At 45.1% G+C, this 144,179-nt stretch overlaps 1 protein-coding gene across 1 annotated transcript; it reads right to left on the bottom strand.

Annotated features, from left to right (window-relative positions):
- Nucleotides 1–57,628: 57,628 nt before the first annotated feature.
- On the bottom strand, nt 57,629–82,725 carry LOC142748261 (uncharacterized). Its single transcript, XM_075855362.1, has 8 exons — nt 82,701–82,725; nt 79,924–80,110; nt 76,235–76,384; nt 73,397–73,546; nt 72,602–72,726; nt 67,324–67,594; nt 66,132–66,307; nt 57,629–59,067 (listed from the first exon to the last, which is right to left on the bottom strand). The coding sequence occupies exons 2-7, from the start codon at nt 80,081–80,083 to the stop codon at nt 66,183–66,185; spliced, it is 981 nt and encodes a 326-aa protein (XP_075711477.1). The 5' UTR covers nt 80,084–80,110; nt 82,701–82,725; the 3' UTR covers nt 57,629–59,067; nt 66,132–66,182.
- Between the last annotated feature and the right edge of the window lie 61,454 nt (nt 82,726–144,179).

Below are 144,179 nucleotides of genomic sequence, written 5' to 3'. Positions count from 1 at the left end.
AGACATTATACTAGGGGGAAAAGAGGATATCTGAAGGGAGGGGTAGAGGAAGGAGATGATACCTGGGGGAGGGGGAAAGACCTCTGAAAACGTTTGTTTAAAAAAAAAAAAAAAAGTTTTATTTAGTGTGTGTTATAAAACTTTGTAAAGATTTTTATTTTTACTTTTTGAGATACAGCTGCTTTGTATCCTGTATACAGAGCAGCTGTATCGTGCGCTGAGACCTGAATCCGTCAGGGCAGCGGGATTGACGGATTTAATGTCAGCCGGTCAGGATCCACCTGTTATCGATGAAATCTAAGTTATGAACAGAGATACGCAGCACCCACTGACACTGAACCCGTCAGTCCCGTAGACCTGACAGATAAAAGTTTCAGTGCACAATACATCTGCTCTGTATACAGGATACAAAGCAGCTGTATCCCATAAAGTAAAAAGATTTTTTAATGAAAAGTATTTGGAAAGTAGTACCAAACAGACTGGCTTATTATTATTATTATTATTATTTTTTTTTTTAAAACAACAAAAAACACATTTAACCCCTTAATGACCAGCCTATTTTGGACCTTAATGACCAGGCTATTTTTTACGTTTTTCAATCGTCGCATTCCAAGAGCTATAACCTTCTTATTTTTGCATCTACATAGCTGTATAAGGTCTTGTTTTTTGCGGGACAAGTTGTATTTTTTAATAGCACCATTTTTAGGTACATATTATTTATTGATTAACTTTTATTAACTTTTTTTTGGGGGGGAATAGAAAAAAATCTGAAATTTCGCCACTCTTTTTTGCGTCCTAAATCTACGCCGTTTACCGTGTGGTATAAATAACACAATAACTTTATTCAGCGGGTTGTTACGATTGCAACGATACCAAATTTGTATAGTTTTTGTATGTTTTACTACTTTTACACAGTAAAACGCTTTTTTTTCAAAATTATTTGTTTTTGTGTCTCCATATTTGAAGAGCCGTAACGTTTTTATTTTTTCGCCGATGCGGTTGTATGAGGGCTTTTTTTTTGCGGGAAGACTTGAAGTTTTTATTGGTACCATTTTGGAGTAGATGCGACTTTTTGATCACTTTTTATTAAATTTTTTTAAAGTCAGTATTCACAGAAAACAGCAATTTTTCCATAGTTTTTTATTATTTTTTTTACGGCGTTCACCGTGCGGGTTAAATAATGTAATAGATTTATAGTCGGGGTCGTTACGGACGCGGCGATACCAAATATGTGTAACTTTTTAACTTTATTTTGTTTTTTTAATAGCAAAGCAGTTTGTAAGGGGAAAAGCTGGGTTTTTCATTTTTTTTCACATTTTTTTTAAAATTAACTTTATTAAACTTTTTTTTCACTTTTTTACTAGTCCCATTAGGGGACTATAATATGCGATTCTCCGATCGCTATTATAATACACTGCAATACTTTTGTATTGCAGTGTATTACTGCCTGGCCGTTTAACACGGACAGGCATCTGCTAGGTCATGCCTCCGGCATGATCTAGCAGGCAGTCGCTCCAGGCAGACCTGGGGGCCTTTATTAGACCCCCGGCTGCCATTAGAGACACAGACACTCGGCGATCGTATCGCCGGGTGTCGGTGGGAGAGAGAAGGAGCTCCCTCCCTCTCTCCAAAACCACTCAGATGCGGTGAACGCTATTGAGCACCGCATCTGAGGGGTTAAACGTGTGAGATCGATACTAATATCGATCTCACACGGCAGAGCAGGGACGCTCCCAGCCCTCAGCTGCCTCTAGCAGCTGAGAGCAGGGAGATCTGACAGTTCCCTGCTCTGTTTACTTATTCCGATGCCGCGACGTAAAAAGTCTATGGCATCGGAATAAGGCCCGTTAGTGACCGACGTAGAAACACGATGGGCCGGTCACTAACGGGTTAAAGGTTTACATAGCCTTTAAACCTGAGGTGGGTAGTGAGATAATACCTAAGGGGGTGGAGAAGATATGATCCATATAATTTTTGTAATGTAAGCTTATCTTTTATGACACGGCCTCCCTCCACACACACCCCAAGCAAGTTATTTTATCTTAACAAAGCCCCTGTCCCCCTGCCCCCCCTCACAAAGCCTGTGCCAAGGTCTCTCCTCACTGCCCTCTCACCTACAGAGCCCCGTAATCTGTGTGCCCCCTGCTCATGCCACGTAGTGTCTACACCCTGCCACTTGGCATCTCTCCCTTGCTAAACCTTCTCCCCCTGACAGGGGCCATGTTACGGGCCACAAGAACGGGGACTCCGAACCCCTCGTTTGAACCCAGCGACAGGTTGCTCATGCGTACTGCCGCTCTGTTCATTCTCTATGGGAGCGCCAGATATAGCTGAGTGCAGTGTTCGGCTTTTTCCAGCCCTGCTATAGAGAATGAATGGAGCGGCAGTGTGCATGAGACCTGCCGCTTGGTTCAAACGAGGTGTCTGGGACCCCCATTCTCGTAAACGGTGGGGGTCCGAGCTGTCAGACACCCACCGATCAGCAAGTTACCCCTTACCCTATGGATAGGGGGTAACTTGTTGTAACCAGATTACCCATTTAAGAGGTCTGATCTGTGGTCTGAATTTTTTTCTGGTTTGGGGAATGAAATTATTTAGAGGTCTGGTGCCTGAATTTATTTTGTCGTGTTTGTCTACACAGATGACGTGTGTGCTGCGTGAGAAGAGAAGGCGAAAAAAAATCATCAAGGTCTGCCACGGCAGTGGGAGATCTTCGGGACTGCAGCAGCCAGAACTACATCTTGGTGAGTGACTCTGCTGTGTACAGGCAGCAGCTTCAGTGCAATAATTTTTGTTTATGTTGCCCCCCCTGCAACCAGATTCTCTGCATACACTGTTTCCATTTTTGCCCCCCGCAGAGTCCTTGTCTTTTCCCTGTTCCTCCACAGAGTACATGACAGGTTGGGTCTCCCCCTGGCCACCCTCCCACCCTTGCCACTTTCTGTTCTCCCAGAAATCCCCTCCTCCTTCGCCCCCGAGCCCTGGCACTTAGTCTCTCCACCTTGCCCCCTGATATCCACCAACTGTCTCTACACTGCCCCTCCAAAGAGACACTACTAATTTGCTTTTCACCGCTTCCCTACCTCCCACGACTTTACTTTGCGCCAGCCCCAATAGGGAGGGGGGGGCCCAGACTCCTTGGCTGTATGGGGCCCAGAAATTTCTGATGGCAGCCCTGTGCCCGTAGTTAGACCACTATCCCAATAAGGAGGTGGCTGGTCAATTGCATTTCAGTTTTACGTTTGGTTTTTTTTCATCTCGTTTTGTTGCAGCAGGCCCCTGTGTTTGACTGATAACTTTAAGTCCGCCAGGACAATAATGGAGTTTTGCGGGACAAGATTAATAAGGAAGTGGCGTTGGGCCACATAGCGGGCCCCTTTGCAGAGCCTCCTTTTACTAATTTGCATGTTTCCTCATTGAGAGTTGTTCGCAAGAAGGAAGCGGGCAAATTTCGATTGATACACCACCTTTCGTGTCCCAAAGAACATCTGTGAACAACGGTATATCGAAGGATAATGTGTCAGTTTCTTACGTTTCCTTTGACCGGGCTATAGCGCTAGTCCGTGCAGCGGGTAGTGTGGTCCATATCACATAGAGTCTGCCTTTTGTCTCCTTCTTATTCACCCTGACTGCTATCACTTGATGGGCTGTAAGATGGATGGGTGCTTTTACTATGACACCTGCTTGCTTATGGGATGTTCAATTTCTTGCCACTCTTTTGAGTTGTTTAGCTCTTTCCTGGAATGGTTGGTGAGATATGAAACTGGTTCCCGTTTCGTCATTCACTACTTTAATGACTTCCTTTTTGTTGGCCCCCGCGATAGTAGTCAGTGTAAATTTTTACTGGATGCGTTTTGCTTCTTTATGGAACGTTTCGGGGTTCCCCAATCAGAGGAAAAGACAGAGGGCACTGTCCACATGCTATCATAACTGGGAATTGATATCGATTTCGTCCAGATGGTCTTTTGGTTGCCCAGGGACTAATTGGACAATCTGTTGGATCTGGTTAACGTTTTTTTGACCGTCCGTAAGGTTACCCTAAAGCAAATGCAATCTCTCCTTGGCCTCTTAGTATTTGCCTGTCGCACTATTCCGATGGGCCGGGCTTTTACCTGGCGGTTTTCCTTAGCTACACGAGGAGTAACAAGGCCGGAACACCGCATTCGTGTTACTAGCTAGCTAAAATCATATTTGGCAGTATGTGGTGAATTTTTGTGTCTCTACAATGGCCGCACTTGTTGGCAATCTCAGGAAGTATCCAATATGGAGGTGTCATTGTTTACTAATGCGTTAGACTTTATGGGCTTCGGCGCTATCCTTGGCGGTGATTGGTGCACGGAGGCCTGGCCGGACAATTGGTGAACTTCAGACCTTTGTCGTGGCAGTGGAAATCTGGGGTTCTCGTCTCAAATTGCGCCGAGTGTGTTTTTGGACAGATAAGTGTGTTGTGCATTGTATCAACAACCTTTCCTCTTCTTCCCTTCCAGTTTTGTCGTTACTTAAGCATTTTGTGTTGCGATGTTTGAGGTTCAACATCTGGTTCCATTCCCGTCATGTGCCATGTGTCGTAAATGTCGTTGCTGATTCCCATTTCTGTTTTCGTTGGCTCTGGAGGGGGCCCCATGCCCCCCGTTCCTGCGGAATGTGGTGCATACCGGCTGATGCCGTTGGTGCATTCTTCGGTGGCTCCTGCAACTTGGAGCAAACATGGTAAGACGTCGGCTGGTCAGCGGCTGGCTGGTGGACACAGAGGTTTCTGCGCGTTTTGAGGTAATGGTGGTTTACATGCTCCAGCTGCTGAAGCTCGGAGTTCCTGCAGCAGTGGCGGAGTATATGGGGCTTTGGCAAAATGGGTCTTGTTTCCTGTCTCGTTTCAATGGATCCCCATTGAATCGTTTTCAGTTTTATTAAGAAATGTTTGGTTCGGCTATTCTGCAGTCGGGGGATTTCGGAATACATTATTTTCGCATTGGCGCGGCCACAGAGGCCGCCAGGGTGGGTTTACCTGAAACTGAGGTTCAGATGATTGGGCATTGGAAGTCTGCTTGTTTTGCTAGTTATGTTCAGCTGGCACTTTTAACTTAATGTTTCTTTATTTTTCAGATTCCCGTACCCCTATTGTTTGTTTCTTGGATCACTCTTCTATATTCTGGGTGGCCCAATGGGCTGAATTCCGACCCGGTGGGAAGTACCCTGGATTCAGGAATGTGGATGTATCCTGGAGAGGTATTAGGCGATTACGATGGTGGCAAGTCCTGCTGGAGATCATTGACCTTAGCAAAAGTGTCCAGTCTCCGGTGACTTTAGTTGTACATGACGGAGGGAATAACCTCTGTTTCTTAAGGGTGGCAGAATTGATTACCCTAATGTGGGCGCATGTGGAGCATATGTTGAGCTTCTGTAAGGAGGTAGTTTTCGTATGGTCCGAAATGGTTTCCAGGGTGGTCTGGCAGGGTGCACGTGATGCAAGTACAGTTGAGAGGGCTCGACGTACAGTTAATGCCAGGTTTGCCTGTTTCGCTCTTTCTAAGTAGGGTGTGGTAGTCCACCACAGGGAGATCGAGGGCGATAATTGACGACAGCTGAGACTTGATGGTGTGCACTTGAATGAGATATGTCTCAATATATTTTTGTCTGGATTACAAGATTTGGTAGAGCTGGCATTGTTTTTCTTCATGGCGGTGGGTTATTGAGAAGTTGACGTGGTGGATTTGAAGGCGTACTTGCTGCTGGGAGGCTGGTGGCTGGCATACCGCTTCAGATAATGTGGTTTTGATTTGGAAAATAATAGGTTTAAAATATTATTAGGAAAATATTATAATAAAGCTGTGAGCGACCCCCGTCCAACAACAAAAGCTATAAGTGTGTCGTGTGTTTATTTGATGGAGGGAGAGCGGGATGATAATTTACTGTAGTAGTTATTATGATCTCTGCAGTCATTCGAAAATGTTTACGCCTTAATGGGATTTTAAAGTCAGAAAGTTTTTAGGAAAACAAAGCTCTGATCCCTATAAAGATTTATTAAGAAATTAATCGGTGCAGAATTTTGAACCTATTTTAAGAAAAACAAACAAAATGGTGTTCATTCACTTTAAATCTTTATTTTGTATGCTGCTCAGTATGAATTTTATAAGCCAGCAAATAATACCACGGTTAACAGAGCAATGACTGGATATTAACTCTGTTAAAGCAGATCTCCAGTCACTGCTATAAAACTTAATGTCTAGTTGCCCTGCAGTGTAAAAAAAAAAGGAGGTGCAGAGGAAAATGCAGCGATTTATGCATTCTTATGAATTGTCTATGACTCTGGGACAGGATTATAGCTTCATATGTGATCAAAATGGCTGCCATAACTTGGCTACATCCTGAATTCAGCTAGAAAAGTAAGAAAAAGCTGAGGAGTACAACTGTCTGACATAGTCAAAACACCACAGCAAACAGTAATAGCTTAAAGGGAATGTGTCGCTAGAAATTTTTTTTTTTTTTTTAGTTAAACAGTTAGTGTATAAATTATTAAACATTGTTCTAATTTTTTTAATTTTTTCACGAGTCAGGAAATATTATAAATTAGATTCTAATTTATAATATTTCCCAGTGCTGGTCACTAGATGGAGCAATTCCCAAAATTGCAGCATTGGCATGTGGTAAAGCAACCACATTGCTTTATGCTGCAAAATTTGAGAATACACACTCGCTCTAGTGAGCTCACAGAATCCCCCCTCCTTTATCCTGGCTAGTGCCAGGAGAAAGGAGGGGATTGAACGTTCAAACCTCCTACACTGTGTTTCGCAATTTTTTGAGCGAACACACACTGTAGTAGGTTTACATACAGTAGTAATCACACACTAAAACACGAACAAACACAGACATAACTTACCTGCTCCTGCCGCCGCCGCTCCCTCCGGTCCGTCCGCTCCGTCTGCTCCCTCCGCTCCAAGTGCTTGCTTCAGAACACAAGTCCGGAAGCCGCGACCGGAAGTAGTAATCTGTTTACTGTCCGGCCGCGGCTTCCGGTCCACAAGAAAATAGCACCGGACTTCGCTCGGCCGAAGACCTTCAATTTGGACTGTGTGGGAGTGGCGCATGCTCCGTTCCCACACAGACGGCGTACAGCATAGTGGATGGAACGGGCCCCGTTCGCATTCACTATGGGACTGTATGTGCCATATTCCATGTCTGTATGTGTCGTTAATCGACACATACAGAGATGGAAAAAAAAATGGCAGCCCCCATAGACAAGAAAAAGTTAAAAAATAAAAAACAGTAAAACACGAACACACAAATAAATAAAACATTTTTTAATGAAACACTAAAAGCAAATAGATATACATTTTTTTTTTTCCGCGACACTCGTCCTTTAAAGGAAGTCCGTTGCAACTTGTGTCACCCCCCCCCCCCCACTAGATAAGGGTAGGTGAGACAAGTGTAAGCATACCTATGGCGGTGTTCACATTGAAAGCAACAGAAGGGAAATAAAGTTTTAATCCTCACGTGCCGAATCTAAAGAGTTCGGCTTCCTGCTGTAACCCCTCCACAACCTCTACCCTCTTTTTTTTAAGTGACAGCTCTACTGGTCTTCTGCCTCATACATTGTGCGGTTCAAGAGCTGTCACTCAAGAGCAAAGGGGGAGGGGTTACATTGGGAAGCCGGACATTCAGTGCCTGAGGATTAAAACGTCATTTTCCTAGCGTGAACGCTGACATAGATATGCTTTAAGGGGTTGGCCATTATCACAGAAGTATAACTACGTGAACTTAAATTAGGAAAAAAATACATTTACTAATTGTAAACAGTTACTGATTCTTCATCCTTTCTGAGCCACTTGTTGTCCACAGGCACCAGCACAGCAGAATTGGACGTTTCCTAAATAAAACTTGATTAAAATTGAGGCAGAATGGGCATCATGTGACCGCATCATCCATAGAGATGCTCTCTAGCGGTAGCACCAGTGTGAAATTTGCATCCTGTAGAACAGCGCATGCTCAGAAGAACTGAAGATAAAAACACCCATAAGCTTTCTTATCATATTCTCCGGACGTCGGTTCTGCAGGATGCAGATTTCACACTGGCGCCGCTAGAGATCATCACGTGACTTCTCTCGTGAAAGTGTATCTCATGAACTATGCAGTCATGTGATGCCCCTTCTACCTTTTTATTCACATTTCATGGGCAAAATGTGTTATGTTTGTGCTTGTAGATCACAGTGGGCACAGGGACATGACTTTAAAAGGAGGCAGAATCGGTAACTGTATTAGGTAATAGTCATTTTTCTCTAATTACAATTCATGTAGCTACACTTCTGTAATAGGTCCAACCCCCTTTAAATTTGTATCTCCTACCCCTATCTAGTAGTGTTAGCGGTGTGGTGAAGGGATAAAAGTCATGACAGAGTGAAGAGTCCTCAGCACAGCTAAGGGCCTGTTCACATCATCGTTGGCTTTCCATTCCGGGGTTCTGTCTGAGGTTTCCGTCGGGTGAACCCCGCAACGGAAAGTCAAACTGAAACCGCAGCTTCCGTTTCCGTCACCATTGATATCAATGGTGACGGAAACCTTGCTAATGGTTTCCGTTCATCACCATTTCGTCAGTTTTCCGTTTTTCCGACGGAATCAATAGCGGGGTCGACTGCATTAGCAATGTTTCCGTCACCATTGATATCAATGGTGACGGAAATGGAAGCTGTGGTTTCATTTTGACTTTCCATTGCAGGGTTCACCCGACGGAAACCTCAGACGGAAACCTGGAACGGAAAGCCAACGCTGATGTGAACAGGCCCAAAGTTATGATTACAGATCCACTAACTCAGATATATCTGCACCATCCATAATCGTTACATCACCTCATTGTAATTAATACTGTCTTGTAAGCAAAACCTGTTGTATGGATATGACGTGCCACTGGTTCTTAAAACATATTTTGTGATGACTCTTTTAACTACAATACTTCTTTCTGCTTCCAGAACAAATTCAATCCAGACTCGTTCAGTTCCTGTTCTTCTTTTCACCTCCATGTCATCCACATCCATGGTACAGATATATGACTTGGGAAACATGACTGACTCAAATGTAGTAGAATTCTGTTTGTTTTCCCTGAGGAAGAAGAATTGTTTGGTAGAGTCATCTATTTGGACTACCATAGCTTGAAGTTCAGGTTTTCCCTAAAAGAAAAACAAGAAAAACTGTTTCTCCATTCCAATTGTCAGGATAATAGTCAAAGTTCAGAGTTATAATAAATTGTACAGCTGGAATGGTCAGATCCCACACATGAAAGAGGGAATTCCTATCTTATAATGTTATGACATATTCCTATGATTTGTGGAGGCCCAACCCCTGGGAGCCCTTTCGATCCCAAGAACAAAGGGATCAAGTTCCCTGCGGATTTTTCTCCTGCACTGCGGCCATCAAGACCACCTGCTGTGCAGGGTAAACACCTAGCGCTACTGCCCCTTCGATTTAAAGATCGTCGGAGCCTCAGTAGTTAGGCCCACACTGTTCAGGAAGTGATGGCATAACCTAGCGATATGGAATCACCTATTATAATGGGAAAACCCCTTTAACCCCTTAAGGACACGGCCAATTTTGGCCTTGAGGACAGAGCAATTTTTTTACATTTCCCTCTTTGCATCCTGACGCTCATAACTCTTTTATTTTTTGTACGACGTAGTTGTGTGAGACTTTGTTTTTTGCGGGACGAGTTGTACTTTATGTAGGTATCATTTTTTTGGTACAAATACATTGTCGTTTAATTTCTATAAATTTTTATTTTGGCGAAAATGCAGAAAAAAAGCAGTTGCGCAGCAGTTTTAATATTTATTTTTTTACACCATACACCGATCATCATAAATAATGTTATACATTTGTTGTACAGGTTGTTACGGTCGTGGCGATACCAAATATGTCTATATTATTTCATGTTTTGGGACTTATATTTTAAAAAGTTTATTTATTATAAAAAATGTGTGTTTCTGTGTATTTTTTTAAACTTTTTATTTATTTATTTATCATTAATTTTTTTTTACATTCATTTAACTTTTTTTTGTAATCCCATAAAGGGATTTATCATTTTGATTTTGTAACTGTAATGTACTGGCATAGATCTATATGCCAGTACATTAAGATCTATATGCCAGTACATTAGCCTGTGTACTGATTGTACACAGGCAGTTGTTAGGGCATACCTCAGTATGCCCTAACAACAGGAAATATGTTCAGACAGCCCTGGGGTCCTTCAATGGACTCTGGGCTGTCTGGCCATACGAGTTGTGGGCTTTGATCGCGTCACAGTTATCTTCTGTGATGCGATCAATGTGCAGTCCCCCCTCTTTGAACGCCGCGATCAGCTTTCATCGCGGCGTTCAAAGGGTTAACAGCGGAGAGAAGATGTTTCTCTCCTCTCCGCTCTCAGAGCGGGGCCGTGGCTGTGTATTACAGCCGTTGCCTCACTCTCGTTTGCATGCAGAGACGGCTGTCACATAGGACGAGTATGATCGTCCTAATGCGCGAAGTGCTCGCCGCTCAGGACGAGCATACTCGTCCTGTGTCGGCAACCAGTTAAAGAAAGATCTACACAATGGCTTGGAAGAGTCCAGAGGGTCAGAGTTTAATACACTGGAAACAATTGGTGGATAAATATATACCTATGTATAAAAAATTATATCTAAACAGACGATGTCCAGTTAAATTTGATAAAATCTAGACACGGTGGTTAGAGACTATGGAGACTGCGGTTTAGCTGCGATTTTTGTGAGTGGAGGAGGTTCTTGGGGGTGGGAGGTTTGGGGCACTAGGAGTTGGGGCATTGAGGTCTTGAAAGTTTGTAAGTCCTATATATGCACTGTATTTGCTCTGAATTGACTTTGTAATTCACTGTAGTGATGTTTATCTCAATGTCTCTTAGTTTGTCTAACTTGTCTAACTTGTTTATTTGTACATGTTTGTACAGCAAAAAGTTTTAAAAATAAAGCATTTTTAAATGAAAAAAAAAGAAAAAAATAAAGAAGAAAGATCTACATGAGATTATAAAGGACTAACCCTGTCTTTTGGTACAAAACACTAGCATACATGTACAACAGCCATGAGGTGGCATATGGTAACAACGTTTCTAGTAACCTGTGCCAAATGTGTTTCATGCGTATTTTTGATTTGCGCCAAATAAAATGATCTGACCCCTTTTTAAAATGAAGCCGGTGTGGCAATAAGCTGATCGCTGCGAGTCTGGTTTCTCTCACAACTCATGTAATGCATGGATTCACCAGGCAGGGGACCCCCCCCCCACACTGTGACGTCCATATGCCCTCATACGGAATATGGATAGGGGTTGTCTTCGTGAAACAACTCCTTAAATTTAATGTCTAGGTTAAGGCATACCATTTTAAATTCTGTCATCGTTGCCTCACTTCCTCTTTAGCACCAAACTAAAAATTGTAAGGCCCCATTCATTCAACCCGTTCTCCCGTACAAAGTATGGGAATACGGACTGTAAATAGCGGTACACGTTGCGGTACACTTCAACGGCCGGGGCACCTTCCCGTAAATGAACGGAGAGGTGTCCATGGACAATAGAAGTGAATGTGTCCGTAATTGCGGACAATAATTGCGGTTCGCAATTATGGATGATTTTTACGGTCGTGTGCATGGCGCCTTAGTCAGAATTTACTGTAATATAAAAAAAGATGCATTTTGTAGTCTGTTGCTAAGAAGGAACTGCAGAGCAACTGACAGAATTTTCGTTTCAGAAATGGTTTTATTGTTTTGATAGCGAGCAAAACGAGCAAGGATATACAAACAAAATTAAATGACCCTACGCAGAGGGTAATACGCCATTTTTGCACAAATAGAAAGAAATGCAAAATAGAAGACAAAATAAGGTAGAACAGGGGAAAATGAACAATGTACGATATACACTACCATTCAAAAGTTTAGGGTCACTTAGAAATGTCCTTATTTTTTAAAGAAAAGCACAGTTTTTTCAATGAAGATAACATTAAATTAATCAGAAATACACTCTAATGGGATTCCACAAACGCATTTTCTGCAATATATGCAGGTTAGAACGTTCTGTGCAAAGTTGGTGGGAAACTTAGAAAAGGAAATTGTTGATAATCCATTTGACACACTAGTGGGAGAAGATCCACATAGGAAGTCTCTATCGATATTATATCAGACAATGAAAGATATTTATGTGCAAGTAGGGGAAAAAAATCAATTTCCATACTGGAGACGTATTTTTAAAACACCAGAGATAAATGCGCAAATACTAGAGGGGTGGAAAACAGTGAGGAAGCATGTCATAAATGAAGTGTGGAGAGAGACGCAATTCAGGCTGATACATGCAGCCATTTATGCTTTTAACATACCGCCAAGCGCCAGAGAACCAGATCGGTTACATTCCTGTCCAAAGTGTGCCCAGCCACACACGGATCTATATCATGGTATTTGGTTGTGTTCTGCCACTCAGGGATATTGGTTAGAAGTACTAAGATACATTAGGAAGCTCTGGGAAGGTTCTATACCACTGAATCCTACACTTCTGTTATTTCATTCATCAGCGTCAGTAGACACTGAAGTGGAAGGGGCCTTGCAACACATACCTCCGCTAGTACACATAATAATACTTATAGCCAAAAGGTGTATTCTGAAAAATTGGCTGGAAACTAATGCGCCGACACTGGAACAACTAATTCAACAACTACAAAAATACTTATATTCAGATAGGAATGAGGCCTTGTTACACAAAGAGCGGAAAACGGCAAAATTCTTAAAAAAATGGAAACAGTTCTTGGTACAAATGTCTGTCACGGACATAGAAAAAATGATGGCGGGTTTCCAGCACACTAAATGGTACCTTTCCGAAGACATTAAGGGGACCTTGGGGAAACTGAAGGTTACAATGCCAAGGCATTAGACAGAAGCACATAGGATAGAGACATGAACAGGGATAGGAGAAGAGAAGTGAAACAAGATACTAATTAGAGTACCACAGTTGTTGGGTTAAAGGTTAACAAGTTTATTGTATAATCTGCATTTGAAGGCATACTGCATTTCCAATGTAATTGATTGTGAGTTTTAATACATGTAATGATATGTATAAATATGTAATTTCAACAGGGTATGGGCAATGTCATACCTTGTTTCTTGTAAATGCACAGAAATATTTAGAAGGAAAAAAGCTTAATAAAAAAGAAGTAAAAAAAATAAAATAAGAAATACACTCTATACATTGTTAATGTGGTAAATGACTATTCTAGCGGCAAACGTCTGTTTTTTAATGCAATATCTACATAGGTGTATAGAGGCCCATTTCCAGCAACCATCACTCCAGTGTTCTAATGGTACATTGTGTTTGCTAACTGTGTTAGAAGGCTAATGGATGATTAGAAAACACTTGAAAACCCTTGTGCAATTATGTTAGCTCCGCTGTAAACAGTTTTGCTGTTTAGAGGAGCTATAAAACTGACCTTCCTTTGAGCTAGTTGAGATTAAACTCTACAAATGGCTAGAAAAAGAGAGCTTTCATGTGAAACTCGACAGTCTGTTCTTGTTCTTAGAAATGAAGGCCATTCCATGCGAGAAATTGCCAAGAAACTGAAGATTTCCTACAATGGTGTGTACTACTCCCTTCAGAGGACAGCACAAACAGGCTCTAACCAGAGTAGAAAGAGAAGTGGGAGGCCCCGCTGCACAACTGAGCAACAAGACAAGTACATTAGAGTCTCTAGTTTGAGAAATAGACGCCTCACAGGTCCTCAACTGGCAGCTTCATTAAATAGTACCCGCAAAACGCCAGTGTCAACGTCTACAGTGAAGAGGCGACTCCGGGATGCTGGCCTTCAGGGCAGAGTGGCAAAGAAAAAGCTATATCTGAGACTGGCTAATAAAAGGAAAAGATTAATATGGGCAAAAGCACACAGACATTGGACAGAGGAAGATTGGAAAAAAGTGCTATGGACAGAGGAATCGAAGTTTGAGGTGTTTGGATCACACAGAAGAACATTTGTGAGACGTAGAACAACTGAAAAGATGCTGGAAGAGTGCCTGACGCCATCTGTCAAGCATGGTGGAGGTAATGTGATGATCTGGGGTTGCTTTGGTGCTGGTAAAGTGGGAGGTTTGAAGGTAAAAGGGATTTTGAATAAGGAAGGCTATCACTCCATTTTGCAACGCCATGCCATACCCTGTGGACAGCGCTTGATTGGAGCCAATTTCATCCTACAACAGGACAATGACCCAAAGCACACCTCCAAATTATGCAAGAACTATTTAGGGAAGAAGCAGGCAGCTGGTATTCTATCTGTAATGGAGTGGCCAGCGCAGTCACCAGATCTCAACCCCATAGAGCTGTTGTGGGAGCAGCTTGACCGTATGGTATGCAAGAAGTGCCCATCAAGCCAATCCAACTTGTGGGAGGGCCTTCTGGAAGCATGGGGTGAAATTTCTCCCGATTACATCAGCAAATTAACAGCTAGAATGCCAAAGGTCTGCAATGCTGTAATTGCTGCAAATGGAGCATTCTTTGACGAAAGAAAAGTTTGAAGGAGAAAATTATTATTTCAAATAAAAATCATTATTTCTAACCTTGTCTTGACTATATTTTCTAGTCATTTTGCAACTCATTTGATAAATATAAGTGTGAGTTTTCATGGAAAACACAAAATTGTCTGGGTGACCCCAAACTTTTGAACGGTAGTGTAAATATTTACATGGTCACATGTCTGAGTGCAAAAGTAGTGTAAGAGCTTGACAGGTCACACAAAGCATTAGAAGGGCACAATCCTGAGTACGGTCATACAGTAAAAGGAGTTGGGAGGATAAAAAAAACATGAATAAAGAGCTATAAAACACTTAAAGGGACATTTCCTTGAAATCCTTTAAAGAGTTAAATAATATGAGAGATGAGAAGAGTGGGAGGGGAGTATCTAAGGCTGCCACACCCCATCATATTGTTCCATCCTATCAGTACGGACAGCCTACATTTTTCATATATGGCTATTTTATCCACTCTATTCTAGACCTCAGAAATGGAAAGGTTAGCTGTCTTCCATTTAGAAGCAATGTGGATATGGGAAGCCAAAAGTATATATTGAGCCAACTGAAAGTCGGCATAGTGTAATCTTATGGGCTTGTCTTCTAATGAACAGACAGAGGGCACCTTATGAAAGTTGGAACCTAAAACATCAGAAATTATTTGACATACGGAGTCCCAGAATGAACTAACGAGGGTACATCCCCACCATGTATGGTACATGGAACCCACAAAGCTACAGTTCCTAAAACAGAAAGGGGGAGGTCTCAGGATAAATAGAGTAAAGCCGTTCAGGTGTTAAATAGGTTCTATGCAGAATATTCATAGATGTCTCTGATAAGTTAACTTGCCAACTGCCTTTATTTAGAAATCCACAACAGTTTCTCCACTTATCTAGAGAAAGGTAATTTTTGCCCCTTTTTGCCAAAGAGTATATATAAAAGATAAGGCCCACTCATTCAAGAGAATATAGAATAAAGCGTTCCAGAACAGAGCATGAAATTGATGGTACATTCACTATCGTAGAACGCCAAAATAAAAGGATCTGTACTAGTCTGAACTCCTTGCTCAAAGATGGTCTGAAGCATTCTCTTTTTCGTAAAGACAGGACAAATAGGAAAGGTGGTGGTGTATGTCTGTATGTGAGAAGTGATATGAAGGCGAGTGTGAAAGAGACAATAGTGGGTGAAGACTGTGAGGAGGTTGAAACCTTGTGGGTGGAACTAGAAAGGGAGGTAAACACTGAAAAAATTACTTTTGGTGTAATCTATAGACCCCCCAATATAACTGAGGAGATGGAAGGTCAGATATATAAACAGATGGAGCGGGCTGCACAGGCGGGTACTGTAGTGATAATGGGAGATTTTAATTTCCGGGATATTAATTGGTGTCATGGTTCGGCTTCAACTGCAAAGGGGAGACATTTCCTCAACCTGTTGCAGGAAAATTTTATGGGCCAGTTTGTGGAAGACCCGACTAGAAGTGAAGCTCTGTTGGATCTGGTCATTTCTAATAATGCAGATCTTGTTGGGAATGTCAATGTTCGTGAAAACCTCGGTAACAGTGATCATAATATAGTTACATTTTACCTATACTGTAAAAAACAAACGCAGGCTGGGAGGGCAAAAACATTTAATTTTAAGAAAGCCAATTTCCCCAGGATGAGGGCTGCAATTCAGGATATAGACTGGGAAGAACTAATGTCAAATAATGGAACAAATGATAAATGGGAGATTTTCAAATCTACTTTGAGTTATTATAGTGCAAATTTTATTCCTACAGGTAATAAGTATAAACGACTCAAATTAAACCCCACATGGCTTACACCTTCTGTGAAAGGGGCAATACATGACAAAAAAAGGGCATTTAAAAAATACAAATCTGAGGGTACAGCTGTAGCCTTTGTAAAATATAAAGAGCTTAATAAAATCTGTAAAAATGTAATAAAATTAGCAAAAATACAAAATGAAAGGCAGGTGGCCAAGGATAGTAAAACAAATCCTAAAAAATTCTTCAAGCATATAAATGCAAAAAAGCCAAGGTCTGAACATGTAGGACCCCTAGATAATGGTAATGGGGAGTTGATCACAGGGGATCAAGAGAAGGCAGAGTTACTAAATGGGTTCTTTAGCTCTGTATATACAACAGAAGAAGGAGCAGCTGATGTAGCCGGTGCCAGTGCTGTTAATATATCAGTTGATATACTGAATTGGATGAATGTAGAGATGGTCCAAGCTAAATTAAATAAAATAAATGTGCACAAGGCTCCGGGACCAGATGGGTTACACCCTAGAATTCTTAAAGAGCTTAGTTCAGTTATTTCTGTCCCCCTTTTCATAATATTCAGAGAATCTCTAGTGACTGGTATAGTGCCAAGGGACTGGCGCAGGGCAAATGTGGTGCCTATTTTCAAAAAGGGCTCTAGGTCTTCCCCGGGTAATTATAGACCAGTAAGCTTAACATCCATCGTGGGGAAAATGTTTGAGGGGCTATTGAGGGACTATATACAGGATTATGTGACAATAAATAGCATTATAAGTGACAGCCAGCACGGTTTTACTAAGGACAGAAGTTGTCAAACTAACCTAATCTGTTTTTATGAAGAGGTGAGCAGAAGTCTAGACAGAGGGGCCGCTGTGGATTTAGTGTTTTTGGACTTTGCAAAGGCATTTGACACTGTCCCCCATAGACGCCTAATGGGTAAATTAAGGACTATAGGTTTAGAAAATATAGTTTGTAATTGGATTGAGAATTGGCTCAAGGACCGTATCCAGAGGGTTGTGGTCAATGATTCCTTCTCTGAATGGTCCCCGGTTATAAGTGGTGTACCCCAGGGTTCAGTGCTGGGACCACTATTATTCAACTTATTTATTAATGATATAGAGGATGGGATTAATAGCACTATTTCTATTTTTGCAGATGACACCAAGCTATGTAATATAGTTCAGACTATGGAAGATGTTCATGAATTACAGGCAGATTTAAACAAACTAAGTGTTTGGGCATCCACTTGGCAAATGAAGTTTAATGTAGATAAATGTAAAGTTATGCATCTTGGTACCAACAACCTGCATGCATCATATGTCCTAGGGGGCGCTACACTGGCGGATTCACTTGTTGAGAAGGATCTGGGTGTACTTGTAAATCATAAACTCAATAACAGCATGCAGTGTCAATCAGCTGCTTCAAAGGCCAGCAGGATATTGTCGTGTATTAAAAGAGGCATGGACTCGCGGGACAGGGATGTAATAATGCCACTTTACAAAGCATTAGTGAGGCCTCATCTAGAATATGCAGTTCAGTTCTGGGCTCCAGTTCATAGAAAGGATGCCCTGGAGTTGGAAAAAATACAAAGAAGAGCAACGAAGCTAATAAGGGGCATGGAGAATTTAAGTTATGAGGAAAGATTGAAAGAATTAAACCTATTTAGCCTTGAAAAAAGACGACTAAGGGGGGACATGATTAACTTATATAAATATATTAATGGCACATACAAAAAATATGGTGAAATCCTGTTCCTTGTAAAACCCCCTCAAAAAACAAGGGGGCACTCCCTCCGTCTGGAGAAAAAAAGGTTCAAGCTGCAGAGGCGACAAGGCTTCTTTACAGTGAGAACTGTGAATTTATGGAATAGCCTACCGCAGGAGCTGGTCACAGCAGGGACAGTAGATGGCTTTAAAAAAGGGTTAGATAATTTCCTAGAACAAAAAAATATTAGCTCTTATGTGTAGAAATTTTTCCTTCCCTTTTCCCTTCCCTTGGTTGAACTTGATGGACATGTGTCTTTTTTCAGCCGTACTAACTATGTAACTATGTAACTATGTAACTATGTAAAGTAGTTAGGGGTGATTAGCATACTATTCGAAAATTTGCCAATTTAGTAAGGTTGTGGGAACGCCACCAACAAAATGGTGTATTCTGCGTTCCCAAAGGGAATGCAGGGTTTTGTAGTAGGTGGGTATGTGAGGATACTGTAGACTTCAAATGATGTTTAAAACATAAAGCCCTCCAGAAAGGTGGAGTGTAGTAGGATAGAATTGATTTAGTCTTAACAGCTTTGAGTAAAGTAGTGCTACTCCAAAAAAAAAAGGTATTCCAGGAAAGTGGAGCGAGGAGTTCAGATTCCAAACCCACCCATTGAGGTACGCCTCGAGAGGTATGTATCAACAAAAGTTGTGCAAACCTAGCAGCTCTATAATATTTAAAAATTTTGGTAAAGAGAAACCGCCCACTCGTTTATGAAAAATCATGATGGAGGTTCGGATTCTAGGTCTTTTACCTGCCCAAACATAGCGTGATATATATAGTTGAAAAAATCTTAGCATCTAGATTTAGAAGAGAAATTGGCCTGTAATTGGATGGAGATAAAGGCTTTTTATTTGGCTTCGGGATTACCGCAATCACAGCATCCAAAACTTCAGGGGGCATGGCTTTGCCCTGTAGAAGGTCGTTGCAAAAATTCCGAATGTGGGGCAACAATTTAGTAGCAAACTTTTTATAATAGGCCGCAGAAAGGCCATCGGGGCCCGCGCCTTTACTCTGCTTGAGATGTTTAATCGCCAAATCTATATCCTCATCTGTAATAACTGCATTAAGGTGAGTGACGGCTTCGGATGTTAGGCTTGGTAACTGTACTTGTGGACAAAAGATTGGCTATGTTGGTCTCACTAACACAGGGGTTTAGAATACAAGGCTTCGTAAAACTGTCTGAATGTGTCATAAATGAGGTTAGGGTTGAACGTAGTTTCTCCCTCTTTAGTTTGAACTTTGAAGACCGGGCCCTGACTTTGAAAATGGCCGCAGCGTTTCTCAGACTATTCGATGCACGCTGAGAATTGGCAGCACGTCAAGCTAAACGGAGGGTACCAGATAAAAAAAAACTCTGTATTCCCAGGAGGGTCGCTTTATTTTTTTCTACTCCTCTTTAGTGGCTGTAATGTTAGAAAAACATGTTAGACTGTCTTCAGAATTGTTCTATAGTACAGGACAGATTCACTTCTTCTATAGGTGTCTTCCACTCTGATCCTTAATTCATTTATTTCACTAGTACATCTATACAGGTTTCTTGCCTAATGGTTAGAATTGTTGTCATGGGGCAATGGGGTCCTAGAGGAGATATCCACAGCAAGGGTCTATCTATTTATCTCTAGGGGATGCAGAGGTCGCATCTGCAACGGGACCCTGGTACCGAAGGGGACCCAAAGGCCCTTCTGCCATTTAGGATACAGTATTATAAATACCACATGGTAGGTTGCGGGCCTTGTTACAGGTTTGCATTGGGGCCCAGGTGCTGCAAATTATACCTCTGATTCAGAGAATAGCTGGCTGAAGAATACAAAGGTAGAGCTTCAGTGCTGTATAAAGTGTTACCATAGTCTATTGGAAACGCAAAATGGGCAGAAAAAAACATTCACTTGTTAATGGATTATTTCCTACACAGTCTGACGTTGTCGGCACTGATTAGACTGTGTCCAACTGTGTAGACGAATGGTAACTTTCAGTTATCACTTTATTCATGCATTTCCAGGAGGAGTAACAGAGAAACTGCACAATGCAGAGTTCTAAGAAAAGAGGTCTCCAGAATGCAGATATTTACTAAAACGGGTGAGCTGACAAGTCCTCTTTAAACGGATGTTGACCCAGAAACCAATCAGATATACTAGAAATATAAGACGTGGAATCTGGTTGCAACACCTTCGCTCTTGGTCTACATTAGCATTGTTATAAATTAAGTCCATCATATTTTATATATATATTTTTATATATTTTTTATATATACTCATATCTAATTCTAAGAAACCAATCAAACAGTGACATGAGTGCCTTTGCTGGCATGACATCTCCCTATCAGCCTGATGGAGGTGCTCTCCTAGGTTCATCAAGTACTGCACCTCAACTAATCATAAAGAAGCAGTAGCAAGTACTCACCTGTAATATCATATTATCTTCCTCACTACAAGAGAGGTAGAGATTAGAGTTTTTGATTTTCAAGGTTGTTAGCATTTTGTTAGATATTTGAAATGGATGCATTGGAATATAGGAAGTTATTTCGAAGATGGCTGCAAAATGTAAACATAAGAGACAATACATGTTATAATGTATCATATGACAAAAAAAGGCAAAATAGGTTTAGTAACAGTTTTATTATGAAAGGCAATCTTACAAATAAGGACATACTTATCGGGCAAACGATCGCTCGTTCCGGATCATTGCCCTGTGTAAATAGGGCAACGATCAGCCGATGATCATGCAGGAATGTGTGCTGCCGACATTATAGAAATGTATGGGGATGAGCAATTATAGTAACGAGCGCTCCGTCCCTATAGATAGCTCCTTGTTAAAAAAGAGCAAATGATGAGCTGTCTCGTTGATCGGCACTTGTTTACATGGCCAACGTCGGGCCGTGTAAGAGGACACTCATTAATGGAATTGATCCCTTTAGGCTGGGACTTAAATGGGTTTTCCCTCAAAGGACATTTATCACCTATCCAAAGGATAGGTGATAAAAGTATGATGTCTGAAGGCCCCACTGCTAGGCCCCCTCCACCGATGGCTAGAACAGGGGTCCCGATCAATGTTCCCCTCAGCTGTGTGCTCTGGAAAGAAAAGAGTTAAAGTAACCTTCTAATGGGGTCAACCAGCCCAATAACCGCTCTACCTGTCTGCTGGGTGTGGAATGTTAAACTCTGCTTTCCAGAGCTTGCAGCTTAGAGGAAACACCGGTCCCAATTGAGGAGGTTAGTAGGGGTTTGAATGGAGCGCCAGTCGAGCAAGCGGTGTGCTTGGCTGTCTTCATCAGTCCCATAAACTTTAAATTGAGCGGCAGCCCTCAGCAATCAAGCTTTTCATACATGTTCTGATTTGGAAAGCCTCTTTTAAGGAGCTGTCCCACCGACAGCCCCTTTAACCCCCTTAGGACGCAGCCTGTTTTTGCCTGGTGGACACGGATGATTTTTTTTCACATCTAACATGTGTTCCTTTATGTGGTAATACCTTTCAAATGCTATTATTTATCCAAGCGATTCTCAGACTGTTTTCTCGTGACATATTGTACTTTATGTTAGTGGAAAAATTTGGTTGATAAATTCAGTATTTATTTGTGAAAAACACCACAATTTAGAGAAAATTTGCAAAATTAAAATGTACCTGCTTGTAAAACAGATAGTAATACCACACAAAATAGTTACTATTTCACATTTCAAATATGTCTACTTTATGTTTGCATCATTTTTTGAATGTTCTTTTATTTTTCTAGGACGTTAGGAGGCTTAGAACTTTAGCAGCAATTTCTTACATTTTCAAGAAAATTTCAATCGGCTATTGTTTCATGGACTAATTCAGATTTTAAGTGGTTTTGAGGGCCCTATATAATAGAAATCTCCCATAAATCACCCCATTTTAAAAACTGCACCCATCAAAGTATCCAAAACAGCATTTAGAAAGTTTCTTAACCCTTTAGGCATTTCACAGGAATTAAAGTAAAGTAGAGGTGAAACTTACAAATTTCATTTTTTTTCCCCCATAATTCATTTGTAATTCATTTTTTTTGTAACACAGAAGGTTTTACCAGAGAAATGCAACTCAATATTTATTACCCAGATTCTGCAGTTTTTAGAAATATCCCACATGTGGCCCTAGTGTTTTAATGGACTGAAGCACCGACCTCAGAAGCAAAGGAGCACCTAGTGGATTTTGGAGCCTTCTTTTTATTAGAATAGATTTTAGGCACCATGTCAGGTTTGAAGAAGTCTTGTGGGGCTCAAACAGTGGAAACCCCAAAAAGTGACCCCATTTTGGAAACTACAAACCTCAAAGAATTTTTCTAGGGGTATAGGGAGCATTTTGACCCCACAGGTTTTTTGCAGAATTTAGTGGAATTAGGCTGTAAAAATTAATATCAACATTTTTTTCCACAAAAATGTTGAATTTTTTCATTTAGAGACAGAGCCATTGTCTGGCCTCCGGTTGCCATGCCAACCATCGGCAGCACCCGAAATTGCATTGTGGGGGCTGCCAATCTGCTACAAACCCCTTAGATGTGGCGATCACATTCAATCTCCGCATCTAAGAGGTTAATTGCCGCAATCATCAGTGATAAACCACTGACTGGCAACATGGGAGTATCAGCTGTCAGGGACAGCAGGCTTCCCAGTTCCCGATTCCCCCTGTCACTGGGAACGACTCAGTAACTATACGTCCTCGTGATGACATATGGTGTAATGACGGGGTAGGGAGACAGACAGGTGAGCCCTAATCTACCCGCCACTCAGTCCCTGCCTACTTGCAACGACTAGGCGATGGGGTACAACTGGGCGATGGTCCCTACGCTCAGTAAGTGCACGACAGACAAACAGACAAGGGTACACAGAAACTAGGGAAACGGGGCAGCTGCCCACGGAGACACCGTGAGCAACGAGAGTAGTGAACGAGCAAGGTCAAACCAGGAGTGCACGAGGTACAAAACGCTGAGCAGGAGAGTGGTCAGTAAGCCAAGGTCAATAACAAGCAGAGGATCAGTAGTTCAAGCAGCAGCAGCAGAGCCAGGAAACAATCAGAGCAGAATCACAGGCAAAGGAGGAACAGGAAAGGCAGGTATAAATAGACAGTGGGCAGGAGCTAGCTCCGTCTGGCCAGGCTGTGATATGCTCTCCCACTCCTAAGCCTGCCATCCTGAGTGGTGGAAGATGGAGTCAGTCTCACAGACATAGGAGCAGGTGCAGACTGATTACCCACGGGCGTCGACACAGAAGCTGTGTCTGGCAGCTCCTTTACATATGGTTACAGTAATTACTGACTTGTGCGGGTAGGGTTTAAAGGGAATCTGTTACTTTGAAAATGCAGTCCAATCTGCAGCCAGCATGTTATAGAGCAGGGGGAGTTGAGCAGATTTATATATTTTTATAGCAAAAGATTCAGTAGAACTTGTAATTTATTTAGAAGTGTACTCTGCTTATTCTGCGCTTAGGCTGAGGCGTAGCTAGGTTCTCTAGCACCCAGGGCAAAGATTCAGTTTGGCACCCCCGAACCTCTTTCCCGACATCTCCTTCCCCCCTCGACAATGTTTGTTTTCTCTACCAGTCAATGAGGTGTCCTTTTTGTTTTTCAATATTTTTTTATGTAACGCGAGCATAAAGCCATTTGTACATTTTATAAGCAATATAGTTCTATATACAACACCAGAACCAAGCTCATTACATATATACAGCACCAGAACAAAGCTCATTACATATATACACACACCAGAACCAAGCTCATTACATATATACAGAACCAGAACAAGCTCATTTCATAAATGCAACACCAGAACCAAGCTCATTACATATATACAGCACCAGAACCAAGCCCATTTCATAAATACAACACCAGAACCAAGCTCATTACATATATACAGCACCAGAACAAATCTCAGTACATATATACAGAGCCAGAACAAAGCTCAGTACATATATGCAGTGCCAGAACCAAGCTCAGTACATATATACAGTGCTAGAATCAAGATCAGTACATATATACAGCACTAGAACAAAGCTCAGTACATAAATACAACACCAGCACAAATACAGCTCAATTTAGTGCAACCCCTGCCGTATAGGTTTGCACTAAATTGTATACAGCCCCCAGCATGGCCCAAACAATAGTAAGGATATGCTGGGAGATGCTATTTCACAAAAAATCGAACCCATCATCTCGCTGCAGGTCATATAGTGACTACAGTCCGGATTAGAGGCAGAATAAACATTTACATTAAGTGACTCACAGGTGACGTCAGATTCTAGTTGTTATTTTTCTCTTTTCTTCTTCATCCGGTCCAGACCTCTATGATGACTTCTCCCGGCCACAGCCCTTTTCTGATGTTTGCAACTCAGATGTCTTGCACCTATAAACAAAGATAAAGTTCTAACGGTGCCAGATACTGTGCCCCTTAAAAAAAAATAGCGCCATACACTGCACCTCTAATTATAATAGCACCATACACTGTGTCCAACACACACACACACACACACACACACACACACACACACACACACACACACACTGTGCACCCTGTAGATAGTGCCCCCCATAGAGCCGCCTGTAGATAGTGCCCTACATAGATCCCCCTGTAGACGGTAATCCCCTTAGAGCCCCTGTAGATAGTGCCCCACATACAGCCCCCTCTAGATAGTGTCCCACATACAGCCACCCCTGTAGATAGTGCCCACATACAGCCACCCCTGTATTTAGTGCCCCACATATAGCCCCCTCTGAAAATAGTGCCCCACATGTTGCCCCCTCTGTAGACAGTGCCCCACATATAGCCCCCTCCTGTAGATAGTGCTCCACATATAGCCCAACCCTGTATATAGTGTCCAACATATAGCCCACCCCTGTAGATAGTGCCCTACATATATCTCCCCCTATAAATAGTGCTCCCCATATAGCCCACCCCTGAATATAGTGCCTTACATATAGTTCCCCCTATAGTGCTCCATATATAGCCCATCCCTGTATATAGCCACCTGTAGATATAGCCCACCCCTGTATATAGTGTCCAACATATAGCCCTCGTGTAAAGGATCTGCCAGACACAGCTTCTGTGTCGACGCCCGTGGTTAATCAGTCTGCATCTGTGCCTAGGTCTGATAGAGTGACTCCATCTGCCACCACTCAGGCTGGGAGGCTGAGGAGTGGGAGAGCCTATCGCGGCCTGGCCAGACGGTTCTAGCTCCCGCCCTCGGTCTATTTATACCTTCAGTTGTTGCTTGTCCTTTGCCTGTGATTTTCCTGGCTCTGCTGCTCCTGCTATTATTATTGACCTTGCTTCATTTTGATCCTGGCTTTACTGACTACGCTCCTGCTCTGCATTTGGTACCTCGTACACTCCTGGTTTGACTCGGCTCGTTCACTACTCCTGTTGCTCACGGTTTTGCCGTGGGCAACTGCCCCATTTCCCTTAGCTTCTGTGTACCCTTGTCTGTTTGTCTGTCGTACACATATTGAGCGTAGGAACCGTCGCCCAGTTGTGCGCCGTCGCCTAGCACGGGCCGTGCAAGTAGGCAGGGACTGAGTGGCGGGTAGATTAGGGCTCACCTGTCTGTCTCCCTACCCCGTCATTACACCACCCCTGTAGATAGTGCCCTACATATATCTCCCCCTATAAATAGTGCTCCACATATAGCCCACCCCTGTATATAGTGCCTTATATATAGCTCTCCCTATAATGCTCTACATATAGTCCACCCCTGTGTATAGCCCCCCCTGTAGATTGAGCCGACCCCTGTAGATAGAGCCCTCCCTCTAAATGTCTCTCATTTTTATTAGGATAAATAAACCAAAACTTGACATACCTTAATTCCGTTCCCGCGCTGTCCGTTGGCAATGCAGAACTGCTCTCTTCTGAGCAGGTCTGCTGTGGTTGAACGACGCAAGCGGCGCGATGACGTCATCGCGCCGCTTGCATCGTTGAAAGGCGCTGTTTGACAAGGCAAGTCATTCTGCTCTGCCAATCAGCGTCTTTCATAGATGCACTGATTGGCAGGGCACTATGACTTGCCCTATCAATCAGCGCCTTTCAACGACACAAGCGGCGAAGTAATTGCGCCGCTTGAGTAATTGAAAGGCGCTGAATGTACGTTCCGTGCCCGGCCGTTCATCGCCTATAGTGCAGGAGGGGATGGCGGCGGCTTGTTTCAGTGGTGTGGCCACCCCATCAGAGAGGCAGCAGGCCGCAGTCATAGATGGTGCGGCCCTGGCGCCGCCGCCCCACCTTCCCTCTTAGTTGAGCCCGGGGCAACGCTCGTTCCAGATAATTGCCCAGTGTAAACAGGGCACCGATCAGCTCGTTCATCTGCTGATTGTATCGTTTTAAAAAAGTTAAATATTATCGTTGTCGGCAGCACATATCCCTGTGTAAACAGGGAGACATGCTGCCAACATGATGATAATGTATGGGGACGAGCGATTGGTATTATGACAGCTCGTCCCCATACATGTAATAGGGCATTTAGTGTGTATGGACAATGTAAATTTATTCATACATTTTTAGGAGGTATAACAGAAGAAGGGTACAACACAAGAGTTCAGAAAAAAAGATTCTCCAGAATTCTTATTTTATGGGAAATACAATTATTTACTAAAACAAACATATCAGCAGAACAGTCAGGTTAGGAAGTATGTATTAGAGAATTGTTATTTAAGCAATTCTAAAATATAAGTATTAGTGTAGGTTCACCAAATAACCAATAGCAGTATATGAGGGAAAAGTTAATAAAGCAATTCCTGCACTTCTGTTTGAGGGAAGAGGAGAGACTACCACTTTGGGCCCCACAACAGAGCTAGTTTTATTCAGTGGCAAACTGGGCAATTGCCCAGGGCCCTCGTTTATTATAGCGACCCTTAAGGACGTGTATCCTGGGAGCAAACTAAAACCATCCAGTATTGTCTAGCAGGGTATGGTGGTTTTACTTGAAAATTGAATTAAAGTATTATGTGGGTACTATATGGCAGTATTATGTAGGTTCTTTAACCCCTTGGAGGCGCAGCCAGTTTTGGCCTAGTGTCTCAGTCTATTTTTTCAAATCTGACAAGTCTCAATTTATTTGGTAATAACTTTCAAATGCTTTTACTTATCCAAGCGATTCTGAGATTGTTTTCTCGTGACATATTATACTTTATGTTAGTGAAAAAATTTGATAGATAAATTCAATATTTATTTGTGAAAAACACCAAAATTTAGGGAAAATCTGGAAAAATTTGCATTTTTCGCAATTTAAATATATCTGCTTGTAAGACCGATAGTAATGACACACTAAATAGTTACTAGTTTACATTTATCATATGTTTACTTTATGTTTGCATCATTTTTTGAACGTCCTTTTATTTTTCTAGGACGTTACAAGGCTTAGAACTTTAGCAGCAATTTCTCACATCTTCAAGAAAATTTCAAAAGGCTATTTTTTCAGGGACCAGTTCAGTTCTGAAGTGGCTTTGAGGGCCTTATATATTAAAAAGTTCCCATAAATCACCCCATTTTAAAAACTGCACCCCTCAAAGTATTCAAAACAGCATTAAGAAAGTGTCTTAACCCTTTAGGTGTTTCCCAGGAATTAAAGAAAAGTGGAGGTGAAATTTACACTTTAATTTTTTTTGCCGAAATTCATTTGTAACTATTTTTTTCCTGTAACACAGCAGGTTTTACCAGAGAAACGCAACTCAATATTTATTGCCCAGATTCTGCAGTTTTTAGAAATATTCCACATGTGGTCCCAGTGTGCTACTGGACTGAAGCACCGGCCTCAGAAGCAAAGGAGCACCTAGTGAATTTTCAGGACTCCTTTCTATTAGAAAATATTTTAGACACCATGTCAGGTTTGAAAAGGTTTTGTGGTGCCAAAACATAGGGAAAACCCTTAAAAAGACACCATTTTGGAAACTACACCCCAAGGAATTAATCTAGGGGTATAGTGAGCATTTTGATCCCACAGTTCTTTTTGCTACATTTCTTTGAATTAAGCCATAAAAATGAAAATCTAAATTTTTTCAAATAAAACATACAATGTTTTCATTTTTACAAAGAATAAAGGAGAAAGAGCACCCCACATTTGTAAAGCAATCTCTCCTGAGCACGTCAATACCCCATGTGTGGGGTTAAACTGCTTTTTGGACACACGGCAGGGCTCAGGAGGGAAGGAGCGACATTTGTTTTTGACGCTCCAGTTTGGCTGGAATAGTTTTTGGGTGTGCTGTCGCATTTGCAAAGCCCCTGAGGGACCAAAACGGTGGAAACCACCAAAAAGTGACCCCATTTTGGAAACTAAAGCCCTGAAGGAGTTTATCTAGGGGTACAGTGAGCCCTTTAAACTCCACAGGTTTTTTTGCTGAACTTGGAATTAGGCCGTGAAAATCAAAATGTTCACACTAAAACGTTGAATTTTTTTATTTCCACAAGGGATAAAGGAGAAAAAGCCGCCCAACATTTGTTTACGCAATTTCTCCCGAGTACGGGAATTCCCCATATGTGGTCATAAACTGCTGTTTGGACACACGGCAGGGCTCAGAAAGGCAGAAGCATGCAGATTTTGCTGATTTGATTTTTGGACGCCATGTCGCATTTGCAAATCCCTGAGGTACCAGAGACACCCTTAATTAGAATTTTGAGTCCCCCATTGCCTAAAGATATAATTTCAATACCCTAGATGACATCACTTAATACACTTGTTTATTTGCAGATGTATTTTCATTATAGATAACTTACCCTTGTTGTTAACATTCTGACCTGCTAATGACCTTGCAATGAGCTTTCCTAAGGTTTTATCATACACCAATACTTTGCGCTTGATGTCTCTAATGCTTGCATTCACACTTTGGCTTTTTCGATATGTTTCATTTCCTGTTTCCTTTAGTCCTTGTTGGAAGCGACCTTAAAATTACAGCAAAGATAAAACAGATTTTAGGCTGCGTTCACATCTGTGTCGGGACTCCGTTCATGGGTTCCGTCAGAGCTGTCCGTCAGGAGAACCCATGAACGGAATCCAAACTGAAATAAACGGTTTCCTTTTGCATTACCATTGATTTCAATGGTGACAAATCCGGTGCAAATCGTTTCCGTTTGTCACCGTTTTTTAAGGGTTCCATTGTTTTGACGAAATGATTAGCGCAGTCAACTACGATACTGATTCAGTCAAAACAATGGAACCCTTGCACAACGGTGACCGTTGGTTTGCATTTGTTTCAGTTTGGACTCCGTTCATGGGTTCCCCTGACGTAAAGGTCCGACGGAACCCATGATGTGAACGAAGCCTAAGAGAAACCATTGACAGCAAACAAAAGAATATAACCAGAAGCGTAAACAAGCCCTGTGAGCTTTCCACTAACCTATGTATGCAGCCATATTTTTTTAAAAATTGTTCCAATGCAATTATAATGAAAAAATGAAGCAACTTTAAAAAAAAAATTGTTAAAAAAAACTTCTGCAGTTGTGTGTCTACAGCTCCAATATAGACCTATGTGAATACAAACAAGCCATGTGTAGTCTCATCCGGCAGTCACACTTCCTTCCATCTGTCTCCTTCTTATTATTAACATACATTTGACAGGTTAGGAAGAAGTAGGGGACATGGATGGTAATATGATAGTATATGCAGAATCAGACAACAAAGGGTTTGTTTGTAATCTGTTACCATGGAGATATATAGGTTTGCATATGAGCTATAGATGCAAAACAGCAGGAGATTTTTCATTAAGACCATTTGTAAAGTTGTCCATTAGAACAATAACATAATTGGTTGTGAAGGTGAAGACCGCCTTTATAATGGTTTTCCGGGATTATACATTGATGACCTGTCCTTAGGTAATGATTTAGGTAAATATGCATTCAGCTGCAGTATTTCGTTTTTAAACGGTGTACATAAAACATTCAAACATTTAACTTTCCAATATAATAAAACTCTCAATATACTTACCTTTGCGATGCCTCACCATTCGGTTTGGGTCCCCCGCAGCATTTCTGTTTACATGTCTGGATGAAGTGTCGTCTATGGGGACCACGCAGCACATGAGCGTGGCAAGCATTTACAGCCATCTGTAGTGACGTCACTATAGGCAACATGTCACTGCAGCGGCCTTATGTAGGCCAGCCATCTCATGTGACGGTCATCACGCAGGGGTATAAACAGATTTGGCAGGGGAATCCAGCCTGTAGAGGCAAGAAAATGATGAGGAATTATAAAGTTAAGTATTTTGAGATGTTTTTTTGTCTAGCATTATGGCTAGAGCAGGAGAGGCTTCGCTATAGGGGTGCAGAGATTGCAGTTACAGCCAGGCCATAGTGTCTGTGGGCACAAAGGTCCCCTAACACAAACAAAGACACTAGTCTTATAAAAGGCACATCTAGCCTGGGTGCCCTATGACGGATTTTGCATTGGGACCCAGGAGCTTTAAGTTACATTTTCCGATACCTGAATAACAAGTCCCCCTAGTTATATGGTAAAACAGCACAGGAAGCTTTAGGACTACTTAATTGACATATTGGCTATTCAGGACTCTGGGAAAGTGTGAGACAACCCATGTGAGAATGATAATACTGGTCATATAGGTTGTCATTTGTCACCCAGCTTTCTTAAAAACAGACATAACCAAGAAAGAACTGAAGGGCATTTTGAACAACTTGACAGTAGAAATTTTTGTAACGTAAGGATCCAGAGCAATGCGATTTCGAAAGTGGTAATGCCATCTATTGAACCAGAGACTGACTTGAAGTAACAATTGTCTTGCTCTCCCTTGCTGTTAGTATTTTGGAGTCAATCCTGGGATGCTTCATATCTTATTGTATACTTGACTGTCGCATGAGAAGCCAATCATTACTTTACCTCCTGATCCAAATCCGGATCCCGCGCCTTTCAAGAGCCAACGTCTAACAATTGGGGTTTCTGGACGAAGTCCCATGATCTCCCGGAGTAACAAATAAGGGGGAGTGTGGTATGTTATGATTGAAAACTCATTCATAAAAAATCTGTCGCAGACATTGTTGTAAAGGTGAAAGCAGGTCATAGCTCCTTATTCAGAACCTGAGGAAGGGGGAACAAAAGCAGTGTCAGAGTTGACGGACAAGTCATCATGGGAAAGCCGCTTATACTTGATCCCATGAAAGCACACAAAACGTGGCTGTGGTTTAACTGAAGAAAGCATAGCTGGAACTGAGTGACATACTCCAGCAATGCCCAAATACCATTATCTAGAAATAAAAAATACTGCCATACAGAGGACAAATAACTGTTCCAAAATAATGCCGCCATACAGCACTGAAATAACAGTACTATACAATGCCAAAATAGTACCACCATACAGTGTCATTATAGGTGTCATTATAGGTGTGAACATATAGTCTTCAAATTAAAGTGCCTTATAGTACCAGAATAATACCACCATACAGTGCTCAAATAATACTAATATTATACATTATAACATAGCATATATAGGCACCACAAACGCATTATATATAGGGACAAACACACCATGTATACACATATGAACACCCATGTCAAATACATACCATCTATAGACATACCGCATATGCATAGTATCAAACTGGTCCCATATATATGTACCTAGAGGTTTAGTAACAAGTGGGTAAATGCTAATAATAGTTAGGTGTGTGGTGAGGGGTAAGAGAGCATAAACGTTTGCCTAGCCAAATGTTTGGATTAGAAACTAAGTTTAGACAGTAGACAAAAATCAAATGAATGTCCTAAATGATTGATGACAATGTTGTTCTTTGCTGTACATCTGCCCTGTATACTAAATGAGAAATCCAGTGAAAATTATCTTCGGATCTGCCTATAGATATATATGAGAATTTTAGTAGCCCTTCTCTTATAATGTTATGCCAGGATTCCATTAGTAGAAGACTAAGCTATTTATAGATTCAATTCAATAGTGGTGGTCTAAGACCACAGACGTCACCAATGTGATCTCACATGAACCTATAATATATGAGAAGATCTTTTTGACTGGATTTCCCCTCTAAAACAAAACTCATATATTTTTTACAGCAACTGTGGGAGTGATCCGATCATACAGTAGGCACAAGGATATATATAGAGAGAGAGAGAGAGAGAGAGAGAGAGAGAGGAGAAGAAGAGAAAAGAATAAAAATAAAAGTAAAGTACATCCATATAAACATGCTCATAAATAGAAAGATATAAAACACATACATGCATATACAGGCACTTATCTTTCACACTTTTTCGGAAGGGAACAGAGAAGCTGTCCGTACTTGAAGCTGCCTTCCCGTGGGGCCGGGCATGCACAGCAGGCAGATGATAATTACAAGTTTGGCATCAATGACTGCCAGTTCTGCTGTACTGATAAAATAAGATTCTTACCTGTGTTATTGAGCGTTGTATCTTTTTTGTTTGTTTAATGCCAAGTAGATGTGATCAGTCTCATTTGAACTGTATGGTGTGGGTGTATATGCATAGACATGTAAATGTAGCCATACGGGAAATGTAAAGTTAAATAGTGCAAAGAGTCTTTATAATTATAGCAGGTGAGCATTTCCTTGAAACTTTAAGTGACACATATTCATTATTGATGACAGATAAAGTTCATATATAATAATTATACTGAAGGCCGGGGCAGCTTCCTTATGAGCAGGAGTTCCGCTAGTTGAGCCCATTTAAGCGACAAGTGCCAGAATAAGGGCCACATGGAGTTAAAAATGATGAAGTGTTACAGCTGCGGACCGCCGCCGCTCACCTCCGTTGGAGGCCCGCGGCCGCAGACTCCTGGCCACTTGCCAGCATCTTTCTCCTAGGAGACGCCAGCTCATGCGGCCGTCCTGCCCTGGTTAGTCTGTTAGGGTGCGCGCTCGTCCCCAGCCTTAAAGCGCCAGCGCACGCTTACAATAAATTCCCTATTCAATCCCCAGATCATCCAGGACTATAAAAGGGATCCGCTCTTTCATTCCTTGTCTGAGCATTGTTGTTTTCTACCCGTGTTCATATTGCAAATGGTCCCTTAGTTGTATCCTGCTCCCAGTGTTTCCGTATTCTGTATCCTGTTGTTGTATTGTCTCCTGTACCTAAGCCTTTAGTTGGAGTCGTGCGTATCATCGGCCACCTACCATATGTGTTAGGTTGTGTTCACATCACCGTTGCCCTTCGGTTGAGGGATTCCGTAGGAGATTTCCATCGGGTAACCCCTCAACAGAAAGGCAAACTGAAACCTCAGCTTCCGTTTTCCTCACCATGGATCTCAATGGTAACTGAAACGTTGCTAAAGATTTCCGTTTGTCACCGTTGTGACAGGGTTATGTTCTTGACGGAACCAATAGCGCATCCATGGTGAGGGAAACGGAAGCTGAGGTTTCTGTGGAGCCTTTCTGTTGAGGGGTTACCCAATAGAAACCTCCTACGGAACCTCTCAAAGGAAGGGCAACGGTGATGTGAACAGGCGCTTACTAATGTGTTTTTTTTTATGCTTGTATTTTCTTACAGGTTCGGTCATTGGACTACATCAGATTCGAGGACTACTTTGATTACAGCTTTTTTATTATCAATAAAATGGTTAAAGAGGGTTGTGTGCTTTTTTTTATTTTAATAAACCTATTTTTTCTATGTCTTTGTATTTTTTTTAAACTTTATTGCTACCGCCTTAGTAGCGGCCGCTGACTGATTGACAGCGTCCATTACTAAGGCATGGCTAACCCCCAATATTACCCCGCTACCCACCGCCACCAAGGGTTCCGGGAAGAGCCGGTTACAATCCAGTACCCGACCATCTGTAGTGATGGTTGGGCACTGGGACAGCTGCAGGCTGGTATTATTATGCTGGGAAAGTCCAAACACAGTGGCCCTTCCCACCCTGGTAATGCTAGGCTGCTGCTGCTGTGTCGTAGCTGGCTGGTTATGAAAACTGGGGGAGACCGCACGTCATTTTTTAAAAAACAATAAATAAATAATTGGAAAGTACCAGGGTGGGAAGGGCCACTGTTTTTGGGTCTTCCAAGTCTATGAATACCAGCCTGCAGCCGTGCCAGTGCCCAGCAACTGAACCTGTAAAAAAAATACAAACGCACAAAAATAATTTGTAACATAAAAAAGCTAAATTATTCTTATACTTCCCTTTCCTGGGTCCAGTGCTGGAGCTGCAATGTCAGCCGAGCTGGGCCCTATATCTAAGCCTATCATGTGTGATACAGTCTGCTGAGCCGTTGTATCTAATCCTATCCATAGCTATAGGGTCGTAGTGCTATGGATATGCTGACTCATATACAATACCATTCAAAAGTTTAGGGTCACTTAGAAATTTCCTTATTTTTGAAAGAAAAGCACAGTTTTTTCCAATGAAGATAACATTAAATTAATCAGAAATACACTATATACATTGTTAATGTGCTAAATGACTATTGCTGCAAACGTCTTGTTTATAATGCAATATCTACATAGGTGTATAGAGGCCCATTTCCAGCAACCATCACTCCAGTGTTCTAATGGTACATTGTGTTTGCTAACTGTGTTAGAAGGCTAATGGATGATTAGAAAACACTTAAAACCCTTGTGCAGTTACATTAGCACCACTGTAAACAGTTTTGCTGTTTAGAGGAGCTATAAAACTGACCTTCCTTTGAGCTAGTTGAGAATCTGGAGCATTACATTTGTGGGTTCAATTAAACTCTCCAAATGGCTAGAAAAAGAGAGCTTTCATGTGAAACTCGACAGTCTATTCTTGTTCTTAGAAATGAAGGCTATTCCATTGGAGAAATTGCAAGAAACTGAAGATTTCCTACAACGCTGTGTACTACTCCATTCAGAGGACAGCACAAACAGGCTTTAACCAGAGTAGAAAGAGAAGTGGGAGGCCCCGCTGCACAACTGAGCAACAAGACAAGTACATTAGAGTCTCTAGTTTGAGAAATAGACGCGTCACAGGTCCTCAACTGGCAGCTTAATTAAATAGTACCTGCAAAACGCCAGTGTCAACGTCTACAGTGAAGAGGCGACTCCGGGATGCTGGCCTTCAGGGCAGAGTGGCAAAGAAAAAGCCATATCTGAGACTGACTAATAAAAGGAAAAGATTAATATGGGCAAAAGCACACAGACATTGGACAGAGGAAGATTGGAAAAAAGTGTTATGAACAGACGAATCGAAGTTTGAGGTGTTTGGATCACACAGAAGAACATTTGTGAGACGCAGAACAACTGAAAAGATGCTGGAAGAGGGCCTGACGCCATCTGTCAAGCATGGTGGAGGTAACGTGATGGTCTGGGGTTGCTTTGGTGCTGGTAAAGTGGGAGATTTGTACAAGGTAAAAGGGATTTTGAATAAGGAAGGCTATCACTCCATTTTGCAACGCCATGCCATACCCTGTGGACAGCGCTTGATTGGAGCCAATTTCATCCTACAACAGGACAATGACCCAAAGCACACCTCCAAATTATGCAAGAACTATTTAGGGAAGAAGGAGGCAGCTGTTATTCTATCTGTAATGGAGTGGCCAGCGCAGTCACCAGATCTCAACCCCATAGAGCTGTGGTGGGAGCAGCTTGACCGTATGGTACGCAAGAAGTGCCCATCAAGCCAATCCAACTTGTGGGAGGGGCTTCTGGAAGCATGGGGTGAAATTTCTCCGGATTACCTCAGCAAATTAACAGCTAGAATGCCAAAGGTCTGCAATGCTGTAATCGCTGCAAATGGAGCATTCTTTGACGAAAGCAAAGTTTGAAGGAGAAAATTATTATTTCAAATAAAAATCATTATTTCTAACCTTGTCAATGTCTTGACTATATTTTCTAGTCATTTTGCAACTCATTTGATAACTATAAGTGTGAGTTTTCATGGAAAACACAAAATTGTCTGGGTGACCCCAAACTTTTGAACGGTAGTGTATATACACACACATATACATATATGCACACACAGGTTTTTTTTAAGGATACACATGTATTGGAGCTATTTCCCCTGACGTTTTAAGACCTTAGTGACGCCTCTGGCTGCTAGTGCTGCATTCTTGGGTCACTTAGGAGACCTAGCGATGCAGCTGAAAGCTGCGGGTCGTCGGCTGTGACAAATTTGGGGGGGGGGGGCCCAAGAAGAACCTTTTGCATCGGGGCCCATGAGCCTTTAGCTACGCCCCTGATGCAAACCTTTTAAATTTTTCTCTCGATGAAGCTAGGTGAGTGCTTGTTTTTTGCAGGGTGAGCTGCAGTTTATATTGGTACTATTTTGGGGTATATATGACTTTTTGATTAGTTTTTTCCCCACTTTTTGGGTGAACAGCAGTTCTGGAATTGTCTTTTTTTTTCTTACAACATTTACCCTGCGTGTAAAAAAAGCGTGATATTTTAATAACTTCGACTTTTATGGTCATGGAAATGCCAATTATTTTTTGTAAAATGTGAAAAATACAAAAGTTTTTTTTGACCTTTTGCTTATTTATACTTTTTTATATACACTACCATTCAAAAGTTTGGGGTCACCCAGACAATTTTGTGTTTTCCATGAAAACTCACACTTATATTTAACAAATGAGTTGCAAAATGACTAGAAAATATAGTCAAGACATTGACAAGGTTAGAAATAATGATTTTTATTTGAAATAATAATTTTCTCCTTCAAACTTTGCTTTCATCAAAGAATGCTCCATTTGCAGCAATTACAGCATTGCAGACCTTTGGCATTCTAGCTGTTAATTTGCTGAGGTAATCGGGAGAAATTTCACCCCATGCTTCCAGAAGGCCCTCCCACAAGTTGGATTGGCTTGATGGGCACTTCTTGCGTACCATACGGTCAAGCTGCCCCCACAACAGCTCTATGGGGTTGAGATCTGGTGACTGCGCTGGCCACTCCATTACAGATAGAATACCAGCTGCCTGCTTCTTCCCTAAATAGTTCTTGCATAATTTGGAGGTGTGCTTTGGGTCATTGTCCTGTTGTAGGATGAAATTAGATCCAATCAAGCGCTGTCTACAGGGTATGGCATGGCGTTGCAAAATGGAGTGATAGCCTTCATTATTCAAAATCCCTTTTACCTTGTACAAATCTCCCACTTTACCAGCACCAAAGCAACCCCAGACCATCACATTACCTCCACCATGCTTGACAGATGGCGTCAGGCACTCTTCCAGCATCTTTTCAGTTGTTCTGCGTCTCACAAATGTTCTTCTGTGTGATCCAAACACCCCAAACTTCGATTTGTCTGTCCATAACACTTTTTTCCAATCTTCCTCTGTCCAATGTCTGTGTGCTTTTGCCCATATTAATCTTTTCCTTTTATTAGCCAGTCTCAGATATGGCTTTTTCTTTGCCACTCTGCCCTGAAGGCCAGCTTCCCGGAGTCGCCTCTTCACTGTAGACGTCGACACTGGCGTTTTGCGGGTACTATTTAATGAAGCTGCCAGATGAGGACCTGTGAGGTGTCTATTTCTCAAACTAGAGACTCTAATGTACTTGTCTTGTTGCTCAGTTGTGCAATGTTATATCAGCTCCAAAAAACGCCTCAGGAAGTGACATGCTACTTCTTTTTACGGAGCATCTTTTTACACTCCGTTTTTTAAAACAGAGGCGTAAAAAGATGCCCCGTATTAACTAAATGCTGTTTTCCCATTGATATCAATAGGCAGATGTTTGTAGGCGTTCAGCTTCCGTTTTTTTAGGCATAAACGCCACGAAATACGCCTGAAAACATTGCTCGTGAACATACCCCAACAAGAAGAAGGGGACAGATGTAAGGGAGTATGACTGCATGATCAGACTACACAAAGTTTGATGTCTGTTACTATGGTGACCCATAGGTCTGCATAGGAGTTGTAGAAACAAAGAGATAGGAAATGTTACTTTATTTTTCATTTTAGATACATTGGGGGAAATGAGAGAGGATGGAATGCATATCTTCAACCTTTTCAGATGAGAAAGAGGGTAATGAATGTGTGCCACACTGGGCACATTAAAGTTTTCAAGCTTCACAGTGACCCATCAAAGACTAAGCTATCTTGCTTCTATAAAAGGAAAAATCACAGTAAACCATTAGGTTGGGTTCACACGACCTATTTTCAGGCGTAAACGAGGCGTATTATGCCTCGTTTTACGTCTGAAAATACGGCTACAATACGTCGGCAAACATCTGCCCATTCATTTGAATGGGTTTGCCGACGTACTGTGCAGACGACCTGTCATTTACGCGTCATCGTTTGACAGCTGTCAAACGACGACGCGTAAATTGACTGCCTTGGCAAAGAAGTGCAGGACACTTCTTTGCAACGTAATTTGAGCCGTTCTTCATTGCAGTCAATGAAGAGCAGCTCAAGATTACAAACGTCAAAGATGCCTCGCATATTACGAGGAGGAGCTTTTACGTCTGAAACGACGCAGCTGTTTTCTCCTGAAAACAGTCTGTCTTTTCAGACGTAAAAGACACATATCGTGTGCACATACCCTTAGAGTGCCAGCCACAGTGTTCCCATAACCGAGGTAACCAGCTCCAGCGTACCCAATAAGTATGCAAAACGGCATTTATGTATGACTACTCCTAGTAATATTCATGTATAGACAGTGATGCATCAATGTCAATGTACAGATTTTACCACATTGCTTTAAGTGAAACTTCTTGTTCCAGTTTTTCCACCTTCCCCAATGCAAACAAAAGGGGAAGCACCTTAAGGTTCCTGGAATAAAGGTGTGGTGGAGATCTAACTGGTTATACTGTACCTGTTAAGGGACATCATTTATACAAAAAAAACAACACATCTGTATCCATGACCGGAACTTATTCTATTGAGCAATGTCATAAACCTACAATTATTGGTCAGTATCATCAGATCCATACTACCCATATGTAGTAATATGTCCTATTATAGAGTTAATCAGAAAGTGAGTGTCCAGTCTCGGACCCGGATTCTTTGTGCCTACCAGAAGAAATGATATGGGAGTCCACCCTCCCTCAATACAAAACCTGTAGCCATTTATTTTTACTTTTAATCTTTGTTGTATTAATAGATTGCACAGGACATATCAATAAGGTCTAATAAGACTCTATGCCCTCCTGATCTCTCCCTCCACCCTGTCCACACCATCATACTTGCTTAGCTGGGAATGGTACTTAGGTCTAACATTTACCCCGGAGCATAAGGATCGCATTTTCCACATGACACATAAATAATCTCTGGCTAGCAGATTTCAAGAGGCAGGGTATAAGATTTTGTCTCGTTGTTACAGGGTGCCTTCCAGATTGCATGTGATGTTACCGGCGGTCTTGCCGTTGTGTTGGAGATGTGGAGACTATGTGGGTACTCTGTTACATATTTTTTGGGACTGCCCCATGCTGACGGACTTTTGGTCTGAGGTATGGCGCATTACCTCGAAATTTACGGATTTCCCCCTCCCGAGGTCACCGGGCCTCTTCCTGCTCCACTTGTGTGAGATGCCTTTATCTGCTTACCGACGGTCAGTGGTGCGCCATCTAGTGAATGCAGCCAGGGCATGTGTTCCTGCGTTGTGGAGACAATCCTGTCCCCCGACTGTGGGCATGTGGTTTGGTAAAATTCAGGAGATCATGAGAATGGAGGACCTCATGGCATCAATGAAGGGATCCCATGCCGCCTTCCTCAAAACGTGGCGTGAATGGATTCGCTTTCAATCCTCAGAGGAATACAAGATTGCCATGGCTTCTTGAGCTTACCCAGTGGGCCCATGGGTCAGGTCAGTTCTTTCCCCCTTCTCTTTTTCTTCTGTCTCCTTCCCTCTTTCGTTGCACTGCAACACTTTACTGCTCTTCCTTACGTGTATACATTCATGGCTGCAGGTTCAGGGTGCATACCAGAGCTTCTCTAATTTCAATGTTCTCTGCCTTTTGTGATATTTTTCTCTGTAATTATGGTGCCTATGTATTCTCAGTTGTTGTCCTGCGAGCCGATGTTGGTGCAGCTTTGCTTTACACCATAACGCAATGTTCTTACGAAAACAGGAAAAATAAAAGAATTTGAAAAAAATAAGGTCTAATAGATTATTTCTGGATCATCCCATAAGATATAGACTCTAGTGGCGAGTGATTGGCTCTAAAGCGTTGTCTTCGGCTGGACCTTAGGGGCTCAATGTTGTGTTGGAGAATGGTTTCACCAGAAGATCCTGTGGTACCATGGTGGGCCAGTTCCCTCCTGCTGCATTTTATGGTAGCCTTAGGGATCCTGTTTTCTATGCTTCAAAAGGATGATACTGCTTTGGCAAGAAAGGATATGAAGAATGGTATGCTGGGTGGTTTCCAAAGCTTCACGTTATATAGTGGCAATCAAGCTTAGGTCCCCCTTACCGATGTGGAACAAGATTCTACTCCATGCAATAAGGTTGTACAGGTTTCTGTAGACTGCTGACATATACTTTGCTGGAGCTTCTGTTGACAAATTAGCCCGTTTTCCATTTCCTTTAATGTTTGACGTCCACCGCTACAATTCTTCTTTTCGTCTTAGCTGTTGTTTTAAGGAGGAACTGTACTGCCCACGACCTGGGCATCTGACTGGCAAAGTTTTATAGCTTTTTTCTGGGGTAAGGGATGATAGCATCTCCACAATTGAATTTAGCCAGCGCCAACCCACATTCTAGTATCTAATACATTGTTTGTAAATTACTTGTTGTGCACTTTGTGTGCCGCCTAATGGTGCCTCTGTATAACACCATATTCTTTCCTAGAATCAATACTTCTAGGAGAGAATACCTCCATTATATGGCATGCGATAGAGCATGTCACAATTTTTGTTTCTCAAGGATTCTGTATAAATCCTTGAAGACTCTTTACTGTAACGAGCGGGATCACGCTTCAGCGCGATTCCACTCGTTCAACCCTTTAGATGCCTTGGTCAAAAACTATCATGTCTTTTAAAACGTTAAAAGAGGGGGCGACCCCCTCTAACAGTCGATTGCCCCCCCCCCCCGCGTCGTGATCGCAGTGTGCTAATTGTTGTTATGGCAGCAAGCGATCCAATGATCGCTGGTTCAAGTCCCCTAGTTTGACTAATACAAAATCTATTAAATATAGTTGTTTTTTATGTACCAAAAAAAAAAAATTAAAAGTTACAAAAAAAAAACCTCTTTCTATTTCCTGTAAATAATTATAAAAAAGAAAATAAATAATCATGCGTCTGTAAAAGTCTGAACTATTACAATATATCATTATTTAACCCACACGACGAATGCCGTAACAAAAAAAGTAATATGCCAGAATCACTGTTTTTTTGGTCACCTCATTTCCCACAAAAAATTTAATCAAAAGTGATCAAAAACTTGTATATACCGCAAAATGATACCATTAAAAACTACAGCTCATCATAAATATGCCATCATACCGCTCAATCGACGGAAAAATAAAAAAGTTATGGCTATTAGAATTTGGCGACACAAAATAAATGTTATTTTTTACTGTTAGTTTTTTCCTTGTAAAAGTAGTAAAACATTAAAAAAATATATAAATTTGGTATCGCTGTAACCGTATTGACCCGCAAAATAAAGTTAACATGTCGTTTTAATTGCACTGTGAGTGCCGTAAAAACAAAGCAATGGAGGAATCGTTGTTTTTTTTTCATTTTCTACCCCACACAGAATTTTTTCTTAGTACATTATATGGTACAGTAAATGGCGCCATGAGAAAGTACAAATCGTCACACAAAAATCAAGCCCCCATAGGGCTATATCGATGGAAATATAAAAAAGTTATGGCTTTTGGAAAGTGGGGAGGAAACAATGAAAATCTGAAAAATGGCTGCAGCAGGAAGGGGTTAAGCAAAACAGTATATATATATATATATATATATATATATATATATATATATATATATATATATTATTAGCATACAACATAGTGAAACCAAAATTGACATCTGGACGCCCAAGGAGAAAAGGTCTTAGAGGAGTGTCCGATAAATAGTATCCAGTTTTTATATCCCCCATCGCACCTCACTGGCTCAGGGGTTGACAAATACAGTGAAGGAAATAAGTATTTGATCCCTTGCTGATTTTGTAAGTTTGCCCACTGTCAAAGACATGAACAGTCTAGAATTTTTAGGCTAGGTTAATTTTACCAGTGAGAGATAGATTATATATATAAAAAAAAACAAAAACAGAAAATCACATTGTCAAAATTATATATATTTATTTGCATTGTGCACAGAGAAATAATTATTTGATCCCTTTGGCAAACAAGACTTAATACTTGGTGGCAAAACCCTTGTTGGCAAGCACAGCAGACGTTTTTTGTAGTTGATGATGAGGTTTGCACACATGTTAGATGGAATTTTGGCCCACTCCTCTTTGCAGATCATCTGTAAATCATTAAGATTTCGAGGCTGTCGCTTGGCAACTCGAATCTTCAGCTCCCTCCATAAGTTTTCGATGGGATTAAGGTCTGGAGACTGGCTAGGCCACTCCATGACCTTAATGTGCTTCTTTTTGAGCCACTCCTTTGTTGCCTTGGCTGTATGTTTCGGGTCATTGTCGTGCTGGAAGACCCAGCCACGAGCCATTTTTTATGTCCTGGTGGAGGGAAGGAGGTTGTCACTCAGGATTTGACAGTACATGGCTCCATCCATTCTCCCATTGATGCGGTGAAGTAGTACTGTGCCCTTAGCAGAGAAACACCCCCAAAACATAATGTTTCCACCTCCATGCTTGACAGTGGGGATGGTGTTCTTTGGGTCATAGGCAGCATTTCTCTTCCTCCAAACACGGCGAGTTGAGTTAATGCCAAAGAGCTAAATTTTAGTCTCATCTGACCACAGCACCTTCTCCCAATCACTCTCAGAATCATCCAGATGTTCATTTGCAAACTTCAGACGGGCCTGTACATGTGCCTTCTTCCCGTCTCCAAGATTTCTCTCATGCTGCACCCGTCCTCTGGAATGCGCTACCCCAGACAATCCGATTAATTCCCAATATCCAGTTTTAAACGTGCCCTGAAAACACATCTATTTAGACAGGCCTATAACATTCCCTAATCTGACTCCTTTCCATGGCCCTCCTTTTAGATTAGTAATCAGAAACCTCACACTCCTTCTCTTCATGTCCGCCATACACGGATACTGGCAGGTGACCGGCTCATGCAGCTTTATGTTACCACCCCATGTGTATAAAAATGGCCGGACCATTGTACAGAACAAACACTGTTACACTTTGTGTCTCCTTTATTTCCTCATAGATTGTAAGCTCTTGCGAGCAGGGTCCTCACTCTCCATGTTTGAACTGTAAATGATCTTTGTCACTATGTAATGTCTGATATTGTTTGTTTCATGTCCCCTCTAAATTGTAAAGTGCTGCGTAATATGTTGGCGCTATATAAATAAAGATTATTATTATTATTATTAAGTTCCCCCCCGTGTAGTTTTCGGCTGAGGTCTCACCTTCCTCAGGATCAAGGATACCCCACGAGGTGAGATTTTGCATGGAGCCCCAGATCGATATCGATTGACAGTAATTTTGTATGTCTTCCATTTTCTTACAATTGCACCAACAGTTGTCTCCTTCTCACCCAGCGTCTTACTTATGGTTTTGTAGCCCATTCCAGCCTTGTGCAGGTCTATGATCTTGTCCCTGACATCCTTAGAAAGCTCTTTAGTCTTGCCCATGTTAGAGTCAGACTGATTAATTGAGTCTGTGGACAGGAGTCTTTTATACAGGTGACCATTTAAGACAGCTGTCTTTAATGCAGGCACCAAGTTGATTTGGAGCGTGTAGGGCCTCATGCACACGACCGTAGTGTTTTCTGGTCAGCAAATTCCAGGACCGTGTTCCGTGAAATGTCCTCCGCAGTTCATCCGTATGTAATCCGCAAAATGCGGATAAAAAAAAAAAAGCCTAGGTAAAACAGGATGACGACAGAACTCATTTCCGGTCGTCGCCTAGCAACACTTCCGCAAATCCGCAAACTGCGGTTGACACACGGAGGTGAACCCTCATTTTCCACGGGCCCATTGAACTTCTATGGGCATGTCCGCATCGAATTTGCGGGCCGTAATAAGACATGTCCTGAGTTTGTGCGGCACGGATTTGCGGACATGGGGGACCCGTGAAAACACGGATAGTGTGTATGGGCCCATAGAAATGAATGGGTCCGCAATTTTCCCGTGGATTTTAGGGGGAATTGCGGACGCAAAAACACGTTCGTGTGCATGGGGCCTTACTGGTCTGGAGGAGGCTGAACTCTTAATGGTTGGTAGGGGATCAAATACTTATTTCTCTGTGCACAATGCAAATAAATATATATAATTTTGACTATGTGATTTTCAGGTTTTTTTTAAATATAATCTATCTCTCACTGGTAAAATTAACCTAGCCTAAAAATTCTAGACTGTTCATGTCTTTGACAGTGGGCAAACTTACAAAATCAGCAAGGGATCAAATACTTATTTCCTTCACTGTATGTCAGGGATAATATAAAAACACTGTATATTCCCCGGGTCCACCTGCTAAGCAGCACCATCCATCCCACTTATTACTATTAACAATCTTCCACCTTACCTGGGGAGCACCATGATGGTCTCCTATGGGCCTTCATTATAACTGTCCTCAAAGACCTTGACTGTGCCAGGTTTTCTGACAGTAATAACACACACCCAAACCATCAGTACAAGAATAGGGTGGGTAAATACTGGTCCTGTCAGCAGCGCCAAAGAGGATGAAGCAGGGTCCTCACACCCCTACATAAGGTACCTTCCCTAAGTGCTAGCCTAGCTCACTCCCTTCTCACCCCGCTACTCCCCCCACCCCATTAATCCCTTACATGGCTACCTCTTTAAACTCTGTCATGGCGGGCCTCCATTACAGGCTTCGTCTGACACTACAGTCCATGCCCTCTGTAGCCTGATGTGCAAACTATTTATACCAAAAGTCGATTTACTTTTCTAAGGACAGAAAAGGAACATAAAATGAAGGAAGCTCTTATCCAGCGGCGTAACTACTGCTGTAGCAGCCATAGCGACTGCTATGCTGCCTGCGGCATGAGGGGGCCCGTGCTGCCCGCTGTCACGGGCCCCCCATGCCCGGTGGTGCTGTTAGCAGCCGCTATGGCTGCTACAGCGGTAGCGACGCCACATTCTTAGGACACAGATACTATTGAACACTACGGCAGAGCAGGGAGGTATCTCCCCGCTCTTCCATTAAAGGAGTTGTCCCACAAAACACATGTATCTCCCAGCGATCACACATGTATCCCCTATCCTGTGGATAGGAGAAAAATGTGTTTTGTCACAACCCCTTTATCTAGGCTACAGGCCGTTTTTTTGGTGGTGGGGCGTTGGGGCTGTATGGTGCTATCAACAGGAGGGGGGCTCTGTGGCGCTATCTACAGGAGGGTGGCTGTATGACGCTATCTACAGGAGGGTGGGCAGCATGGCGCTATCCGCAGGGGGTGGTTGTATGGTGCTATCTACAGGACGGGGCTGTGTGCCACTATCTAGAGGGGGCTGTATGACACTATCTACAGGGGGGCTGTATGATGCTATCTACAGGAGGGGGGCTGCATGGCGATATCTACAGGGGAGCCAAATGGCGCTATCTACAAGTGGGGGCTGTATGGCACTATCTACAAGGGCGAGGTGGGTTCGCTATCTTCAAATGGGTGTGACACTACAGGGGGGCTGTATGGCACTATCTACAGGGGGGCACTATTTACAAGGGGGCGCTGTGTGGCAGAATCTATAGTGGTAGAATATTTTCAAGGGGGGCTGTGTGTGGCACCCAGGGGAGGGGGGCCCAGTCAATAGTTTGCTATGGGGTCTTTCCTCAGTCTTTCCTAGTTATGCCCCTGCTCTTATCTTCACTCATTAATATGGGTTTTAACCGATGACAAGCTAATTTTGATGTAAACTCAGCAGCATTGTGCAACCACAGAATTACACCACTAACATTGCCAAATTTTCTGTCTTTGGGGTTTTTATAGAATAATTATAATCACATAATTACTGCATTTGGGCAATTCTACTGATCAAGAGGTCAAAACTGTATTGTAGCATACCCCCCAACCATCCTGGATTTAGCGGGACAGTCCTGGATTCCAGATTGACGCAGACACAGTTGAACTAAATTCTGAAGCAGAATTCGTTCAGAGCAGAGGGAGCTCCTCTGCTCACCAAGGACTCCCCAGGCACAGTGCTACTTTAAGTGCTGTGCTCGGGGAAGCCCTTGACTTCACTGACAATATATGGACAGTGACGTGAGTGGCTATTCCTTGAGCGGTGTCCCTATTGCCAATGATCTGGCCGGGGATTCCTCTCCTAGCGGAAACCCCTGAGGTGACTGTCCATATATGGACAAAGATGTTAGGGGCTCTTCCTGGAGCAGAATCCCCGGCCAGAGTCTGCAACGGGGATTCCGCTCAAGGAGTAGACACTAACGTCACGGTTAACGTCAAAATTATTTAAAATGTATTTTAAAAACATTTAAAGATCAAATAGGAAATTAAAAAAATTAAATAAGTAAAAAATTATACTTATCTGCTTTTCTTCTCCCCTCAGGTTGCCTCATCACTCCAGCACAGCTTATAAAACATAATGACGCTGGGCTGCGTCAGGTAGTTGTATGCGATGCTGTATTACATAAAAGGTCTTGACGCTGCTCGACTTCAGGACCTTGTACAAGCGGCACCGGAGTGATAAAGGTGCCGGGGAGGAGAAGAAGAGCGCTGAGGTATGGAGAATTGATGGTGCAAGACCCTGCCAAAACATGCAACACATTTATTAAGTGGCTTTCCTCTCTTAATAAACGTGACGTAGTTTACTCTAACTTTAGGACTGGCATATAAAACGCCAGTCTTAAGTTGCGACCACAGTCTGTGGATAGATATAGCTTTTTTTCATTTAAAGATTTTCTGTCACTAGTTTAGTATTGTCCTATCTCCTAGCTAATCTGATAGGAGATGTCACACTGATAATGCTAGTGAAAATTGTCCCAAAACGTTTATTATTTTAAAAGTTATGATCTTTAGTCGATGTCCAATTCAAAGAGTCCAAATAGTCAGGATAATTCAGGGTGTAACCAGGAGCTTGATCAGACACATGCATACACAGGAAAATCACAAGCTACAATGAGAAAACTGAACAGATTCAAATACTCCACTCTTGGCCCTGATAGGTAGCAGACAGAGAAATTAGACTAGACTGGCTCTGCATCTCAAACCACGGCCACCCAGAAGCTTGGCTAGCAGTCATGACATCCTTAAAGTGACGGACCTTTCCTATCATTATCATTATTCTAAGCTATAGACAGATATTACTTATAATCTTTACGATTCATTATGATTTTCCAATTTATCCATTAAAATTGTTGGCTGTCCATGATTTTTGGATAAACTGTCCTGAAAGATGAAAAAAAAACAGGTCGGCAAGCCTGCTTTGGATGTAAACAAGAGTGTTCTCATTCACTGACCGTAAACAAAAATCTCGACGCACAAGGTCAAAGTCTATTAGAAAGTTTCCGAACTTTTAATTTATAGAGTAGTTTAAGCTTTATTTACCTAAAACCAGAAAGCCCCTGTAAAGGGGTTTTCCCACAATTAACATTTATCACACATCCACAGGATAGGTGATAAATGTATGATTGCTGGGAACCTCACCACTGCGACTCCCACTGATCTCTCAACCCCTGTTCCTCCTTACTGCACGATTGCAGTGAGAAGGATTTTGAATGGAGCAGCGGTGGCGCATGTGCGCTGTCGCTCCATTCAATGCCTATGCGGCCAAAGGAAACAGCTCTATACTCGGCTTTTATTGTTGGCCCCATAGACATTGAATGAAGCATACTAGAGATCGGTTGGGGTCCCAGTGGTGGGCCCCAGCGATCATACATTTGTCCCCTATCCTTTGGATGGGTGATAAATGTTAAGTGTGGGAAAAACCTTTAGGCTGGATTCACAGGAGCATGTTCGGTCCGTAAAGGACGGAGCGTTTGTCGGCCGCAAGTCCCGGACCAAACACACTGCAGGGAGCCGGGCTCCTAGCATCATAGTTATGTACGACGCTAGGAGTCCCTGCCTCTCCGTGGAACTACTGTCCCGCACTGAAAACATGCTTACAGTACGGGACAGTTGTCCCGCAGCGAGGCAGGGACTCCTAGCATCGTACATAACTATGATGCTAGGAGCCCGGCTCCCTGCAGTGTGTTCGGCCCGGGACTTGCGGCTGAAATACGTTCCGTCCTTTACGGACCGAACATGATCGTGTGAATCCAGCCTTAAAGGTATTTTCTATAAGGTTACTTTAGGTTGCTGTGCTTACTCATCTGCATGGAAACCAATTTCTACTGGTCCGGCTGACAGCAAGCGTCAGGCCGGAAACTGTGGTATTGGAGTATTGCACAAGCCATATATCACTGTCTGACTTTTGTCATATTATATATGTATATTCTGAGAAGAGCAGATGTCAGCAGCGCAAGGCTCAGTGAAGGTATAAGAAAGATACAGACTTCTAGGAATCTGACAGCTTTAAATGGAATGTAACAACAGGAAATTACATATTATTTAAATCAGATTTTTATAAGTAACATTTTTTCTTCAAAATTTAAAAAAAATAAAAAATAAAAGCTGAAATATTAGAGTGAGTGGCGGGAATTTATTAGTACTGACGTTTCTCTGTATGATAAAATCACTTCTAGATGGACGCAAATAGCCAAAGTGCATAGAGATTGGTTATATTCCACATTGGTAATGGACTAAGAATATCTGAGGGTAAAACAACACGTTTGAAAAACCTTCTGAAATTGAGATGACCCGCTCTCAGACAGAAGCAAAGCAATAATTAACAAATATGGCGGCTAATATAACAAAAAAGAGCAAGAATCAGGAAAAGGGGATTGCGGGGAAAGGCAGGATAGGCTAAAAAAAAAAAAACGGCAAAAATTAAAAGATCCAAAAAGTTTGCTTCAGCAAAAGGGGCAGCCGGTGCCACTAATCCAGTATTAACAGACTGGCCAAGTGATTTATTGATGGAAGAGGATGAGCAGAATTACACTTTGGATCACTCATCTTTACCAATACAGGATCCAGACATTGATGTGTCAGAAATTTCGGAAGCCTTTTGCAAGCTGCCAATCCCAAAGGAACTAACAAAGTCTAAAATATTAAAAGCTATATACGCTTGTCGTCAAGAAATACAAGACTGTGATTAACAGGTCAAAAACCTTTCAGAACAATCTGGTGCAACCAAGACGCATATCTTGCTACGAAGGGCGGATCTTCAAAAAATATAGGGAACGACTATCAGAGGCAGAACCCAGAGTCTCAAAAATAGAGGATTATATCCCCAAATCAACACTGATTTAAAAACAGTGATAGATGAACACAAAAAATTGCAATTCAGACTTAAGAAGATACAACTTAAGATTCCTCGGTTTTCCAGAGGGGGCAGAATGCTGTAACTGTGCCTCTTTTTTTACAGGACTGTATAAACTCTTGTACAAGATAATCTCTCTAAATTCTTTAAGAGGAACTAAACGTTTAAAAAAAATGGCACGGAATAGCTACTTAATTATTATTTTATATACTGAGTATACCAAGGCAGTCTATGAAGCCGCGCCTTAGCCAGGGCAGGTGTGGGGACTTTGTTAGGCCCCAAGCTGCCATGGCAACCCAACGGAGGCCAGCAATCGCAGGGCCCCCTCCCTCTCTTAGACCACTTAAATTCTGGGGTCGCTGTTGACCGTTCCCGCTGTGATATGGTGGGCACAGCCCCTTTGCCAGCTGAATCACCATCACATTCATATAAGTTGGGTTGTGGGAAGGGCACCCTTCCCGTGACCCTTCCCGCGTACGTTATAATGCAGGAAGGGGTAATTTATATTCCAGTTATTTATTTCAATAGGAGCTGTATAAATAGATATGCAGTGAGGTTCCCCAAGAAATGGTAGAAGGCAGACAGAATTTGTTCATTTAAAATGGGTTCTATTTGAATATAAATATATATGAATCAGAACTAGATTAGTACTTTGTATGAGAGGGCACCCTAGTGGTACTTTACCACCACTATTGATATGGGGCAATTAAGCTGAAAAGCTGTAAACTATAAGGACATTTTATGGTGATTGTACATAGCATATTACTTCTATATCAGATGTTCTTCTGGAGCTATGGCCTATTTATTGTGGGGGTGGCATTGGGGCAGACATGCATATAGAGAAATAAATCAGACAAATCATGTCGCTTAGCTTTGCACTCTGCTCTGGTATGGACCGACTGCTGTTTTCACCTCCCGCTGCTATAGCCAAGACTTCTCTCATGCTACTCCCATTTGGAATGCTCTCTTTTATTCCATAAGACTATCCATGAGTGTACACAGCTAGAACGAAGCAGCTGAAGCGTTCGTGTGAGCGCTCAGCTACTTCGTTTCTGTTCGGCTTTTTCCGGAAAGCCGATGTATTGGAGTACGGGCTCATAGGCTTTCTATTGAGTCCGTACACCGATACATATATTTCCGGAAAAAGCCGAACAGACACGAAGCAGCTGAGCGCTCACACGAACACTTCAGCTGATTCGTTCTAGCGATTGGTGGAGGTCTCCATGCTCGGACCCCCACCAATACAAACTTCTGACATGTCACTATGACATGTCAGAAGTTTGTCGAAGACAGTATATCCACGCTGACCTCGTCTGTTTCTCAGCTATGTGTCTCTCCGTTTCTTATCTGAGTCTGTTAAAAAGAACCATGTTGACCTTGGGGGTTGCAATTCTAAGGGCCTGTTCACATCAGCGTCGCTGTCCGTTGAGGGGTTCCGTCAGAGGTTTCCATCGGGGTAACCCCTCAACAGAAAGGCAAATGGAAACCATAGCTTCCGTTTGCATCACCATTGATGTCAATGGCGACAGAAACTTTGCTAATGGTTTCCGTTTGTCTCCATTGTGACAGGGTTCCGTTGTTTTTGACAATGAGATAATTTTTTTTTTTCATTTTTCCTTAACCCCTTAATGACCAGCCTATTTTAAACCTTAATGACCAAGCAATTTTTTTACGTTTTTCCATCGTCGCATTCCAAGAGCTATAACTTTTTTATTTTTGCGTCGACATAGGTGTATACGGTCTTGTTTTTTGCGGGACAAGTTGTATTTTTTAATAGCACCATTTTTAGGTACATATAATTTATTGATTAAATTTTATTAACTTTTTTTGGGGGGGAATAGAAAAAGAACTGAAATTTCACCACTCTTTTTTTGCGTCCTAAATCTACGCCGTTTACCGTGTGGTATAAATAACACAATAACTTTATGTAGCAGGTAGTTATGATTGCAACGATACCAAATTTGTATAGATTTTGTATGTTTTACTACTTTTACACAGTAAAAACACATTTTTTTCAAAATAATTTGTTCGTTTTTGTGTCTCCATATTTGAAGATCAATAACTTTTTTATTTTTCCGACGATGCAGTTGTATGAGGGCTTTTTTCTTTGCAGGACGACTTGTAGTTTTTATTGGTACCATTTTGGAGTAGATGCTACTTTTTGATCACGTTTTATCATATTTTTTTAAGGCAGGATTTACAGAAAATAGCTTTTTTTCCAATGTTTTTTATATTATTTTTTACGGTGTTCACCGTGCGGGTTAAATAATGTAATAGCTTTATAGGTGGGGTCGTTACGGACGCGGCAATATGAAATATGTGTAATTTATTTTACTTTATTTCTTTTTTTTTTTTAAAGTAAAGCATTTTACAAGGGTCAAAAACTCGGTTTATAATTTTTTTCAATTTTTTTTCAATTAACTTTATTACTTTTTTTTAAACTTTTTACTAGTCCTACTAGGGGACTTTAATATGCGATCCTCTGATCGCTTTTATAATACACTGCAATACTTTCGCTTAAAAAGGACAGGCATCTGCTAGGCCATGCCTCTGTGTTCCCGTTCCTGTTACCTGTATCCTGTGGTGCCTTGTTCCTGTGCCATAAAGTGTTGGAGTCATGTTGTGCCGTATACTACACCTTCCGTGTTACAGCGCACCTGGTGTCTGCCTGTTGCCAAGGTCCCATCCGAGCCTACCGTCGCTACTGTCTGACAGGTACCCTTATTCGAATTATAAACTTTGACTTGGTATCCTGTTGGCCAGCTGCTATTCTGCTACTGTGGTTTGGCCCAGTTGGTCTACGCACCCATCGTGACAGTACGCTCAGGCCATGGACCCTGCTGGTCAACCCAAGACCATGTCGACACCTCAAGCCATGCAAGCAGACCTGCGAGACCTTCGTTCATGACAGGACCAACTCCTCCTGGTAGTGAATTCCATTTCACAGCGGCTGGATGCGCAAGCTGCAGCCTCCTCAGCTCCTGTTCTGGCTGACCCTCCTGCTACACCTCCTGTCAGCAGCAGTGCTGATCCACGATTCTCGCTACCACTACCGCCTCGTTACAATGGAGACGCGAGTACCTGCAGGGGATTCCTCAATCAGTGCCAGATCCACTTCTCTCTACATGACAGAGTATTCCTGTCTGATGGCGCCAGGATCGCCTTCATTATTTCTCTGCTCACTAGCAAAGCCCTAGCATGGGCAAACCCTATCTGGGAACGACAAGGACCAGAGATTAGTGACTTCCAGGGATTCCTAGGGACATTTTGCACTGTTTTTGAACAGCCTGGACGAGTCTCATTGGCATCTGCCTCCCTGCTGAACCTTTCACCAGGGAGACACCTCCGTGGGCGAGTACGCTATTCAGTTTCGTACCCTGGCAGGTGTATCGTCCGTGGACGCTGACCACGAACTCCTTTCATCCAGTCAACGCCCTACTCTCCAGAGATGTCTGCACTGTTCCACAGTAACCACTAGGGTGCGCTTGCGTGCTCTGTCCAGCTTTAAGGAGCCAGAGCTCACACATGTGTGAGTTAAGTGCCAAATTAGCCCATGAACACCCTGGACTATAAGAAGGGCCCTGCCCCTTCCTGCCTTGCCTGAGCTTTGTTGTCGTTACCTTAGTTTGTCTCTGCAAATGGTCTCCTAGTGTCTTTCAGTTCCCAGTGTTTCCCGTTCCTGCTACCTGTATCCTGTATCCCGTGCTATCCTGGTCAAGTGCCATATCGAGTTGGCGTTGTGCTGTGCCATATACCACGCCTGTCCTGTTACACCACGCCTGGTGTCCGCCTGCTGCCAAAGTCCCTTCCGATCCTGCCTTGCTACTGTCCAAAGCTACCTCAGGTACACCTATATGAACTATAGACTTTGACCTGTATCCTGTTGGCCAGCTGCCATAACGTTAAGGCGGTACGGTCCAGTGGGTTCACGTACCCAACGTGACAGCAGGTGAGCTGTCCTGGAACAACGAGGCCCTGGTGGCCACATTCTGGTAGGGACTGTCATCCGAGATCAAGGACGAACTGGCCACTCATGATCTGCCATCTATCTTGGACGAACTCATTTTGGTTGCCACCCGAGTTGATATGAGGCTCCGGGAACGAACCCAGGAGATTCGTTGGGAGAGGGGACTCCCTAAGCTGGCCCCCACTTTCCAGCAGTCCCTGTTATTCTCACTAGGTGGCCCACCTGAGGAGCTTATGCAGGTGAACTGGCTTAAGTTATCCGTTTAAGAGAAACAACGCAGGCGCACTTCGAGACTTTGTCTGTATTGCGGCCTCGGATGCCATGTCGTGCGTCTGTGTCCTCAGAAGCCAAAAAACTCCAACGCCTAGGATTGGTTGGGGAGACAACCCTAGGTGATACTGCGCTGGATAGAGAACTCTCTTCTAAACTGTCTATCCCCGTGACTATAGTGTCCGGCGAGAAGAACCACCGGGTCTCTGCCTATCTGGACTCTGGGTCCGCAGCCAGTTTTATCCACAAAGACCTAGTGGATCTCATCCATTTGCCCATGACCTCCCGTGAATGGACTACCTCTGCCAGACCCGATTGTAGCTGTGACCAAACCGCTGAGGCTCCAAGTGGGAGCCCTTCATTCCGAGCTCATCTCGTTTCTTGTTCTACCCAAGCCCGTCAACCCTGTGCTGCTGGGCTTGCCCTGGCTCCGACTACATGCCCCAGTTCTGGACTGGAATTCCTGAGAGGTTCTCCAGTGGGGTCCCAAGTGCCACAACCGCTGCCTGGGGCAGATCCATCCGGCCCAGTCTCCTCCGTCCCAGTCATTGGCAGGATTGCCTTCTCATTATTCTCTGTTCTCAGATGTCTTCAGCAAGAAGGAGGCGGAGACGCTGCCTCCACACCGGGCGTATGATTGCCCTATCGAGCTGGTTCCTGATGCATCCCTTCCCCGTGGTAGGGTATACCCTCTCTCCTTGACAGAGACTGTCTATGTCGGCCTATATTAAGGAGAATTTGGAGAGGGGTTTCATATGGAAGTCCTCCTCCCCAGCTGGGACCTGGTTGTTCTTCCTCAAAAATAAGGACGGATCTCTTCGACCCTGCGTCGACTACTGGGATCTCAACCAGATCACGGTCAAAAACAGATATCCGTTGCCATTGATTTCAGAACTTTTTGACCGCATACGAGGAGCCAAGATTTTTTTTCTAAACTAGACCTGCGTGGGACTTACAACCTAATCCGGATTTGCCGGGATGACGAATGGAAGACGGCATTTAACACCCCAGACGGGCACTATGAATATCTGGTGATGCCCTTCGGCCTGTGTAACGCTCCCACGGTCTTCCAAGAATTTGTCAATGACATCTTCCGGGATGTCCTTTATGTTTGTGTTGTGGTCTATCTTGATGACATTTTAATTTTTTCCCCAGACCCGTTGACTCATCAGAAACATGTCTGTCAAGTTCTGCTTTGATTGAGGGAGAATCGCCTGTATGCCAAGCTGGAGAAGTGCATGTTTGAGAGGAATTCTCTACCGTTCCTGGGCTACATAATCTCGGACCAAGGTCTCAAGATGGATCCAGAGAAGGTAAAGCCTGTTCTGGAATGGCCACGTCCTCAAGGCTTAAGGTCCATACAGCGTTTCTTGGGATACGCCAATTTCTACTGGCAGTTCATGCCAAGTTTCTCCTCACTGACAGCTCCCATCTCTACCCTCACCAAGAAAGGCATGAACACCAAGGTGTGGACTCCAGAGGCTGAATCCGCATTTAATAGCCTAAAGAGTGCCTTCATGTCAGCCTCTACCCTCCATCATCCTGATGTATCTCGACAGTTTTAGTTGAAGGTGGACGCCTCCTCGGTTGATGCTTGCGCACTTCTGTTCCAGAGAGGTCCCAAAGACAAGTCAGTGGTATGTGGCTATTACTCTAAACTTTTCTCTTCCGCAGAGCGCAACTACTCGATTGGGGATCGGGAGTTACTGGTCATCAAGACATCTACTAGAGGGCGCAGCTCATCCCATCCTGATATTTACTGACCACAAGAACCTCATCTATCTCCAGACGGCCCAACAAGTCAACCTCCGTCAAGCCAGGTGGTCACTGTTCTTTGCCCGGTTCCAGTTTGAGCTCGACTACCGCCCGGCCGACAAGAATGTGAGGGCCGATTGTCCAGGTCGTTCGAGACAGAGGACACCATGGAGTCTCCACAAAATATTATTGATCCATCCTGCATTATCTCTGTCAACCCTCTGCAAGTTAGAGACATCCCTCCGGGGGGAGGACTTTTGTGCACCTGGCAGACAGAGGGAGAATCCTCCGCTGGGGACACAGCTCCAGACTGGCAGGTCACGCGGGTACCCATAAGACCCGAGACCTGATTCACTGTCATTTCTGGTGCCCCACACTGCCCAAAGACATCATGGACTTTGTTCGTCCTGCATGGTGTGTGCGGCCAACAAGGTTGCTCACTCCAAACCTGCTGGCCTGTTCCAGCCGCTGCCTGTGCCCGATGCTCCCTGGCAGCATATAGCAATGGACTTGCTATATGGATGCAGTACAGTCTGGGTGGTGGGGGACCGATTTTCGAAGATGGCTCATTTCGTTCCGCTGACCGGTCTACCTTCTGCTTCTTGACTGGCCAACCTCTTCATCCAACACATATCGTGTCTAATTGGGGGGTTCACTTGACCTCAAGGTTCTGGAGAGCCCTCTGTAAACTCCTCGATGTAAAGTTGGACTTTTCCTCAGCCTACCATCCCCAGTCCAATGGTCAAGTCGAAAGGATCAATCAGATCATGGAGAACTACCTACGGCACTTCATCTCCAGGCAGCATAATGACTGGGTGCAGCTTCTTCCTTGGGCCGAGTTCTCATATAATAACCATACAAGCGAGTCCACAAGAACCACACCGTTCTTCATCATCTACGGCCAACACCCACAAATTCCTCTCCCGGTGCCCGCAGCTGATTCTGCTTTTAGGGACTTCATGCAGATCTGGCAGCAAACCCGATCCTCCATTCTGCTGGCGGTCGACCGCATGAAACGAAAGGCAGACACAAGTAGAAGAGAACCTCCCCAGTTTCTTCTAGTTACCAAGGTCTGGCTGTCCTCTAGAAATTTCCGGCTGAGGGTGCCATCATACAAGTTTGCTCCCAGGTTCCTTGGACCCTTCGAGATCTTGCAACAGATTAACCCTGTCTTCTACAAGCTTCGGCTGCCTGCTATCCTCAAGATCCCCAACTCCTTCCATGTCTTCCTGCTGAAGCCTGTGGTCCTGAACTGCTACACCAAGATTCCTAGTCCTGCAGTTCCCCCAGTGGTTCATCGGATACATTCGAGGTTAAGGAGATCCTGGACACCAAAAGAGTAGGAGGAAGAACTTTTTATTTGGTGGATTGCAGGGAGTTTGGTCCAGAAGAGAGGTCCTAGGAGCTAGAGGAGAACCTCAATGCTCCTTCCCTCCTGAAGAAGTTTCTCTCCCGCTCTGGCCCCAAAAGGAGGGGGCGTAAGAGAGGGGATACTGTGACACCCATGGTCGCGAACCGCCGGGATTACTCACCCCCTGACGGCCGCAGCCATGGATCAGTGAGTGCTGGCCGGCATCTCCTCCCCGGGAGACGCCAGCGCTCACTTCCGCTTCACTCTGCTGTGTCCCGTAGGGTGCACGCTCACGCTCGTGCCCGGCCTTAAAGGGCCGGCGCACGCACTTGAATTGTATACTAAATTAGCCCATGATCACCCTGGACTATAAGAAGGGCCCTGCCTCTTCTTTCATTGCCTGAGCGTTGTTGTGATTACCCGTGTTAGTCTTTGCAAATGGTCCCTTAGTGTTTTCCAGTACCCAGTGTTCCCGTTCCTCCTACCTGTATTCCGTGCTACCTTGTTCCTGTGCCGTAAAGAGTTGGAGTCGTGTTGTGCCGTATACTAAGCCTTCCGTGTTACACCGCACCTGGTGTCTGCCTGCTGCCAAGGTCCTATCCGAGCCTACCGTCGCTACTGTCTGAAGTTACCACAGGTACACTTATTCGAACTATAGACTTTGACTTGGTATCCTGTTGGCCAGCTGCCATCCCGCTATGGCGGCATGGCCCAGTAGGTCCACGCACCCATGGTAACAGTCCATATATGCACAGTGATGTCAGGGGCAACCCCAAAGTCGGAGTCACGGGCAGAGCGCTATTAGCGCTCTGCCTGGGACTCCAGCTCTGTTCCTGACATTACTGTCCATACACGGTCGTATGTATTAGGCATTACTGTCAGTTATTATAATCATTTTTATTTTTTCAGCTGTTTATAAGACCACATAACATACAACATAGCAAAAAAACAACAAAATAAACCAAAGTATATCAAAAACTGCAGTTTATTAAATACATTACAAAATACCAGAACGGTTATTACACATCTATATAATGGTCATGAAATATAATACAGAACATGTAAATGACCTGTCAGCAAAGCAGAGAGCCCCCTAACTGTACCTTATACCATATAACAGCATACCTGCATTCTGGATACCAGCATCGTTCTGCTGTCAGTCCCAAGAATATCGGTCAGTTCCCACCCAGAACCACCATCGCGAAAACCAGGAAACTGAAAGCATTTAGTTAATGACTATATATTGTAAAAAGTTTTGTTTTTTTATGCGCCTCGTTTTGGCCAAGTTGGAACCCAAAGAATATTGGGATGTGTAGTTCAGTGGTGATATCAGCTTTAGTGATAGCCTTGAGACACATGAGATTTGCTCAAATCTCGGTAAATACCCTTACGCTTTGATTTTCTTGAATGTCCTGATTCATTGGCCATTTTTGTGAGGACTATTGATGGTACATTTAGGAGTATTAGGGTATGTTCACACGCACTAATTACGGACGTAATTCGGGCGTTTTTGCCCCGAATTACGTCCGAAAATAGCGCCTCAATAGCGCTGACAAACATCTGCCCATTGAAAGCAATGGGCAGACGTTTGTCTGTTCACACGAGGCGTAATTTACGCCCCGCTGTCAAATGACGGCGCGTAAATAGACGCCCGCATCAAAGAAGTGACCTGTCACTTCTTTGGCCGTAATTGGAGCCGTTATTCATTGACTCCAATGAATAGCAGCGCCAATTACGTCCGTAATGGACGCGGCGTTCAAGCGCCTGCACATGCCGTTACGGCTGAAATTACGGGGATGTATTCAGGCTGAAACATCCCCGTAATTTCATCCGTTACGGACGCCCTTGTGTGAACATACCCTTAGGGTATGTGCACACGCTTAACAAAAAACGACTGTAAAATACGGAGCTGTTTTCAAGGGAAAACAGTCTTTGTTTTTCAGCCGTTTTTTATGCATCAAGCATTCTTTTATGCGTTTTTTTACAGCCATTTTTGGAGCTGTTTTTCTATTGAGAAAATAAAAACCGGTGCCAAAAACGGCTCAAGAAGTGACATGCACTTCTTTTTACGTGGCGTTTGTTTACGTGCCGTTTTTACAAATGGCCGCGTAAAAAAACGCCTCCGTGGGAACGAAATGCCGTTTTACCCATTGAAATCAATGGTCAGATCTTTGGAGGCATTCAGCCTCCATATTTTTAGCCATTTTTCGCAGCGTTTATGCCACGAAAAATGGCTGAAAATAAGGCGTGTGAACATACCCTTAGTGGTGGGTAGTAGTGGCCACGATTCGTTGGCATCTTGGTTGGTTTTTGGTGAAAGAAATGGACACGTGTTCCATGTGGGACCAAGAAGATTAATTATTCTTATGTATTTGCTGGCTGAAGACTTGTGTCCATTCTTGGGATTGTTTGGACTCCACATTCACTGTTTTCAAGAGAAAAGTGAAGACATTATTAGAGTTTATATGCGTTTTGGATAATATCAGATTAGTACATTACATTTCAGGGGCATTAATGAAAGAATATCTTTCACTCGGACAGACCCCTTTAATTGAGGGTATCTGTAAGATTTCCTGATAAATTGCATAGATATCCCCCTTGATCAGCACATTTGGGGGCACCTAATAGCTCTTGCAGATACCCTACTTTAATGGGGTCTGTGCTAGTAATTGATTCTCTTTAAACCCCTTAAGGACACAGGCAATTTTGGCCTTGAGGATAGAACAAGTTTTCAATTTTTTCTTCTTTGCATCCCGTTTTTTTTTTTTTTTTTTGCTTGACGTAGCTGTACAAGATTTTTTTGGTACAATTACATTATTCCTTTTTTTTTTTTTTTTACAGCATACATCGATCATTATAAGGGCAAAGCCCCACGTGGCGGAATTGGTCTGGAATTCCGCTGCGGACACTCCGCAGCATTAATCCGCAGCGGACCCGTTTCTCCATTGCCTTCCACTTCTTTTTAGTAGGCTTCGTTTAGACGAGGCGGAAAGTTCCGCTGCGGAGCATAGGCTGCGGTGCGGAATTTGGTGTCCGCAGCATACAATGGATGTTGCGGACGTGTGGCGGACTGGTTGCGGACTCATTGCGGAAGTTCTCCATTGACTTCAATGGAGATTCTAAATTCCGCAATGAAGTCCGCAGCTGTCATGTACATGTTATGTGTGCTGCGGATGCGTATTGGTTTTTTAACATGACATTTCTTCATTCTGGCTGGACCTATGTATTTCTAGGTCTATAGCCAGACTGAGGAAGTCAATGGGGCTCCCGTAATTACGGGTGACTATGTGTGTGCACCCATAATTACGGGTGACTACGTGTGTGCACCCATAATTATGGGTGACTACGTGTGTGCACCCGTAATTATGGGAGCGTTGCTAGGCGATGTCAGTAAATAGTCACTGTCCAGGGTGCTGAAAGAGTTAAGCGATCAGCAGTAACTGTTTCAGCACCCTGGACAGTGACTACCGATCACAATATACATCAACCTGTAAAAAAAAAAGAAGTTCATACTTACCGAGAACTCCCTGCTTCTTTCTCCAGTCCGGCTTCCCAGGATGACGTTTCAGTCTAAGTGACGGCTGCAGCCAATCACAGGCTGCAGCGGTCACATGGACTGCCGCGTCATCCAGGGAGGTCGGGCTGGATGCCGAAAGAGGGACGCATCACCAAGACAACGGCCGGTAAGTATGAAATTATTTTACTTTCACTAGGGAAAGTGCTGTTCCTTCTCTCTATCCTGCACTGATAGAGAGAAGGGAAGTACTTTTACCTCAATACGCAACGGCCAGTCCGCATCAATTTACTGCACATTTTGGGCAGATCCGCCACAGAATCTGCAATGCAGATTCTGTGCGGCATTGATGCGGACAGTTGCGGAAGAAAACCGCCACGTGTGGCCATGCCCTTAATGATGCTATAAATGTGTTGTGCAGGTTATTACCGTTGTGATGATATCAAATATGTGTATATTATTTCATGCTTTGGGACTTTTAATTAATAGTTTATTTGTTGTAAATAATTAGCATTTGTGTGCATTTTTTTTTTTACTGTTTTTTTAACTTAACATTACTTTTTTATAGGGGGATTTTTAACGTTGATTTACATTTTTTAAGCTTATTGTACAGGCATATATCTCTATGCCAGTACATTAGCCTGTGTACTCAGGGCAGCCATCAGGATTTTCTGGGCCCCATCCTCTATTACCGGGGGTGGGCAACGGAAAGTGTTGCACTCACATTTGTACGTTATACGCATTAACTGATTTTAATGCTGATGTCAGTTACAGTGAAGGAATCCATGGAGCAGGCAGTGACCGGTTAATGCTCTGGATTTTGATCTATTTAGCCAGACCGTATCCGACTGTATGGCATATAGTGGGATACGTCGCCCGGGGAATGGCCATGGGGAAACTCCTGAAGTCACTGCCCATGAACAGAGCTGGAGCCTTCTACTAGCGCTCTGCCCAGGGACTATGGCACTGTTCCTGATGTCCATATACGTAAAGTGACGTCCGAAGCTTTGCAAAGCCTGAGTACACGGCCGGAGCATCAGCAACACTTTGGCCAGGGATTCCAGCCCTGGAGAATCCCCTGATGTCACTTTACGTATATGGACAGTGACGTCAGGAGCTTTCCCAGGGACAGTCCATGGGTAGAGCACTAGTGATTCTCTGTCTGGGGACTCCGGAATAGCAGAGTCTACTACGCTATTCCATCCTTCAAAAATAAGGTATACCGACGTCTACCAGCCCGACGTAGGCTAAAAGGACATAATGGAGCCCTGTGAATTATCGTCTACGTTGTTTATAGTGTACGTTAGGAGATTTCCTGACTACACAATAAACTTAGGGCAACAACATGATGTGAAGGGGGAAGCGCTTGTGAGAAATTGTGTGCTTCCTACCATAACATAACTGATAACATAACAATCCATCAATTTACCATACATTATATGGCCAAAGGTATGTGAGTTTGGGGGTCACTCACACATACCAGTTTGCACCGTTGGACTTTTAGTGTAATTGTCTATTTTAATGCATAACAATAAAAGTTAAATATTATTAGATCACATAACTCTTTCCCTCTTTCCCCTTCCTCATACATATAGCTTTATGGGTGGTGTACACCAATGTGATCTGTTGCTCACAGCATTGTGTGATAGGTGGTCCTCCACATATTACTGAGGATGTAAGCAGAACTAATGCTCCGTTCTTACGTTGCCATTAAAGTTCAATGTGTTTTTCCACAGCAAAAATCTGAGGCTTTCCCTTTGATTTCTGACGCAGATGCCACAATCGTGTAGCAGATCCGCACAAGAGTAAAGCCCTGTTCACACAGAGCTTTTTGCCACATTTTTTGCAGCGGAGACCGCGTTGGAAACTGTGGCAAAAACAGCCGAAATCGCCTCCTATTGATTTCAACGGGAGGCAAAGGCGTTTTTTTCCAGCGAGCGGAAAAAAACGCTCGCGAGAAAAAGAAGCGACGTGCCCTTTCTTCAGGCATTTCCGTCCCTGACCAACCATTGATATGGGAGGCAGAGGAAGCCTGAAGGAATTTCGAGGCAGATTTTTCTGCCTGCAAAATACTGTGTGAAAAAGGCCTAAGTCCCATTGTCATTCAAAGATGCCCATCCTCGGTTTTTCCATGTAATATAAGCCGCATGCTACTTTGCTGTAGTGGATTTCTTTTCATCTTGCGGACAAAAATACACGTGGAAAATTTTTCGCAGCATGTGAACTGGGTTGTGGAAACCTCATATGCATGGGATGCAGAATCATCGGCATGTCATCGGAATCCGTATCAAATCCAACATGTGTGAACGGGGCCTTAGTGTGAGTTAAAAAAAATTCTGTTAGGCCAAATGTACACGATACTTATTACATGCAAATTTGTCACAGGTATTTTCGTGCAGCAAATCCGCAGTGTAATACAGGACCAGCAAAGTAAATGAGATCAAGAAATCTTAGCTACGTCGCATTTTCTGCACAAAAATTTACCTTGAAAATATGCTACATGTCACTTTATCTTGCGTTTCCACTTGCGAATTGTTTCTGACTAGTTTAAAAAAAAATAAAAAAAATCTGCAGCATAAAACCTGCACCTATTTCCGCATCAAAACGTAAAAACCACACCTAAAAACGTATAAAAAAACCCACACTATTAGGCTGGGTTAACACGACCTATTTTCAGACGTAATGGAGGCGTTTTACGCCTCAAATTACGTCTGAAAAAACGGCTCCAATACGTTGGCAAACATCTGCCCATTACTTTCAATGGGCTTTAGGGTATGTGCACACGAGAAGTGCCTTTTACGTCTGAAAAGACAGACTGTTTTCAGGAGAAAACAGCTGCCTCGTTTCAGACGTAAAAGCTCCTCCTCGCATTATGGGAGGCGTCTGTGACGCTCGTAAATCTTGACTTCAATGAAGAACGGCTCAAATTACGTTGCAAAGAAGTGCCCTGCACTTCTTTGCCGAGGCAGTCAATTTACGCGTCGTCGTTTGACAGCTGTCAAATGACGACGCGTAAATTACAGGTCGTCTGCACAGTATGTCGGCAAACCCATTCAAATGAATGGGCAGATGTTTGCCGACGTATTGTAGCCCTATTTTCAGGCGTAAATCGAGGCATAATACGCCTCGTTTACGCCTGAAAATAGGTCGTGTGAACCGAGCCTTAGGTGCAGATTTTATATACGGAATTACCTGCGGCTTTGATGCGGATTTTGTGCACCAAATTCCTCAATGTGTGCGTTACAGAATTTGCTGGGGATTTACAGCAAATTAACCCTTTACATTGTAAAGGATGAAATACGTTACAATTCTGCAACATTAGGGTATGTTCACACGACTTATTTTCGGCCGTTTTTCGGGCTGGGAAATACGGCCGATACACGCTTCGTATATCACGGACTAAACACGGCTGTCTGAATAAGGCCTTAGTCTAGTTACACAGTACGGTCAAATCCCATTTTTTTGCCACACTTTTTGCAAAATCGCGGCAAAAACGTGATTTGACCGCACTGTGAGAATATAGCCTAACAGCACTATTTTTTCATGGTTTGTATGCTTTTTTTAATGCAATTTTCATAACCGCGGCACAAATCACGCATTTTTGCCACAATAAAACTGCGCCATTTTTGCTGCGATTGCGAAAATCGCGGCAAAAAAACGCTAGGAAAACGAAAAAAAAAACAAAACATTTTTTTTTAACATACTTTATACATTCTACAAATGGGGTCAGGAGGAATGGGAAGCAGGATGCAGAGGGGGAAACATTCACCAGCCTGCAGGTCCCGTCGGCTGTGTAGAGGAGCTGGCGGGCGGGATCTCCACACGGAGCTTCTGCTTACATGCTGCATCTTCCCCGTCCAGTTCGTGAAGCTACAACAGGTATGCAGGGGGGGGGGGGCGTGACCATTTCTAGGGGTGGGGGTGCCGCGACCGTTGATAGGGGGGCCGCGAGCATTGCTAGGGGGGGATGCAAGCGTTGCGAGGGGGGCCGCGAGCGTTGCGAGGGGGGCCGACAGTCCGAGGGGGGGCAACGACAGCCCGGAGGGCCCTTTTTCTTCATCCATGTGGCCGGGCCCCTGACGGGAGTACTACTAGTACTGCCCTGATGGCGGCCCTGTGTGTACTGATAATACACAGGCAGTTGCGGGCATACCTAATTATGCCCTAGCAACAGGAAATCTGGTCAGACAACCAACCTGGGGGTCCTTCAGTAGACTTAGGGCTGTCTGTCCATATAAAATACCGTATTTTTTGGACTATAAGACGCACCTGACTATAAGACGCAAAAATTATTTCATATTTTACTAGTTTTACAAAGAAAAAACTATTTGTTAATAAAAAAATTGTTCGGTTCACCACATTCTGAGAGGCATAACTTTTTTACTTTGTCATCAATTGAGCGGTGTGAGGGCTTATTTTTTGCGGGACGAGCTGTAGATTTTGTTGGCACCATGGTCCATATGATTTTTTTATCACTTTTTATTTAACTTTTTTTAGCACTATGGTGACCAAAAAACAATGATTCTGGTGTTTTGATTTTTTTTTTCACTGTGCAATTTAAATAATGGTATATGGTAATAGTTCGGAGTTTCACCGACGCAGTGATACCACTTTTTTTTTTTTACATTGTGCTTGGGGGAAAATGGGAATTTTTTTATTTTTTTTTAACTTTTAATATTTGTTTATACTCCTGAAATTGTATCTACGTTTTTTTTTATACAATTTATTAGTTCCCCTAGGGGACTTGAACCAGCAATCATTTACAGTATATTGTCATTTTTACAGGCATCTGCTAAGCCCTGCCGCAGGCTATTGACTGCGGCATTTAAAGGGGTTTTCCCCATGAGGGAAATTTATGACATATCCACAGGATATGTCATAAATCTCAGATAGATGCGGTCCCACCTCTGGGACCCGCACCTATCGCTAGAACGGAGCCCCCTAAATGCCATTCTAGCTTCTTGTGCTCACGCACCGTCCCGGCCACCTAATGATTACATGGTCGGGAGTTACGGAAACAGCTTAACTCGCTGAGCTACGCTTTCCGTAACTCCCGTAGTAGTGAATGGCAGTTACGGAATCAGCGTAGCATGTGTCATAAATGTCCCTCATGGGAAAACCAAACAGCTAGGAACAGTGTGATCGCTGTTCCTGGCCATTAGAGCAGTTTGTCAAGCTGTAAAATACAGCTAACTCATGCAGTTTATCAAGCGGGCTCCTCGCGTGAGCCTGCACCCTCCACTCCCGCTCCATGACGTGCTGGCACGTCATGGGTCGGGAAGGGGTTAAAGAAGCAGTTATGGGGGTCTGGCGGAGCTGGGCCCCTTGACTACCGACTATAAGGCACAGGAACTTTTTGGCAAGATTTATTCTTGCTAAAAAGTGTGTCTTATAGTCAGAAAAATACAATATGTACCACGATCGCGTCACTGTGGCCCCCCCCCCTTCTCATTTTCCCTTTGAATGCCGCAATCAACTTTGATCATAGATTTCTCTCATCTCCGCCGTTAGAGCGGAGCTGTGACACTGTATAACAGTCATTGCCCTGCTTCTGATAAGTGTGCCCGCGCGATTATCCTGATGTGTATGCTCGTCATGATGCGGCAGAGTCCAGCCGCTCATGATGAGCATAGATGTTAAGCGTCGTTAACCAGTTAAACAAGTAGTCAAGTAACAAGTAGTCAAGTAGTAGCAAGTAGTCAGTAATATTCAGGCAGGATTATCACCCAAAATGTGGTATTGTCATGTATTGGCGCATACATGTGGCTGAGTCTGCACGCTTCCACTCCATACAACTCCTACGTTATGACATAGACGGAAACAAGCAAGTATGTGCGTTTTAGTATCATGCTATACAACAACATATCAAAAAATTCAGGTAGGTGAGCCATGAAATAAATCCACTATTAAAATATTGTTATCACATATTTATATTCCAATATAAAAATCTAATTTTCCTCCATCTAAAAACTGACCATGAATTGCCGTCCCGTGTAAAGGCTTTTATAGTGATCGTCTTGTCTTCATCATTTGTATAGACGGTCTAGCGCCAGGGAAGTTACATTCATAATATAATCCTCTCCATCTAACATGGCTTCGTATCTGTCCTGGAAGAGCTTGTCATTGAAATAGTAAAGCAAGGTATCATCTCCTAAAACAGAAAGAAATGACAATCGTGACAACTCATATGGCAGGTAACGTGCACCGCTATTGCAGCATACTAGATTCCTATATGGACACGGCTTTTCAGCCAGCTTTTCCAGGAAAAGAGAAAAGAAATCGTAAAATTTTTTTTTATAGTTTAACAAAGGACAAGGCAAAAAAATTCAAATCTTCTTCTCTGATGGTCATCATCATAGAGAAGACAACAAATTTGGGGTCTCAAAATCAAGATCCCATTCTCTATTATCTAAAACAGAGAGTCATGCCAGGTGCAGATCTTCGTTTTGGGGGACTACCAAAATCCATTGATAGACATAAATGCCATTAGTGTCTGATGAATCAGGGTCCTACCACTGGGACCCTCACCTGTTGGAAGAATAGGGGTTCCTTGACCCCCGCTACGCTCGCTGTTTCCCTAACTTCCATAGACTTGAATGGAGGTAACCACTCCAATCTCTGTCTGGGTGCAGCCACTGCCTCACCTGACGGAATGGAGTGGTCTTTACCAGGTGAGTCTGCCACCAGGCGGAGATTGAATGGAAATGTGGCCACGTATGTCCACGGTCTCTCCATTAAAATTAATGGGGGTTAAGGATGCAGGAGTAAAGGACCCCATTCTCCCCAATGTGGGGATATTTTATATATATATATATATATATATATATATATATATATATATATATATATATATATATATATATATATATATACATATATATATATATATATATATATATCTCTCTATCTATCTATCTATCTATCTATCTATCTATCTATCTATCTATCTATCTATCTATCATCTATCTATCTATCTATCTATCTATCTATCTATCTATCTATCTATCTATCTATCTATCTATCTATCTATCTATCTATCTATCTATCTATCTATATAAAACTTCCCTGGGTAACAAGACCCAAAACACTCCCAGGAAAGAAAGGGTTAAATCTAGTTTACAAATAACAGAGTCATTGGACACCAAGATTCAGACATTAATAACTTACCGAATAGTATCTCTATATTAGGCCTTAATAATCCAGACCCACTCACAATGCCTATATAAAAAGCTGCATCAAATGCAAAGACGGCATTGTGGGTCTTGTCAGATGCGGGCTCCACAGTTACCCGACTTTTGCTATCAGGAGAAGTGCAAATAATCCCATCTCGTTCCATCACCGACTCAAATGAATATTTTCTGTTGGAGACTGGTACAAGGTAGAAAAAAAATGGTCTGGTCTCAGGTTTTGTGAAGTCAAGACTCCTCTGTCCCAATGGCTGAATGGAAACAAGAAGCTGTTAGCTCAATGAAGATAACACTGAAATCCGAAAACACAAAGAATGAAAAAAAATCTACATCGCGGTGCAAAAATACTCATGTCCAGTGTCATCTCCACCCCACCTGTAATATTTCTAGCCTTAGAGAAACAACCAATTCATTGACCATAAAGTCTGTAAATGCCAAGAAGACTTAGAATTAGCATGGAGTAAGATGTATGATCTAATATTTATTTGAGAGTCCCCCTGAAAGGCCAGACCCCCAATTTTTCTGTTGCTTCTTTCCAATACAATATTTTGCTCATACTTTTCCTCTGAGCTCATGAAAGATTGATTTCAGTTATAAAATCCATCAATCTCCTGAACAAACAGGGCACATTGAGGGTATGTTCACACGCAGTGAGCAAAAACATCTGAAAATAGGGAGCTATTTTCAGGCGAAAACAGCTCCTGATTTGCAGAAGTTTTTTTTAACAACTAGCGTTTTTCACTGCGTTTTTTACGGCCGTTTTTGGAGCTGTTTTTCAATGGACTCAATAAAAAACGCCTCCAAAAACGTCCCAAGAAGTGTCCTGCACTTCTTTTGACGAGCCGTCATTTTACACACCGTATTTTGACAGCGATGCGTAACATTAAGGGCAGATACAGACGGACGTTGCGTTTTTGCGCGCGCAAACAACGCAGCGTTTTGCGCGCGCAAAAAACATTTGACAGCTGCGTGTGTCATCCGTGTATGATGCGCGGCTGCGTGATTTTCGCGCAGCCGCCATCATAGAGATGAGGCTAGTCGACGCCCGTCACTGTCCAAGGTGCTGAAAGAGCTAACTGATCGGCAGTAACTCTTTCAGCACCCTCGACAGTGAATGGCGAACACAATATACAGCAACCTGTTAAAAAAAAGAAAAAGTTCGTACTTACCGAGAACCTCCCGGCCGTTGCCTTGGTGACGCGTCCTTGGTGACGCGCCTCTCTTGACATCGGGCCCCACCTCCCTGGATGACGCGGCAGTCCATGTGACCGCTGCAGCCTGTGCTTGGCCTGTGATTGGCTGGAGCTGTCACTTGGACTGAATTGTCATCCCGGGAGGTCAGACTGGAGGAAGAAGCCGGGAGTTATCGGTAAGTCAGAACTTCGTTTTTTTTTACAGGTTCATGTTTATTGGGATCGGTAGTCACTGTCCATGGTGCTGAAACAGTTTAACTCTTTCAGCACCCTGGACAGTGACTATCTCCGGACGTCGCGTACCGGAAATTTTTTTGCCGGGTTCGGCCAAAACGAGTTCGGCCGAACCCGGTGAAGTTCGGTTCGATTGTCCGGGTTCGCTCATCTCAAAGACACTTCATTTGGATGTTTGGAAACAGAAAAGCACGTAGTGCTTTTCTGGTTACATTCATCCTTTTGACAGCTGGTGCGCTGTTTCAGTCGGTTCGCACGGAAGTGCTTCCGTGCGACATGCGTGGTTTTCACGCACCCATTGACTTCAATGGGTGCGTGATGCGCGAAATACGCGGAGATATTGAACCTGTCGCGCTTTTTGCGCAGCTGACAAATGCTGCGCAAAAAGCACGGACTGTCTGTACTGCCCCATAGACTTGTATTGGTCTGTGCGTGGTGCGTGAAAACCACGCGGCCCGCACGGACCGAATACACGCTCGTGTGAATCCCCCCTAAGGCTCGTGGGAACAGAACATCGTAAAACCCATTGCAAGCAATGGGCAGATGTTTGTAGGCGTATTAGGGGCGTTTTTTCAGGCGTAATTCGAGGCGTAAAACGCCCAAATTACTTTTGAAAATAGGCCGTGTGAACATACCCTGACTTCTGCCCTTGATCAATTATATAAATTTTTTCAACCATTTTTTTTACTGCTCCTATGAATCTAAAAAAAAATTTAAAAAAATTAAACAACTTTGCAAATACTCCAGATTGCAAATGTATTAGGCCCTGTTCACACGGAGGAATTTGCAGGTAGAAAAAAATCTGTGCCAGATTTTGACCTGCCTGCACTTTCTTGACGTGGTAATCGCAGCATTTTTTACTGTGTTTTTCACCCACGGCCATTGAGCGCTGCGGGTAAACAAGCCGCACAAAACGCTTTCTCTGCCTCCCATTGATTTCAGTGGGAGGTCAGAGGCGGAACCGCGACAAGAAAGAGCATGCCGCTTTTTTTCCCCCGAGAGTGGCTAAAAGCCACCGTGGAAAAAAAACGCCTCCGTCTCCCATTTAAATCAATAACATGCGGTTTCACTCGATTTCTGGTGCTGATTCCGATGCGGTTACTGCTTTAAAATCAGCATAAAAAAACTCAGTGCAAACGGGGCTTTACAGTTTTGTGTATACAGCAGTTGTATGTGTCTTGAATTGGAGTTACGGAATTTACTGTCGTAGTGACAGCACTTTCCATGAATCCCATTCATTTCACATTCTGAGAACCAAGACCACAGACTATTTATATACTGTATAAAATATAGCATACCTCCCAACCGTCCCGATTCCGGCGGGACAGTCCCGGTTTCTCACCGCTGTCCCGCCGTCCCGCCCGGTCTTCAAAATGTCCCGCTGGGCGCTGCATCAAAACAGCTGATCGCTGCTGACTGCAGCAACAATCAGAAGAAGGCAGGAGTCTTGCGGCGATGTTCTCTCTGGGATCGATGCCGGCCCGGGAGTGGACCAGTCCAGTCACCTGACCTGTCACCTGACCTGTCATCTGACCTCACCGGTCAGGTGACTGGACTGGTCCACTCCCGGGCTGGCATCGACAACAGTGAGAACGCCGCTGCAAGACTCCTGCCTTCTTCTGACGGTGAGTGAAAGCAGAGTGCATTTGAGGAGGTGGAGGAGGGTCTTTTTTTGCTCCCTGAAGGAGTCGGAATGCCCAATCCCCGGCCGGGGATTGGGGATTCCGCTACAGGAGAAGTGAGTGACTACACTGTCCATATATGGACACAACGACATCACTCACTTCTGAAGCTGAATCCCCGACCCTATGGCTGGGGATTCCGCTACAGGAGAAGTGAGTGACTACACACTGTCCATATATGGATACAGTGACGTCACTCACTTCTAAAGCGGAATCCCCGACCCTGTGGCCAGGAATTCCTCTCCAGGAGAAGTCAGTGACTACACTGTCCATATATGGACATTGAAGTTAGTGACTTCTCCTGGAAGGGGGGGGGGATGGGTGCAACCTACAGGGGGCTGGGTGGCATTACATACAGGGGGCTGGGTGGCATTACATACAGGGGGCTGGGTGGCATTACATACAGGGGGCTGGGTGGCATTACATGCAGGGGGCTGGGTGGCATTACATACAGGGGGCTGGGTGGCATTACATGCAGGGGGCTGGGTGGCATTACATACAGGGGGCTGGGTGGCATTACCTGCCGGGGGCCTGGGTGGCATTACCTACAGGGGACTTGGTGGCATTACATACAGGGAGCTGGGTGGCATTACCTACAGGCGGCTGGGTGGCATTACATGCAGGGGGCTGGGTGGCATTACATACAGGGGGCTGGGTGGCATTACATACAGGGGGCTGGGTGGCATTACATACAGGGGGCTGGGTGGCATTACCTGCAGGGGGCTGGGTGGCATTACCTACAGAGGACTTGGTGGCATTACATACAGGGGGCTGGGTGGCATTACCTGCAGAGGGCTGGGTGGCATTACATACAGGGGGCTGGGTGGCATTACATACAGGGGGCTGGGTGGCATTACCTGCAGGGGGCTGGGTGGCATTACCTGCAGGGGGCTTGGTGGCATTACCTACAGGGGGCTGGGTGGCATTATCTACAGAGGGAAGTGTGTGGCAACAAATTTAAATGAAATTCATCTGATTTTAATACGGACAGGGATGCAAAACGGGTCAAAATCGGCCGTTAAAAACGGCAACACGGCCCGGAACAGAATCGGAACAGATGCAAAACGGCCGTTTTTATTGGCCGACACTCGGACCCTGTCATGTGAATAAGGCCTAAGGGGCTGTGTGTTGCGCTACCTACAGGAGGGCTGTGTCTGGAGCTATCTACAGAGGGGCTGTGTCTGGAGCTATCTACAGGGGGGCTGTGTCTGGAGCTATCTGCAGGGGGCTGTGTCTGGAGCTATCTACAGGGGGGGCTGTGTGTGTAGCTATCTACAGGGGGCTGTTTCTGGTGCTATCTACAGGGGGGCTGTGTCTGGAGCTACCTACAGGGGGGGCTGTATCTGGAGATATCTACAGGGGGGCTGTATCTGTTGCTATGTACAGGGGGGCTGTATCTGGAGCTATCTACAGGGGGTCTGTATCTGGAGCTATGTACAGGGGGGCTGTATCTGGAGCTATCTACAGGGGGGATGTGTGTGGAGCTATGTACAGGGGGGCTGTGTGTGGAGCTATGTACAGAGGGGCTGTGTGTGGAGCTATCTACAGGGGGGCTGTGTGTGGAGCTATCTACAGGGGGGGCTGTATCTGGCGCTATGTGCAGGGGGCTGTGTGTGGAGCAATCTACAGGGGGGCTGTGTGTGTGTGTAGCTATGTACAGGGGGGCTGTGTGTGGAGAGATCTACAGGGGGGCTTTGGTGGATGATTTTTCCGATGACCAGTAGCAGAGTTACACAACTGGAAAAAAAAAATCCCCATCATGTAACTCTGCTACCTGTCAATTGAAAAGTCATCCACCACATGGTCTCCCTCTTGACTTTCATTGTTCTCAGCCTTTTGGTTTGTCCTGCAGCAGCTGTCGCCGTGATGAGCAAATGTTATACCCAAGATAGGAAAGTAACACAAAGACGATATAACCGGATCCATAATATCTGTGATATCCAGACAGTCTAGAGATCCGCAGTGACGATATAACCGGATCCATAATATCTGTGATATCCAGACAGTCCAGAGATCCGCAGTGAGAATGTGCGCGCGTTATTTGCTGGATATTGGGCGTGGTATGGGGGCGTGGCTTAAAATGACCCTCTTTTCCGTATTCAGAAGTTGGGAGGTATGAATATAGTGCAACTCAAATATAAAAACTTACCAACACTTTTAACTGTTTGTCTGCATTGGGTTGATATGAGAGATACAGGTCCTGGTCTTTTACTTGTAGAGTAATTGGAGGCCTTATTATGTTCAATCTGCTGTGTACAGTGATCTTGAATTTTGCTATGGAATTAAATATAGAAAAAGTTGCATAGTGTAAACTGTCTGAATATAATACTAATCATAATAATAGTATTATACACAAATAACTTCCTATACATTACACGTAGTATGAGGGTGGACCCATAGAAGCCTAGAATATGCCACTTGTGGTATATAGAACATAAAGGAGACAATAAAGGTATAATCCACTCCCTTCCTTATAGGATGCTTTTCTGCATATCCAACTGACCACTATTTTATATTGAATCTTGGTTAGACGGGCCCACAAGAGTACCAGAGGATCCCCCGATGGGCTCAGCCTCTGACACAATAATGGGCCCCAAAAGTCCAGGAGAAGGCAACTCCATTTTGAGCCAATCATTTGCCGTTCGGGTCTATTTCCTATAGGTTGATTTACAAATACCCCATTAGATCTTATTGATGTCCTGTGTCTACAATGTACGATGCAATTAACAGTGGACATGCACAGGTTCTGTGAAGATGTAGGGTGGGCCCTCAGCATACTTTCCTCCGCTGGGCCCAATAGTTATTGCTTTAAACGTTTTCCCAATTGTGCTTAACTTCTATATAAAAAAAAAATATATACATATAATAAGGCCTGAACATAGCAAATGGTCACCTAGAAAAATATTTGTCATTGTAAAGGCTTAAAAAATATATTGGTCCATACCTTTTAGCAGTACGTTGTCACCTTGCAGCGGCTGTGCCCACACATTGTCCCCATTTATGACAAAATATTTATTTGCGGGATCTCGAATGGAGGTGTTGTCCAGCTGTGATATACGCTCAATAAATCTGCTATTATTGATGAATGAGATATCTGAAAATAACACAGCAATCATTTCTACAAAGCATGTAAGAAAAGATCCACAGCGCTCAACACTCCTTAACCCTTTCAATGAAAAGTACATATATAATATGTTGAATAAAACGGAAAGTGCTCCACAGTGAAATATAAAAAACAAGTGTAACAAATAGGCACAACTCTGGGATGCACGCGTAGATGTAATACCGGCCCTCCGCTCAGCGTGGCTGCTGCTCCACCTGCAGAACTCGAGTTCGAGACCAATGCAATAGACCATCAAAAAAGAGAAAAAAAAATGCAGGATCCAATGGGAGCCACCAAATGTAGACAAGGGAGTGTCTAGGAATCATACACTCGAGCACATGTGGACCAGGCAGAGGCGGCAACACATAAGACGCACGCAAAGCCCCACTGAAGGTAAACATCCGCCCCAAAACACATACACACCGGCACAGCACAACAAAACACCAGGAAAGTAGCCACAAAGAAATCACACCCCAAAAAAATGTAAGGGAAACGTAACACAAAATACATGCATTTCAACATATGAATTTCAGCAACAGATGAACGTATTTTGAGTTACGATTCACATATAGCTTTTTGGCGTGTGATTTCTTTGTGGTTATTTGCTGGTGTTTTGTTGAGCTGTTCTCTGCCCGTGTGTATGTGTTTTGGGGCGGCTACTTACTTTCAGCGGGTCTTCGCATGCGTCTGATGTGTTGCCGTCTCTCCCTGGTCCACATGCGCTCGCCTACACCACTTCAAAGCACCACTGAACACTATTGTTTTTACTGTGATAGGTTTTAGGCTTTATTCAGATGAACGGGAAAAACGTCCGTGCAACGCGCGTGATTTGCACGCGCGTTGCACGGACCTATATTAGTCTATGGGGCCGTGCGGACATGTGCGTGATTTTTACTCAGCGTGAGTCCGCTGAAAAAAAGTCACGACATGTCCGTTATTTCGGGGTTTTTCGCGCATCACGCACCCATTGAAGTCAATGGGTGCGTGAAAACCACACATGCCGCACGGAAGCACTTCCGTGCGAACTGCGTGATTCGCGCAAGAGCTGTCAAAAGGAAGAATGTAAACAGAAAAGCACCACGTGCTTTTCTGGTTACAAACATCCAAACGGAGTGTCTTTGAGGTGAGCGAACTCGGACAACCGAACCGAACTTCACCGGGTTCGGCCGAACTCGTTTTGACCGAACCCGGCAAAAAAATTTCCGATACGCGACGTCAGGAGATAGTCACTGTCCAGGGTGCTGAAAGAGTTAAACTGTTTCAGCACCCTGGACAGTGACTTCCGATCACAATATACATGAACGTGTAAAAAAAAAAGAAGTTCTGACTTACCGATAACTCCCGGCTTCTTCCTCCAGTCTGACCTCCCGGGATGACAATTCAGTCCAAGTGACAGCTCCAGCCAATCACAGGCGAAGCCCAGGCTGCAGCGGTCACATGGACTGCCGCGTCATCCAGGGAGGTGGGGCCAGATGTCAAGAGAGGCGTGTCACCAAGGACGCGTCACCAAGGCAACGGCCAGGAGGGAAGTTCTCGGTAAGTACGAACGTCTTTTTTTTTTTTTAACAGGATGCTCGATATTGTGATCGGAATTCACTGTCGAGGGTACTGAAAGAGTTACTGCCGATCAGTTAACTCTTTCAGCACCCTGGACAGTGACTGACGTCGACTAGCCTCATCTCTATGATGGCGGCTGCGCGAAAATCACGCAGCCGCGCATCATACACGGATGACACACGGAGCTGTCAAGTGGTTTTTGCGCCACGTTCATGTGAATCCAGCCTTAGGCTGGGAAACCCTCTAATTTCAGATACAATTAGGCTATGTCCACACAGAGTTTTTTGCAGGCGGAATTTCTGCCTCAAAATTCTGTTTGGAAGTTTGAGGCAGATTTTCCTCTCCCTGCGCGCCAATTTTCGCAGCATTTTTCGCAGCGTGGGCATAAAACGCACCGAAATACACTTTCTCTGCCTCCCATTGATGTCAATGGGAGGTCAGAAGCGTAAACGCCCGAAGATAGGGCATGTCCCTTCTTTCTCCCACGAGATGGTTTTACCGCTAGCGGGAAAAAGACGCCTCCGCCTCCCATTGAAATCAATGGGAGGCATTTTCGGCCCGTTTTTGACAAGTTTTGCGGCGCGGTTTCCATGTAAAAAAACTTGTCAAAAAACTCTGTGTGAACATAGCCTTATTTGCCCTGTATTTTGAATGTCTTGATAATCCATATCTGGGAATTATATGAGCGGTTCCGAAGCAAATATTTTGGATATTGGTATATTTTAAGAAAAACTTGATGGCTCATTGTAGTTTTTTAATTTTATAGATGTTTTTATTCTGGGAAATTTGTATCTTCATTTTTATATTGTCAGGTCACTTCCATTTATGGAATACTAATGATGGGTGAGTCTGCTAACACCTGTATGTACCTGACTAAGAGGTCAGAACAACCACTCTCTTTTGTCTACAGTTGGTGGCGCCCAATGGATCCTTCATTTTCTCTCTTTTTGATGGTATGGGAATGGGAAGAGCTGCAGTACCAGCCACAGCCGCATGTATGGATGACCCATTTTGCCAAATTTTGCTTATTTTGTATAGAAAAAAAACATAATAAGGCCTGAACATAGTAATGGTAACCAAGAAATTTTTTCTCACAGGCATAAAAAATATATCAGTCCACACCTTTTAGCGCTAGCTTTCTACTTTGCGGCCGCTGTGCCCACACAGTGTCACCATTTATGGAAAAACATTTATTTGAGGGATCTCGAATGGAGGTGTTGTACACTTGTGATGAACGCTCAGTATAACTGCTATCATCGATGTATGAGATATCTGAAAATAACACAAAGTAATAATTTATACAAATCATGTGATAGAAGAAAAGATCCACAGCACTCACATATAGTCCCGATTGCTTATTTCAAGAGGATGATAGAACTATTGTCCTATGGCCGTTTCACGTTCATATAATTCTTTGTCAATATACTCTAAAACAATAAACATACTGTATTGTCCCATTCCTCAACCCTTTCACTGAAAAGGATGTATGTAATATTTTGTGATATGGGTGACTGGGAATGATACGAGTGAATGAGAAGAGATGTAGTACCAGCCACAACCACTTGAATGGATGAGCCGCTGTAAATTCATGCTTCTGAATCAAATGATAACATTTTTGGTTTTGTTTGTAACTCTTTTATGCAATTCCATTTTTGTTATTGCAGTATTCCTCAGCTGAAATGATCTATCGCAACTTTAATACCATGTTGTTTTTAAAAGTTCATTATTCTGTGTGGATTAATGTTTTAAAGGGGTTTGCTCATCAGGGACATTTATGGCATATCCACAGGATATGCCATAAATGTCAAATAGATGCTGGTCTCACCTCTGGAACCCGCACCTATCTCTAGAACGGGGCACCCTAAACTCTGTTGTACCTCTACGGTTGCCGCTACCTCCTGGGCCATTTACGACCATGTAATCAGGAAATTTCCGACCATGTAATTTCCAACTATGTAATAAGGAAAACAGCGTAGCTCGCTGAGCTAAGCAGTTTTTGTAATTCCCATAAAAGTGAAAGGCAATTACGGAAACAGCATATCTCGCATGCTACACTCTCTTCCATAACTGCCAGAAGAGGTCAAAAGAAGCACTATTTAGGGCGAAACATATGTTTACTTGTTGCTGTCTGCTATATCCTTCCTAAGAAGTGGCCAATTTTAAGAGGCCATAATAAAGAATTTAAGTTTTACCGTTATGGTGAGTTCCGTGACTTCCTTCTCTGCTTTTACATTATAAATACTATTGTATATGCTGAGCACCACCAAATTGATAGTGGAACCCCTGATAAAAATATATAAAAAAATATGGGTGAAATTATTGGTAATGCCAACTTCTTCTCTTATAAGAAAATAAAAATTCTAGCTGTCTGCAGCTGCCACTAGGGGGAGCTTAGTGCATACTGTTTATACTTTCAACTCAATTATATGCAGTAAGCTTCTCAACTACATTCTAGAGATGACTTCAGGCAGCCAGTATTTTAATTTGTACTTCTATAGCTGTGCTGCGGATTTGGAGCTCTGTATCTGAAAAATGGAGCTCCATCACTCTAAAGATATAGTAAAGTGTAACTATACTTTCATAAAACTTTTGACATCTCATAGTAACATGTCAGAAGTTTTGATCAGTGGGGGTCTGAGCAATGAGACCCCCACCGATGGCTAAAACAAAGCAATGGTAAGGCTCATGTTAGTGCTGCGCCGATTCGTTTATAATTGACTAAGCTCGGCTTTCTTTAGAAAAACTTTCTATTGGGCCCGTACATCGTTTGCTCGGCTTTACAAGGAGAGCCATGCAAAGCCATTCAGAAACTAAGTGGCACAGCGCCCAACTGCGTGCTTCTGCCGATTCATTTTAGCAATCAGTGGAGTCTTAGCACTGTTCAGAATTTCTGACGTCACTATAACATTTCAAAAGTTTTATAAAAGTTTAGTTACACTTTAAGGCCTCATGCAGACGACCTATGCATGGTTGCCAACCATCCGTAGATTTACAGACAGTCTGCAAAAAACTGGTGTTTTTTTCTGCCGTCCATAGTGTCCGGCAGAAAAAAACACGGTCCGGGATTTAGATAGGTGATAAATGTTGATCTTGGGATAACCGATTAAACTACTGGATAAGCTATTCTCTAATATACAAGGGCTGGTTCATTAAAGGTAAATCTACCCTTCAGGGGCGTAACTAGGAAAGACTGGGCCCCATAGCAAACTTTTGACTGGGCCCCCCCCCCTCCCCTGGGTGTCACACAACCCCCCCCCCCCCCCCCGATAGTGCCTTTTTTACAGCCCCCCCTGTAGATAACGCCATACAACCCCCCTGTAGATAACGCCATACAACCCCCCCCTGTAGATAACACCATACAGCCCCCCCTGTAGAGAACGCCATACAGCCCCCCCTGTAGAGAACGCCATACAACCCCCCCTGTAGAGAACGCCATACAGTCCCCTCTGTAGATAACGCCATACATCCCCCCTGTAGATAACGCCATACAGCCCCCCATGTAGAGAACGCCATACAACCCCCCCTGTAGAGAACGCCATACAGTCCCCTCTGTAGATAACGCCATACATCCCCCCTGTAGATAACGCCATACAGCCCCCTGTAGATAACGTCATACAGCCCCCTTTGTAGATATCTACAGAGGTGGCTGTATGGCATTATCTACAGGGGGCTGTATGGCGTTCTCTACAGGGGGGCTGTATGGCATTATCTACAGGGGGCTGTATGGCATTATCTACAGGGGGCTGTATGGCGTTATCTACAGAGGGGGCAGTATGGCGTTATCTACAGGGGGGACTGTATGGCGTTATCTACAGGGGGGTCTGTATGGCGTTCCCTACAGGGGGGGGGTTGTATGGCGTTCCCTACAGGGGGAGCTGTATGGCGTTCCCTACAGGGGGGCTGTATGGCATACAGCCCCCCCTGTAGGTAACGCCATACAGCCCCCCTGTAGAGAACACCATACAGAGCCTCCCCATGTAGGGAACGCCATACAGCACCCCCCTGTAGGGAACGCCATACAGCGCCCCCCCCTGTAGGGAACGCCATACAGCGCCCCTGTAGAGAATGCCATACAGAGCCCCCCTGTAGGGAACGCCATACAGCGCCCCCCCTGTAGGGAGCGCCATAAAGCGCCCCCCCTGTAGGGAACGCCATACAGCGCCCCCCCCCTGTAGGGAACGCCATACAGAGCCCCCCCCTGTAGGGAACGCCATACAGCGCCCCTCCCCTGTAGGGAATGCCATACAGCCCCCCCCCCTGTAGGGAACGCCATACAGCGTTCCCCCTCCCAAAAAAATGCAACCTACAGCGTGTCTGACAAAATACATGTATCCCCTCTCCACAGGAGAGGGGATACATGTGTGATAGCTGGCAGCGATAGGGAGAACGGGGGACTGAAAGTCCTCCGCTGTTCTCCATGACTAACCTCTGACTTCCGGCGTCTGCGCAGCTCACTAAAAATGAAAGGAGCGCTGGTCACGCATGCGCACAAGCGCGACCGGCGCTCCATTCATTTCTACGGAGCTGCCGACACAGACCCCGGAAGTCCTAGGTTTGTGATGGAGAACTTCAGGGGACTTTCAGTCCCCCGTTCTCCGTATCGCTGCAGGCATAAGCCATAGTGGCTGCTAGCGGAGCCTCCGGACATGGTGGGGGCCCGTGCCGGCGGGCGACACGGGCCCCCTCATGCCACGGGCCCCGTAGCAGTCGCTACTGCTGCTACGGCGGTAGTTACGCCAATGCTACCCTTTGATTGACATACACTCATTTCATAGGACGCCAAAGTGTCCAGTTATCATAAAATTTCTTACCATTTGGATAAAATTTTTTGATCATATCCATCAATTTGCGTCTCCTCACAGGCAGCCGGAAATCTTCAATCCCAGCTCTCCGAATGGTCATGTACGGAGGAGTTGGATAAGTAAGTTGCTTTACAGGAAACAGACATTGAAAGGAGTAATTGTTATTCATTGGTGAGATGTTTAGGTTTACCCTGATCTGAAAAAGATAAAAATGGAAATTTGATATAATGTTGAAAGCCGTGAGGTTCTCTTGTCTTTGTGTGCAGAATTAACATACAGTAAGTTCAGATCCTGTCTATCTGCAAGAAGTGGCTGGCACTGCAATATAATAAATTATGCAACAAATGCCTCACACCTGAAGCCAATAGATAGAAAGAAAAAAGCGGTGTATGTAAAAAAAGAATTATATGCATATAAACAATGTAAATGGTATAAAAGCCCTATGTTTTATTCAATCAATATGCAACAAAATAGGGGTTAAATACATGTAGAAGGCACCCAATCGGAGAATCCTTGTAACATGGGGGTATAAACCCCAGTAACTTATACCTTCCCAGACCAAATCTGCTATATAGACCCAAGACACAACAGGTAATAAGTCAAATACAAGGGCACATGCAGCAAACAAGTGTAAAAATATACAGCACAATTGGAAATATCCGCGTGAAACTCCAATAAAGTAAAAGAGACATGGGCCTAACAACAAAAAAATAACATCAGAAATACATGTAATCAAATACTGGGAGTCAGCAACGTGTCATGTTGGAGGAGGGATCCCATATGTAAGGATCCTATACAGGGGAATGCGGAGTGTCTATGGATCTGTAATAGACACTCCACATGCCGTCATATGGTACCTCCGTGCTGTACCATATTCTGCCCTAAAAGCTGTTCCCCCCATAATATGGCATATGTTGATTATATATAGTTTCATGTGGATACTCATACAACCTGTGTGCCAATATTATAAGTCGCACAGAGATACAGTATGGGCCCATAGAATTCTATATATAAATGACAGCAAATCCTGACAAACCCCCTAAACTTTAATGCGGTCTGTAACACAAGTGTGAACAGAGTTTTACTGTTAATTACAAAAGCAATGATAACAAAGGAAATCTATAACTAAAATGATTTGTACAGCTTGAAGGTGTATGGGCGTCATACCAGTCTACAAACTAAGCCCAACTGGTATGATTTTACTTCACCTTTTCTACACAAATCCCCTGTGACCTTAGATTTTTACTTGGAATACCTGTACATCCTCCTATGCTCATATCTAATCAATATCTAGGAAGACCCCTTTAAGGCTACAATACCTATAGTCTCCATGAGTTGGAGCATATTGTAGAAACAGTTTACTATATACTGCAGGCCACCAGTGTCTAACCGCAGCCTTAAACCGCCCCTCATCTTAGGATCCCAATTTTAAAAAATTGAGATGTGCCGAAAAGCATACTCAGGTGATACACCAATCAGCCATAACATTAAAACCACTGACAGGTGAAATAAATAACGTCTGGTGACAATTGCGCCTGTCAAGGGGTGAGATATATTAGGCAGCAAGTGAACAGACTTGAAGTAGATGTGTTGGAAGCAGGAAAAAATGGGCAAGTGAAAGGATCTGAGCGACTGTGACAAGGGCTGATTTGTGATGTCTAGACGCTGATCCCCGTCTACTGCCAAAAGCACCTACAATGGGCACATCAGAGCTGGACCATGAAGCAATGGAAGATGGCCTGGGTCTAATGAATGACTGCCGGGTGCGTGTGCGTGACTTATTTGGCAAAGAGATGGCACACAGGATGCACTTTGGGAAGAACACAAGCCGACGGAGGCAGTTTAATGCTCTGGGCAATGTTCTGCTGAGAAACCCTGGGTCATGGTATTCATGTAGATGTTACTTTGACGCATATCACCTTTCTAAACATTGTTGCAGACCGAGCACAACCCATGATGGCAACGGTATCTTTCAGAAGCAAAATGCACCCTGCCCCACAAAGAAAAAATGTGTTTAGGAATGGTTTGAGGAACATGACAAAGAGTTCAAGGTGTTGACTTGGCCTCCAAATTCCTCAGATCTCAATCCGATCGAGTATCTGTGGGATGTGCCGAAGAAAAACAAGTCCGAACACTCAAGGCCCCACATCACAATTTACAGGACTTAAAGGTTCTGCTGCTAACGTCTTGGTGCCAGATACCACAGGACACCTTCAGAGGTCTTGTGAAGTCCATGCCTCGACAGATCACAACTGTTTTGACTGTATATGGGGGATCTACAAAATATTAGGCAGGTAGTTTTGGCTGTAGTCCTCATAGTAGTTGTCACTCACTCTCTCCCCCTTACTCGCCTTCCTTTCTGTTCCTCGCAAATCTCCTTGCTTAGGCAGAAAAAGTGATGTGGCTGGGAGAAATCTGCATTCGGAGCTTTGCCAATGGATTTTGGGTCCATGTAAACAGAAGTAGGATCTAGTTAAACTTGCCAGTTTTGTGACTCGTTATAAAGATGTGAGTAGATCTCCGGAGTGACTTCTGCCAGTTTCCAAAACTATAGAGCACCCAGTAAAAAGTTAGGAGACCGAATGGAGCTATTACTATAGATTTTTAGTAGCCCTTTGCTACCCCCAGACTGGGAGGGACCAGCATATTTGCAGGTAACCTTAACAAATAATATCTTGTACAAACCGTAGATTGCGATTTTGAGCCAGGATGGAATTCCTTATTAAAGCTCAGATTTCTTAGTTGACTGAAAGCAGAATTCACAACAGACTCGCCCAGCAACTTACCTGATCCTCCCTGATCCGCACTCCCTGGATTCCTCAGTCATTGTGTTTCTCAGGCTATTTATTTGTACTGTAGCATGTGGGCGGCACAGGATTTGCATGCATAGCATCATTCTCCAGAAATTCATGTCAGACTCCAGCACACCTACTTGTGTTTCTTGCATGAATAGAAGGATTATTATTAACGGGGTTGCGCAATCTGACGTACAGTGAGAAAAGCTTTGATAGCATAATGAGAAGTTATACAAATTTCTAATATACTTTGCTTTCCAATTTCTCACCATTTTCCAAATCTTTGTTTGCTGTCAGTAAAAAGAAGCATTCTTGTTTACATACAGAGGGTTGCCTACACTAGAAACATTGTATCAAACGCTCAGCTGTCAGAACTGTTAGGGCCTGTTCACATCTGCATTGCAGGGCGACACTAGGGGTCTCCGTCAAAGATCTGTCCGAAAAAAAAACCAAAGAAACCAGACGGAACCCATTAAAGACAATGGGTTCTGTCAGGTGCTGATGGTGTCCGTCGTACAACGGAAACAGCGCTGCTGGTGTTTTCGTTGTTCTGCTATACATCAGCAATGTATATGCATATTTAAAGACATAATAATAAAGTCAATATGCGACCATATCAGGACGTATTTGTATAAAGCTAAACCAGTATTAACAGTATTTAAAAAGAACAACAATTTTTTGGGAAAATGCAGCAATGTCTGCAACAGCTCATAGGGGGTTCAGAGTCTACAAAATGCATAAAAAAGCACAATGAAAGCAAGTCAAAAGCGCTTTACAAAAACGCAAGCGTTTTTGACATATCGTTTTTTTTGGAGCAGTGTAAACAAGGCCAAATGTTCACTTACCAGAGTCCGCAATTAGGTGAATGTCCGAGCTGAACATCAACAGTAAAGATGTTGTAAGGTGCCTGTACATGATGTGGCTGAGCTGCGGTAATTGCACTTGGTTTGCCATCGTTTTCCTGTACTTGACTTGTGCTTGCCGCAAAACTGCACGGAAATTACTGTGGCACAGCCTGTACGTGCACCCTCACTGGTAACTAGCTATATGTGTCTCACATTAAGGCCTTATTCAGGTGAATGTAGAAACAAAGGGTTCGTTGAAAAATATAACATGTCCTATTTTCTACAGTTTTCACAGATCCCTCCATAGACTCAAGTCTATGGGGATCCATGAAAACGGGACCTGCACGGGGCAGCTCGGACGTAAAAATTTCAGTTTAAGGCCTAATAGTAAGAAACCCCTAATAATAAGGCCTAATAGTAAGAAACCCCATGTGTCTCACATTAATGACCACAAAGGGCCTCACATTAGTGTTATGAGGCCGTGGGCTTATTTTCTATGCACGCACTCTTATTTCCAAGTGGCTGACCTCCTCATTATTTCATTGGTGGCTTTATCTGCCATTTCAATGGAGGAGGGTTGGTCCTGCCTGGTCTAGAGCTGATTGGTCCAGTACAGGTACACTGGTACGTCATTGGAGACTTCCATAACAGAGAGAAACTTTCCAGTGCGCCGTCATTAGCCCCGATAACCCCTGAGGACGCTACATCTGTAGCGAAACATGTCGGGGGGGGGGGGGGGGGGGGCTCTTCTAAGTTTTAATACATGCTTGGATATTGGGTACACTGATAGTCTTTTCATGAGGCTGCTGATATGAATAGCCTGTCTGCTAAATATAGCATAATAAAGATTTCGAATTTTAATGGTGGCTGGGAAATAGGGCTATTTTGCCTCTTGGCATCTGTTTGTTAACTAATATGAGATGCATGCGGTTAAAACAAGGCACATGGGGGTTAAAATGAGGAGCATTAGGTTCAAAATGGGAGTACAAGGGGTTACCTACTATTATTGTGAGGCACATGGGGTTACTTAAGACTCTGTCACCAGAGTATAAATGTCCTATCTTCTACATAATCTGATCGGCGCTGTAATGTAGCTAACAACTGTGGTTGTATTTAGAAAAACTATCATTTGTGAGCAAGTTATGAAAAAAAAAAAATACAAAGAAGAGCAACGAAGCTAATTAGGGGCATGGAGAATTTAAGTTATGAGGAAAGATTGAAAGAATTAAACCTATTTAGCCTTGAAAAAAGACGACTAAGGGGGGACATGATTAACTTATATAAATATATTAATGGCACATACAAAAAATATGGTGAAATCCTGTTCCTTGTAAAACCCCCTCAAAAAACAAGGGGGCACTCCCTCCGTCTGGAGAAAAAAAGGTTCAAGCTGCAGAGGCGACAAGGCTTCTTTACAGTGAGAACTGTGAATCTATGGAATAGTCACCGCAGGAGCTGGTCACAGCAGGGACAGTAGATGGCTTTAAAAAAGGGTTAGATAATTTCCTAGAACAAAAAAATATTAGCTCCTATGTGTAGAAATTTTTCCTTCCCTTTTCCCTTCCCTTGGTTGAACTTGATGGACATGTGTCTTTTTTCAGCCGTACTAACTATGTAACTATGTAACTATGTAACTATGTAACTATGCTAATTCGTTTCTTAATGCCCAACTAGGCGTTTTTTTAACTTTTGACCAAGTGGGCGTTGTAAAGAGAAGTGTATGATGCTGACCAATCAGCGTCATACACTTCTCTCCATTCATGTCCTTTTGTACTTACAGCACATCGTAATCTCGCGAGATCATGCTGTGCTGTCACATACACCCACATTAACTTTACTAAAGTGTCTTGAGAGTGAATAGACATTGCCTCCAGCCAGGATGCGATGTCTATTCGCACTCCCGACACTTCGGTAAAGTTTCTGTGGGACTTAATCACAGCACCGTGTGATCTCATGCTGTGTGAGTAAGTCCCACAGAAACTTTACCGAGCCGGGAGTGTGAATAGACATCGCATCCTGGCTGGAGATGATGTCTATTCACTCTCAAGACACTTCAGTAAAGTTAATGTGGGTGTATGTGACAGCACAGCGTGATCTCGTGAGATGATTGTCTAACAATTCATGACTTCCATAAGTTTTAGTTTGTTGAAGTAATTTAACAGTCTATAAACTTAATCCAAATGTAATAAACAGATCTATGGATTACAAAATTCAGGAAACTCTGAAGAACATCTACACAACCTGGAGGACGAAGGCTGCATTGGGCACCAGGATATTTTTTTAGATGCTGCCTAATTGCCAACATGCAGTTAAGTGTTAATATAATATAATTTTTTTATTTTATTTTTGGAGTCTTACGAGGACACTGATAGATGGAATGGTGACAGAGTAATAGCTGAGTACTAGCTAACAAGGTTGTATAACACCGCTCTAGAAAAGAACATGAACTGAGCGGTCAGTTTACTCATTTATTTCCCATTCCTTATAGAGCGCCAACAGATTTTAAGATAGTCACCATTCACATCAGTGCCTGTCACTAATGGGGCTCCCAATCTAAATTCCCTTTCTCAGACACACTAGGACCAATTTCATAAGGCGCTAATAAACCTTTAGTATGTTTTTCGAGTGTGGGAGGAAACTGGAGAACCCAGAGGAAAGCCAAGCAAATACAAGGAGAATAAACAAACTCCATGCAGATGTTGGTCTTGGGTCGGAATCGGACCTAGGACCCCGGTGTTGCAAGGTAACAGTCATAACTACTGCGAAGGAAAATATGAAAAAGTGGGTATGTTGCTTAACATTTTGAAGAAGACCTGAATGAAGTGGACACCTCATACTTAGAAAATGAATAGATTACAGTCAAATTCCTTTAATCTGGCATCAACAGGATTTCAGGTGCCGAATGATCAAATATTCTGGATTATCAGATAGTGATAGAAAAAGTGTAAAAAACCTTGTTTATAAGGGTAAAGAACTTTCAGGAAGAAAGAACAAAATAGATTGGAACTGTAACTTGTGAATCATCATGTTTAATGATGACATCATAATTGATGAGTAGTGATAAGATTACAATATAAGGATATATTTTTCATGGTATTTTACATATATTCATATCATTTGTTTAATATAGTGATTGCTCACTAAGTCAAATAGTGGAAAGAATGAATAACAAAAATATATCTTTCCACAATATAACATTTTTACAACACTTTTTAGGTGCGTCTCATTTCCAGCCTTGATATTGTATTTTAGGTGCCAGTGATTCACTAAACTTCCTTCTTTACATTGAGTGTTGCAATCAGAGCTAAATGAGGGAGAGTGAACACAATGATGTAAACATTTCGAGGAAATGAAAGGTAAAATTCAAGTTGGCATACACCATTTAAGCATAACAAAGGATTAAAATAGTTTAGAAACAAGGAACAAGTCTGAATTAAGTCTACATGTAGTCTGTGGCTAAAAGGCTTTAAAGGAATCTGTCCCTAGATGGACTCCATTAAAGATCCACTTGCCGGGGTCTGTCGCCAGGTGAAGGTCCGAGCTGAACACCAGTAGTAAAGATTTGTAGATAGTGCCACACACAGAGCCCCCTGTAGATTGTGACACACACCCCCATAAGATAGTGCCACACATAACCCTTGTAGATAGTGCCACACCACCTTGTAGATAGTGCCACACATCCCATAGATAGTGCCACACTCCCTTGTAGATAGTACCACACAGTCCCCCTTGTAGATAGTGCCACACATCCCATAGATAGTGCCACACACCCCTTGTAGATAGTGCCACACATCCCATATATATTGCCACACAGCCCCCCCCCTTGTAGATAGTACCATACAGCCCTTCTGCTTGTAGATGGTGCCCCTCCAAACAATTAAAAAACTTAAACTCACCTGGCTCCATTCTCACGACGAACAGAGCTTCTCTGCAGGCCCCAAAGCTATGTTAGGCCTACAGCCTATGAGACGCCGAGACGGGATCCTTGCATAGGCTGGCGCCATCCACTGACATAATCGCGCCAGCCTTTGCATGGACCTGTTCCAGCGTCTTATAAGCTGCAGGCCTAACGTGACCTGTAGCCTAATGAATGGCAAAACAGGGAGCTAACTCCCTGCTCTGCCATAGTATTAAATTAGATCGGCATCGTATGTTTTGCCCCGGATGCCCAGTGAAAACGGCGCCAATGGTCCGGACAACTGGCGTCCGCTCTCCGGGTTTGGACTGCGGTCCACCAGTTGAGGACCCCTGCTTTAGGGTATGTACACATGTAGCGTAAACAATGCAAATTTTCCGCAATGGATTTCATTGCGGAAAATCCGCAGTGTAATACAGTAGCAGCAGAGTGGATGAGATTTGAACAATTCTCATCCACACGCTGCTCAAAAATTCTGCCGAAAAACCTTTTACAAATTGACCTGCGGTGCGTTTTTTTTAATCCACAGCATGTTAATTTATGCTTCGGAATCGCTGCTTTTCTGTTGCAGGTTTTCCCCATTGAATTCAATGGGGAGGTAAAACCGGCAAGAAATAGCAAATGTTTTGATTTTTGCGGCGGAAAAACTGCGATTCCACCGCAAAACCCGCAACTAAAAAAAAAAAATGCTTTTTTTGGTTTAAAATGAATAAAAAGGTTTATACTTACCCCCTGGGCATTGTCATTGCAACGCTTTCTTCTGTTCTCCATCCAGGCCGGCCTCCTAGGATGACGTTTCATCCCATGTGACTGCTGTAGCGGTCACATAGGCTGCAAGGTCTTCCCAGGAGACCGGACTGTATAGACACGGGAGCTCGTGGTAATGTCGCTGCAGAATTTACTGTGTCCCTTAATAAAGGATTTAACCTGCAATTGTCTATGAGTTCCAAAGTGATTAAAACACAGTCCTTTGGGGTGAGAAAAATTATTGCTGGAGACAAACCAGACGCACAGTATGGGTGTTTGTGAAAGTGATTAAAATTATGTTTAAATGAATCCATTTTGCACAGCAGCCGTCTTGCCTGGAGTCTCCATCTTGGGTTTTTTGTAGTGAATAAGAAAGACATTGCTCCTTTAAGACAAGTTTGTATTTTTCTAAGTTAAGTTATCTTTGGCCTTGGTTCTCATTCAAAGCTTGGAAACAAGGAAAGGGGGGGGGGGGGGGAGTGAGATAGGAGAGGGAGACACATTCACATATGTATGTGAGTAGGACTCCCCCCATCTTAAAAGAACGATCTATTATACCCTTGCCAAGAGAGATAAGCCACCTGCAAACCTGATGTATGAAGAATTATAATAATGCATTAGAAATGTATCGTATGTCTGTAATTGGCTGAATTTAAAATATTGTCACATTGCCTCTGATTTGTTATCCTTAAGCCTACACGCCTTTTGAATGATATTATTGTAATTGAGTTTGGCAATAAACCTCAGAGGAGTATTTTGAGCATACAGGCAGCACAGGCAGTGTGTCTAATTCCTCTCTCGATATATGGATAAAACATGATTTGGACCTGGATAAAATCACTGGACGGCGGGTATCGGTTGACATACCCATTACAAATTTCAGTCTAATATATTTTGGCTCAGTTGTTGCATCAACAGTGTTCAAATTAGTCTCTGTCCAAAGTGGCAAGAGATATCTTTATTCAAATCCATAAAAGCGCAGGCGTTGCCCCCATATTCACACACATACATTTCTTCCACTTATAATATACAAAAACGTCCAATCCTGGATTTGGAATGTATGTCTAGCCCTGGTTTCTAATAGCAGAATACAAAAGTCATTGGATCAATTACCATATGTCTTTGAGACTTTTACAAAGGAGAATAGGACGTACAGTTTTGCAGATGTTTAGCATTTAAAGAAGCTTATGACACCAATTCGTGTTCATCTCTTAAAATTATCTTTCGCATTTTTCTTCTTTTGAACATAAATTTGGTTAGTCATGTAGTAGAATGCACAATCAACTACTAGGTTCTGATCAGATCCCCTGCATCAGAGCACCACGTGCAATTCACCGTCAATTGGCATTCAGTATACATGTCTAGTAACAGATGGTTCTACAACATTACATAATGTACACTCGTAAATATTCAAGGAATTACAGGTTTCACAATCAGGGAAATACCATCCATCTTGGTGTCGTGCTACGTCTTGACAAATAACTATATCAGATATGGAAGCATTCAGTGTCACGTAAACAGGTGGCTCTGAATGTTTCCTCCCTCCTTGGTTCTTTGGGCGGTGGGTGGTCTGAACCGCACGCACATTAATATCCTGTGCTGTTTTCTTAACTCCCGTTATTTTTGTAATCAAACATAATACCATCTTAAACAATATATATCCAAGTATTATAAACAAATGTCTCATGGGACTACAATGTTATATGGGTTGAGCTACCAGCAAGTGCAAAAATTCCCAGCTCCCCAATAATGGAAATAGAAACTCCAAACATCATATACTAAATACACGAGAAAAGGAGTCAAAACTATTAAGCAAGAAGCGCAAAATATAGAAAATTACAAATTTTATTGGACAATACAAAAATACATGGTTAAAAAACAGACTACAAACCCAATAACTGCATATCTCCAAAGTGGGAGACAATGTGGATCCACAAAGCTACTTTAATTAATACAGTTTTTATGTGTCACATTCATCGGGAAAGTTTCCCAAAACAGGTTATCAAAAAATATGCTCTAAAACAAGTCCCTAGAGCAATGTAATAAGGCTAACAGAACACTTGTGTCCAAAGAATTGTCTGAAAATTCCCAGTATAATGCGTCTCTGTAAACAGTAATAGGGGATACCGAGGTAGTGATTTATTAATAGTGCTATATAGCTCTAGTAAGTACATTTAGTCCACTCAGTACCAGTTTAGTAATTAATTCAACAAAGGACCAATAGTAGAGATAGCCTATTTAAGACATTGTCTAAATATACAGATAACCCGGTAACAGCATGACAAAAACTAGTAGTTTAGTAGAAAAACCCAGCAAGTACTAACCCATGTGGCTCCTTAGTTGTGACAGCTCCCAAGTATGGAGAAAAACCCCAACGCGCGTTTCACCCCTTGAAAAAGCAATCTACGCGTAATTTTCTATATTTTGCGCTTCTTGCTTAATAGTTTTGACTCCTTTTCTCGTGTATTTAATATATCCAAGTAGCTGAATGTAGCCTTGCTAGGGTACACACCCTTGGTCTACTGGGTGGCAAACATGTATTTGCCTTATACCCACATATGAAGTATATGTTGGGAGGAAGCACATCCCCTGAAGGATTAAACACTCCTGCAGTCTAGGAGGACAAGATTATGTCCCATCCGGTGGCATTCATCGATGCCACCTCTTTATCAGTTAAGTTACCTTTTATTGCGCCTTCTAGGCCTTATGTCAACCATTTGCTAGCTGTCTCGGAGCACAGGGAGCTGCCCGTTGCTCTTATCCCCGCACAAGACACAGATTTTGTGTAATTTCCCTCACAGTCGGTGAGGTTTAAAGCCCCAATCAACGTGTCATTATTTTATTGGCTGACTTTTGTTTACACAATCCCACACAGTGTCATTGGGGTAACAGCTAATTATGTACTGCGGTATTCCTGGCGTGAGATCTATTTTACCCAGCGCTTTCCTTTTTGAATGTCTTGCACCGTTAAACAACAGCCAGGGATCCGTTGCCCATTCTGCAACTACAAGAAGAAAAACCTGTGAAAAGTTAGGGTTATGTGCTAGGGAAAAAGCAGGGCTGCAAGGTCAAGGCAATAACCTCATCTATCTTCAAGGTTATTGCTAGATATGGCATAGTTTTTTAAGAAAGAAGGGATTGGGTACATATCCAACAGTTAGATAAGTTAGCCAATACTGATATCACTTGTTATCAAATTTATCTTTTAGCACATCATTTAGACCATAGGTAGAGATGACAGAGAAGATGGTCAGCTAGTGCTTGAAGAGACCCGTAGTTCAACGTCATGATTGAGGACCTTTTTGCAGTGACATGCGTGAATCCAAGTTATCTTTCCTTCCAACTTGACGGATGTGGAAGTTGTGAGTTGAACTTGGTATGGACCGTCAAAGCAGCCAGTCCCCTGGCTGTAGACAATGTCCTCCTTCCATTGGGATCTGGAATGGAGTCATAAACATATATATGCATTTGCATGAGCCGTTTTTGCAAGGCTCTCACATAATTAGTGAGGTCAGAGTGCAAGGTTAGGAATTGTTGTGGAAAGTAGAGTCCTGTCCTAGGGGCTTGCCCAAACAGTAATTCAAAGGGAGTCAATCAAGTTTTCTTTTGTGGGGTATTCCTTGCCTAGTAGAGTGTAATAGGCAGGAACTCAGCCCATGGTTTATGGGCTTCAGACATGTCCTTCTAGATTTTTGACTTCAGAGTTCCATTTAGCCTTTCTATCTTTCCATTGCTCTGGGGATGATAAGGGGTGTGAAATGCCTGCTCTATGTCAAGGGCCTGCAAGATTTCTTGGGGTACCTCTCTAGTAATGTTAGTTCCTCTATCACTTTCTATTGTTTCATGTACCCCATATCTACATACCACTTCTGAGCAATTCTTTAGCAGTAAATTTACTGTGGCCCTTGTTGCTGGCCACGCCTCAGACCACCCGGAGAACAGATCTACACAGACGAGTACATATTCATACTGTCCCACCTTTAGTAACAGAATATAGTCAATCTGAAATCGCTGAAATGGGTAGTCTGCTTTTAACATATGCTTTTTTGCAACCCGCATGGGTTTTGCATATGTTAAAGCAGGCACATTGTAGCGTCCATGGCCGCGGGCCGTCGGGTTTACTCACCTCCTGACGCCCGCAGCCATGGATCTGTGAGCGCTGGTCCCCATCTCCTTCCTAGGAGACGCCAGCGCTCACTTCCGCTCCGTTCTGCTGTGTCCCGTAGGGTGCGCGCGCACACTCGTGCCCGGCCTTAAAGGGCCAGCACGCGCACAAAGGAAATCGTCATATCATCATCAACTGCCATGATTTCCTGGTCTATAAGAAGGCCCCAGGCCTTCTGATCCTTGCCTGAGCGTTGTTAATTTATCCCAGTCTGTCTTGCAAATGGTCCCTTATTGTTTCCCATTCCAGTTGTTACCCGTGCCCTGTTTCCTGTTCCTGTGTCCTGTACTGTTCTTGTTCCTGTGCATACCAGTTTTGGAGTCGTGCCTACTGCACCTGCTGTCGTTTGCCACGTCCAGTGTCTTCTACCACATCGCATACTGCCCGCCACGTCTGGCGCTACCTGCTGCATCGGCCTCCATCTGTGCTGAAGCTACAGCCACCGTCTGGACTAGTTCAGGTACCCAAGCGTTACTATTGACTTTAATATAGACTGTGACCTGGTCAGCTGCCTCTCCGCTATGGCGGAGAGGCCTAGTGGGTCCACATACCCTGTGACCGTGACAGTACGCTCAGGCCATGGAACCCGCTGGCCAGCCCAAGACCGCAGTCCAGAAGATACAGACAGAGATGCATGACCTACGCACACGTCAGGATCAACTCCTTGTGGCTGTGAATTCTATCCTGGTCTGTCTGGATCTACTCACTGTTCCACCTCCGGTTATTCCTCCTGAAGCTATTGCTGTGCCACTGCCCGTTGCTCCACCTGTTTGTTCTGAATCTACAGTTCCTCTGCCTCTCCCTCCTCGCTACGACGGTGATCCCAGAGCATGTAGAGGATTTATTACCCAATGCAGTTCATTTTAGGCTACGGGCTCATCTCTTCCCTTCTGAGGAGGCCAAAGTGGCATTTATTATCTCCCTCCTCGATGGCAAGGCCCTCGCATGGGCGAACCCAATCTTGGAGCAACAAGGACCTGTATCCTCGGATCTAGACTTGTTCCTGCAGTCCTTTCGTGCCGTGTTCGAGGAGCCGGGTCGAACATCCTCTGCCTCTGTTGACCCTCAAGCAAGAGTGCTCCACAGTAGGGGAGTATGCTATCTCCTTCTGTACCCTAGCAGCCGAGCTGGCATGGAACAATGAGGCACTGATGGCGACCTTCTGGCAGGGTCTGTCCTCTCACATCAAGGACAAACTGGCAGCCCGCGACCTTCCTTCTACCTTTGATATGAGAATCCGGGAGAGCAATCAAGAGGTTCGACAGGAGAGCCGGGTCCATAGACCAGCACCCTCGGTCCAGAAACCACTATTGCCTTCCCCTAGTGCGCTACCTGAAGAACCCATGCAGGTAGACAGAGTCCGGTTATCTGAACAGGAGAAGCAGCGCAGACGCGCCTCTGGACTATGTATGTATTGTGGCCTTAAAGGTCATTTTGTGCGCCAATGCCCACAGAAACCGGGAAACTCCAGCACCTAGGGTTGGTTGGAGAGGCAACTCTAGGTGGAACGTCTCCAAACGGTAAAACCTCTTCCAGATTATCGATTCCTGTGGCCATCGTCTCCGGAGAGACGTCAGATCCTTCCTCCGCCTATCTTGACTCTGGAGCGGCTGCTAATTTCATCCAGCAGGATCTAGTGGATCGTTTACGTCTACCCACAGTCCGTCTGGAGAGACCCCTGGCTGTTGCCTCTGTGAATGGTCTACCATTGCTCAATCCAATTATGCTCATCACGGAGCCATTGACACTACGGGTCAGAGCTCTTCATTCAGAACAGATCACCTTCCTGGTACTACCTAAGGCTATAAATCCTATCCTGCTGGGTCTGCCATGGCTCCGCTTAGACGCCCCGGTTCTTGACTGGAGTTCCGGAGAAGCTCTTCAATGGGGTTCCAGATGCCAAAGCCATTGCCTGTCGCAAGTCTGTCCTGTTATGCCCCCTCTGCCTCAGTCACTCTCCGCTCTACCATCTCAGTATGCCAGTTTTACGGATGTCTTCTGCAAATGAGAGGCTGAGACGTTGCCTCCACATCGGAATTATGACTGTCCCATTGAACTGGTTCCTAATGCTTCTCTTCCCCGTGGACGAGTATATCCTCTCTCCATGCCAGAGACTTTATCTATGTCAGCCTATATCAAGAAGAATTTGGAGAGGGGTTTTATTCGAAAATCTTCCTCCCCGGCTGGGGCTGGCTTCTTCTTCGTTAAGAAGAGAGATGGATCTCTTCGACCCTGCATTGACTACCGTGGTCTCAACCAGATCACGGTCTAGAACATATACCGTTGCCACTTATATCCGAGCTGTTTGATCGCATACGAGGAGCCAACATTTTTTCTAAGCTAGATCTGCGGGGGGCTTATAGCCTAATCCGGATTCGCCGGGGTGATGAATGGAAGACGGCGTTTAACACCCGCGATGAGCACTACAAATACCTAGTGATGCCCTTCAGACTCTGTAACGCTCCTGCAGTATTTCAGGAATTCGTCAATGATATTTTCCGAGATCTCCTCTATATGTGTGTTGTAGTTTATCTCGATGATATTTTGATTTTCTCCCCAGATCCGATGACCCATCGGAGGCATGTCGTCAAGTTCTTCTGCGACTAAGAGAGAATCGCTTACATGCGATTAAGCCTTCCTGGGCTACATCATCTCGGATCAAGGTCTTAAGATGGACCATGAGAAACTAAAGTCTGTCCTGGAGTGGCCACGTCCTCAGGGCCTAAGGGCCATACAACGGTTCCTGGGATTCGCCAATTTCTACCGGCAGTTTATTCCGAACTTTTCATCTCTGATGGTTCCCATCTCTACCTTTACCAAGAAGGGTGTGAACGCTAAGATATGGACTCCAGGGGCTGAGTCCGCATTCATTAGCTGCAAGAAAGCTGTAACGACGGGGGTAGGGAAATGAACAAGTGAGCCCTAATCTACCCGCCACTCTGTCCCTGCCTACTTGCAACGACCCAACCTAGGCGACGGGGTACAACTGGGCGGCGGTCCCTACGCTCAGTAAGTGCACGAGACAAACATACAAGGGAATACAAAGCAAAGGGAAAGGGGCAGTTGCCACAGCAACACCGTGAGCAACCAGAGTGGTGAACGAGCCAACCAGGAGAGCACGAGGTACCAAACGCAGAGCAGGAGAGTAATCAGTAAGCCAGGGTCAGTATGGAGCAGGATCAAATAGTTAGGAGCTGTAGCTGGGCCAGGAAACCACACGGAAAGAATCACAAGCAAAGGAGGAACAGGAAAGGCAGGTATAAATAGACAGAGGGCGGGAGCTAGCTCCGTCTGGCCAGGCTGCGATAGGCTCTCCCACTCCTAAGCCTGCCATCCTGAGTGGTGGAAGATGGAGTCAGTCTCAGAGTCGTAGATTCAGGTGCAGACTGATTACCTATGGGAGTTAACCCCGAAGCTGTGCCTGGCAGATCCTTTACAGTACCCCCCCCCCCTTTTATGAGGGGCCACCGGACCCTTTCTAAGTGGACCTGGTTTACTGGGGAAACGAAGGTGGAACTTCCTGACCAATACCCCAGCGTGAACATCCCGGGCGGGTACCCAAGTCCTCTCCTCAGGCCCGTATCCTCTCCAATGGACCAGGTACTGGAGGGAGCCTTGGACCATCTTGCTGTCCACAATCTTGGCCACCTCGAATTCCACCCCCTCAGGGGTGAGAACGGGAACAGGAGGTTTCCTCGAGGGAGCCAAGGACGGGGAGCAGCGTTTAAGGAGGGAGGCATGAAACACGTCGTGTATACGAAAAGATGGGGGTAACTGCAGCCGGAAGGAGACAGGATTGAGGACTTCAATGACCTTATACGGCCCAATAAACCGGGGAGCAAACTTCTTGGACGGGACCTTAAGACGCAAGTTCCTAGACGATAACCACACCAGATCCCCGACCATAAACAAGGGGTTAGCAGAACGTCTTCTATCAGCCTGAGTTTTTTGTACGCTCTGGGACGCCTCTAGGTTCTTCTGAACCTGGGCCAAGACAGTGCACAGTTCCCGATGAACGACCTCTACCTCGGGATTGTTGGAACTACCAGGTGAAACGGAGGAGAACCGTGGATTAAACCCAAAATTACAGAAAAAGGGGGAGACCCCTGACTAGTTACTGACCCGGTTATTAAGGGAAAATTCGGCGAGGGGAATGAATGAGACCCAATCATATTGACAGTCAGAGACAAAACACCTTAAATATTGTTCTAGAGATTGATTAGTCCTCTCAGTTTGGCCATTGGTTTCAGGATGGAAGGCAGAGGAGAAGGACAGATCAATCTCCAACTTTTTACAGAAGGCTCCCCAAAACAAAGAAACAAATTGTACCCCTCTGTCAGAAACAATATTGACAGGGACCCCATGGAGACACAGGATGTGTTTGACAAACAAGGTAGCTAACGTCTTGGCGTTGGGTAGTTTCTTGAGGGGCACAAAGTGGCACATCTTACTGAAGCGGTCTACTACCACCCACACCACCAACTTGCCTTGGGATGGAGGCAAATCGGTGATAAAATCCATGGAGATATGTGTCCAAGGTCTCTGGGGAATGGGCAACGAACGTTGTAAGCCCGCTGGTCGGGACCTGGGAGTCTTGGACCTAGCACAAACCTCACAAGTGGCGACGTAGGCCTTAACGTCTTTAGGCAACCCAGGCCACCAATAGTTTCTGGCAATGAGGTGTTTGGTACCCAGGATGCCTGGATGACCAGATAATGCGGAGTCATGATTTTCCCTAAGTACCCTTAGCCGGTATTGCAGGGGAACAAACAGCTTGTCCTCAGGAAGGTTCCCGGGAGCTGAACCTTGATCAGCCGCAATTTCAGAGACTAAATCAGAATCAATAGAAGAAATGATTATACCTGGAGGCAAAATACAAGCAGGATCTTCCTCCGAAGGAGGGCTGGCCATGAAGCTACGCGACAGTGCATCGGCCTTAATATTTTTAGACCCAGCCCTATAGGTAACCAAAAAGTTGAATCTGGTAAAAAATAGCGCCCATCGAGCTTGTCTCGGGTTTAGCCACTGGGCAGATTCTAGGAAAACCAGATTCTTGTGGTCGGTAAGGACCGTTACCTGGTGCCTAGCCCCCTCCAGGAAGTGGCGCCACTCTTCAAATGCCCATTTAATGGCTAAGAGTTTGCGGTTGCCAATATCATAGTTACTCTCAGTGGGCGAAAACTTCCTGGAGAAGTAGGCACAGGGGCGGAGATGGGTGAAGGACCTGGTACCCTGGGACAAGACAGCCCCCACTCCCACCTCGGATGCGTCAACTTCCACGATAAATGGCTCCATTTGGTTGGGCTGAACCAGCACCGGGGCCGAGATAAAGCACTTCTTAAGGACCTCAAAAGCCTGGACAGCCTCAGGAGGCCAGTGGAGGAGATCAGCACCTTTGCGAGTGAGGTCCGTAAGAGGCTTAGCGATGACCGAGACGTTAGCAATAAATCTCCTGTAATAATTAGCGAAGCCCAAAAACACTGTAACGCCTTCAGGGAAGCAGGTTGGACCCATTCCGCCACAGCCTGAACCTTGGCGGGGTCCATGCGGAATTCATGAGGAGTGAGGATTTGACCCAAAAATTGTATCTCCTGTACCCCAAACACACATTTTTAGGTTTTTGTAAACAGTTTGTTTTCCCGAAGGACCTGGAGCACCTTCCTGACATGCTCAATGTGGGAGGACCAGTCCTTGGAAAACACCAGTATGTCATCAAGGTACACTACAAGAAATATCCCCAGGTAATCTCTTAAAATCTCATTTATGAAATTCTGGAAGACCGCCGGAGTATTACACAACCCAAAGGGCATGACGAGGTATTCGAAATGACTTTCGGGCGTGTTAAACGCAGTCTTCCACTCATCCCCCTCTTTGATGCGGATAAGGTTATACGCCCCCCGTAGATCAAACTTAGAGAACCATTGGTCCCCCTGAACCTGATTAAAGAGATCAGGAATCAAAGGAAGGGGATACTGGTTCCTTACAGTGACCTTATTCAGGTTATGGTAGTCGATGCATGGCCTAAGACCACCATCCTTCTTCCTTACGAAGAAGAAGCCAGCACCTACCGGAGAAGTAGAGGAGCGAATGTAACCCTTGGCCAGGCATTCCTGGATATACTCTCTCATGGCTTCACGTTCGGGACAAGAAAGATTAAATATCCTACCCTTAGGAAGCTTAGCTCCTGGTACCAATTTGATAGCGCAATCGTATTCTCTATGAGGAGGTAACACTTCGGAGGCCTCCTTAGAGAAAACATCAGCGAAGTCCTGAACAAACTCAGGTAGCGTGTTCACCTCCTCAGGGGGAGAAATAGAATTAACAGAAAAACATGACGTCAAACATTCATTACCCCATTTGGTAAGCTCCCCAGTATTCCAGTCAAACGTGGGATTATGCAACTGCAACCAGGGAAGGCCTAAAACCAAATCGGACGATAATCCCTGCATCAACAGTACAGAGCACTGCTCCAAATGCATGGAGCCAACAAGGAGTTCAAAAACAGGGGTATGCTGTGTAAAATAACCATTAGCAAGAGGAGTGGAGTCGATACCCACTACCGGGACAGGTTTAGGCAAATCAATCAAAGGCATAGCAAGAGACATAGCAAATTCCACAGACATGATATTAGCAGAGGACCCTGAATCCACGAAGGCACTGCCGGTAGCAGACCTACCACCAAAGAGACCTGAAAGGGAAGCAAGATCTTATTACGTTTCATATTTACGGGAAATACCTGTGCGCCCAAGTGACCTCCCCGATGATCACTTAGGCGCGGAAGTTCTCCGGCTGCATTCTTACACTTAGGACAGTTGTTCACTTGATGCTTGTCATCCCCACAGTAGAAGCAGAGACCATTTTTCCTGCGGAAATCTCTACGTTGTTGGGGGGACACGGAGGCCCCGAGTTGCATAGGTACCTCTGAGTCTTCCGGGGAGGAACGAAGCAACGGAACCTCGGGAGGCATCATGAGGGAGTCGGAGGAGAAAACACATAAACGTTCACGTTGTCGTTCCCTGAGACGTCGGTCAAGTCGTACCGCTAAAGCCATAACCTGGTCTAGGGAGTCAGAAGAGGGATAGCTAACTAGCAGGTCTTTCAAGGCATTCGACAGACCCAACCTAAACTGGCACCTTAAAGCAGGGTCATTCCACTGAGAAGCTACGCACCACTTCCTAAAGTCAGAACAATACTCCTCAACAGGTCTCTTACCCTGACGTAAGGTCACCAGCTGACTCTCGGCAAAGGCAGTCCTGTCAGTCTCGTCATAAATGAGTCCGAGAGCAGAAAAGAAACGATCAACGGAGGAAAGTTCAGGGGCGTCAGGAGCCAAGGAGAAGGCCCACTCTTGGGGCCCTTCCTGGAGCCGGGACATAATTATACCCACCCGCTGGTTCTCAGAACCTGAGGAATGAGGCTTTAAGCGAAAGTAAAGCCTACAACTCTCCCGAAAGGAGAGAAAAGACCTCCGGTCCCCTGAAAACCGGTCGGGCAACTTGAGGTGGGGTTCAGGAGGTGAGGTGAGGGGAACTACCAAGGTAGCATCAGGCTGGTTGACCCTCTGAGCCAGGGCCTGGACCTGTAGGGAGAGACCCTGCATTTGCTGAGCCAGGGTCTCAAGGGGGTCCATAGTGGTGTCAGGGACCAGGGTAGACTAGGTATGGGCTTGTGATTATGTAAGGACGGGGGTAGGGAAACGAACAAGTGAGCCCTAATCTACCCGCCACTCTGTCCCTGCCTACTTGCAATGACCCGCCCTAGGCGACGGGGTACAACTGGGCGGCGGTCCCTACGCTCAGTAAGTGCACGAGACAAACATACAAGGGAATACAAAGCAAAGGGGAGGGGGCAGTTGCCACGGCAACACCGTGAGCAACCAGAGTGGTGAACGAGCCAAGTCAAACCAGGAGAGCACGAGGTACCAAACGCAGAGCAGGAGAGTAGTCAGTAAGCCAGGGTCAGTATGGAGCAGGATCAAATAGTTAGAAGCTGTAGCTGGGCCAGGAAATCACACGAGAAGAATCACAAGCAAAGGAGGAACAGGAAATGCAGGTAGAAATAGACAGAGGGCGGGAGCTAGCTCCGTCTGGCCAGGCTGCGATAGGCTCTCCCACTCCTAAGCCTGCCATCCTGAGTGGTGGAAGATGGAGTCAGTCTCAGAGACGTAGATTCAGGTGCAGACTACCTATGGGAGTTAACCCCGAAGCTGTGCCTGGCAGATCCTTTACAAAAGCCTTCACTTCAGCTTCGATCCTCCATCACCCTGACGTATCTCGACAGTTCTCATTGGAGGTGGACACTTCCTCTGTTGGTGCAGATGCACTTCTGTTCCAGAGGAGCTCGAAAGGAAAGGCAGTAGTATGTGGCTACTACTCAAGACTTTTTTCTTCTGCTGAGCGAAATTACTCTATTGGAGATCGGGAGCTACTGGCCTTCAAATTGGCTCTGGAGGACTGGAGACATTTTCTAGAGGGGGCATCTCACCACATCTTGATCTACACTGACCACAAAAACCTTACTTACCTTCAGTCCGCTCAAAGACGGAATCCTCGTCAAGCCAGGATGGTCGCTGTTTTTCACCCGTTTCCAATTTCTGCTCCACTACCGTCCCGCTGACAAGAATGTGAGGGCCGATGCCCTGTCCAGATCGTTTGAGACGGAAGACACGGTGGAGTCCCTTCAGACTATCATAGACCCGTTCTGCTAATCCTCTGCAGATTAGAGACATCCCTCCGGGGAGGACTTTTGTTCGGTTGGCAGACAGGAGAAGAATTCTCCGCTGGGGACACAGTACTAAACTAGCTGGGCATGCTGGTGTCCGTAAAACCCGAGACCTGATTGCTCGTCACTTCCGGTGGCCCACGCTACCTAAAGATGTTCTGGACTTTGTCTCTTCTTGCACGGTGTGTGCTTCTAACAAAGTTACTCACTCATCCCGCTGACCGGCCTACCTTCTGCCCCCTGACTGGCGAGTCTCTTTATTCAACACATCTTTCGTTTGCATGGCTTGCCTCTTCACATTGTGTCCGACCGGGGGGTTCAGTTTACCTCCAAGTTCTGGAGAGCCCTCTGTAAACTCCTGGATGTGAGTTTGGACTTTTCCTCAGCCTATCACCCCCGGTCCAATGGGCAAGTTGAGAGGATCAACCAGATCATGGAGAATTATCTCCGCCACTTCATCTCTTCACAGCACGATAACTGAGTACAGCTTCGTCCATGGGCCGAGTTCTCATACAACAAGCACTCAAGTGAGTCCACCACTTCCATTCCATTTCACATTGGATACGGTAAACATCCTAGAGTCCCTCTTCCAGTGTCGACTACATCTCAAGTACCCGCTGCTGACTGCATATGGGGACTTCCTGCAAATCTGGCAACAGACCCGGCCCTCTATTTTCCTGGCAGTAGATCGCATGTAGCGAAAGGCAGATTATAGGAGTAGAGAGCCGCCTAAGTATCTTCCAGGTACTAAAGTCTGGCTGTCCTCTCGGAACATTCGCTTGAAGGTACCCTCATACAAGTTTGCTCGCAGGTTCCTTGGTCCTTTCGAAATTCTGCAACAAATCAACCCTGTCTCCTATAAGCTACGGCTGCCTCCTACCCTCAGAATCCTCAACTCCTTCCATGTGTCCCTCCTGAAACCAGTGGTCCTGAACCGCTACAGCAAGACTTCTAGTTCCACAGTTGGTCCCAGCGGTCCTTCTGATGTATTCGAGGTAAAGAAGATCCTGGACTGCAAAAGGGTAGGAGGAAGGACTTTCTATTTGGTGGACTGGGGAAGGTTTTGTCCTGAGGAGAGGTCCTGGGAGCCATAAGAGAACCTCAGTGCTCCTGCTCTTATTAAAAAGTTCCTCTCTCGCTCTGGCCCCAAGAAGAGGGGGCGTAAGAGGGGGGATACTGTAGCGTCCATGGCCGCGGGCCGTCGAGTTTACTCACATCCCGACGCCCGCAGCCATGGATCCGCTCCGTTCTGCTGTGTCTCGTAGGGTGCGCGCGCGCGCTCGTGCCCGGCCTTAAAGGGCCAGCACGCGCACAAAGGAAATTGTCATGATTTCCTGGTCTATAAGAAGGCCTTCTGATGCTTGCCTGAGCATTGTTAGTTTATCCCAGTCTGTCTTGCAAATGGTCCCTTAGTGTTTTCCGTTCCAGTTGTTACCCGTGCCCTGTTTCCTGTTCCTGTGTCCAGTACTGTTCTTGTTCCTGTGCATACCAGTGTTGGAGTCGTGCCTACTGCACCTGCTGTCGTTTGCCACGTCCAGTGTCTTCTGCCACGTCCAGTGTCTTCTGCCTCGTCCAGTGTCTTCTGCCACGTCCAGTGTCTTCTGCCACGTCCAGTGTCTTCTGTCACATCGGATACTGCCCGCCACATCTGGCGCTACCTGCTGCATCGGCCTCCATCCATGCTGAAACCACAGCCACCATCTGGACTAGTTCAGGTACCCAAGCGTTACTATTGACTTTCATATAGACTGTGACCTGGTCAGCTGCCTCTCCGCTACGGCGGAGCGGCCTAGTGGGTCCACATACCCTGTGACCATGACACACATATTATGCACCCCTGAACAAATCTGGCTTCAGCACTGCTGAACCCCGGGGCTACCCACCATTTAGTCACCATTGCACACATTCCTTCTCTTGACACATATGTTAATCCATGTATTAGTTGGGTTACCATCGGGAAGAGGACTCTGGGTATTCACATCCTATTACTCACCTTCCATTTTCCATCCTCCACTTATCTGACCCTTTGTCTGCCACTGTGCTTTTTTTACTCTTGTGGCTTGACTTTGTAGTCTACTTAATATTGTCATGTCTATGGGATCAGATGCTATGCTGGTCAAGCATACGTCCTCCTATTTGAGGGACATGAGAGCTGCAGTCTTCGCAAACTCGTCTGCAAGTCTATTTCCCCTCTCTTTGTGGGTAGTTGCTTTAGTGTGGGCTTGTACTTTCAGTATAGCTACCTGTTTTGGCAGTGTCAGAGCTTCAAACAGTTCTCTCGTTCTCTGAGTATTCTTTTTCGGCTTACCAGTGGATCCAACAAAATCCCTGCACCTCCAGATTGGGCAATAATCATGTGCGATACCAAAGGCATATCTAAAGTCAGTATAAATATCTGCGGTTGTACCTCCAGCCACTCTACATGCCTCAGAGATTGCCTTTAATTCCACCTCCTGTGCTGACATTCCCCGTCATGTAGCATGCTTCATGTTGGTACCTAGAACAATCTACAATAAACTCAAAATCTGGATTAGATATTTGATCCTCTGATACATTTTCTAATGTTTTCATCTCTATTTTCATTAATTCAAGACAACTTTGTTGATGGCCTGGGTACTAGTGAATCAATTCGCTGGGAAATCAACTTCCCACCAATTTGGAAATTTACTATCTGCTATTTCCTCTGCGACTTATCCCAATCGCTTTCAAAAGTCTCCCATTGATCATGTAACCTATCCTTCTTTTCCTCCTCTGTTTGACTCTGCTTAAGCAATGTAGCAGGGTTCAATACTGTACATCCCTGTATGGTTAGGTCAGACTGGGTAAGGAGACTGGTCTCATACTGATGATGTGAAGTAGACATATTTGGTGTGTGTTCGATTAAGAATCTCACTAACTGCATGGGGCGCCATGATAATTAGAGTGTAGTCCAGCACTATGTCTGTTGCCTTGTCTTTGAGTAAGGCAGACAACACTACTGCACAGATACAAGACAGTGACCCACGTATGACAGGATCAAGCCAGCCAGAGTAGTAGGCCACAGGACGCTTCTTCTCTCCATGGAGTTCAGTGGGAACTCCTTGGGCATGTTCTCTGGTCTCATGGCAAAACAGTAAGAAGGGTCTAGTATACTTAGGTAGAACTAATGCTGGGGCAGAAACAATGGCATGCTTCAGACAGCTAATGGTCTTATCTTCTTCATCTGTTAAAGTGAAGGGTTGCTGCCCTATTGCATCGTATCGAGGTTGCATAAGGGCATATTGTCCCATCAAACATAGGTGTATTCACACATATACCTGTGGGATTGTTCGTAAAGACAAGGCAGCTGCATTGTTTACAAATGGAAGACGAGTATCTCCTTTTGATCTTCTTGTCCCCCTATTTAGCAGGGGGGCTGGAGTCATGCATTCCAACAACTAGAGGGAACTTTAGTTGTTTCTACCTCCTCCCGTGCATGTGCATGAGCATGTGATGTTATACAGAAGTGCACTGGCAGGGTATAAAAAGGGACACAATCCTACACTTCTCTCTCTTGCTTCCTTGCTTCCTTGCTCCCAGAACAGAAGGATCTCTCGCATCGCTTGTTCCTGCCTCACCACACGATACAGGAATAGGAAACAGGGCACGGGTAACAACTGGAACGGGAAACACTAAGGGACCATTTCCCAGACAGACTGGGAAAACTAACAACGCTCAGGCAAGGATCAGAAGGCCTGGGGCCTTCTTATAGACCAGGAAATCATGGCAGTTGATGATGATGATGATTTCCTTTGTGTGCGCGCTGGCCCTTTAAGGCCAAGGACGAGCATGCGCGAGCACCCTACGGGACACAGCAGACCGGAGCGGAAGTGAGCGCTGGCGTCTCCTAGGAAGGAAATGGGGACCAGCGCTCACGGATCCATGGCTGCGGGCGTCGGGAGGTGAGTAAACCCGACGGCCCGTGGCCATGGACGCTACACTGATACTATATAATTAATATATATTTATGAGCTAAACACAAGAAATGGTTATAAACCATACCTAGTAGAGATCCCAAAATATGCAATCAATATATAGCACGGTGCCGTTTCGGAAGACAATAATTAAAAAACAAAAAAAGAAAGAAATATTTTCCAAAACAAACCAGGCACTCTTTGGGATAAGAATGATTTTGCATACATTTTATTAAATTGTATATAAAAATATATTTTAAAGATTTTTTATATAAATATATATATATATATATATATATATATATATATATATATATATATATATATATATATATATATATATATATATATATATATATATATATATATATATCTTTATCTTTATATATTTATATTTATAGCTTTCCCCTTCTCTTCATAATGAAAAAAATTTTGGGAAGAAGGAAAAGGTTTGAATGAACACACTTTTTTCAAACAAGATGTACACAATTTAAAAATGTCTCCTGGCCGGAATACCAACACATGCGCTTATAACATTACTTCTATCGATTTGTCCCCCTCTAAACATAATAACACATCATGAGATTTCTCGTGTATCCAACCCATCAGTGGTTGATGCTTATTTAAGGTTTTCATATACTCGGGGGCAGCCGAGATTTCACACAAAGGTGAATAGAATTGGAAGAGAAGCACACTCTTACTCAGAAGAGTCAGTATCGTGCTGTGCTAGTTTCCACGTTGAGTTTTCGGCAACGCTGGAGACTGCAAAACAAGGCAAGGTTGATGTCACTACCTGCCAGGTGCGAATTGATTAATCAGCTGACGCGTTTTATCCCGGACCGGGATTTCCTCAGAGCTATTCCGTAAGTTCAGTGAAGTCTGGCATCTTTATAGTGCCGAATTTAAAGGGATCAAGACCCATATGTTAAGATATATCATTAGATACTGATTCTATTCCAGAAGTTCATACTAAAAATATCATGTCATGCATATCTTTTTTATTTTTATGAATTCCCATAAATATTCCATCAGGCAGTTCCATCAGGAGACATACACATATATATGGTACTAAGAAATATACCTACAGTACATTACATATAAAGTCTCATTTTTTTGGTCATTTATCTTTGTCAAACCAATTGGTGATCAGCAGTGTCTTTAAATCAAATAAAAATAACAAATGTGTAAAGCAAAATATAAATGAAAATAAAGAAAAATTAGAAAAAAAATAAATCTAAATTTAATTGATTTCATTTTAATTTTTGAAGAGATCCATGCTACATTTCCAGATGGTATAAAACTAGTCCCAGACTAAATATGTCATGGGACTATCCATGAGTTCCAAAGTGGTAGTATGCCTATTCATTTTAGGGATGAGAAAGAATGTCCCACAGAGTTTAATCTATTGAGAAGTAAGATGATATGTCGTCTGTCTCCGGGTGACAGGGAGTAAGTCCAATTCAGAAAAACTTTTCCGAAGGGACCAGGTCCCCACCACTCAGAGACAGACAGCATCCACCAGACCTACCAATTTGTCACAAGATGAGAGTATTTCTGAAGGGAGACTCCTATTTAAGTTTGGTGGTTGGTGCGTGGAGAAATCATGGGATGCTGGTATACAGCCAGCCCAGAAAAATCCACGCAGCCCCCACCAAAGTGGAAAACAGATATATTAAATTAAATTTTCGAAACACGAAAGAGTGTCCTACAGGGTTCCCCAAAACCAGAAAGACTTTTTAGAGAATTCAAAGGTTTAATGTCTGCCTCCGAATGGCAGGGAGTAGGTCCATTCCAGATATAGATCTGTAGGGACCGAGGCCCCACCATTCGGAGGCAGGAACAGTCAAAATTTGTAGTTCGTTCACCATATGAGTTCATCCATTCCTATTTCAAAAGAATGGAAGCCTTTCCCTTCTTTAAGAGAAAGGGGAAGGGTTTCTCAAAGTATTTTCCCAGATTGGGTTAAATCAGACAATTTCAGGATAAGCCGCTTCACGATCGGTCCGTAAATGGGGCCCGAGAGGCTGGTATGCAGTCAACCCCACAGAAGGCATATCCACCAACAAGGGAAAATAAATAATTTGTCTAGCATGTCATAAGAACATATTAAATTTTATTTCATTATTTAGGCCCCTAGGATTAAGCGTTCCCTATGTGTAAATCCACATGGTTTCTTTCTGTAAAAGAATACGGTTACGATCGCCACCCCTTCTATCCTCAAAGAGTTGATAAATTCCCATAATTTTTAAGCCCTTCAGTGATTGTCTGTGATGTATTTTAAAGTGTGCTGCCAATGGGCTTTTCATTTCACCCTTTGTGATATCAGAGAGATGTTCCCTTATTCTTATCTGTAACTCTCGTTTGGTTTTTCCAATGTATTGCTTACCACATGGGCATATGATTGAATACACCACCATAGTTGAACGACAGTTAATAAAATTATAGACCTTAACCCCTAGGCGTACGAGGACGCAACTGTACGTCCATGCGGCCAGTGTCTTAAAGAGACTCTGTCACCACATTATAAGTGCCCTGTCTCCTATATAAGGAGATCGGCGCAGTAATGTAGGTGACAGTAATGCTTTTTATTTTAAAAAACGATATTTTTTCACAAAGTTAGGAGCGATTTAAGTTTATGCTAATGAGCTTTCTTAATGCCCAAGTGGGCGTACTTTTACTTTCGACCAAGTGGGCGTTGAACAGAGGAGTGCATGACGCTGACCAATCAGCATCATGCACTCCTCTCCATTCATTTACACTGCACTAGCGATATAGATATATCGCTATGTGCAGTCTCATACACAAGCCCTAACATTACTAGTGTCCTGATAATGAATACACATGAAATCCAGCCTGGACGTCATGTGTACTCAGAATCCTGACACTTCTGAATCTTTTTTTGTGAGATTCCGGCAAGTGAAACCAAATCTCGTTTAGCTCCGAGATCTCGCGAGATTTCGTATCCGTTGCTGGAATCTCACAAAAAAGAGTCAGAAGTGTCAGGATTCTGAGTACACATGACGTCCAGGCTGGATTTCATGTGTATTCATTATCAGGACACTAGTAATGTTAGGGTTTGTGTATGAGGCTGCACATAGCGATATATCTATATCGCTAGTGCAGTGTAAATGAATGGAGAGGAGTGCATGATGCTGATTGGTCAGCGTCATACACTCCTCTGTACAACGCCCACTTGGTCGAAAGTAAAAGTACGCCCACTTGGGCATTAAGAAAGCTCATTAGCATAAACTTAAATCGCTCCTAACTTTGTGAAAAAATATTGTTTTTTTAAATAAAAAGCATTACTGTCACCTACATTACAGCGCCCATCTCCTTATGTAGGAGATAGGGCACTTATAATGTGGTGACAGAGTCTCTTTAAGGCACAGGGACTGTAAAGGATTTGCCAGACACAGCTTCTGTGTCGACGCCCGTGGGCAATCAGTCTGCACATGCTCCTATGTCTGTGAGACTGACTCCATCTTCCACCACTCAGGATGGCAGGTTTAGGAGTGGGAGAGCCTATCACAGCCTGGCCAGACGGAGCTAGCTAGCTCCACTAGCACACTGTCGGCGTATATAACTATGATGCTAGGAGCCCGGCTCCCTGCACTGAGTTCGGTCCGGGACTTCCGCCCGAAATACGTCCGTCCATTACGGACGTTAATGTGGTCGTGTGAACCCAGCCTTATATAGTGGATCGAGCAGGTTCCCTAGCAGCATTTAAAAGAAACAGGATCCTGACCTGTCCACAGAGTTTAAGGCAGCACAGAGTATTTCAGGAGATGAGCTTGGCCGGCCATTTTTCCGAGCCGTGCTCCCATTATGCACACGACCGTAAAAACACCCGTTATTGCGGGTCGTAATTATGACCCGCAATAACGGGCGCATAGACTTCTGTTACCCACGGGTACCTTCCCGTTTTCTCACGGGAAGGTGCCCGTGCCGTTAAAAAAATAGAACATTTTCTATTTTACGGGCCGTGCTGCTATAATTAGGGAATGTTCACACGCACTAATTACGGACGTAATTCGGGCGTTTTTGCCCCGAATTACGTCCGAAAATAGCGCCTCAATAGCGTTGACAAACATCTGCCCATTGAAAGCAATGGGCAGACGTTTGTCTGTTCACACGAGGCGTATATTTACGCGCCGCTGTCAAATGACGGCGCGTAAATAGACGCCCGCGTCAAAGAAGTGACCTGTCACTTCTTTGGTCGTAATTGGAGCCGTTATTCATTGACTCCAATGAATAGCAGCGCCAATTACGTCCTTAATGGACGCGGCGTTCAAGCGCCTGCACATGCCGTTACGGCTGAAATTACGGGGATGTTTTCAGGCAGAAACATCCCCGTAATTTCAGCTGTTACGGACGCTGTCGTGTGAACATACCCTTATAATGACAGCACCGCTCGCAAAAGCGGCCGGCTGCCCGTGGCCGGCCGTGCCGGGCCGTGCTCGTAATTACGAGTCGTAATTACGAGCACGGCCCGTAAAATAAAAAAATAGAACATGTTCTATCTTTTTAACGGCATGGGCACCTTCCCGTGAGAAAATGGGAAGGTACCCGTGGCTAACAGAAGTCTATGGGCCCGCTATTTCGGGTCGTAATTACGACCCGTAATAACGGGTGTTTTTACGGTCGTGTGCATGAGGCCCCGTAATGACGGGTGGCTACATGTGTGCACCGTCATTACGGCAGCGTTGCTAGGCGACGTCAGTAAATAGTCACTGTCCAGGGTGCTGAAAGAGTTAACTGATCGGCAGTAACTGTTTCAGCACCCTGGACAGTGACTACCGATCACAATATAGAGTAACCTGTAAAAAAAAAAAGATGTTCATACTTACCGGGAACTCCCTGCTTCCTCCAGTCCGGTCTCCTGGCTGTTGCCTTGGTGACGCGTCCCTCTCGACATCCGGCCCGACATTCCTTGATGATGATGCAGCCCATGTGAGCGCTGCAGCCAATCACAGGCTGCAGAGGCCTCTGCAGCCAATCACAGGCTGCAGAGGCCTCTGCAGCCAATCACAGGCTGCCGCGTCAGAAAAGAAGGTCGGACTGGAGGAAGAAGAGGGACTCGTCACCAAGACAACGACCAGGTACGTATGAAATGCTTTTTATTTTATTTTTAATCAGCAGCCTCTTTTCTCTATCAGTGATTGATAGAGACAAGTGGCTGCCGATTTGTATAATATTTTTGAACGGATTCGGTCAAAACGGGTTCGGCCGAACCCGGTGAAGTTCGGATTCGCTGCGAACCGAACTTTTCCGGAAGTTCGGACCGAAACCGGGTTCGGTTGTCCCGGTTCGCTCATCTCTAGTCATGTGTATTCATTATCAGGACACTTGATTTACGTTAATATCTGTGTATGTGGCTGCACATCGTTCTAGTAAGAATGTGATGCTGCTGTGTAAATGAATGGAGAGGAGTGCATGATGCTGACTGGTCACTGATTGGTTAGCATCATACACTTCTATTCACAACGCCCAGTTAGTAAAACAAGTAAACACGCCCAGTTAAAAACACAATACACGCCCAGTTGGACATACGAAAAAAAACACGCCCAGTTGTCCATTTCAAAGCTCATATATATGCATATATATAAAATAGCTCATAACTTGGCCAAAAATGAAAGTTTTTAAAAAAAAAAACACGTTACTGTTATCTACATTGCAGCGCCGATTACATGCAATAGGAGATAGGGATTTGAGAATCTGTTGACAGAGCCTCTTTAGTTAATTTCTCCAGGTTCTTCACTGCTCCTTCCCCGCATCTAACAATATCTGCTGCTGTCTTTCCCCAACCTGTACATTGGGTGGCCTGCCCTATACCATAGTCACACTTAGACTCAGAAGTCCCCATGAACTCTGCAAAATCCTTGGCTTACTAACCCTTCAGCCTATATCAGTCTGTCAGTGGGGGGCTCCCTATGCACTCTTGAAAATCCTTGGCCTACTAAGCCTTTAGCCTATATTAGTCTGGCAGTAGGCAGGGGCGTAGCTAGGGGGGGGGGCAGGCGGGGCACGTGCCCCGGGCGCAGCTCAGAGGGGGGCGCTAGCGCCACCTCCTCCTGCACTATAATTGTACCTGTGTCGCAAGGACACAGGTACAATTAGAAGCAATGAATGACCGGGCACGTTCCGTGCCCGGCCATTCAGCGCCTCTCCACGAATGAAGCGACTGGTACCTTTTGTACCAGTGACGCTTCCGTCGATGAAAGGCGCTGACTGACTGGCAGGGAAAGTCATCCTGCCCAGCCAATCAGCGCCTTTCATAGACGCTGTGTTCAACCCCCTGGAGACCTGCACAGAAGAGAGCAGGTCTCCATGGCTGCCGGACGGCGTGGGAGCGGGAATAAGGTGAGTTTGAATATTTTTATTTTTTTATTTTAATAGAAGTGTGTGGTTGTATCTGCGGGGGGACGGACTATATCTACAGGGGGGGGCTATATCTACAGGGGGTGGGCTATATACAAGGGGACTATATCTACAGAGGGTGGGCTATATACAGGTGGACTATATCTACAGGGGGTGGGCTATATCGACATGGGGGCTATATCTACAGGGGTGGGCTATATACCGGGCTGGGCTATATACAGGGGGGCTATATACAGGGGTGGGCTATATACAGGGGGGCTATATATAGGGGGTGGGCTATATCTGCAGGGGGACTATATCTACAGGGGGTGGGCTATATACAGGTGGACTATATCTACAGGGGGTGGGCTATATACAGGGGGACTATATCTACAGGGGGTGGGCTATATACAGGGGGACTATATCTGCAGGGGGGCTATATCTACAGGGGGTGGGCTATATACAGGGGGACGATATCTACAGGGGGTGGGCTATATACAGGTGGACTATATCTACAGGGGGTGGGCTATCTACAGGGGGACTATATCTACAGGGGGCTATATACTGGGGTGGGCTATCTACAGGGGGACCATATCTACAGGGGGTGGGCTATATACAGGTGGACTATATCTACAGGGGGTGGGCTATATACAGGTGGACTATATCTACAGGGGGTGGGCTATATACAGGTGGACTATATCTACAGGGGGTGGGCTATATACAGGGGGACTATATCTACAGGGGGTGGGCTATATACAGGGGGACTATATCTACAGGGGGGCTATATCTACAGGGGGTGGGCTATATACAGGTGGACTATATATACAGGGGGTGGGCTATATACAGGTGTACTATATCTACAGGGGGTGGGCTATATACAGGGGGACTATATCTACAGGGGGCTATATACTGGGGTGGGCTATCTACAGGGGGACCATATCTACAGGGGGTGGGCTATATACAGGTGGACTATATCTACAGGGGGTGGGCTGTATACAGGTGGACTATATCTACAGGGCGTGGGCTATATACAGGGGGACTATATCTACAGGGGGGCTATATCTACAGGGGGTGGGCTATATATAGGTGGACTATATCTACAGGGGGTGGGCTATATACAGGTGGACTATATCTACAGGGGGTGGGCTATCTACAGGGGGACTATATCTACAGGGGGGCTATATCTACAGGGGGTGGGCTATATACAGGGGGACTATATCTACAGGGGGTGGGCTATATACAGGTGGACTATATCTACAGGGGGTGGGCTATATACAGGGGGACTATATCTACAGGGGGCTATATACTGGGGTGGGCTATCTACAGGGGGACCATATCTACAGGGGGTGGGCTATATACAGGTGGACTATATCTACAGGGGGTGGGCTATATACAGGGGGACTATATCTACAGGGGGGCTATATCTACAGGGGGTGGGCTATATACAGGGGGACTATATCTACAGGGGGTGGGCTATATACAGGGGGACTATATCTACAGGGGGCTATATACTGGGGTGGGCTATCTACAGGGGGACCATATCTACAGGGGGTGGGATATATACAGGGGGACTATATCTACAGGGGGGCTATATACTGGGGTGGGCTATCTATGGAGCACCATATACAGGGGTGGGCCATAGCTGCAGGGGGGCCTATATAGTATATAGCCCCCTGTAGATATAGCCCACCCCTGTAGATATAGCCCACCCCTGTAGATATAGCCCACCTCTGTAGCTATAGCCCACCCCTGTAGATATAGCCCACCCCTGTAGATATAGCCCACCCCTGTAGATATAGCCCACCCCTGTAGATATAGCCCACCCCTGTAGATATAGCCCAGCCCTGTAGATATAGCCCACCCCTGTAGATATAGCCCACCCCTGTAGATATAGCCCACCCCTGTAGATATAGCCCACCCCTGTAGATATAGCCCACCCCTGTAGATATAGCCCAGCCCTGTAGATATAACCCACCCCTGTAGATATAGCCCAGCCCTGTAGATATAGCCCAGCCCTGTAGATATAGCCCAGCCCTGTAGATATAGCCCACCCCTGTAGATATAGCCCACCCCTGTAGATATAGTCCACACCTGTAGATATGGTCCCCTGTACATATGGTCCCCCTGTAGATAGCCCACCCCTGTAGATAGCCCACCCCTGTAGATATAGTCCCCCTGTAGATATAGTCCCCCTGTAGATATAGCCCACCCCTGTATATAGTATCCCACAAATAGCTCCCCCTATAGTGCTCCACAGAAAGCCCGCCCCTGTATATAGCCCTTTTGTACATATAGTCCACCCCTGTATATAGTGCTCCACAGATAGCCCACCCTTGTATATAGTATATACAAAGGTGGGCTATCTGTGGAGCACTATATACAGGGGTGGACTATCTAGTGGAGCACTATATACAGGGGTGGGCTATATGGCAGGCACTATCTACAGGGGACTCTATGGCAGGCACTATCTACAGTGGGCACAGTGTGTGTGTGTGTGGGACACGGTGTATGGTGCTATTATAATTAGAGGTGCAGTATATGGCGCTATTATATTTAGGGGCGTAGTGTGTGGTATAATGATAACTTTATATTTATTTATTTATAGGTGCAGAAATGTTGGAAAAGTGAGAAGCTGAAGACATGTGAGCGGCAAACTGCAGAAATGGTCTGTGACCGGGAGAAGCCACCATAGAGGTCTGGACCGGATGGAGAGAAAGAACTAGAATCTGAGACGTCACCGGTAAGTCACTTAATGTAAATGTTTATTCTGCCTCTAATCAGCACTGTAGTCACTGTATGATCTGCAGCGAGATGATGGATGGTGTGATTATGATATGATTTATTTTTTGTGAAACGGCATCTCCCAGCATATCCTTACCATTGTTCGGGCCATGCTGGGAGCTGTAGTTTTACGGCGTACACACCTATACGGCAGGGGTTGCACTAAATTGAGCTGTATTTGTGCTTGTGTAGTATATATGTAGTGAGCTTGCTTCTGGGGCTGTATATATGTACTGAGCTTGGTTCTGGTGTTGTGTATAGAACCATATTGCTTGTAAAATGTACAAATGTTTTTATGCTCGCGTTACATAAAAATAAATGACACTTCGATTGGTAGAGAAAACAAACACGGCGAGGGGGAAGGAGATGTCGGGAAAGAGGTTGGGGGGGGGGGGGGCGCCAAACTGAATCTTTGCCCCGGGTGCTGGAGAACCTAGCTACGCCTCTGCAGTAGGGTAACCATGTCTCTGATCCTGTCTACTCATAAACAGCAGAAAATAGCAACTATTATCAACAAGATTTGTTGTGTGCATGAGGCTTGTATTTTCTATGTCTCCATTCACCTTCATTAAGAAAACCACAGACTCAATACGGTCAACATAAAGCATGTAGTGAATTTAAATCTGTAAAAAATATTGCTGTAACTTTATTGACTAACACAAATTTTGAGCAAATAAAGTTTTTTGAGCAAGGCCTACTCATTGCATTTGGAAATATTGTGCTTGACTGGCCTAAGTAGAGTCATGTGCTATTTAACCTTCTAAACCTATTCACCCCCTTTTCCGGCCCATCTCCCAATAACGACACGTGACAACCGAGGTTGGATATGAAATGGCCACAGCAGCCGTTTATTTATTTACATTATTTAAATGCAATTTAATCCGAAACATTCGGATAACTCCACCTCTAATTCACATGACCCAACATGGGTCAGAATCAGAATTAACAATCAACATTTTTAATACTTTAACAGAGCAGGGGAAGTCCTTGAAGCCATTTTAAGACCGGATTTTTCTTTAAGTTAGGCATCTGCAAACCACCACCAACTCTTTACCTCCAGCCGTAAACCAGCTCGGAGGCACCGCTCACCTCTGCAGATGGCTCCAACCACCAGAAGACCACTTCAAAGGGATAACACCCTATGAAGTCTTCAAATGATATACCTTTTTGGGGGACGCATACCCCCGATGCGACCCCCCCACCATTTTGTACTGACCGACCTCAAGGACTCCCCCCGCCACAGCGAAACAGGCCTTGACTACCTTAAGCCTGTGAGTTCCTCCAAACTACAACCGCCCTCTCAATTCCTTCTGCTAAGGCCAAGCTCCACAGATCATTTCCAACCTCGGTCAATTGCACCCCATCACTACGCCAATAATTCCCAAACCCGGACTCCAGATCCCTGTGGCGAACACAAATGCCCCCGTTCTTGGCAACGAATCGTGACACCGCCCGATTCACCTTAATGCGGGCCGATTCACCTTAATGCGGGCCTTGTTAACCCTCTCCACCGACCTTGCCAGGCGCCAAGCCTTCCTCGGGACTATGTCCGACCAAACAATCATCATAGGACGGATGAGACGCCCACAGACACAACAAATTGTGCTTTATATCCCGCACTAGCTCACGAAAGGGGCGTACCCCTAGATCGTTTCCCCCAACATGTAACACCAAAACCTCCGGGACTCTATCCAGGCGAGCATATGTTTGAAACTCGGCCAATACCCGGCTCGATAACATACCTCGAAATCCTAACCAATGTAACACCGCATCCCGACGCGGAATGCGAAGCTGGCGGCCATCCGTGTGCACGTCCACCCGCAGTGCCCCCCAGTGCACAAAAGAATGTCCTAACAGCCAGACTAAACATGGGCGATGATCTGAAAAGAAAGGACAAGAAACTCAAAGAAAACCATAAGAAACAACGTACAACTCATAACAAATGAGGGCGAACGTAAGACCTAAACCTATTGGACTCCCAGCGGCCAATGCGACGCACACCCTCGTCATCCAACCCCCAACGCCCAGCTTCCGTAGCCGCGCCAATTCTGAATGAGTGAGACGAGTAACACCCGTCCCCCACACCAACCACAGCCAAGCATTTTTTGAATATTGCATCAAATTGATACTTAGACAGAAACGCGCCATCCTCATGGCGGAGCAATGGCGCGTCCGGCACCTCGCCAAGTGGCCTGAACGCACCCATGCAAGCGACCGGACACATCGTCGATCCCGGGAGAGCAAACAACACTATCCGCTTACCTCGGCCCAACTGATCGGTCTTGGACCGCCGCACCAAGAACTCGAGTCTATCCCCGTAAAGACCAACCTCCGCATGTCGCAACCCCCCAGCCTTAGCCTTACTAGGGGAGACCAACTCCCCAATTTGGAGTGCTCCAAAAAACGCGAGGGAAAAAGCCAACCGAAACAAATCTACCTCATAAGGTGAATTACAAACAGCCCCCAGCGATGCGCCCAGTGAACCAAGGAGGGCAAAAGAAACGGGTCGCCTCTGATCTGCTTCGGCCCTGCCTCTACGCAAACCTTTCAAAGCTTGCCTTACTAGAAAATGCTTGGATACATCCTGGAAACCCCGTAAGGGTATGTTCACACGGCCAAATTTCAGACGTATACGAGGCGTATTATGCCTCGTTTTACGTCTGAAAATACGGCTCCAATACGTCGGCAAACATCTGCCCACTCATTTGAATGGGTTTGCCGACGTACTGTGCAGACGACCTGTTATTTATGCATCGTCGTTTGACAGCTGTCAAACGACGACGCGTAAAAATACAGCCTCGTCAAAAGAAGTGCAGGACACTTCTTTGGACGTTTTTGGAGCTGTTTTCTCATAGACTCCAATGAAAACAGCTCCAAAAACGGACGTAAAAAACGCCGCGAAAACGGCGCGAAAAACGCCGCGAAAAATGCGAGTTGGTAAAAAACGTCTGAAAAGCAGGGTCTGTTTTCCCTTGAAACCAGCTCTGGATTTTCAGACGTTTTTGTTGACTACGTGTGAACATACCCTTATTTGAAACCGAACGCCAAACCAGCAATGAAACTATTCACCTTAGCCAGCGAAAACCCCGCCTCCCACGCATCACACAACCAGTACAACAATGCTACCAACCTGTTTTGCTCTGTGCAGACGTTGCCCAATACTCTTACCCAATCCTCCCATTGCTGCCAACAAGCCGAATAAGCGTTCCAAGTCGCCCTAGCCAGCGATCGTTCAATCAACCCTTCCACGGGACCGAAACCAGCTCCCAGAGATGCTCCGGGCAAGCCAAGCCGGACGCATCCGCTCCCGGTGCCAATTGACGAAAACGATCCCACTGCGAGCGAGAAAGAGCATCAGCAATACAGTTGGACACCCCTGGAACATGCACCGCCACCACCCACGCGTTTAGAGACAAGCACAATAACACTAGGTGACGCAACAACTGAACCACCGGTAGAGATGATGCTGATAAGTTGTTAATTGCTAACACCAACCCCATGTTATCACAGTGGAAACTAACCTTTTTATCCCTGAGCCTGTCCCCCCAAATGGTCGCTGCAACCACGATGGGAAACAGCTTGAGCAGGGCCAGATTTCGCGTAAGGCCACTGACCACCCAGCTGTCTGGCCAGTTCCCCGCACACCATTGACCCCCCGCATATGCGCCAAAATGCCCGGACCCCGCCGCGTCAGTAAACAACTCCACATCACTCATTTCTTGCACCGGGGACATCCACAAAGATTTACCATTATACTGCCCGAGGAACTCGTCCCATACCTGCAGATCTGCCTTGTGTTCCAAACCAAGCCTCACAAAATGATGGGAAGCCCTGATATCCGCCGTCGCTGCAGCCAAGCGCCTACTAAAAATTCTACCCATTGGCATAATCCTACAGGCAAAATTCAACTTCCCCAGCAGCGACTGGAGTTCGCGCAAAGTGATCTTTTTTAGTCGGCAGGCCCGCCTCACTTCCTGCCGCAAGGGTAGTAACTTATCCTCAGGCAGCTTGCACTCCATAGCGACCGAATCAATTGCGATCCCTAAAAAACAGATGGTGGAGACTGGGCCCTCAGTTTTACCCGGCGCCAACGGATTTCCGAAATCCGACGCAACCTTCTGCAAGCAATTGTAATGACCGGGGGGTAGGGAAACGGACAAGTGAGCCCTAATCTACCCGCCACTCTGTCCCTGCCTACTTGCAACGACCCGCCCTAGGCGACGGGGTACAACTGGGCGGCGGTCCCTGCACTCAGTAAGTGCACGACAAACATACAAGGGAATACAAGCAAGGGAAAGGGGCAGTTGCCCACGGCAACACCGTGAGCAACCAGAGAGGTGAACGAGCCGAGTCAAGCCAGGAGTGTGCGAGGTACCAAACGAAGAGCAGAAGAGTAGTCAGTAAGCCAGGGTCTGTATGGAGCAGGAACAAAATAAAAGGAGCTGTAGCTGGGCCAGGAAACCACACGAAAAAGAATCACAAGCACTGGAGGAACAGGAAAGGCAGGCTTAAATAGACCGAGGGCGGGAGCTAGCTGAGTCTGGCCAGGTTGCGATAGGCTCTCCCACTCCTAAGCCTGCCAGCCTGAGTGGTGGAAGCTGGAGTCAGTCTGAGGGATGTAGATTCAGGTGCTGACTGATTAATTAAGGGAGTTAACCCCGAAGCTGTGCCTGGCAGATCCTTTACAGTACCCCCCCTTTTATGAGGGGCCACCGGACCCTTTCTAAGTGGACCTGGCTTACTGGGGAAACGCAGGTGGAACCTCCTGACCAATACCCCAGCGTGAACATCCCGGGCGGGTACCCAAGTCCTCTCCTCGGGCCCGTAACCTCTCCAATGGACCAGGTACTGGAGGGAGCCTTGGACCATCTTGCTGTCCACAATCCTGGCCACCACGAATTCCACCCCCTCAGGGGTGAGGACGGGAACAGGAGGTCTCCTCGAGGGAGCCAAGGACGGGGAGCAGCGTTTAAGGAGGGAGGCATGAAACACGTCGTGTATACGAAAAGACGGGGGTAACTCCAGCCGGAAGGAGACAGGATTGAGGACCTCAATGACCTTATACGGCCCAATAAACCGGGGAGCAAACTTCTTGGACGGAACCTTGAGACGCAAGTTCCTAGACGATAACCACACCAGATCCCCGACCATAAACAGGGGGTTAGCAGAACGTTTTCTATCAGCCTGAGTTTTTTGTACGCTCTGGGACGTCTCTAGGTTCTTCTGAACCTGGGCCCAGACTGTGCACAGTTCCCGATGAACGACCTCTACCTCGGGATTGTTGGAACTACCAGGTGAAACGGAGGAGAACCGTGGATTAAACCCAAAATTACAGAAAAAGGGAGAGACCCCTGACGAGTTACTGACCCGGTTATTAAGGGAAAATTCGGCGAGGGGAATGAAAGAGACCCAATCATATTGACAGTCAGAGACAAAACACCTTAAGTATTGTTCTAGAGATTGATTAGTCCTCTCCGTTTGGCCATTGGTTTCAGGATGGAAGGCAGAGGAGAAGGACAGATCAATCCCCAACTTCATACAGAAGGCTCTCCAAAACAATGAAACAAATTGTACCCCTCTGTCCGAAACAATATTGACAGGGACCCCATGGAGACGCAGGATGTGTTTGACAAACAAGGTAGCCAACGTCTTGGCGTTGGGTAGTTTCTTGAGGGGCACAAAGTGGCACATCTTACTGAAGCGGTCTACCACCACCCACACCACCGACTTGCCTTGGGATGGAGGCAAATCGGTGATAAAATCCATGGAGATATGTGTCCAAGGTCTCTGGGGAATGGGCAACGAACGCAGTAAGCCCGCTGGTCGGGACCTGGGAGTCTTGGACCTAGCACAAACCTCACAAGCGGCGACGTAGGCCTTAACATCTTTAGGCAACCCAGGCCACCAATAATTTCTGGTAATGAGGTGTTTGGTACCCAGGATGCCTGGATGACCAGATAGTGCGGAGTCATGATTTTCCCTAAGTACCCTTAGCCGGAATTGCAGGGGAACAAACAGCTTGTTCTCAGGAAGGTTCCCGGGAGCTGAACCTTGATCAGCAGCAATTTCAGAGACTAAATCAGAATCAATCGAGGAAATGATTATACCTGGAGGCAAAATACAAGCAGGATCTTCCTCCGAAGGAGGGCTGGCCATGAAGCTACGCGACAGTGCATCAGCCTTAATATTTTTAGACCCAGCCCTATAGGTAACCAAAAAATTGAATCTGGTAAAAAATAACGCCCATCGAGCTTGTCTCGGGTTTAGCCTCCGGGCAGATTCTAGGAAAACCAGATTCTTGTGGTCGGTAAGGACCGTTACCTGGTGTCTAGCCCCCTCCAGGAAGTGGCGCCACTCTTCAAATGCCCATTTAATGGCTAAGAGTTCGCGGTTACCAATATCATAGTTACTCTCAGTTGGCGAAAACTTCCTGGAGAAGTAGGCACAGGGGCGGAGATGGGTGAGGGACCTGATACCCTGGGACAAGACAGCCCCCACTCCCACCTCAGATGCGTCAACCTCCACGATAAATGGCTCCATTTGGTTGGGCTGAACCAGCACCGGGGCAGAGATAAAGCACTTCTTAAGGACCTCAAAAGTCTGGACAGCCTCAGGAGGCCAGTGGAGGAGATCAGCACCTTTGCGAGTGAGGTCCGTAAGAGGCTTAGCGATGACCGAGAAGTTAGCAATAAATCTCCTGTAATAATTAGCGAACCCCAAAAAACACTGTAACGCCTTCAGGGAGGCAGGTTGGACCCATTCCGCCACAGCCTAAACCTTGGCGGGGTCCATGCGGAATTCATGAGGAGTGAGGATTTGACCCAAAAATGGTATCTCCTGTACCCGAAACACACATTTTTAGGTTTTTGCAAACAGTTTGTTTTCCCGAAGGACCTGGATCACCTTCCTGACATGCTCAATGTGGGAGGACCAGTCCTTGGAAAACACCAGTATGTCATCAAGGTACACTACAAGAAATATCCCCAGGTAATTTCTCAAAATCTCATTTATGAAATTCTGGAAGACCGCAGGGGCATTACACAACCCAAAGGGCATGACTAGGTATTCGAAATGGCCTTCGGGCGTGTTAAACGCAGTCTTCCACTCATCCCCCTCTTTGATGCGGATAAGGTTATACGCCCCCCGTAGATCCAATTTAGAGAACCATTGGGCCCCCTGAACCTGATTAAAGAGATCAGGAATCAAAGGAAGGGGATACTGGTTCCTTACCGTGACCTTATTCAGGCTACGGTAGTCAATGCATGGCCTAAGACCACCATCCTTCTTCCCCACGAAGAAGAAGCCAGCACCTACTGGAGAAGAAGAGGGACGAATGTAACCCTTGGCCAGAGATTCCTGGATATACTCTCTCATGGCTTCACGTTCGGGACAAGAAAGATTAAATATCCTACCCTTAGGAAGCTTAGCTCCTGGTACCAATTCGATAGCGCAATCGTATTCTCTATGAGGAGGTAACACTTCGGAGGCCTCCCTAGAGAAAACATCAGCGAAGTCCTGAACAAACTCGGGTAGTTTATTCGCCTCCTCAGGGGGAGAAATAGAATTAACAGAAAAACATGACGTACAACATTCATTACCCCATTTGGTTAGCTCCCCAGTATTCCAGTCAAACGTAGGATTATGCAACTGCAACCAGGGAAGGCCTAGAACCAAATCGGACGATAATCCCTGCATCAACAGTACAGAGCATTGCTCCAAATGCATGGAGCCAACAAGGAGTTCAAAAACAGGGGTATGCTGTGTAAAATAACCATTAGCAAGAGGAGTGGAGTCGATACCCACTACCGGGACAGGTTTAGGCAAATCAATCAGAGGCATAGCAAGAGACATAGCAAATTCTACAGACATAATATTAGTAGAGGACCCTGAATCCACGAAGGCACTGCCGGTAGCAGACCTACCACCAAAAGAGACCTGAAAGGGAAGCAAGATCTTAGTACGTTTCCTATTTACTGGAAATACCTGTGCGCCCAAGTGACCTCCCCGATGATCACTTAGGCGCGGAAGTTCTCTGGCTGCATTCTTACGCTTAGGACAGTTGTTCACTTGATGCTTGTCATCCCCACAGTAGAAGCAGAGACCATTCTTCCTGCGGAATTCTCTACGTTGTTGGGGGGACACGGAGGCCCCGAGTTGCATAGGTATCTCTGAGTCTTTCGGGGAGGAACGAAGCAACGGAACTTCGGGAGGCATCATGGGGGAGTCGGAGGAGAAAACACATAAACGTTCATGTTGTCGTTCCCTGAGACGTCGGTCAAGTCGTACCGCTAAAGCCATAGCCTGGTCTAGGGAGTCAGAAGAGGGATAGCTAACTAGCAGGTCTTTCAGGGCATTCGACAGACCCAACCTAAACTGGCACCTTAAGGCAGGGTCATTCCACCGAGAAGCTACGCACCACTTCCTAAAGTCAGAGCAATACTCCTCAACAGGTCTCTTACCCTGACGTAAGGTCACCAGCTGACTCTCGGCAAAGGCAGTCCTGTCAGTCTCGTCATAAATAAGTCCGAGAGCAGAAAAGAAACAATCAACGGAGAAAAGTTCAGGGGCGTCAGGAGCCAAGGAGAAGGCCCACTCTTGGGGCCCCTCCTGGAGCCGGGACATAATTATACCCACCCGCTGGCTCTCAGAACCTGAGGAATGAGGCTTTAAACGAAAGTAAAGCCTACAACTCTCCCAAAAGGAGAGAAAAGCCCTCCGGTCCCCTGAGAACCGGTCGGGCAACTTGAGGTGGGGTTCAAGAGGTGCGGTGGGGGGAACTACCAAGGTAGCATCAGGCTGGTTGACCCTCTGAGCCAGGGCCTGGACCTGTAGGGAGAGACCCTGCATTTGCTGAGCCAGGATCTCACGGGGGTCCATAGTGGTGTCAGGGACCAGGGTAGACTAGGTATGGGCTTGTGATTATGTAATGACCGGGGGGTAGGGAAACGGACAAGTGAGCCCTAATCTACCCGCCACTCTGTCCCTGCCTACTTGCAACGACCCGCCCTAGGCGACGGGGTACAACTGGGCGGCGGTCCCTGCACTCAGTAAGTGCTCGACAAACACGACAAACATACAAGGGAATAAAAGCAAGGGAAAGGGGCAGTTGCCCACGGCAACACCGTGAGCAACCAGAGAGGTGAACGAGCCGAGTCAAGCCAGGAGTGTGCGAGGTACCAAACGAAGAGCAGAAGAGTAGTCAGTAAGCCAGGGTCTGTATGGAGCAGGAACAAAATAAAAGGAGCTGTAGCTGGGCCAGGAAACCACACGAAAAAGAATCACAAGCACTGGAGGAACAGGAAAGGCAGGCTTAAATAGACCGAGGGCGGGAGCTAGCTGAGTCTGGCCAGGTTGCGATAGGCTCTCCCACTCCTAAGCCTGCCAGCCTGAGTGGTGGAAGCTGGAGTCAGTCTCAGGGATGTAGATTCAGGTGCTGACTGATTAATTAAGGGAGTTAACCCCGAAGCTGTGCCTGGCAGATCCTTTACAGCAATACAATAGGTTACCACAAACAGGAGAACCGCTAGGGCCGACACACAAAAAGTCATCCAGATAATGTATCAATGAGTACACCCCCGCTACACCCTTCGTCACCCATTCCACGAAGCTACTAAAAGCCTCAAAGTATGCGCACGAAAGAGAACACCCCATTGGAAGACACCTATCGACATAGAACCCCCCGTTCCAGAAGCAACCCAACAGCCGTTGGCTCTCCGGATGTACCGGCAGCGAACGAAAAGCCGCCTCAATGTCTGTCTTCGCCAACAACGCCCCTTGTCCCGCCCCTCGCACCAACTCCACCGCTTTATCAAATGACGTGTAAACCACAGAGCATAAATCATGATCTATCCCATCATTTACCGACGCTCCCCTTGGAAAGGACAAATGGTGAATTAAATGGAATTTATGGGGCTCCCGCTTTGGCACAATTCCCAAGGGGGATACAACTAAATTTACAACAGGCGGCTCGACAAAAGGACCGGCCATGCGCCACAGCGAAACTTCCTTTAACAGCTTTTCTGAAACAACCGCCGAGTGCAAATAATCCGACTTAAGGTTACGCCGTGTAACTGGGACCTCATACGGAGGAGGGGGAATAACAAAACCAAACGAAAACCCCTCGAAAATTAACTTGGCTGCAACCCTATCCAGATATTCAGCTAGATACGGCGCCATTCTTTCCACCCTCACCGGAGACCGCCCTTGGCCAACGGAGGAGGACTGAGGACCTGACCGCTTCCCTTTCCGCATACATTTTGCAGCCCCATGACAGGAGCCGTTACACTCCGAACAGACATGTTTAAATTTGCATGAGGCCCCGAACTTACACTGGCCATCATTGAACTGCCAGCAGAACCCAAGTTTTGAACCGGAACCCTGTCCGGACTGACCCGACTGACCTCCTTGGCCAACGCTCCCGGGAAAGGACTGCTTAATTGTGGCCGTAACCCTTAACCACAACGCAATATCTTTTTGATCCCACCGAATCGCCGGCCGTACCGCTTTTCGCTGGCGAAATTGCTCATCATACCGCAACCACGCCTGCCCCCCGTACGCCCTATAAGCCTCCCCGATGGCATAGAAATAACAGAACAACGCCGAGCAAGTTTCCGATCACGCTCTCCAGAATAGCAAAAGCTTGCGACCAGTTCACGAACGTCTGCGGAATAAGCCTATACCGCCGGCGTTTTCTTCCTCTTTTTTACTCTCATCCTGCTTGCCTTTATCCAAATTGAACTTAGCAAGCGGCAGAAGAGAAAATATCTCCAAGTATTCATACTTCCAAATTCGGTCCCTCACCTCCTGCTTCAGGTGAGCACCTAACGGACCCTCAAAACAGACATACACCTCCCCCCGAGCACGATCATCCAGCCTAATTCTATCCCCATCCTTCTGCGCCTCAGTTTGAACCGACACCCCCGAAACATTACTACCCACGGACCGCGGCAATACATCACGATGACCTTCCCATACCACCGCCGGGGACACAGCAGGAACTACAGGGGCCGCTGCCCTATCTAAACGCCCGACTAACTCGCGCAAACAACCCACCAAATCCGATAAGCCATCGCGCCCGACAACGCCACTATCGACAGTCGCAACCTCCGCGCTTGCTACCCCACCCTCAAAACCCGACATGAAAATTGCTGGATACGGTAACGTAGGAGTTACACACTCACCGGGCTGCCCAGGCGCTGTATTCCCGCCAGCCGGAAAATCCTGACCGCGCTGCGTCTCATCCAGCTCTCCATCTTCTAAATCCTCTCTTGGTGCCGACTGGTGCTCACACCGACATCTCCGACATGGGGACCCCGACATGCTGACCGAGGGGCCGGCCACCTGCCGCCCGACCGTAGGGATCCAAACCTCCGATTGGACTTGTTTCCTCGACGTCGGCGTTGATCTTGTCGTCCTCCCCGATGATCTCGAGGAATCCTGCCCCCTGGCCGGCACGTCACCATGCGGGGTGGCCGTGGACTGCACACGACATACTGCGGCTGAAGGGGGGGGTGTGATCGTGAGCCCGGCCTGCGACTCCCTGTTAGCCGCCGAGCCCCGTCGTGGCTGGGGATTCCTGCCAGGACGCAGGCCCTGGGAGGAGGCGCCCGTCCCAGCAACCTGGCCTGCAGCGTCCTTAGAAGGGCTACCCCTGCGACGCCGGGCCCGCGGGGCCATGTCTGGGCTCAGACGCTCTGGTGGACGGGACCGCCGGGAGCGGCGGGGTGACCTGGCCTGAGCCACCGCTCCCGAACCCGCCCTCTGCTTTATTGTAGCAGGGGCCGCAGGGATCATCTCTCCCCCTGCTGCTATAACACTAACGCCCGTGAGGAGGGTGGGGGAAGGGGGCGCCTCTGTGCCGGCTGCCGACACAGAGCGCGACGGGCCTGCCTGAGGGACCCGGGCTAGCGCTGCCACTGTTTCCTCCAGCCAGCCTGGATCGTGAAACGCCGCTGCAGCCTGCAGCTGCTCGAACATTGCGGCCAGGGAAGACATACTGAACTTCTGCCGTGGGAGGTAAGTGAACGGCAACCTCTCTCACAGCTCAATTTCTACCTGTTGTTCCTTCCGCTGCTTCCTGCTCAATGCCGAAAACAGCGGGAGGAACAGATAACTCCCCCTGTCCCCTCCCCTATACGTCCCCTCCCTTCCCCCAACTATCTCCTCTCCTATTGGTTCCCTCTCCCTCCTATGGCAGTCATGGAGGCTTCCCCTTAAGCCCTCCGCGCTGCCGTCCAGCCTCGTCTTTATTTATCAAAGCTTTCTAACAGGAAAATTGTCTGTGTGGCTGAGAACAGCCAATCAGAGGGCAGATTTTACTTCTTAAACTTTATCAGGAAGCAGCACTGTGATTGGTTAAGGCAAGTTCTACTGAAGCCCATTAATAATAATATGTATACGTGTAACGTCTATGGCCGCGGACCATCGTCCTGACTTCCCGGCGGAATCTCCCTCCTGAGAGATGCCGGCACTCACTTCCTGGTCCAGACACTGTCTCCCGCAGGGCGCCCCCGCGCGTTCACGGCCTTAAAGAGCCAGTACGCGCACAGTTGAAGAATACTGCAATTAGCCCAGAATGCTTCGGGACTATAAAAGGGTCTCTGCCCTCTCGATCCTTGCCGGAGCGTTGTTGTTGTTGTTTGTCATTGCAAATTGTCTCCTAGTGTTTTCCAGTTCCCAGTGTTACCCGTTCCTGTTGCCTGTACCCTGTATCCCATGCTACCATGCTACCATACGTCTCTGCCGTCAAGAGTTGGAGTCGTGTTGTACCCTCCGCTGAATCTATTGTGTCGCACCCCGCCGGGTGTCTGTCTACTGTTGGAGCCTCATCTTAGCCTGAATCTACCGCTACTGTCTACATTGCCTCAGGTACCCTTTCTGAACTATAGACATTACATTGTTCCTGTTTGGCCAGCTGCTATCCCGCTACGCGGTACGGCTCAGTGGGTACACACCCCGCGCCGTGACAGTATGCTCAGGCCACGGACCCCGCTGGTCAATTCAAGGGCCTGTCACCCTCCCAAGCCATAAAGGTGGACCTGCAGGACCTGCAAACACGACAGGATCAACTTCTTCTGGCAGTGGACTCCATGGCATTACATGATCCTCCTGCTACACCTCCTGGCAGCGCCGGTTCTGATCCTCGGTTCTCGCTGCCACTACCACCTCGTTTCTATGGAGACGCAAGTGCGTGCAGGGGATTTCTCAACCAGTGTCATATCCACTTCACCCTGCATGCTAAAGCACTTACCTCAGACGGCGCCAGGATTGCCTTCATCATTTCTCTACTTGCCGGCAAGGCCCTGGCGTGGGCGAACCCAATCTGGGAATGACAGGGACCCGAGACCTGAGACTTCCAGGGGATCGTGCGCTTATTCCGCACTGTGTTCGAGGAGCCTGGACGAGTCGTGTCAGCAGCTACTTCTATAATGAACCTTCGCCAGGAGGACACCTCCATGGGCAAGTACACCATCCAGCTCTGGACCCTGGCAGGAGAACTGTCCTGGACAATTAGGCATTAGTAGCTTCCTTATGGCATCGTCGGTCATCCGAGATCAAAGACGAACTAGCTGCTCATGATCTACCACCTACCTTGGACGACCTAATTTTACTTGCCACCCAGGTGGACATGATGCTCAGAGAAAGATCCCAAGAGGTTCGTCAAGAGAGAAGGCTTCCTAGGTTGGCTCCCAACTTCCAGCAACCCCTCTTGCCCTCTCTGCTGCTCCACCCGAGGTTCCGATGGAAGTAGCTCGGCTTAAACTATCTGTCCAGAAAAAACAGCGCAGGCGCAGCCAAAAAACTCCAATGCCTAGGATTGCTTGGAGAGACAACCCTGGGCGACACAGCATTTGACAGAGAACTCTCCACCAAGCTGTTCATTCCTGTGACTATTGTCGCTGGTGAGAGGCCCCATCTGGTCTCTGCCTATCTGGACTTTGGAGAAGCCGTTGATCGTTGCCTCAGTAGATGGACTGCCGCTGCCCGACCCAATATTGTCTGTGACCAAGCAGCTGAGGCTTCAAGTGGGAGCCCTTCATTCTGAGCTCATCTCCCTGTTTGTCCTGCCCAAGGTCGTCAACCCCGTGCTGCTGGGTTTGCCTTGGCTCTGTCTACATGCCCCAGTCCTGGATTGGAACGCCGGATAGGTTCTCCAGTGGGGTCCCAAGTGCCTCAACTGCTGTCTGGGGCATATCCATTCGCTTCAGCCTCCTCCGCATCAGTCATTGGCAGTGTTGCCATCTTGCTACTCTCAGTTCTCAGATGTTTTCGACAAGAAGGAGGCAGTGACGTTGCCACCACATCGAGCGTATGATTGTCCTATTGACTTGGTTCCTGATTCGTCCCCTCCTCGCGGTAGAGTATACTCTTTCTCCTTACCCGAGACCCAGTCAATGTCTGCCTATATTAAGTAGAATCTAGAGAGGGGCTTCATACGCAAATCCTCATCCCCGCCCGGGGCCGGGTTTTTCTTTGTCAAAAATAAAGACCGATCCCTCTGACCCTACATTGACTAGTGGGATCTCAAACAGATCACGGTAGAGAACAGATACCCATTGCCTTTAATCTCTGAACTGTTTGATCGCATATGGGGGGCACATTTTTTTTCCAAACTAGACCTACGGGGGGCCTACATTCTAATCCGGATTCGTCAGGGTGATGAGTGGAAGACGGCATTTAATACACGTGATGGGCACTATGAATACCTGGTTATACCCTTCAGCCTGTGCAACGCCCCCGCGGTTTTTCAAGAATTCGTCAATGACATTTTCCGTGATCTCCGCTATGTCTGTGTTGTGGTGTATCTCGATGACATTTTGATTTTTTTCCCCAGATCCAGTAACTCATCAGAGACACGTTCGCCAAGTTTTGCTTTGATTAAGGGAGAATCACCTATATGCCAAGCTGGAGAAGTGCGTGTTCAAGAGAAAGTCTCTATCCTTTCTGGGCTATATCATCTCCGATCAGGGCCTCAAAATGGATCCTGAGAAGGTCAAGGCTCTTTTGGAATGGCCAAGCCCTCAAGGCTTAAAGGCCATACAGCGCTTCCTGGGATTCGCCAACTTCTACTGGCTGTTCAGTCCCAACTTCTCCTAACTGACAGCCCCCATCTCTACCCTCACCAAAAAGGGCATGAATGCCAAGGTGTGGACTCCATAAGCAGAGGCTGTGTTCAAGAGCTTAAAGAAGGCCTTGACGTCAGCCTCAATCCTTCATCATCCTGATGTGTCCCTACAGTTTTTGTTGGAGGTGGACGCCTCCTCTGTTGGTGCTGGCGCACTTCTGTTCCAGAGAGGATCCAAAGGCAAGACTGTGGTATGTGGCCACTACTCTAAGCTTTTTTCTCCCACAGAGCGCAACTACTCGATTGGGGATCGGGTGTTACTGGCCATCAAGCTGGCTCTGCTGGAATGGAGACACCTACTAGAAGGCGCAGCTCATCCAATCCTGGTCTTCACAGACCACAAGAAGCTCACATATCTCCAGACAGCCCAACGGCTGAACTCTCATCAGGCCAGGTGGTCGCTGTTCTTCGCTTGGTTCCAGTTTGAGCTCCACTACCGCCCTGCCGACAAGAATGTGAGGGCCGATGCCCTGTCTATTTCATTCGAGACAGAGGACACTGTGGAGTCCGCACAGAATATCATTGACCCTTCCTGCATCATCTCTGTCAAGCCTCTGCAAGTTAGAGACATTGCTCCGGGAAGGACCTTTGTATGTCTGGCAGACAGAGGAAGAAACCTCCGCTGAGGACACAATTCCAAGCTGGCAGGTCTCGCGGGTGCCCGTAAGACCCGAGACTTAATTGCCCGTCAGTTCTGGTGGCCCACGCTGCCCAAAGATGTCACGGATTTTGTCTCCTCCTGTAGGGTATGTGCAGCAAATAAAGTTGCCCACTCCAGACCAGCTGGTCTGCTCCAGCGACTGCCTTTGCCCGATGCCCCCTGGCGACATATTGCAAAGGACTTTGTCACAGATCTGCCTCTCTCTGCTGGATGCAGTGTGGTCTGGGTGGTGGTGGATCGATTTTTCAAGATGGCTCATTTTGTTCCACTGACGGGTCTGCCTTCTGCTTCCCGACTGGCCGGCCTCTTCATCCAACACATCTTCCGTCTCCACGGCTTGCCTCTGCATATTGTCTCGGATCGAGGGGTCCAGTTCACCTCAAAGGTCTGGAGAACACTCTGCAGTCTCCTCGGTGTAAAGTTGGACTTCTCCTCGGCCTACCATCCCCAGTCTAATGGTCAAGTCGAGAGGGTTAATCAGATTATGGAGAACTATCTGCGCCACTTTATCTCTAGACAGCATGATGACTGGATGCAGCTGCTTCCTTGGGCTGAGTTCTCTTATAACAACCATACTAGTGAGTCCACCCCCTCCAGCCCGTTCTTCATTGTCTAAGGCCAACATCCACGAATACCTCTTCCTGTTTCCACTATGTCCCAGCTGCCTGCAGCTGACTTCAGGGACTTTCTGCAGATATGGCAGCAGACCCGATCTTCTATTCTGCTTGCGGTCGACCGCATGAAGAAAAAGGCAGACACTAGAAGACGAGAACCTCCCCAGTTTCTTCCAGATACTAAGGTCTGGCTGTCTTTCAAGAATATCCGGCTGAAGGTGCCATCTTGCACGTTTGCCCCCAGGTTCCTCAGACCCTTCGAGATTCTGCTGCAAATAAATCCTGTCTCTTACAAGCTTCGGCTGCCTCCCAGCCTCAAGATCCCAAACTCCTTCCATGTCTCCCTGCTGAAGCCTGTGGTCCTGAATCGCTACTCCAGGACTCCTAGTTCCGCAGTGGCACCTGGCGGCTCATCAGGGACATTCGAGGTGAGGGAGATCCTGGCCACCAAGAAAGTAGGAGGAAGGACATTTTATTTGGTGGATTGGAGGGGATTTGGTCCAGAGGAGAGGTCTTGGGAGCCAGAGGAGAACATCACTGCTCCTGCCCTCGTGAAGAAGTTTCTATCCCGCTCTGGCCCCAAGAAGAGGGGGTGTAAGAGGGGGGATACTGTAACGTCTATGGCCGTGGACCGTTGTCGTGACTTAACCTCTGACGGCTGAGGCCATGGACGAGTGAGTTCCCAGCAGCATCTCCCTCCTGAGAGAGGCCGGCACTCCCTTCCTGATCCGGACACAGTCTCCCGCAGGGCGCCCGCGCCCGTCCGCGCGTGTAAGGCCTTAAAGGGCCAGTACGCGCACAGTTGCAGAATACTACAATTAGCCGAGAATACTTCAGGGCTATAAAAGGATCCTTGCCTGAGCGTTGTTGTGTTACCTAAAGTTTGTCATTGCAAATGGTCTCCTAGTGTTTTCCAGTTCCCAGTGTTACCCATTCCTGCTGCCTGTACCCTGTATCCCGTGCTACCGTGCCTCTGTGCCGTCAAGAGTTGGAGTCGTGTTATGCCCTCCGCTGCATCTATTGTGTTGCACCCCTCTGGGTGTCTGTCTACTGTCGGAGCCTCATCTTAGCCTGAATCTACCGCTACTGTCTACATTGCCTCAGGTACCCTTTCTGAACTATAGACATTACATTGTACCTGTTTGGTCAGCTGCTATCCCACTTCCCAGTACAGCCCAGTGGGTCCACACCCCGCGTCGTGACAATACTTCATTGTTATGATTAGCAGCAAGACTGCTGCTAATCAATTATTTCTGTTATCTCTGTGTTTTGTTTTTTTTTTAAACTCGTTTTATTGAAGGAGATACATAAACACCATGATACAAGACATTTCTGGGCCCCCGCACAGCGGACATGCCCTACATTAAATACAAAAGTGCGTGTTACAATATCATATCAGCAATGCATGGCATTACAATCTCTTTCAAATTTAAACAGGTAATAAACTAAAACATAGTATACAAAAAACCTTTTCACAATCGTTCATAGTGCATGGTGCTCCATATTTTAGAAGCAATAATATATCACCATATGCAGAAGACAGAGATCCCACAAATCTCGATTCCATCTAAGCGATCTAGGGTACCTATAATATCGCATCTCATCTTAAAGCTTATACATTACCCAAACAGATAGGAGAGGCAACCTCCTCCCTTCCCTTTACAACACACATTAAGTGGGGGCTGCTTCAAGAGCCCTAGATAAAGCATTGTTGGAGTAGGATGTGAGTTCAGAATTACACCACTGATCCCACACCCTATGAAATTTATCCGGACATCTTCTATTAACATACACAATTCGTTCATAAGGTATCATGGAATTAATCATTTCTATCCACATAGATTTAGTGGGAGTACGAGGATTCATCCACCTAATAGCAATAGCCTTCCTAGCTATAAATAACGTCTCTCGAAGGCACGTACGTGTTGTATGAGCATACATCCCATCCTCCACCAATCCAAATAGACAAACTCCTGGTTCCAGTCTAACTGGAACTTCCAATACCCGGGATAACAGGTCAGTAACTTCAGTCCAGAAAACCTGAAGCAGAGGACATTCCCATATCATGTGATGAAAATCCGCAGGTTCATAAGGACACCTATGACAACTGGGGTTAGGCCGTCTACCCATTTTAAAAAGACTGACCGGGGTAAGATAGCTCTGGTGTATGATGTAGAGCTGTATAAGCTTGTTGTTAATAGCAGGAGAGACGAATCTATGTGACTCTAGTAGATCCAATCTAGAATCCTCATCTAGGGATGGGATCAAGGTCTGCCACCTGCCCATTGCTGGGAGATCCGCTTTATTTGCCTTCGCATGTATAAGGTAAGAATAGATAGATGAGATTAATCCTCCAGGTCCCTGTGATCTAATAACCCCAATCAAGGGATAGGTGGAAATAGGTGTTTCTCTTCCCCTATACTGGGTCAGTAGTGAATGGCGCAATTGTAAATACTTATAGAAAGCTCTTCTCGGAGCTTGATAGGTTTCCTCAACTTGAGTAAAGGACAGCATCACATTATTCACAAATAGATCTCCCACCGTATTTACCCCTAGTGTCGACCAAAATGTATCATCCTGTGAGGAGAGTAACTGATCTAGTGCCTCATTCTGCCATAGGGGTGTTTCCGCTATTATTTGGTCTTCTCCTGAGATCTTAAGTGCCGCCGACCAGACATTACGAGCCACCCTATGTATCGGTAAAGATTTCCTACTAAGGGGAAGTGAGGGTTCTAATACAGGCCAGAGTTTAGGAATATCTAAGTATTTTGCCAGACATAGTTCCAATCCTTCCGGTACTTCAGGTGACACCCAGGCAGCCATATACTTGAGCTGACCCGCCAGGTAGTATAAATATAAATCAGAGAGGGCCATTCCCCCTAGATCTCTGGGTCGTTGCAATTTTGCTAGCTGTAGCTTAGATCTAGAAGATCCCCATATGAATTTAATTAGTTGCGAGTCTATTTCTTGGAAAAATGCCCTTGGGATATATACAAATATGTGTTGCAGAATATAAAGACATTTAGGCTGAACCACCATTTTGATAAGATTGATACGTCCTGCTACGGAAAGAGGTAATCCTGACCAAATCTTAAATTTGTCTCGAAACATCGGTATTAGGGGAGCAACATTTGCCTGTATCATGTCAGCATCCAATCTCGTGATTTGAATTCCCAAATACTTAAAACTAGGAACCACCCTCAAACCCCCTACCAATGATCCCACCATACCATTTCTGCGCGGGGAAAAGTACATCAGACACGACTTGCCCCAGTTAATGGACAGTCCAGAAAAATCTCCAAACCTATCAATTATGGTCATTGCTTCATCTAGGGATTCATCAGGAGATGACATAAATAGCAACAGGTCGTCAGCATATAATGCCACTCGGTGTTCCGCAGAGTCTAGGGGTATACCCCGGTAAACCACATCCGATCTAAGTCGAATAGCTAAGGGTTCTACAGCGATTGCAAATAATAAAGGTGAAAGCGGACACCCCTGTCTGGTACCACGAGCCAAATCAAAGTATGGGGAGAGCTGTCCGTTTAAGAACACCGCTGCTCTGGGATGAAGATACAATAAGGAGACCCAATGACAGAACACAGGGCCAAATCCAAACCTCCGCAGAACTTGAAGTAGATATGGCCATTCAATAGAGTCAAAGGCCTTTGCTGCATCCAAAGATGCCAAGGCCCAGTCCGCACCCTGCCGCGATGCAATCTGAGAAACAATTTGGACTCTGCGTAGGTTGTCCGACGTACTTCTCCCCTGTATAAACCCGGCCTGATCAGGATGGATAATAGAGGGCATAATACCATTAAGTCTATTTGCCAATACCTTAGTTAAAATTTTATAATCTACGTTAAGTAATGCTATAGGCCGATAGGAAGAACAGTCCAAGGGATCTTTATCTGGTTTAAGTATCACCACTACTGTGGCTTCATAGAAGGAGTCGGGCAGGGACCCCGCTAACAAGGATTTATGGTAGGTCTGAAGGAGTTCTGGGAGTAACTGCTCTTGGTATTTCAAATAAACTTCTAAAGGTATTCCATCCGGTCCCGAGGCTTTCCCCTTAGCCATATCAGTCACTGCCTCATTCAGCTCTTCTATCGTGATCATACTATCAAGTAGGAGACTCTGTTCATTAGTTATAGAGGGGCAGGGGACAGATTCACAATATACCTGCAACTCTTCTGCCGTTTCCGTAGTTCTAGAGACATATAAGTCTTTGTAAAAATCAGAAAATGCAGAAAGTATATCTGACGTAGCAGTGAGAATAACCCCATTAGGGCTTCTAATTTTCAAGATAGCTGGGGAGGAAGTATTCTGATGGATGAGGTGTGCTAACAGGCTGCTGGATTGGTTTCCCTGTTCAAAATACTTCTGGTTTGCAAAGAACATTTTACGCTTGCTTTTTTCCGTCAAATACAGCAAATATTGTCTTCCCGCTTTTAACCAGCTGACCCTATTGTTCTCCGATGGGTCCGAGACATAAGTGGCCTCTAGTACCTTGCAGAAGTTAGCTAGTTCCTGTTCCCTTTTAACCGATTCCTTTTTAATATAAGAAATGGAGGACTGGAGACAGCCCCTCAAATAGGCTTTTAATGCATCCCAGTAAGCTGAGTGATTTGTACCATTTCCGTTGCCCTGTGTGTAAATATGAATTTGATCGGGAATGCGATCCTGCTGGGTAAATTGAGTTAACCAAAATGGATGTATTTTCCTACAGATATGGCTCCTTCTCTGGGACGTGACCAATTTAACCATCATAGGGGAGTGGTCAGAAAACACCCGGGGTAAATGTTCTACAGATGAGAGCATCGAACATGCTCGTACATTACCGCAAATGTAGTCAATCCGGGACAATGCATTTCTCCCCGGGGTATAACAAGTATATTCTAGAACATCCGGCCACATATACCTCCATAGATCATGCCATCCCACCTCTTCCAGAAATAGCAATAAAGAAGGGGGTCTAGCTATACCGGGGGGATCTGTCCCCACATCCGGACGAAATCTGTCCAATGTAGGATTTGCTACAGTATTATAGTCTCCCATGCAGAGGACCGTAGCTTGGGGATACTCTGATGCAAATTTGGCTGCCTCATATAGTACCGCTAGGGATTGTGTCGGGGGAATATAAATACCCAGTATGACAAAAGGATGACTCTCTATCCAGGCATGTACAAAAATATATCTCCCATCTGGGTCTTTTTGCATAACTCCTGGCTCCCACCTTAGGGACTTGTGAATTAACAAGGAGACCCCCCTGGAATATGAGGAGTGCGTGGAGTGAGCTGACCATTGTATCCATGGCTTCCTCATAAATTTAATAGTGTCTGACATTAAGTGCGTTTCTTGCAAACATATTATTTGCGGGCCTCTTGCCCTGATCTGTGAGAAGATTTGATTGCGTTTACGTGGCTCTCCCAGTCCCCGCACATTCCAAGACATAACACTTAGAAACATCATGCACCGCTAAATGAACGATCCTTAAAATACAAAAGTAGAAGATTTAACAAAACAACAATAGTAGGAGGGTGAACTTAGTCGCCCTATCAAGAAAATCTTCCGAACTAGGGGAATATATCCCTTCTGAATCACGGGGGTAGCCTGTGTGAGACTGGAAACTCCACACAGACTATTACTCCAACTTCCCTCCTCCAGCGTCTCCAACCCACATAAGACAGGCATACAACCCGTCACATTAGAACCCGCAATAATATGGAGTATCTAGTCGCCTCAGATCGGTCTAGCAACCCATTCATGGACAATCCCAATCCAATATCAACAATATAAGCAAAAGTAAAATACAGTGGTTAGAGAGAGCATACATTCAATGAAAACGTATCAGATATGCATATATTATACCACAACGCAGCAACCTGGATCAACGTCAAGAGAAGAGGATAATAAAAGTTCCCGGAGCAGTCCTCAGCTCCACAAAAGTCCCAGAGTCTCCGTGTCCACGATTCTAGGTGTCGGATAGTAAAACCACAATCATGGTCTGGGGCCTAGGTTATTTCGGCTGTTCAGCCATTCGTCAGCCTCTCCCGGAGTATTGAAAAAGATAGATTTATCATGATGTACAACTCTGAGCCGTGCTGGGAAGACCATGGAGTATTGAATCTGAAGATCTCTCAACCGTCGTTTAATGCCGACAAATGTAGCTCGAGCTTTCTGGAGTGCTGCAGAGAAATCTGGAAAAATCGTGACCGTAGCGGCGTTGTGTGTGATCTGGCCTTTTTGGCGCGCAGCTCTCAAAATGGCGTCTCTATCTTTGCTGCTGAGTAAGCGAACCAACATAGGCCTAGGCATGGCCCCTGGCGGTGGTGGTCTGGCGGGAACGCGATGTGCTCGTTCAACCGCATAGGCCGCAGACAGTGTAGCATCAGGCAGCGTATCTTTGAGCCATTGCTCCATAAATGTCCCTGGATCTCTGCCTTCAGCACGCTCTGGCAGGCCCAGGATACGAACATTATTCCTGCGCATCCTATTCTCAAGATCATCCGATCTTTGCGCCCATGCTTCTGCAGCCCTTTCCAAGGCCCCGATTTGCCGCGCCACAGGAGCAGAATCATCCTCTATTTGCGAGATCCGAGTTTCGGTATCACGAACCCGGTCTCTTAGCTTCTGGAGATCCTGACGCATCAATCCAAGGTCCACCTTAACCTCATCTATTTTCCCAGTAAGAGAAGTAGTAGACTCACGTATAGCAGTCAGGAGCTGTGCTGTGACTTGTTTCAGTGATGGTTCCGGATCCTCATCTCCCTGAGGGTCCGCCTCGTCATGCTGCTGTCCAGGAGTAACGGCGCCATGATGGCTACTTGCTCTGGCGAACTCTTTAAGGCGGTCAGCGGCCGCCGAATTGCGTGTCTTGCTCATTTTGAGCTCTCCTCTACTGTGCCTGCGATTGCCCCACGTTCAAGAAGTTTTTGCGGGAAGTTTTACAGCAGGATTAATGCAGAAACACCGGAGCCGGGACGGAGCTCTCACAGCATGCTACTGCTCGCGGCGGAAGTCAGCCACGCCCCCCGTTATCTCTGTGTTTGTGCATTGCTAGGCAATGCCTTTGGTCTAAGTTTGGATTTGGTCATCATTTAGCTTTGCCTGGTTAATTAGGGCGGAGTACTTTTCTTGGGCCTATATATACTTCAGACCTGAATTACTCAGGTACTAGTTATACTGTTTTTGGCACGAGCTAAATGCTTTCCAGATTCTTGGTGGTGACTTTTTTCTTGTCTATGTGCTTGTTTGTACTGTGGGACCTGTTGGCCCTCTGAGAGATCTAGTTTTTGTATAGTTGTTTTATGTGTATCCCGGGATCAATAGTTCCACTGATTTGTTTGCCTTTCCTGTGCATTTGGTCTGCTGCCAAGCTGTTGTCTTACCCTGCTGTGGGATAGTATTCAGATAGGTGCAGGGGGTACTGTAAATTCTTGTCCGCTGTCTATTCATCTTATAACTGCTTGCATGCTATTCATTTGCCATCTACTACATTTACGCATCGTCTCCATCTTCTACTACCTTCTGTGTTAGTTTCCGCTCATCCACTGGTGAGTTACTTGTGTGTTTTTTGTTTTCTGTCACTGTAGATATGTGCTTTACACATGTGATAGCGATTGTCTAGGGTTGCGGTCTTGAGCGCCACCAGCAGCTTAACAGTCATGGAACAATGCTGTTACTTGCAAGCTGCAAACAATGTTATATTAAGTCGATACCAATTGACTGTCAATCATGTCACTGGCCATCATACGTGCCCACAATACACTATATGGTAAGATAATTAGACAAAAAGGTCTCACAGGACACATAAATATCTGGGTGGGAAGCAGAAGTCTCAACCACCCACAAAGGTTATTAGAGATAAGGACTCCAACAATGATATATACGAACTAGAGAAAAACAGATTCCATAGCTATCAGATTTAGAAAAATAGAATATCTTTATTATTAACAGAAAACAGAGAATCTAAAGCAAGTCTGTATCTGGATCAGCGTTTGCATGAACATAAATCAAAAACATGTACAGGCAGTGTGTATAGCAGCATGGGAAGTCACGTGGTTGTTATATTCCAAACAGGAATGTATCCACACAAATAGGTATATGTCAGGACATAGAACGAGGAAGTAAAGAGCTCAAAATAGGAGTTTATACGTAGTGAAAATGACAGGTACAGTGGATGTATATAAGACCCGACAGATCCTAAGTAGTACACTTACCCATGTTAAATGGAGTGGTAACGTGACCCAGAGAGTGAGGTAGCGCCCCATGTGACTAACCACGTGACTGCCCATGCTGCTGTACACACTGTCTGTACATGTTTCTGATTTATGTACACTACCATTCAAAAGTTTAGGGTCACTTAGAAATTTCCTTATTTTTGCAAGAAAAGCACAGTTTTGTTCAATGAAGATAACATTAAATTAATCAGAAATACACTCTATACATTGTTAATGTGCTAAATCACTATTCTAGCTGCAAACGTCTGGTTTTTAATGCAATATCTACATAGGTGTATAGAGGCCCATTTCCAGCAACCATCACTCCAGTGTTCTAATGGTACATTGCGTTTGCTAACTGTGTTAGAAGGCTAATGGATGATTAGAAAACGCTTGAAAAACCTTGTGCAATTATGTTAGCACCGCTGTAAACAGTTTTGCTGTTTAGAGGAGCTATAAAACTGACCTTCCTTTGAGCTAGTTGAGAATCTGGAGCATTACATTTGTGGGTTTGATTAAACTCTCAAAATGGCTAGAAAAAGAGAGCTTTCATGTGAAACTCGCAGTCTATTCTTGTTCTTAGAAATGAAGGCTATTCCATGCGAGAAATTGCCAAGAAACTGAAGATTTCCTACAACGGTGTGTACTACTCCCTTCAGAGGACAGCACACACAGGCTCTAACCAGAGTAGAAAGAGAAGTGGGAGGCCCCGCTGCACAACTGAGCAACAAGACAAGTACATTAGAGTCTCTAGTTTGAGAAATAGACGCCTCACAGGTCCTCAACTGGCAGCTTCATTAAATAGTACCCGCAAAACGCCAGTGTCAACGTCTACAGTGAAGAGGCGACTCCGGGATGCTGGCCTTCAGGGCAGAGTGGCAAAGAAAAAGCCATATCTGAGACTGGCTAATAAAAGGAAAAGATTAATATGGGCAAAAGCACACAGACATTGGACAGAGGAAGATTGGAAAAAAGTGCTATGGACAGACGAATCGAAGTTTGAGGTTTGAATCACACAGAAGAACATTTGTGAGACGCAGAACAACTGAAAAGATGCTGGAAGAGTGCCTGACGCCATCTGTCAAGCATGGTGGAGGTAATGTGATGGTCTGGGGTTGCTTTGGTGCTGGTAAAGTGGGAGGTTTGTACAAGGTAAAAGGGATTTTGAATAAGTAAGGCTATCACTCCATTTTGCAACGCCATGCCATACCCTGTGGACAGCGATTGATTGGAGCCAATTTCATCCTACAACAGGACAATGACCCAAAGCACACCTCCAAATTATGCAAGAACTATTTAGGGAAGAAGCAGGCAGCTGGTATTCTATCTGTAATGGAGTGGCCAGCGCAGTCACCAGATCTCAACCCCATAGAGCTGTTGTGGGAGCAGCTTGACCGTATGGTACGCAAGAAGTGCCCATCAAGCCAATCCAACTTGTGGGAGGGGCTTCTAGAAGTATGGGGTGAAATTTCTCCCAATTACCTCAACAAATTAACAGCTAGCATGCCAAAGGTCTGCAATGCTGGAATTGCTGCAAATGGAGCATTCTTTGACGAAAGCAAAGTTTGAAGGAGAAAATTATTATTTGAAATAAAAATCATTATGTCTAACCTTGTCAATGTCTTGACTATATTTTCTAGTCATTTTGCAACTCATTTGATAAATATAAGTGTGAGTTTTCAAGGAAAACACAAAATTGTCTGGGTGACCCCAAACTTTTGAACGGTAGTGTACATGCAAATTCTGATCCAGATACAGACTTGCTTTAGATTCTCTGTTTTCTGTTAATAATAAAGATATTCTATTTTTCTAAATCTGATAGCTATGGACTCTGTTTTTCTCTAGTTCGTATATACTATATGGTAAGAGTATTAAGACACCTACACAATACACCTACAGGAGCTTTTTTCACATCCCATTCTAAATCCATGGGCATTAAAGGGGTTTTCCCATAAGAGATATATCCACAGGATATGTCATAAATGTCAGATAGATGCGGGTCCCACCACTGGAAGCGTGTGATTTCCGACCATGAATTACGGAAACAGCTGTTTCCGTAACTCCCATAGAAGTGAATGGCAGTTACGGAAGCAGTGTAGCATATGATACAGTTCTATGGGACTTACGGAAACAGTGTAGTTCAGCGTGTGATTTCCGTAATTCATGGTCGGAAATCACATGCTTCAGTCACAACACAGAGCAGTAGAATGGGGTTTAGGGGGCTCCGTTCTAGAGATATGTGCGGGTCCAAGATGGGGGACCAGAATCTATCTGACATTTATGACATATCCTGTGGATATGTCATAAATATCTCTGATGGGAAAACCCCTTTAATATAGCATTGGCCCCTCCATCCAAAAGAGCCTTTGTGAGATCAGACACTGATGCTGAACAAGGGGGCCTGGCTCGCTATCTCTGTTCTAGTTTGGGGAAAATGGGGTTGAGGTCAGGGCTTTGTACGGCCAGTTAATTTCTTCCACACCAAGCTCACCCAACCATTCCTTTGTGGGCCTTGCTTTTTGGACTGTGGCACAGTCATGAAGGAGCAGAAAAGGACCTTCCCCAAACTGGAAGTATACAATTGTGCAAAATGTCTTTGTATGCTGAAGCTTTAAGATTTTCCCCATAGCATTATCCCTCTTCCACCAAACTTTACATTTTGCACAATGCAGTCGGGCAGGTAAGGTTCTCCTTGCATTCTCCAAACCCAGACTCGTCCATTAGACTACCAGACAGAGGAGCGTGATTCGTCACTCTACAGAACACGTTTCCACTACTCCAGAGTCCAGTGGCGGCGTACTTTACACCACTCCATCTGACGCTTAGCATTGTACTTGTGATGTAAGGCTGGCATGCAGCTGCTCGGTAATGGAAACACATACTATGAAGCTCCTGGAACAGTTTTTGTGCAGATTTTAATGCCAGAGGAGGTTTGGAACTCTGAAGTTATTTGGTCAGCTGAGTATTGTCGACTTTTATGCACTGTGCACCCCAGCACTGGAGGACCCCACTCTGTAAGTATATGTGGTCTGCCACTTCGAGACTGGGTTGCTGTGGTTCCTAAACGCATCCACTTTGCAATAATACTACTGATTGTGGAATATCTAGGAGGAAAAAAATGTCACAAACTGACTTGCTGCAGCGGTGACGTCCTATTACAGGACCACGCTGGAATTCAGTGATCTCTTTAGAACCACCCATTCTTTCACAAATGTTTGTAAAGGCGACTGCATGGCGAGGTGTTGGATTTTATACACAATGGCAATGGGGCTGTATGAAACACCTGAATTCAATGATTAAGGAGTGTGTCCCTATACTTTAGTTCATATAGCGTATATGTGATTGTTGGTGCTATTCTATTCATTAATATGTAGGAAATGTTTCATGTTCTTACACTGAATGGGAAAAAACGCACATTTTGACAATTAGTTTTTTTTAATAAATGATTCTTTGATTGAATCACTTGCTACAAGGGCAAAGTTTAAGTTCCTCTTATAATTTAGTTGACTCAGTTTTTATGAGTTCTTGGAAACTCCTTCAAAAAATCAAAAACTCCCAACTTTGGTCACAGTTAATAGAATATTACTTCACAGAACAGTGAGCACAAACAAGCTATGCTTTACCTCTCTAGAATATAGAAAAAAGCATAAAAAAAGGATTTGAGGTCAACAGCACCAACATTATTACCACAATAATAGTCAAGGCACGTGGAAGGAAAGCCCCACCTCCTCTGCAGACCTGTGTGGGAGGTTGACTGCGGGATCAGTCTACACAGGGTTTGTTTGAAGTCTGTTACCATGGTTACACATCAGTCTGCAAAGGAGCTGTAGACACAAAAGGGTCGGATATTTACAAGGTTGCTTAATTTTTGTTATTTTAGATGAAGTGGAGGAGTAATAAAAATGGTTTCAAGGGTGGACATATCATAGAAGGGAATCTGTTAAGAGATTTTAGGGCACTAAACCACCAGCATGTCTCATCTCAAGACTCTTCTCTGGTAATTTACATTCTGAGCACACTGTATTATAACTTCTTTTTAGACACAATGCTAAAATGGACAATTTTTAAAGGGGCATGTTTAGGACGCTATTCCCCAGCAGTTTAACGACATGCTGGTGGTTTAGTGCCCTAACATTTAGTGGCAGGTTCCCTTTAATGACTTCATAAAGGCGCCCCCATAGACGCAGCCACAGATTACTAAATTGAATATTACTGATAAGAATCACATTAATTCTCAAAGATTTTTTAATCTTACTAAGTATGAGCACCGTAATGGCTGCTAAAGTGGTTATCAACTAGCATCTGCATCAGCACAGGTGCTTGAGAAAGGCTGCTGCACCGAAAAGTTGCATAACCAGATTAAAAACCACTATATTTACTGTTTGCATCGAAACGTGAGCGCTGTCTATTTTTTTTAAATATTATTTTGGGTTTAGTTGCACAGAATTCTGGCTAAGACTTGCACTCTGCACACTATTGGATTTTGGCTATCGATGCTGTCTCTTTTTCCACTTTTTGCCATTCTAACGAGTAGGAATTGTCTAAAGCAGAGAACCCTTTTAATACCTTTCATTGCATAAATGTCTTTCGAGGAATTACCTGATCTTCACAATTTAACTCCTCCTAAAAATAGTGTAAGATTATACATGACTCATGATCCATTCCTTAATACTCTTTAGGCTACTCATTATTTTATCTACTTCCTTTCTTTCAAAGTTGTCAAGCTTTCAATTATTAGGCTTTTACTGACTGAGCCACGATAACCCTTACTTCAAGTTGTGCAATATCAGGATTAGGCCATTTGTGGTTCTCCCTTGTTCCAAATCTCATTGTGACTTAACCAGCATGGATTTAGTCGCTCAGTATGAGATTGCAGGTTTTAGAGGGGTTGGCCACTTTAAGATAACTATCAGGAGTGCATTCTAAACAGCATATTAGAAAAATGATAATTTAATTTCAATTTATATGCAATTCAGCGCCCCCTAGTTATTACAGCTGTATCTTCCTTATGCCTGCAGCTCCTCTGCATCTTCTATTGTAACACAGGGCGTCCTGGAAGCAAGCACAGACTGTGGATGACTGTCATATGAGTCATAGCCACTATAAACTGCTCAACCAGGAAATGCTGCTGCAGACAGATGTGAATTGTCCTGCGGGGTGGCTGTGAGGTCTCAGCACTTGAGTCCTTTCCGCCCCGCTCACAAACCCAGTGCACACACTGGGTCATATCTGCAGGCCGATCCTGTGACACAGCTTCCCAGCTGACTGCTGAGCGCGGTCACTGGACTTATCCACAACCGCTCTGATAGCGGAGTCAACCTGGAGGACGGCCCCACCACACCGCCTCTGGGCTGACAACTGAGGGCGGCTGCAGCACATACTATG

Source organism: Rhinoderma darwinii, chromosome 3, assembly GCF_050947455.1.
Source record: "Rhinoderma darwinii isolate aRhiDar2 chromosome 3, aRhiDar2.hap1, whole genome shotgun sequence".
Taxonomy (NCBI): Eukaryota; Metazoa; Chordata; class Amphibia; order Anura; family Rhinodermatidae; genus Rhinoderma; species Rhinoderma darwinii.
The sequence above is the reverse complement of the archived record's forward strand: the minus strand, read 5'-3'. Positions and strand labels throughout refer to the sequence as shown.

Coding starts and splice junctions, on each gene's coding strand:
- LOC142748261 (XM_075855362.1), bottom strand. CDS start 80,083: ATGAATAACAATTACTCCTTTCAATGTCTGTTTCCTGTAAAGCAACTT. Junction 72,727..73,396: donor TGACAACGTACTGCTAAAAG/GTATGGACCAAT, acceptor TTAATTCCATAG/CAAAATTCAAGATCACTGTA. Junction 67,595..72,601: donor ACAAACAGTTAAAAGTGTTG/GTAAGTTTTTAT, acceptor GTTTCCATTCAG/CCATTGGGACAGAGGAGTCT.